At 43.3% G+C, this 139,204-nt stretch overlaps 4 protein-coding genes across 6 annotated transcripts; all 4 read left to right on the plus strand.

The window, feature by feature from the left end:
• The first annotated feature begins 1,345 nt into the window (after positions 1-1,345).
• LOC129324124 (protein lifeguard 3-like) lies at positions 1,346-42,607 on the plus strand. Of its 2 annotated transcripts, none has more exons than XM_054971134.1 (12): positions 1,346-1,659; positions 23,849-24,069; positions 27,912-28,009; positions 28,613-28,677; positions 31,808-31,861; positions 33,127-33,177; positions 33,880-33,919; positions 34,762-34,799; positions 37,102-37,189; positions 37,593-37,688; positions 39,545-39,598; positions 42,011-42,607. In XM_054971134.1, exons 2-12 carry the CDS (start codon positions 23,871-23,873, stop codon positions 42,155-42,157), a joined length of 930 nt encoding a protein of 309 aa, XP_054827109.1. In that variant the 5' UTR covers positions 1,346-1,659; positions 23,849-23,870; the 3' UTR covers positions 42,158-42,607. The 2 variants fall into 2 exon arrangements, with proteins under 2 accessions (XP_054827109.1, XP_054827111.1); XM_054971136.1 differs by having other exon boundaries at positions 27,915-28,009.
• Positions 42,608-44,826: 2,219 nt separating this feature from the next.
• Positions 44,827-91,283, plus strand: LOC129325093 (protein lifeguard 3-like). Of its 2 annotated transcripts, XM_054972620.1 has the most exons (13): positions 44,827-44,904; positions 54,672-54,753; positions 57,197-57,381; positions 64,129-64,214; positions 64,523-64,587; positions 70,551-70,604; positions 71,590-71,640; positions 73,199-73,238; positions 74,014-74,051; positions 76,243-76,330; positions 78,957-79,052; positions 79,441-79,494; positions 90,749-91,283. In XM_054972620.1, exons 3-13 carry the CDS (start codon positions 57,222-57,224, stop codon positions 90,893-90,895), a joined length of 879 nt encoding a protein of 292 aa, XP_054828595.1. In that variant the 5' UTR covers positions 44,827-44,904; positions 54,672-54,753; positions 57,197-57,221; the 3' UTR covers positions 90,896-91,283. The 2 variants fall into 2 exon arrangements, with proteins under 2 accessions (XP_054828595.1, XP_054828596.1); XM_054972621.1 differs by lacking the exon at positions 54,672-54,753 and having other exon boundaries at positions 44,837-44,904.
• Positions 91,284-95,605: 4,322 nt separating this feature from the next.
• LOC129323556 (protein lifeguard 3-like) lies at positions 95,606-114,299 on the plus strand. The gene is made up of 11 exons (XM_054970091.1): positions 95,606-95,663; positions 96,294-96,379; positions 97,261-97,325; positions 99,459-99,512; positions 99,876-99,926; positions 103,457-103,496; positions 106,496-106,533; positions 108,946-109,033; positions 109,944-110,039; positions 111,238-111,291; positions 114,156-114,299. Exons 1-11 carry the CDS (start codon positions 95,606-95,608, stop codon positions 114,297-114,299), a joined length of 774 nt encoding a protein of 257 aa, XP_054826066.1.
• Positions 114,300-122,021: 7,722 nt separating this feature from the next.
• AAMP (angio associated migratory cell protein) lies at positions 122,022-133,797 on the plus strand. Its single transcript, XM_054972914.1, has 11 exons — positions 122,022-122,188; positions 122,581-122,721; positions 123,442-123,561; positions 125,349-125,488; positions 127,132-127,276; positions 127,479-127,562; positions 128,077-128,192; positions 129,438-129,541; positions 131,389-131,479; positions 132,244-132,398; positions 133,041-133,797. The coding sequence occupies exons 1-11, from the start codon at positions 122,023-122,025 to the stop codon at positions 133,114-133,116; spliced, it is 1,338 nt and encodes a 445-aa protein (XP_054828889.1). The 5' UTR covers position 122,022; the 3' UTR covers positions 133,117-133,797.
• The last annotated feature ends 5,407 nt before the right edge of the window (positions 133,798-139,204 follow it).

A 139,204-nucleotide genomic window follows, 5' to 3' on the forward strand; every position in this document is an offset into this window, starting at 1 on the left:
AGTAAAGAGTCCAATAGCACCTTTAAGACTAACCAACTTTATTGTAGCATAAGCTTTCGAGAACCACAGCTCTCTTCGTCAGATACATCTGACGAAGAGAGCTGTGGTTCTCGAAAGCTTATGCTACAATAAAGTTAGTTAGTCTTAAGGTGCTACTGGACTCTACTATATATACCAGTAACACTTGTTATAACCGTTAATAAGGTTCATTGTGGATTCTGGTACTTTTTTATTTAATTTCATTTATACCCTACTTTTCTCCCCAGTGGGGACCCAAAGCAGTTTAGATCATTCTTTTCTCCTCCATTCCATCCTCACAACAACCCTGTAAAGTAGGTTAGGCTGAGATTTCATCACAAGGTCACCCAGCCATAGGGTTGCCAGCCTCCAGGTAGTGGCTGGAGATCTCCTGGAATTACAACTGGTCTCCAGGCCACAGAGATCAGTTCACCTGGAGAAAATGGCTATGGGGGGGGTGACTCTATAGAATTACGCCATGTCAAGGTCCTTTTCCTCCACAAACCCCACTTACTCCAGGTTTCACCCCCCAGATCTCCAGGAATTTCCCAACTTGGAGCTGACAACCCTACCCAGCCAGTTTCCATGGTCGAGCGGGGAATTGAACCACGGTCACCTAGTCCAGCACTCTAGCCACTACACCACATTGGCCCAGTGTGTTTCAAATTGATCAGTATCTTTCAAAAGAGACTCCTTTTCACATCAGCACCACAAAGCCTTTGTCGGCTAAATACCACCACTTGCCACCTACCCTATAAACAGTATGCAATAATACCGTTGCAAAACCGCTTCCGCTTTCTCTAAATTTTAGTGATATGGTAACCTGCTCTTCCTCCCTGCTCCAACCTACTTTAAAATATGCATCAATATATAAGTGGTGCCTGGCTGCAGCATGGCAAATAGCTGCTCTCACGAGCTATTTTAGGTCAGGAAAACGGCGGGGCGAGGGGAAGGACTTAAATCCCTTCTCCGAGCTAGCCGCGGTCCAGGAATTGCGGTCATGCGGACCGGGACGCCAGATGAGGTAGTTCAGTCTGCGCGACGCCGACACGTTTGGGAAGGGGAACCGGGGAGCAAACAACCTTCAAAAAATATTTTAGTGTAAGCAGTCCGAAGACTTTTGGCCTTATTGCCTCACATAGGAAGTGACATGTGCAAGACGCTACATGTTTCCATAGCCTCTCGAGTGCAACTTCAGTATCCAAACAGAGCTGCAGTTCCTGCCCGCCCCCAGCATCATAGGGTTAACTCATTTTCTGCTAGAAATACCAGGTCCTTCCTCTTGGGGGCGCTTTCTACTAACACGGCACAGGCGCTCATTACGTCGAGCCTCGCCTCGCCTCGCCTCTGTCGTCGCAGCCTTCAAGCTCCGTGTCTGAAACAACAAGTCGAACTTCTCAGGCGGAGTCGTGTGGCGTGCACCGACTCAGGCGAACATTGCGTTGCTGGGGAGGTTGCGAAAAGAGCAGCCGAGTAAGGGGCCAGCACCGAGGAAAGGACCGGGAAGAGGCTGTGGTTTGTCGCAGCCAGAAGCGGGGAAGGGAATTAGGAGACGCTGGGGGCAAGCCAAGGCTTCCCGGGCGTTCTCTGGTCAAGGTTGTCCGTGCTCCCCGGCTGGCTGTGCCTGGCAGGGGTCTCCAGGTAAGAAACCATCCACTCTTTGCGGTTCTGATCTGGGTCTTTAATCCTTCGGAGGTTCTGTGCCCCTTGGGAAAGTTTTGGTCTTGGGTGATAGTAAACCCCCATGGCAAATTTTAACAGCTTCTGCCCTTACCCCGGTTGATTGCTGTAACTTGAGTTAGCGTCTACTAGCACTTTCTAGTGCAGAGAGATTGGGGTTTCAGCCTTCCTGCAAACAATAGCCTTGGGCTCTACCCTGGAGCACAGATACATTCTGAGGCATGAGAGAAGCACTCTGCTTATGTTCAAAGGCACTCTTATTATTTCACCTAGGCCAGGTATTAAACACAAGTTCCAGGGCAGGGCCCTGGTGTGAAGGAAGCCTTGGTGGTGCCCCATTGCGAGCTCTAGCTGTCTCATGCTGTCTTTCTCCAGGTAAAACTCATGTCGATATGGGTGTGGTGCTGGTGTGGTTTGTGGGCTTGTGCCTGTCCCCAGTTTTAGACACAGGGAAATGCATCCATTTAGCCTGGGTAGCCTCACAATCTGTTTTGTTCTCCTTGGTTGTTTTTCAGATAGGTGTGGCTGAGAGTTGACTTTTAAGTGGAGCGAGGGTTACTTCAGTAGCTCTGGCAGACTGCTTCTTGAGAGTGAAGCTAAAGTTTCCTCTGGCTGTTGTGAAATACTGGCAGTGTATCTTAGGGACAAGAAATGAGAAGCTGGCGGGAAGTATAGCTCACAAGGGAGCCCGAGGAGATAGCCAGAGTTTTGTGAGTCACAGTGTTAAAAGCAGCAAATTTATTTACTTATTTTGTTTTTACCCTCTTTTTCTCTGTGACTCAAAGTAGATTTTAAAAGGTAATGTGTACAGCAAACATTGCAACAGACTACAATCGTATTCCCTTGTAAAAGCATCCTCCTGAGTTGCCCTGGTATACTGCAGTTCTAATCCCTTTATAAAAATGGTCTTTTGGACATTCCCGTTTTACACCTTCTGTGAAAGGACAAACGTGGTAGGGGCTTTTGTGTCTGCAACCCTGAAAAGCCACTGCCAGTTTGAGTAGACAATACTCACCTAGACCAGTGGGCCGCTCAGTATAGGGTGGCTTTATGTAATCAAGTAAAGCTCTTCAGTGCCTAGAGATGCATGGAGATGATAGTTACCACCTGGTTATATCAGTGTACAAAGCTGCTGTTAAAGACATGGAACAATAAAGAGCTGGCAATGCTAGCTGCGGACAAACAAAGAAGTGTGGGGTTAAGAGTTTGGGCCTGGTTTCCAGACCCTGAAGGATGCTGTTCTTTCTCCCCCATGTATCTCATTTCTTTCCAGTGATAACTCCCTTAGAATGAGAAGAATCATGCAGTATAGTGGTTAAGTGGTTGGGCTGCGAGTGAGTACTCTGCTGGTTTTACTCCTACAGGTGCCGTGAGATCAGCAGATGGCATTGGAAGAGCCACGACTCAGCCCCAGCCCTCCAGCTGCATTGTAGGGATAATAATAACAACACTGACTTTGTTCACTGCTCTGAGCGGGACATTAATCTGTCTACAAGAGCTGTATATAAGCACGTTGTTGTTGTTCAAATAGATTTAAAAGGCAAACTGGGTGCTGAGAATCGTTTTCACAATTGGGAAACCCTTCCTCAGACTTTGCTATATCCAGTCTTAACCTCATCTCTCCCAGGATCTAGAAGGTGACCAATTCTTTACAGCAGCCACACCCACAATAAGGAATCTGACAACCTGTCTCTCCCTACCAGACATATTCCCCTTAAGGACCCTGTATATTCTTGCTTTCTAATATCAATTCCTGTTGCCCCAAGGAGTTTGTTTGGGCTCATCCCAAGTAAGATGAGCAACTCTGGCTTTGAAATTTGTTGATTTAAAATTATGATTGCAAAGATTTAAGAAGTTTAACACAGGTATCCACCTGTGTAGATGCCCCCCCCCCACCTCCTGGCTCTAAAAGACTGACCAGCCAATCAATCAAGAATCAAGATGTATTTTAAAAAGTTTTTTTTTATCAAATCACGGTTTATTGTCATATCTAAAGTGCCTTAATAGAGTATTTTTATTTATTTTACTTCATTTATACCTTGCTTTTCTTTCCAGTGGGGACCCAAAGTGGCTTACATCATTTCCCTCTCCTCCTTTTTTTATCTGCACAATTCCATGAGGTAGATTAGGCTAAGAGTGTGTGACTGGCTCAAGGTAACCCAGCAAACTTCTATGGCAGAGCGGGGATTCGAACCTGGGTCTCCCAGATCCTAGTCTAATACTTTAACCACTACCCTGCACTGACTCTCTGCCGTGGTTTGTTTCTTGCTCAACAAGCTGGATTCTAACGTCATTACAGGATTCCAAGCTTGTTCACATCAAATTGGGGTTTATATGTTTGGCAGCTGAAAGCCACCAAACAATTTTTTTTAAAAAAAATTAAAATTGCCACAACAGATATGAAGTAAGATTATGGAGAGAGGGGGAGGAAAAAAATTAGGCAGACATGCGTAGCAGCCCAAACTCCCCAAGTTGATTCTAAAGACTAGGAAGACTTCTGTGGTACAAAATTAGTTGAAAGCATATGATCAGTTGCTTGTCATTCATTCCAGTTTGCAACACACAACTACTTAACTAGCTGAAGAAAAGAGGAAAGAAAGTGAGACTGAGAAAACAGGACTTGACCTTTCTGTGCTGATGTGTCCCAGCCTGGCCATGTGTGTTAAGAGGGTTTCCCCCCCCCTCCATTGACAGCTTTCAAGTTCAATGTCTAGCGGAGACACCTAAAGGTAATAACTTGGTGCTGAAGTCGCCGCTTCCCACTCTCTGAATCTTCAAAATGGAATGGTGAACAGTAGCGTCTACCCCATGGCCAGTCTAGCAATATGCTAGAATACAGCTTTTAGGAAGTCTGTTCTGAAGGACCCCGATGTAAGTCAGGCACTAATTCTTTAGAGCTAAGCCTGGCCTCCTTAGCTTTTATTTTTCTATCCTCTGGGAATCTGGTCTCCCAAATGGGAGAGATCATACTCTGAACCATTGTCTTGGGTGGGGGGGGGCGGCGGTTACAGGTTAGGCTTCTGAATTGAATTGCTGGGGAGTGGTTTATTTGAAAGAATCATTTCCTTCATTCTAGTCATGGAAGATAAATTCCTATAACTTCAAGAGTAGAAAACACTGGAAGCTATGAATAAGTTCTTGCGCATGCTTTCTCTTTTCTGCCTCCTTCCCACAGAGAGGAGATATATGATGTGTGTGTAACCTTGTTGCTAGAAATAAATACATGCTGGTTCAGAGCCTAACTACACATTACACTGTTTACATGTCCAGTTTCTTGGGTGGGGAAGGGGTCCTGTTACATGTGTGCCCGGAGATCTTTGTTGAAATTCCCAGGCATGCAGGGGCTCAGTTAGATTGGAAACATGGTATGCAGGGAGAGGGGAATTAAGCCTTCTTTCCCACACCTGTTTTCCTTACCTGAAACATCTCATGAGAACTTCTAGGTGCCTTGTTTAGGAAACATTTATATCCTAGTGGGCTATCTGTGTGCCTGGGAATTAAGATGCAACTGAGAACTCCCAGCATGCATCTGACATGACACCAAAGGGGCCATATAAGCCATGTAATGAATATTGCTAGGCCCTCAGAGTTATGGCTATTAGAACGAATCCAGTCCTGCATTCATTCCAGTGTCTGTTCGTGCAGAATCTGTATGTGTTTCTCTGTTCTAACAAGCCTAGGTGGTTGCACAGATGCATTAGAATTATGCCTACATAAGGCCTGTGCAACAGGGATATTTGAATGAGTAAGTGGTTTGTGACCCACCCCTTTTCCCCCATGTACATATTTGCTTCTGCCTAATGAATGGCTACACACGAGAAAAAAGTGCACATTCTAGCTTTGAGGAAATGAAACCTGTAATAGTACTGCATAATGTACGTGGGTTCCTAACTGGAGCCGGGATGAGAGTCAGGTGGCTGAGCTTGCACAAGGAACCCAAGGAAGGGTGCGTCAGCACAAGACTTTCCCAGAAGTCTCATAACTGAGATATACCCTGCTCCTGAATTAAAATGGGAAGCACACTTCGTTCTTGTACCTGCATATCATAAGTTCGTAGTAAGAACCCGCTCTTTTCAGAAGTCAATTTCTAGTGTTTTCATATGAGTTTCATATGGGCATGCCCCTGATTAGGAGGAGGCTAACCCTGAACCATGACTCATGGAGAGAGAGGGAGAGGGAGAGAGAGAGAGAGAGAGAGAAGGTAGCTTCATCTGAGGTTGGGCAGTTCTGTTGTGCTCCTACATTGGAAATGTTTAATGAAGTATGCCAGTAGTTCCCTATGCAGAGAGAGAGAGTCAAATTATTCTCCCTTGGCAGAGGCTGATCAGAAGGAAACAAAGCCAAATCAGTGAATCATTAGTTATGCAGAGATGCAGCTGGCAACCTCCTCAGTAGGTAGGTAACTTGGTTCTCACAGGAACCTTTAGTAATTTATTTCTTATGATACGCTGCTAGTTTTTTCACAGAACACAATATACTTTAGATGATAAGAACAGGCAGAAGCATTGATGAGGAGGAAGATGGATTATAAACATATGTTTCCTACTTGCAAACTCAGTTTTGCCAATTAACGTACAGCAGAGCACCATCTGCTTCTTTCCTGTTGAGTTCGAGTATTGGTTGCATGTCACTTGTGGGTGTACGTGCATTTTGATATCCATTTATTTATTTATGTCATTTATAGTCTGCCTTTCTCACTGAGACTCAAGACTGATTACACAGTATGAGATTAGTACAGTCAGTATCAAGAACATTTCCGTACTGTATCAAGGACATTTCCACAAACAATGCCATAGGGTGAACAGACACAAGTTTAAAAGACATAGCATTAGCAAGAATCCAATACAGAGTAGAAAAAATACTGAAACAGAACATAATCAGTTCTAGGACTGACATTAGACAACATTCTACGGGATAGGGGGTGGTACATAGGAGTACATATTTAAAGCAACAGATAATATGTAAGGCAATATAGTGATGAAGTCTATGGTCCCTAATTCATTAGCAAAGCATCTGAGACCCCATCCCTACAATACAGCTCTCCCATTTGAGTAAAAAGCCTTTTTGAATAGTTTGGTTTTGCATGGTTTGCAGAAAGCCAGGAGAGTGGGGGCTCTCCTGACCCCCTCAGGAAGATCATTCCACAGAATAGGGGCCACCAAGAGAAAGCCCATGTACGGACTGCTGTTGAAGTATAATCTTTGTTTATGTATAATCTTTGGGCAGTAGACTAGACTACATGGTCCTGTGAGCTTTAATGAGCAGCAGCAGCAACTTTGGCAGGATTGTAGTGATATGAATTGATTAATTAGAAGTTTGCATATGCAAATAATTCATTAATTCATTATGTATAATGTCCCAATTGTGGTTGGGTATCTCTGGACTAACCAAAAGTATTCCACTTCTAATAACTTTTTTGTGATAGTTATTTGCCTCCCTTTGGAGAGGGGAAGATGAAATTAACAAAACCTTTCAGGAGCCATCTCTGCAGGCTCTGTCTTTTTAAACTACCCTGGTGTAGAGAGGTGAAATTGACAGCGCCTTTCGTTCTGTCTTTTTAAACTACACTTCCCAGCTAACATTGCATCTCCCTACAGTTGAGTGTAAGATGTAGAGAGACTCTACATTGTAGGGATTATGCAAACCTTGTCTGAGTGTAGGCTTTTACCTTAAAAGTCCTGTAAACCTGGATAAAAGGTATCAGTGTCCTAATCTAGTTTCTCATTGAATTCGGTGTCTGGTGCCAGAATTCCTGGAGTGGCAAGGCAATTGATGCTTATTTCTAATAAATGAAGGCAATGTAGGACAGGGCTGGAACAGAGAGAGGTTCAGGAATCTTTTCACATCTCTATATAGTGAGGGGAGGGAGAAACTGAGTCTTCTTCCACGTAAGATTTGGGTCCAGTAGCACTTTCAAGACCAACTAGATTCCCAGGATCTTTAAGGTGCTACTGGACCCAAATCTTGCTCTTCTACCACAGACCAGCATGGCTACCCACTTGAATCCTTCTTCCAGACACAGGTAGCTCTGCATATCTTTCATTGCTGCTGCAAATGCATAGGCATTCACTGAGGCAACAGATCATCCATATGGTAGTTTCCCTCCTCCTTGTTTCATCCTTCATGGCCACCATTTCCCCTTTTTTGTCAGAGGGCTTCTTTAAAAATTTGCTAGCTCTATTATCATAATCTGCTGGTTCTGAGCTATTTTTTTAACCAAAGCTCTAGCAGAGTTCTAAAGGGAAATTTGCATCCTGCATCTCTTCTCTTAGAATGCTGCAATGAAAAGGGCAATAAAAATGAAAGCTGGAAACTAGCTATACTGTTATAACAGTATAGAGATCTAATAATTCTATATTTTTATTTTAAACACCTGAAAAAATATCTCTGTGCTGGAGGAAATGGTAGCTATGGAGGGCAGAGGTTAGGAAAATAGTACTGAACTGGGCAGGACCTGCAGAACTGTGCACCTTCCCATCTAAACGATATCACAGCAAAGCACAGAAAAACACAGAAACAGGACAAATAGAGGGCAACTTCATGTGGATGCTCCTGAAAACAATGCTGCTGTAAGGAATCCAATGTAGAGCAAAACATCTGCATGGAAGAAGCCTGAGTTTAACTACTCCATAGACTTATCCTGCCTGGTGTCAAACACCTGACAGTTTTGGATTCATCTCTGCAAGAAGCCCTGCTTTGTTTCTTAAAAACGTTGCTATTGTGGGAAGATGAACAGGGGATTTTGTCCTGGGCAGACTTGGAAAGTGCTGTGCAGCCATACTCTTTGAATAGGTGGTGATGTAGCAGAGGGTGGGAGAGTAAAGTCTGCCAGACTGAAGATAGATGGCCTTGGAGCCTGCTTGGTTAACAATCTAGACATTTGGCAAATTATCTCCTGGTGTTACCATTGTGGTGTGGAAGCTTCTGTGGTATGAAGTAATAATGTGAGAAGTCCGGAGTCATGTGGGAGGTGCCCATGATGTGGTACCTTTTCATGCCTGTCACCTGAGTTTTTGGGAGTGACCATCCCTGGGTGGACTCTCCCACACAGCCAGGGACTTCCTTGCATTGCCTGTGCACTGAAGCAAGGAGCTGTGAAACAGCTGTTGTTATTCCATGGAAAATAATCAGATGAGTGTCGGGGTGTCCTTTTTACCCTGCACAAAAGGCAGTTTCAGTCCATATTCACTCCATCATTTCAAAGAGGCGATATGAACTAGTTTTTGGAACCTGAAGTGGCTGAGATACTATTGTTTAGAGTTCTTGATTGCTTGGGCTCAATGGAATAAGATGCCCATTGTATATATTAACTTCGATATTTCTCAGATACTACAGAGTATCTATTGCTGTTGTGCTGTAATACTACACCTACTAGAGCTAAAAGCTTACTTTTTTAACATAAATTTTATTGATGATTTAAAAAACGCATACAAATTAAAAAATAGAATAAAAAAGAGAGAGAAAGAAAAAAGAAAAAGCAATATATAGGAAACACTTGATTGTCTCTGCAACAGGTATTGGCCTAATTGCAAAGTTCACACTTGTACTCTTATTCTCAGCATAAAGCTTTTCATTTTTTCTGTAGTACTTTTCCCCCTCCCCCACCCTTACACTTGAAAACCACAAGTCATCAGTTCATTTTTATCACTTTCATGCACAAAGTTAATAAGGGGTTTCTAGTTTGCTATAAATGTGGACAATGTCTTCTCTGATCAAAGCTGATCAAAGAGGTAAGTTTAGCCATCGTGGCTAAGAGCTTGCTTTTTCAAACATTCCTTCAGAATGTTTATGGAAAGCTGTTTATGTCAAGCTTTTTGATCATTATTCTAATGAATCCAGTGTATCCTGACAGGTAAGACATTGCAGGGCTCCAGCAGATTCAGCCTTTGTTTTCCTTTTCCTTGTCTTCATCTTGGATCAGATTTACCTATTAAGTCTTTGTGTAATATGAAACACAACTGGCATACATTTAATTGGCAAAATATCACTCATGTTGTAAGATTTCCTGGATGTAGGAAATTCCCCCTCATAAAAGGAAGGTGTGATTTTACTTCTGGATCAAGGCAGCACCAAAGAGTCTAGATGTGTTCTCAATGGGAGAGTTGTCAATAGGATTTCTCGGCTTCGGTTGGGTAGAGGGAGCAGAGGCCAAGCTCTACTCGCTTTGCATGGGTGGCAGCCAGGTCAAAAACAATGCATCTCCTCTGCCTGAAAGGGAAGCACCTCCTGGAGTTATTTGCACCATCAGGTAGCAAAGCAGGAATTAAGGGGGCAAAAGCTGTCCTGGTTGAGTTGTGGAGGCTGATTTGCTTATTCCTTGATTAACTTGATCTGAAGAAGTGAGCTGTGACTCACAAAAGTTCATACCCTGCCACAAATTGTGTTAGTCTTATAGGTGCTGCTGGACTCTTGCTCTTTTCTACTGTTACAGAGAGACTAACACGGCTGCCCATCTTGATCTAGCTTATCCCTGGTCTTGTGTGTGAACACCCTAAAAGCTGGAGCTGAGATGTGGATTGGGTCACCCTACCTACCAGTTGCTGGTCTTGTGACATACGGTAAAAATCCCCCAAGAGACACCCACAAATAAGTTTCATATAACATTTTTTCCAGACAAAGCTATTGTAATCCAATGTAGATTTAAAAGCACGGAAGGGCAGGAGGTGACCTAGTCCAGCCTAGACGTCGTACATTTTCTTTTTGAATCTAGCAGCCAGAGCCCTACTCGACCTCTCCTAGCTTGCCTGCCCTAGAGAGATTCTTCTTATTTATCTGTTCCGAGTCCACACATGATATACTAATTGTGCTGCAGAGTCATCTCCCTCTCCCTCCCCATCGCAGCCTAATCTTCCAAGCAACAGCTTTTGCAGGCACGCCCAGATAATCGTCAGAGAACATATAGTATTAAGGCGAAAAGGAACTCTTCAGATCTCCCACAGCTGCCCAGTAGTCTTGGCTTCTTACCATATTTTGAATTGAAATGACAGATAGGAGTATATGTGCAACAGTATAATATAATAATAGGGAAATGTTCTGTATGTGCTGCCAGGTGCATATATAAATACGCTACATATATGTGTGTGTGTGTGTGTCATTATTCTGTGACCTTTGACAGCCTTTAATTAACTGGTCCACAAGCAGCTCCTTAACCAAGACTCAAAATGATGCCCTCCGAGTAACTCTTTTTGAGTTACCTGAGGAGATTTGCATCTTGAACCCCTGTGACTTTAGAGCCAACTATGGTCCACTCCACACCCACATTTACATTGAGACCAGATGGGTGCTTTATTAGTGATGCACAGTAGTTGTTTCCCATGCCATTTAACAATTGTGTGAAACTACTGGGTGTTCAGAGACTTGGAGCTAAGTGCTGTTGTTGGGTGGTTTTATGATGCATTTTATTATGCTGTTTCCTTTTTTAGGCCTGATTGATGGCTCTGATTGGGCAGAAAGGCAGGCTATAAATGTTGGGGGGGGGGGGTGAGGCAGCAGATGCACATAGCAGGTACATGAAGTTCGTAATGGACTGGGTGAGAGCCAGCAAACTGAAACTCAGACCAGACAAGACTGCATTGCAGAATAGGGAAAAAAGTCACTGGCAGGTTTGGGTTTGGAGTATTCTGAGATTCATCCCTTCAAATGTACCCATGGATCTCATCTTTGGTAGAGATTGCATTTAATCCGCTTTGGTTGGTTTACCACTTGTGTCCTGGAAAAGTGAGATTTGCGTTCTGGTCACTTTCAGAACAGATTATAGAAATACACATTATACGGTGTTGCCTTTGGAGACTGGTGCAGTTTCTGAGTCTAACTGGTACAGATTTATGGGATAGTATCATATTGGTTATAAGAGAATTTCACTGCCAGATTCGTTTCCAAGCACAATGAGTAATGTGTGTGCATTTAAACATTAGCATTAAAGCCCTAAACAGGTAGAACTTCATGCAGACCTGTCCCAACATTACAGTCACCACCAGATCTCCTTGCTCCACATATATCCATCTTCTGGGAGATGGGTGGCTGCTAGAGACAGGGCTTTTTCTGTAGCAGTCTCTCTCTTGTGGAACTTCTCTGTACAGACATTCTGCTGCTGTCAAACTTCAGGCATTACCTGAAGACTTTTCTGCTCTTCCAGGCACTCCACAGTAGCTAGTGTATATGTTGATTTGTACTGATTGGTATTGCTTGGCCTTCACGTCTCACTTAACTGCCTTAGTCTTTTGTTTTTTACCATTACCTTTTGCTGCTTTCATATACTAGTATATTTAACGGATTTATTATGGCTTATGTTTTGCTGTTTATTGTTGAATAATTATTTTCTGTTTTTGCATTGGTTTGCTTACTTGTGAACCACTTGGAGATCCTCTGGCAGACAGGCAGTTCAGAAACATTTTTTAAAATATAGATGAGATGGAGGCTTTCGGTGTTCTGCTGATGCAATAGCTGTTTATCCTATATGAAGTATTGGCCACAGAGCATTTTCAACCCCTTCTGGTCTCAGAACGTTTTGGTTCTCATTCTCGATAGGGCCCTCTTTCATAGCTGCTGTCTCATCATGAGCTGTTCTCTTGAGCTCAGCGTGTTGGCAGGAGGAGGTCAGTGCCACTCCCTATTTTTCAAGCCATTGAATGCTTGAGGCCTGACTCAGAGGGGCGGGAAGCTGTGTAGAAGGACTAAGAATAGAACTCACTCCGAGGGAACAGACAACAGCATTGCACTCTCTCCACCATACTTGGTGGCTGTACCTGCTACCTATTTTCTATGTTCTTTCGACTAAAGGCTGGTCAGTACTGAGTTTGCACCTGATCATACAGTTTATCCTCTGAGTGCACTTGTTCAACTAACTAGAGAATATTATTTCTTGCTTTGGTTCTGCATCTGTTAACTTTGCAGTCCTATGCTAACAATCTTAATGTGGGAAACTGCCAGGCAAAAGAGGTGAGGAATATGCAGCGGTGGATCTTCCCCACCTTCTTCTTTACCTTGTGACTTGTGAACCCACCTGAATGAAATGGCACCAGGGCTGCTGTGAGGAGGGCTCGATCCCTTCTTGTGGTAGTGAATAACTGGGCTTCTTCCATTACAGCAAGAGGAAGGGAGGATTTCACTTAATTTTCCCTCTCCTTACAGCTGTCCTCCACAAGTAAGCAAAAGAGTGGACAAGTTACCCATTTATTCTTTGGCTTTCCTATTCCTGGAAGATTAGGCAACGCAAAAGGTTGAGAAATAAACAACAAAAAATAAAATATCTATATAAAACAGAGAGATGTCTTTAATAAATCAAGGGAAACCCTCATCCAAAAAAGTCTAACGTGTGCCCTATAAACACAGCATATAGGTGTCAAGTACAAAAAAATACAAAATACTGCAAAGGTCTGATTCAGTATATCACAAATAAATGCAACACCTACAAATTTGCAAAAATGTTTATCATAAAAGAGCCAAAATTGTACAATACATGGCAGTCTGCATTGAGGCTGATGACAAACGAACATTCGAGTGCTGGCCTTCAGGACCTATTGATGACAATTGTGAATTATATTATGAGGAGGTGATTAGTGACTCTTGAGATATTACTTGTACCTGATCAGAAGCATTTATACAAATGGTTTTAGCTATGTCTTGTGGTGTGGCTGAGACAATAATATTTACCTCTTTTTGGATATGTGCCTCTAAGGAAGGTTAATTGCTCAAACACATCTGGCTTTTTCGGCTTATATAATACATTGAACAATTTTGGCACCTGTATGATATGCTTGTAAGACACACATCAGACTTTTTTGGATGTTTGGATAAATACTTTGATTTATTAAAGAATCAATATTTCATATGAATATTTTGTTTTTTTCTTTTTCTCAGCCTAATCATTCTGTCTTTTCTGGTTGGATTTTTATCTCCCCTCTCTCCCAGTTGCCCTTTCTTGACTCCCTAGTTCTGGGCCAGAATGCTGGAGCAAAAGTTTAGTACGCTGCAATTGGAAGCTCTTGTGAAGGCATTACCTCAGGGACCTGTGGTTTGCAGAACAAATTACCTGGGATTTAGCATTAAAAATGGGGGATCTTATTCATCTTGCACTATCTCTATGATATTATAATGTTCCTTGTGCTTGATCATTGGAAATGGAGATGATAATTGACAGAGATTTTGCTCAGTCATTTGTAACCTAGGAACGTACCTTTGTAGGCATGTTGCCATGTTTCTAGGACTAAATGATGGCGCAAAAAGCAATTTCTCTTTCATTACATTCTCTGTACTGTTGCCTCCTTCCCTCCCATGGTTTCATAATTCTGATACCAAGTACATGGACTTTGCTCCCATTCAGTATTTCAGCAGCTGGAGAAGTTGGGGATTTTCCAGTATTTTAGTTCCTTGTTTAACAGGTCCTTTTTGCTTGCACCTTTCCTTGTGGCATTTTGGCGGTCTGCTTAGTGACCTCTGGAGAGGAACTTCATCTGGAACAAACACTTTGTGTACCGTTATTGAGAAAAGAAAGTGCAAGGATGCCCTTGATTTTGTTGAGACTTCCTTATGGCTCTAGTACTACTTTATTTAACACTGTATTTGCTTCATTGATAGTCTGCCTTTTTGCTGAGTCACAAGGCAGATTACAGGGAAAACAGTGGAATATATATGCAACAAACAACGTGATGGAAGTGGATTATAGGATTAGAAAACAATGCAATGAAAACAGTATAATACGTAAATAAACAATGCAATAAAACTGCCTAGGATTTTCCACTGCCATTAAAACTACAACCCTATTCCCTTTATAAAAAGACTCTTCTGAACAATCCTTTTTTATATATTCTGCAAAATTTAAAGCTCAAGGAGCCTTCCTTGCCTTGATAGATTTCTTGGAGTTCTGCCCTGTTTATAAAGGTTTGAAAGCACACCCTCTCTGCCCTAAACACTGGGAGATGTGTTCATTTCACAGTGTAAGCAGCTGATGAGTATGTCTTCTCTTACTTCTCATAAACAGCTTGGGCTGCACTTAAGATTGCTACATGTGCTTTATTCATAAAACATGATAATGCTTCCTCTATTTTGAAAAATCCATAATGAAGCGCACCTTGTGATGCAGACATACATGACTGGATTTCCTGTAACCTTTTCATTTTAAATCAACCTTTGAGGGCTGCTAAAGAAGAAAAAACCTTTCCTCCCTGCCCTGTTTTCCCAGTTTAAGTCTCTCTCTTCCTCACATCCCTGATCTCCTAAATCACTACTCAGGGGACGAAATATAGGCCTAGTCCAGCTATCTAGAACTGTTTTTTCTCCAGTAGGATAGTGGGAGCCACGGGTTAGTTCAGGGAGATATATGTGAGAGAAGTTCAGCCTCCCTTTCCCTTGTGCTGCTGCTCTGATCAAAATCACAACCTCTCTTAAATTCCTCATTTTTTTTTTTTAAGCCTGAAGATTGGCTAACAGACCTCCTAGATCAAGTCTGTTTTGGCCTAGAGATTCTGCAGCTGCTACTTCCTCTTAGATTTAAAATACTGGCACAACAATATTGCCGTAGCCCTGATCCTATACTTTGATCCTTCGATGAGCAATTTCATTGATTGCAGCATCAGCCAGTGCCACCAACACTTCCACTGTAGGTCTCTTTTATTTCCTTCTCACTTACAATACCCTTTTACTTGGGTAGTTTTCCTGATCCTCATTTGGTTGGATGAAATCCAATCAAATAGTTTGACTGGGTTTGACTGAGAGAACTTAGAAACACTCCTTATAGTCGTAAGATGTTTTGCTGTAGCAGAGGAGACCTCTCTGGGTTATTCTAGAATCTAGCCGGCCAACAAATGAACAAGGGATGTTTTGTGGTGTAGTGTGCTGCTCCTCCCTGCTTCCCATATTAGGAAGTGCTAGAATGCAGCGCCTTGGCCGAAGCACTTTTACTTTCCCATGCAGTCCAATTTGGATCTTGCTAGTTGCCAGTTTGACCTCAAGAATCCTTTCTATTTTCTGTCTGTAATTACAGTAAAGTTACCAGTTGGTTATATCTTTGTGTCCTTGTCTTCATGTTGCTTATTAGTTTTGTATATTTTCTACTTACATATCAAGGTATGCTGAAAAGAATTGTGCGTGTTAGCTGTGACAGTAGTAAAGCACAAAGCAATTGTACACCAGTTTCTGAGAGTGTTCCAACTTTGCTTTTTAAGTTTCTGTTTCCATAAATTCTATGAACCCTGACAGTCCCAATTCTAGGAACTATCTGTGCAGGGCAGGATAAATAATGGAGTTTAAATCACTCCTTGACAAGAGTGAAGGCACAACTTCCTCGCTCTGAAGTTACTGAATTGTAGAAAGCATCTAATGTATTTCCAGAGGGAAAATATCTTACTGATGGGTCTCGCTGTTCTCCACACTGCCATAGAAAACAAGGAAGAATATCACCACCCTTGCTCCAGGCTCATATTAATGATTAACTGTTTATGGGCACCTCCTGTTTTTTTAATCCTCATATCTAACTAGAAAAATAATGTTGACTGGCTTGCTCACTTTTTCTTAGTATCAGATTCTTTCCCCACTCCTGTGTTTGGCGTTCCCACTGATTTTTTAAAAATCCAATGCACATTGAATGCACATTTTAAAATGCACATGAGCCCAGCTTGGGTTGGAGGCATGCTACTCTTACCTGGTTTTCTCCCAGCAAGCAAATACGTCTTTTCACATACCTAATTGTGTGACATTTTATTTTCAATTTGGAATATCTATACTCAGCAGCATAGTGTGGGTTGCAGGCACCTGGGGAAAATCCTGGTAGGTAGCACCCCTGTCATTACCCTGAACCGCACAATGATGTCACTTCTGGGAAGTGACATCATCGCGCAGGGCACGCCCACCCTCCTGGGAGCGCACCCATGATTCGGGACACTCACCTCCCCACCAGTTACCTGGCAGCAAGCTCCCAGCCAGCAGCCACTGCATGAGGGCCAGCTTGGCAGCACCCAGCAAACCAGCCACCCCCCAGGGTGGCATGGGTGGCCTCCCAGCCCTCCTGTGCAGCCGCCTGCACTGCTGCCGCCAGCTCTGCATGCTCCCAGCCAGTAGCCGCTGCAGAAAGGCCAGCTCAGCACCCAGCAAGCCGGCTGCCCTGTCAGCATGGCAGGTGGCCAGGGCAGCAGGAGGGGCCTCCCAGTCCTCCCACGTGCACAGCCGCCTGTGCTGCCGCCACCTGTGCTGCCGCTGCCAGCTCTGCACGCTCCCGGTCAGCAGCCATACTTGCCACCCTCTTTTTTTGTGGCTCCTGGGGCAAGCGACCCACCTCCACCCCCAGTTCAGCCCTGTCTATACCCTTGGATGTTCCAGATTCTTTCCTTGAATCTAGCTTTAGCTTATAAGGGGCTCTAGTTGTTTTACTTCTTGGAGTTAAAACAAAAAATGTGCTACTGGGTGGGGAAGCTTAGTAAAAACTATCCTTCTTCCATACCTTTCTAGTATTTTAGCCAGTGGTTGCAAACTTCTGATACAAAGACAATTTTACATTGTAAATTTTAAAATTTGCATTCTGCCTTAAGGAAATACTCATAAAATAATCCTTTGCTCCTAAACATTTTGCACATTTAAAACGTTATTAAATTTCTTTTTTTTAAATCAGCATTTTAAGTTCAAGTGCATTAGGTTAGTTGTATTTTAAGGTCTGGCTTTTTCTACAGGTCCCCAAACATGAAATTTCAAGTTACATGTGTAAGGGGGGAAAAGTATCCCCCTGCCCTTGTGTATAACTTTGAAACTTCAAAGATTTAAAATGTTCTTTGGCACCAGTCAACAATGAAAATGGCAAGCCAAACAGGAAATATGCAGCTAGCTATACAGAATTTGCAGTTGGGCTAGCAAAATTGCTGTTCTGTTTTTTGTTCCTTTTTCTCTGATGGGGGAAGGATAGAAAGAGAAGACTAGCCCAGACAACCAGTGCATTGTGCTTTTAACAGAGCCCTCTTCAACACAGCTGGGCCCTGGAGGCAGAGTGTAGGATTCTCTCACCTCCCTGAGAACACTCTGCCTGCAGCCTTCAGAGTGACAGGCCTTGTGCATAATGGGACATGCCTTGCTCTTGCTCCCTTTCTTTTGGGGAGGGAGAGAGGAGGAGACATACCGTTCTGTGTACCATTTCCAGAGTAGAACTTCATTAGGGAGGCTGTTACCGTTTTATGCAAAGGATTCCTAGGATGCAGTTCTGGCTTCAGGGGATGAGGCAAGTGCAAACTTGCACTATATGAATGTTTGTGGAAGCTCAAACTCCACCCCGTCGGGTGCTCAAGGAGGCTTGGTGTGATGAAATTTAAGAAGTTTTTCTCTTTTCCTCTTTCAGGCACCAATGTATAAGAGAGCATGACTTCTAGATGCAGGGAATTATGCATAATGAGTAGAAATGCCCAGCCAAAAGGATTGGACAGAGAGCCAAGCTACAAGTGATGCCTTACACAGGTTGGACACTTGTCAGCTTCCCTCAAGTTTTGATGGGAAATGTAGGCATCCTGGTCTTGCAGCTGTAATGGAGAGCCAAGCTGTAAAACCAGGATGCCTACATTTCACATCAAAACTTGAGGTAAGCTGACAAGTGTCCAACCTGTGTTGGACTTGTAGCTTAGCTCAGAGTCTACAATCTTTTCCAGCTGCAGGCATCTTTGGAATTCTAACATAAGATGGTGGAGCCAATCGGAAAATGTCAGGGAGTGATGTTATGCATAATTCTAATATTCAACATTTCAAGCTGAAGTTCTATTTACCAGGATGCCTTTTAAAATGAACATACCCTTTAAGTGTCTCCTGCATACACACAGCTTAGATGTTTATTCTGTGGTGGCACCTGCTGCTGAAACAATGTTTAATAAATCTGCACGTCTGATCAGGGCTCCACCTGGCCCCACTGGGAATGTACAGCATTAAAAAAAGATCAAGATGGGTAGCCGTGTTAGACTGTCTGCAGCTGTAGAAAAGAGCAAAAGTCCAGTAGCACCTATAAGACTAACAAAATTTGTGGTAGGGTATGAGCTTTCATGAGCCACAGCTCACTTCTTCAAATACAGCTAGAATGTGAGTCCATTTGTTCTTTTATCTTGGAGACTGGAGTGATTTCAGATGCCAAATTACAATAGCCGATGAATGACAGTGGCAGCCGTGATTGGATTGGGAGTGGTATGCAGAGGGGTAATGGGTGTGGAAAAATCAGCATTGGTGATGAGACAGGAAGCCTAGGTCTCGAATCAATCCAGGTGGATGTATTGTCTTGAGCTTCATTATTAGTTGCAATTCAGCAGTCTCTCTTTCTAATCTCCCTTTGAATTTCCTCTGCAGGATAACGACTACTTTTCGGTCAGCAACTGAATGTCCTGGAAGGTTAAATGTTCCCCCGTTGGTTTTTGAATTTTGTGGTTTCTGATGTCAGATTTATATCCATTAATTCTTTGTTGAATGGACTGGCCAGTTTGTCCATTGTAGAGGATGGAAAGGCATTGCTGACAATTGATGGCATAAATCACATTAGATGATGAGCAAGAGTGTGAACCTGAGATGGTATGGCTGAAGTTGAGTCCACTGATGGTGTTGCTAGGATCTATACGGGAGCAAAGTTGGCATCTTGGTTTGTTGCAGGCCTTGGTACCAGAGACTATGTTACTGTTAGGAAATTTATCATTGCAGGTGAGTAGTTGTTTGTCTGTCTGTAGGAAAGTGCTTGTGTGAGGGAAATGTCACAATTCAGCATGGGTTATAGATCATTAATAATGCATTGAACTGGTTTGAGTTGTGAACTGTAAGTGACCACCCAGCGGCGTTCTGTTGTTTTATTCTTTGGGCTTATCTTGTAGCAAGCTGTCACTAGGTATCATTCTGGCTTTTCTAGTCATCTTTCTTTGTGTTTGATCATAAATTGTTTACAATTGACCACTGAATAAGGCCTTAGGGCCGAAACGTGTCTGGTCAGTTTTTTACTGTACCTTGGTCTATTTGTGTTGTGCACTGTACCATCATCTGTATCTTGAGATGTTTTAGCAAGTTTTAGTATATATATATGTAGCCTGCCATTCAGGCCTTATGTTTTAAACGTTTTTTAATCTACATTGGTGCACATCTATAATAAATACTCTATAGTGTGTGTGTGTGTGTGTGTGTGTGTGTGTGTGTGTGTGTGTTAACCCCTCTGTTTTGTTCCCCATCTTTCTCATTGTGTCAGGGGGATACTGTAGTGGCAAAAATGCCTGTTGCAGATCCTTCAAGTGAGTATCTCTGTTTGAGGGGATGGAGCAGATGCATAGGGATTTGCTGTACACAATGGATTGCTTAATGTGGTTGGGATGATAGCTAGAGGCACATAGATATGTTTGCCGATCTGTTGGTTTCCAGTATAATGTAGTACTTATGTCTCCCTCATTTATCTGTACTATGGTGTCTAGGAAGTTTATTTCTTGTGTGAGTCATTCATAGTTAAATTGATAGTGGGGTGGAAATTGTGGAAAGTCTGGTGAAATCTCTCAAGAGATTCTTTACCATGGGTCCAGACAATAGAAGTGTCATCAATGAATCTCAAATAAAGGAGAGATGCTAATGGGTAGAAGTTGAGAAAATGCTGTTCTAGATTCACCATGAAAATGTGGGCCTACTGTGGAGCCATGCGGGTGCCCTGTGCCACTGATTTGGATGTATGGGTTCTCACTAAACCTGAACAAACACTCTACTCTCCAAGATATGAGATGGACTCACATTCTATCTGTATCTGAAGAAGTGAGCTGTGACTAGAGATGGGCACGATCCTCATTATGATCGAAAAAAAACCACGATAATGGCGATCATGTGATCGCGATCCAGCGGATCGTGATCGGCCGCGGCCAATGATCCAGCGATCGGGAGGGACCTGGATCAGGGCATTCGGGCTCGGATTGGGGATCCAGACGCTCAGGCGCCAGCAATCTATTCCCCTGGCAACGGAGCCAGGGGAATGCCTGAGCTCTGTTTGCCCTCCTTCTGTCGCCCTGGAAACCAGAATGGAAGCCCAGCTTTCCTTGATCAGCAGGGCTTCCTTCCAACCATGGAGCAGCAAAGCAGTCACAAGTTGGGAGAAGACACCCAGGGGAGGGAGGGGGAAGGGGGTGTTCTGTAGCCATGGGCACTCCAATCTCATCCCTGCAAACCCTGATAGGCAGCTCTGATGGCCAAACACAGACCTCCTGTGTTGCTGAATGGGAACTGGGAGGTGGGGGCCCTTATTGCTTGTGGAGGGACTATTTCTTGAAGGCAGGAGCAGTTGTTTTTCAAGCAAATGACACCAAAATTGTAGGGAACCTTGTCCTGCCTGTCCACTAGACCCTCAAAGTGAACTGAATTAAGTGGTCCAATTCTGCAGCCCCCTAAACTAGCTGCCCCCAGCCCTCATACTTGTCTCTATTGTTTTTTTGGGGGGGGGGGATTCCAAGCTTCCTCCGGGACAAAGAAGCCAATAGCCAAATGCAGAAGAGCAACCAGCAGCTAAAAGCCTCCAAGTACAAACAGAAGCAGCAAGCCCACTAGAACCAACATCAAATCAGAGGAGCTCAGCAGAACCAAGGGCCAGTGTGACTATCTCAATGTCAAACCAAGCCAAACCAACCTAGTATGCCAGTACTCAGGCAACCAGCCGGACCTGGCCAGACACTGACATGCAGACATTTACTAACGTCACTTCTCCAAGAAAGGGCTCAGAAAGCGAGGGGGATTGGACACCCACTGCTGCTCAGGCTGTCCTTCCTCCAGTTGTTGTGACTCAGCAGCAGGAGGCAGAACAACCTGAGCTGGGGATGAGTTGTCCCCCAAGTTTAGCCTAAAAGATGGTTCATACTGCTCTTCCTTAAGTTGTTGAGTAACAACACATGGAGGAGGGGCAGCCTGAGCAGCAGATGCCTACCCAGTGCTAGGGCCTGCCTCAGGCGCCTCTGCAGGCAGTGCTCCAGGGCAGCCTCAATGAAAAGGGCGTTGGGAAGTCTCTGCATTGGACCTCCCAGCCTATGGATGGGGTGGCGGAAGACTGCTGTGTGGGTGACCTCTGCACAAGTGGGGGAAAGCCATAGCCTTCCCTCTCCCCTACTACTTTTCTGTGTAGCCTTTCCCCCAGGATCTATTCCCTTCTTACCACTCATTTTGTCCCCCTGGACAGCTTCACTGATGTAGGCTAGTTGGTACACTGCACTCTTGAGTTTGAACATTAATTAACCTGCTCTTGAACCTGACTCACTGCTGCTCTTGACTTTTCCTGACTATCTGTCCTCAATTTTAACCTGCAAGTGCCTATTTTTTCAAACCTACACAATCTAACTGGTGTGTGTGTGGGGGGGGGGTGGGCAAAGCTACACCTAGGCTTGCTTCAACTGAATCCATTTTTTAAAATAAACCTGCTTCTGACTTTCTAGCCCAAAAGCTGACTAATTTATTTTTTGTAACTACAACCTGTGATGGAAGTATGGAATTCTTTTTTTTAAACTTCAGTTAATTGTTTCCAAGCCTACATGCAAAGCTTATTTTTTAAAGATTTTTTTTCCAAAAATTAAGCTAATCCCTAGTCTTTCAAAAAAACCTGACTTCAATTTTTAGAAATCTAAAAGGCCAGCCTGAACCCTATTTTTTTTAAATCATCTGGCTTTGATTGTTTTGAAGCCAAGATCAGCCTAATAATTTTTTAAAAAGTAAACCCTATGCTCCTATTAACTGCTTAAAACCACATGGCTAATTTTGGAAAAGCCTGCTTATTTTTTTGAGAACACTGAACCCTAAGCTGAAATTCATTTTGTGTTCTTTAAATTACCTAAAGAATGCAATAACTAAACCTCACCTATAATTAAATTTCTTTCAGAACCTGCTGCAACAATTAAATTTTTCCAAACCAACAGGAGCACCCCAAAACTAAACAAAACCACTCCCTCAACCAACAGAACACAACACAGAAAAATCTTTAAAACAACTATTAAAGAACAATAAAACAAGAAGAATGCCAAAAAAATAAAACTTTTAAAAACCATAATCTCTTGGGAAAGTGCTCCCCTGCAGCACAAACCCTTTAAAAATTAAAATGCAGAGCAGTTCCAATTTCTAAAACAACCTAAGAGATGAGAACCCAGCAAAACAGCAGAAGCCTTTTAAAGCCTTTAAACCCTTTTTAAAAAATACACAAAACCAAAGTGTTTAAAAAAAAAAACAGAAAGACAACAAAGGCTCCCTCCCAACTACAACACTCCCCCAGCCAAAAAAAGAGAGAGAAAAACCAGAAAAACATGAAATGATGTTTCAAAACAAAGGGCAAACCAGTTCATAATCTAAGGCACAGACAGACCAGAGCAATAGTGGCACACCACTCCAAAAAATCTCACTCTGAAATGGAGTCAAGCTGTAGTCAGACTGTTTTTATTCACTTTGCCCATCCTCAGAGAGCCGTGGAGGGATATGAAAAAATCATTGTGATTGGGCGGACAGTTGTAGTGCTCCACCTAATGGCAATGGTTGGAGATTTCCTGATACAGGGCCTCAAAAATCTCTTGTCTGTCATATTCTTTACTGTATCCTCTGAAGAGGATCAAGACTTTCAGGCTAGGTGCAGGAATTGCTGTGTAATAATTTCCCCCCCCATGACATGGTTCCTAAAATCAGAATGTCAAGTGTGTAGCCACGTTGGTCTGCAGTTAAAGAGCAAGATTCGGGTCCAGTAGCACCTGGAAATCTAGTTGGTCCTTTCGGTGCTACTGGACCCGAATCTTGCTCTAAAATCAGTGTGTGTGGAGAGAGCGTTGTATGGATAGGCTTGTGTGGCTTTCTGTTCCTCTCTGACTTCTCTTGCCTGTCGCTGTGCACACAGGGGCTGTCTTTTAAAGTTGAGATGAATTGGGGGTCCTCTAACTTTGGATAGTCCCTTAATTTTAAAAGAAAGATCTTGCTGTGGCAGAACTAATAACAGAGCCCTTGTCCTCTCTCTCTGGGGCCGGCTATGCTTAAGGGGAGTAAAATCTCACAATTAAAATCGCCCCTTGTATTTTATTGTTTCTCTCTGGCTCCCCCTGCTGACCATTTGGAGAAGTTGTTTCAAGTCTGACATGGATGGATGATCTGGCTGTGTTCATATGCTAGGTATTGTTGGATAAGAAATGGACAGAGGTCATTATTGGGCTTGCCTCTTTGTTTTTTACAGGTGTTCTGAGCCTTGCTGAGACATGTCCTATCCCAGCGCTCCCCCAAGTTATGATGACAGGAACCCCCTCCATCCACCACCACCTGGGGGATATTCTGGAGGATATCCTGCCGGATTTCCTGGGGCTTACCCACAACCTCCACCATATGGTGCTGGGTATCCACAACCAGGAGGCTATCCTCAACCAGTTCCTCCTATGCCAACACATCCAATGAACTTTGGTAAGCTGATTTTTCTTCTTGGTGTGATGAGTCATGGGGAGGGTTAGAACTATCTTAATTAAAAACCAGATTAAATGCCTGGAGAAGTTGAATGCTGTAACTGCAAAGTGTTGTAGGCCTGTCTTTAAAAGATAAGTTTAAAAAAGGGATGTGTGTGTTGAAATTGTAGCCGTTTTCTAGAAGCACCCAGAACTTGTCTCTGTTCTGCAGAGCAAAAAGAATCAGTGACTGGGGTGAGAATCAGTGACTGGGGTGATTCAGTGAAGATTCAGTCAGAATCTGGAGGAGGGAGGGCCTCCTTGGTAGGTTCTTTGTGACTTGGATTCAATTCCTTATAGCCTGTAATGCTGCTCCTAGGGGTCCCAACCAGCAGCAGCATTTTAGGGGGTGTTTTGGGTTGCATCAGAAGGTGCAAAGGGTGTGTTCTGTGGGGAGATCCAAACCCTAATGTGGCTTAGATAGCTCTTAACACCCCCTAATTACCCTTGTATACTCCCTGAAAGGATGAAAAAAAGGGGTTGAGTCCATTGTTTCAGTGCATGCTTCTAGACAAAGTATATGTCCTAATCTGATTTAGTGATTATGGAGCAAGTTGTAGTAGTTAAATCCAAGCTTCGTTAATGTGATGGTTGTGTATGTGACATGGGAAGAGGTTGGGATTAAAGCCACAATGTGAAATTCCCTTTGCTGATAAAACAGTAACATTACATGCTAAAAACTATGGGAGTGGCCCTTGGAACACTCTTCTTCTGCCTCTTGAGGCCAAGCATGCTATCCTAAGCAGAGTTACAACATTCTATGTCCATTGAAATCAATGGGCTTAGAAGGCTGTAACTCTGAATAGGATAGTACTGCAAGACATACCTAGCCACATAGAGCTGTCTGAGAGCAGGTACTTTATGGAGCAAGCTTCACAGCACCAAAATTTGTGAGAAAGAAGGGACTTGGTTGCAATAGCAGGCCCTCAGGACATCTTTTATCCCCAGAGTTAACTAATCAGATTAAATATTGCAAACAGAGGTTGGCTTCAGTGGAAAGCAATAAATGAATGAATAAACTAATAAATAAATAGATTATATGTGTAGTGTGTGTGTGAGAGAATGTGTGATTATAAGTTAACCTGAAATAGCAAAAAAACTAAGTATAAAGTTGATGTGCTTAAACTTTATTAATTTAAATTGAATTTGGTATTGTGCCAGGTGCCCAGATGCCCATGTACACATTCATTTGCATCAATAATAAAGTTTTACCCAACTCCCTGGTAGATAACCAAAAGCCTCTAAGCAGATTTATTTATTTATTATATTTTAATAATCCTGCCCATCCTCCAAGAAACATAATCAAAACCATAGGCATTCAGAAGTTCTAGTCTAAATTAATCAGGGTGATGTACACTCAGAGAATCCACCCTCCGCAAGTCCAGAATCAGAAAGGACCTCCAGGTGGTCCTTGAGATGTGCACTTTGCAGAAAATGTTGAACCTTCAAATGGAACCATATACCTTTTGAAGTGCGGTGTTGGTGCAGCACGCTCTTGGCGCAGTACCGTGACAGCTCTCGTTTTTCTTCCTCCAAGGAAGTCAGGTCAGTGACCTCATTCTCCTCTCCTCTAGCTTAGATTTCAGTCTGACACTTAACCTGCTGTACCATGCTGACTTCCATTGGGGAGCCAATAATGTAGAACTGGAAATCCAACGTTCTAAAATGTCTAAACATGTTTTCAATGAAGGAAAGGGGGAAGATGGCAGAGCTAGGAATAAATGTGATACTTGAGTGTATTTTACTCAGAATATTAAATGCTATGGATTGTAACCCACCGACTGCCAGTGGGGCTCTGCTTGTGGAATGGAACTTTTCTGCCTCTCTCAACCTGCCTTTCTCAACGGTTTCCACCCCTAATACTATGTCTGCGCCTGCCAGGAACAGCTCTGAATACATTGTAGAAGTCTGCAGTTGGAGGGTGACAATCTCACCGCCACTCCCTGGCCCATAGAAGTGCTCTTCCTACTGCTGGAAAACAATTATTGGCTACAACCTTCTCAGTTTTCCTGAGGAATTTCAGCAAAGCACAGAAAAAGCAGTTTCTTTATCAAGTATTTGTATTTGTACGAGAGTTGTACACTATAATAAGACCACAAAGAGAACACTTTTAAATACTCCTAAAATGTAAAAATGTGCATTTGTGAAGCTTATGCGTCTACATATTAAGATGATATAATGTGCCTTTTGTGGATCTGAGGAGGGTAGCTGCCTTCTTTCAGCAGATATTGTCAGGCATAAGCCTGAGTTCATGTGTGGTAGCATTAAAAACTGTGTGTAGAAAGATGTGGGGTAGATAGAGGTGGTGATGGCAACTAACTACTGCTTTCATTACTAAAATGGGAATTGTCAAAGTTGCACCTTTCCCCTTACATATCTGAAAGTAAAGGGGGGTAGGTATTGACAAAAAAAATGAAAGCTGGGAATTCAGAAGAACCAGTACCTGGTGGCACTAGATTATTATGCTAATGCACTATACCGCATTATAGCAGAATAACAATTACTGCTTCTTCTTTTTTTACCGTCCATGGCAGGAGGGAATGGCATCTGACAGAGGAAAATGCACACAAAATTCTTATGTCGACACTGGTGGTGCCAATGCCTCTGTGTTTGTAGTGGTGATGACAGAGCAACAGATATCCTTGCCATATCAGTGGAGCCCTTTACAGAAGCAATTTTCAGCAAGGTTTTAATTGCAAGATGAAAAACTGATACCAGACTGAGACTTAACATATTTTTTTCCTATCTGCCCCCCTTCCCATATTCCACTTTTCTCATGGGGACAGCTTCCTCATTGTACATGAAGGCATCCCCAAAATAGAATAGCTTTCACCAAGAATTTCCACCCAGGACTCGCTTTTGTTACTGCTAATGTTAAAGGAAAAGAAACAAGTAAGAAGGAATGAAAGGGGCAAAGCTTAAAAGGTTGTGGAACAGGGCTTAAGAGGATGAGTTCAGCCAATGTAGGGTTAACTGAAAGGACAAGCATCTGTTCCAGGGACATCCTGTAGCTTCCCCTTCCTGTATCTGTTGCAAGACAATTGGGTGCGACTCACTGGTTTCTGCTGACACCTCTTCAAGGAAAGGGACTGAGATTTGAAAAAAGGACATTGTGTATTTCTAAGGGCACTGGACCCCTATGTGACCCATGTAGCTATGCTTCTGCTGATGGTGTAATGTGAAATGGAACCTCTCACCTGTCCCCAGGTTCCCCTTGGAGAAGGTAACCCTTGAAGTATCCTGGTCCAAAACTGTTCAGGATTTTAACAGATGTTAAACATGTAATGCACATTTCGAAACAACTACATTGGTTGCCCGTCTGTTTCCAAGCTCCATTCAAGGTGCTGGTTGTAACCTTTAAAGCCCTTCACTACCTGGGACCCACATATTTGAAGGGCTGTCCCCTTCCATATGCCCCTATAGCCTTCAGGCAGCCATCTGCTGGCATCCCCACCTCTCAGGGTGGCCCATCTTGCATTGATCAGAGCTTGGCACATTTTCGTTGTGGCCTCTCCTCTGGGGAATAGGCTTCCTGAAGAGGGGGAGGGGAGCCCTACCTTGAAGATGTTCAGGACGTGTTGCTAGGCTTGCCTGTTTGCCAGGGCTTTTGAGAGGGTTTGAATGACAGGCATCTTTTGGGGGGGGCGGGGTTGGAGAGTGTTACTTTATTTTGGTTTTAACTGTAAATATTTTTCTTCTACTATTGTAAGCCGCCTTAAACCATGAAGAAAGGTGGAGTAAAAGAGTTTTAATAAAAGAAATAAAAACAAAGAAAAGTCAATAGCAACGCTTGTCTTCTCTTAGCAGGTGACAACTATGGCTGCAGTGATACAGACGGGAATGGGACTTTCAGTTCAGCAGACTGGGGTGACAAGAAAGTTCGGCATAATTTTATCCGCAAGGTAACTGAGGCATCAGTGATATGTGGACTATATTGGGAGGAAAATGGGCGAAAAGAGTCTACAGGGATCAGCCCTTGATAACTGTACAGGGGAGTTCCTTCTTGTGCTGCTACAGGAGAAGCACTACACTCGTTTGGGGGACGGAATGAACTGTGATGATAGGGAGACTGCTGACATCTAAGGGTAGGAACTCCTATTATGGGGTTACTTCAGCTAGGATATCAGTATGATGAACAAATAATGCCTGCTCGTTTTGGGTAACCTTCTTCCCACAATGCTTGGATGACGGTTTCAAAGGCACAGAAAAGGGCAGTTTGCTGATCTCCAAATGCTTAGATGAGAAACGGTTGTGGGAATGCACCCTTCAGTCTCCTGAATGGCTAGCTTGGTTTGCTCATTTCAGTTTTCACCTCTGTAGGAGAAGAGCCAAGAAGGAGCTCCCACAAGGTAACAAATAAGTCTAGGCCCCAGCCATAGAGAGATACTGTTGTGGTGTAATCTAGAACATGACTTGGAGACATAGCTGTCGTGCACTGTAATCCAGCCCTCATATCCCATGTGCATCTATGCCCCCTCGTACTAACATTGTATCTCCATATCCAGGTTTACAGCATCATCTCGGTGCAGCTGCTTGTGACTGTGGGCATCATTGCAATTTTTACCTTTGTGTAAGTTCTTTCTCTGGCTGTTTCCCTATAGACAACTTGCTTGTCAAACTGGTTCTGATATCTGACCAATAAAATAAGGACATTCCAGAAAAATGATAAGTATTTCCTTTATTTGTGCAGAAATTCAGAATACCCATTTTCTATCTGTTGTATTAATTTTTCTGGAGTTAGTATGATGATTGCCACTGTCTGAATAATTATGGTAGCTCCATTAAGGGTTTACTCTTTTCTGGACTTGGTCCCACTTAGTGGAACAAAAGATGCATTTGTTTTACAACTGCTGTGAAAAAATTTTTGGTTGCCTTCCAACTGTGTTTAATCTGTTGGTGCCAGTCTTGTGAATCTATTTGTTATGATGGTATATGGTGAAGATCGGTAGTTTTGAAACTGTTACCATCAAGTGGTAAAGGAGATCAGGAGTTCAAAAAGCAAGTTTTAACATCTGTAGCAGAAGCTGGCAGGTTACAGCACATTGGCTTTCCGTGACACCACATACCCACCTCCCACTTAGTCACGGAGCAGTTTTGGGATTTAAAAATTAATTGAACAGATAAGTCTGAAACATACTGAAAGGATCCAGAGGAGTTAGCCATGTTAGTCTGTAGTAGCAAAATCAAAAAGAGTCCAGTAGCACCTTTAAGACTAACCAATTTTATTGTAGCATAAGCTTTCGAGAATCACAGTTCTCTTCATCAGATGCATGGAGGGCAGAAAGAAACTGGTCAAATATAGAGGAGGAGGGGAGGAGGGACTATGAATGGTTCTCTCATTATCACAGGTAACTGATTTCATTTACATAGGCGGGATCAGGAAGAGTCCAGTGGCACCTGACATGCGCTTTCGAGGACCACAGTTCTGTTTGTCAGATGCATCTGGCGGGGAGGGCTGTGGTTATCGAAGGCTTGTGCTGCAGTGGAATTGTATGGTCTTGGTGGTGGTGCTGGACTCTTTTTGATTTTGCTACTACAGACTAACACGGCAAACTCCTTTGAACCTTTACACAAACAAACTGATCCCCACATCAAAAGGAGCTGTTTGCATCTCCATATCAAAGGAGTTCTTTACATCCCTTCTCCCCTCCTCTATATTTGACCAGTTTCTTTCTGCCCTCCATGCATCTGATGAAGAGAACTGTGATTCTCGAAAGCTTATGCTACAATAAAATTGGTTAGTCTTAAAGGTGCTACGGGACTCTTTTTGATACTGAAAGGACAAGAGGATAATCACTATTGGACCTGTTGGTGTGTGAGTCTCTGCACAGTGAAGTCAGAAAGACTTTTCTTTCAAACATGCATGCATATAGGTGCATTTATTGTAACGTGTGAACGGGCTACTGATAGGGCTATCAAGGTCAGTTTTGCCTAGCAGCTCTACAGAGTCTCAGGAAGAGGTTTTCATGTCACCTATTATCTGCTCCTTTAAACAGGATGCCAAGGATTGAACCTGGGACTTTATCACAGTGGCACACCAGTTGTGATAAACTTTGAAAAAATACTAGGAAATAACCATATTTGTGGTTTACTTAATTCCATGATGGTCATCAGTATACAGATTTATACTGCCATCTCAGAGATGGGAATTTTCTCCTGTAAGATCACAACTTCTTTCTGCAGTCATCTGCAGATAGCAGTGAGATGGGCATCTTTCCTGCCTAAAGCCAGGGATTGTAGAAGATGGAGTGCACTGCCCTTTTCTTGCACAGGGTATCCCCTCTCCCATGCCACTGGGTTGCTTTAAAAGGGGCAAGGAATGATAATGGTGAATGGGGCACTGAAAACTTGTGCTTTGGGTCAGCGGCACAGAGAAATCGGGTTATCTGGAATCTCTGTTCTTTAGGGCACCTGATTCTATTATCCTGCACCAAAACTCCTTTATTCTAGACACATTTCAAACATGAGTTGTATATATCCTTTCAATTTTTGGACTGATTGCACAGAGCCTATAACTTTTGTTTAAAAGAAAATGTTTCTCTTTGCTGGATTTAGACTGTATTTATTTATATTTATTTATTTTATTCTACTTCTATTCCGCCCTCCCCGCATCAGCAGGCTCAGGGCGGATTACAATTTATACAATAATATAAAATACATGTACCTTTAAAAAACAATAAAACTCATTAAATATTTAAAAACACACAAACAAACAATACAGCCACAGATTTTAAAAAGACATATAGCAGCAGATTTCTCCAGCAACCACCACCTAACCACCTCCAAAAATATATGGCAACGGCTAGGTGGTAGATCCCCTTTGTACGGCCACAGCTATCTCTAGGTGGCCGGCAGGGAGGCCCAGAGCATCAACCACATGCCCGGCTGAACAGCTGTGTCTTACAGGCCTGGTGGAAGGATAGCAAATCTGGCTGGGCTCTGATCTCTTTAGACAGAACGTTCTACCAGGTTGGAGCTAGGACCGAGAAGGCCCTGGCTCTGGTCGACACTAAATGGGCCTCCCTGGAGCCAGGGGCCAGTAACAGTTGTTTATCGCTGGATTGAAACATCCTCCGGGGCTCATACGGGGAGAGGCAGTCCCATAGATACGCCGGTCCCAGAGCTTTATAGGTTAGTACCAGAACCTCGAATCTGATCTGGTACTCCACCGGTAACCAATGCAGCTGGCACAGTACCGGTGTTACGTGTGCATAGCAAGCACTCCAGTGATGACCTGTGCCACCGCATTTTGGACCAGTTGCAACCACCGGATCAGGTTCAAGGGAAGCTCTGCGTAGAGCACGTTACAGTTGTCTAGCCTAGAGGTGACCATTGCCTGGACCATTGTAGTCAAGTCGTAAGTCGAGAGATAGGGGGCGAGTTGCCTGGTCTGTCAAAGATGGAAGAATGACGTCCTGGCAACCACCATGATTTGGGCCTCCATTTTCAAGGAGGCATCCAGAATCACCCCCAGGCTCCTAACTCTCGGGGCAGGTGTAAGCACCGCCCCATCGAGTACAGGGAAATCCATGTTCCCGCAACTCAAGTACAGGATCTCCATCTTCAAAGCATTTAACTTCAGCCGACTCTGCCACAGCCATCCAGCCACGGCTTCAAAAGGTGAAGATGTGTTTTTTCCCATGATTGTGGATATGTAACACATACTGTATCTTGTTTCATATCTACTTCTTTTCCCACAGCACCCCCGTAAGCAGTTTTGTGCGAAGAAATATGGCTGTTTATTATGTGTCTTAGTAAGTATTGCCTTTTCCTTCTGTCTGTGCAGCTGACAGGATCCCATAGTTGTCTGAAGAGCCACTGTGGGGACCCCAAGCCTTATGCTTATCCCCAAACCATCCTCCTCACTGCTCTACCAGCAGTTGGAAGTCCAGCAAGGAGGGTGGGTGGAGGCTGCTGGAAGTGAGAAAAATGATCTCAAGATTTCCCCAAGGAAAAGATCTGCATAAGAGCCTCCGACACCTGTGACTCTCCTTACCAATAATGCTTTACCACACCTCTGCTGTCAGAAGTGTTGGTGTGTGAGAAAAGTCATCCTGTCGCATGGCCAAGCATTCAGGAGACCAACTTCCCACACTGTTGCACGTGCATTACGCTGTGCCTATCCATGATTGTTGAAGTGTAGATAGCCATCCATGACATGGCTGGAGTGGGGAGGAAAGGACAACATAGGATTCTTCTCCTAAAGTTAGGAGCAGTATGTTGCTTTGGCATCACCCATGTTTCTACTCTGCTGCACAATCTCTCATTCCTTTGACTACTGTTTTGGATAGTAGAAAACAGCTGCATAGAACATGGAGACAGTACTTCTGAAATACCACTGAATGTACTGGCCCTTGCTTTTTCATAGGGTTGGGTTGCAAATCATAAGATTGGGTTGCAAATCACCTCTGTTGTGCAAAAGGAGAAACAAGCACAGAGATCCACTCCAGTATTCTAATGCATACAGATCTGGTGGTAATAATAATAATATTTGATTTATATACCGCCTTTCAGGACAACTTAATGTCCATTCAGAGCGGTTCACAAAGTATGTTATCATTATCCCCACAACAAAACACCCTGTGAGGTGGGTGGGGCTGAGAGAGCTCCAGAGAGCCATGACTAGCCCAAGGACACCCAGCTGGCTTCAAGTGGAGGAGTGGGGAATCAAACCCGGCTCTCTAGAATCCTGTGCAGCAGAAGCAATGGTGGTGGGCAGCCTTAGGTGTAGTCAGATGGAATGTGTAAAGAAAAAGCAATAGAGACTAATGTTCTCCTTTAGGTATAGGGGTCAGTATACTAAGGACTAGTGTGCCAAAGCACCCTAATGTCTCTGGTAAAGAACTCTCCATGTGGAGCTCACACACACGCTGTGGACAAACTAGCTACTAGAAGGTCCAGACGTTTTCATGTGCTAGTTCTCAGGTATCTGAAATTCCATCTTTGTGTGTTTGGGAGGGTGGGAATACTTTGATAGGTGGTCCTACTCGTTTAAAAAAATCTGATTTCGTTTTTCCAGTGCTGTATTTTTCGTCACTTATCTGGTGTTGGCATGTTGTGAAGGCCCACGGTGAGTCTGTTTTCAAACTTGTGATGGTACCTGCTGAGTGAGTCCATTGGGTGTGTGTGGCAGTCAGGCAATCCTGAAAGACTGCTACACACAACCATTCCCAGAATACCCCTTTCTTTGATCTGTTGCAGGTGGTTTGCTGCCAGGATTGGCAGGTCCTTCCTGGCAACCGGCAGGGGTTTGGGGGGGATGGAGGGCACAAGTTCTCACCTTTTCCATTCATTTGCCTGGGCTGCTTGCTAATGCTGGGCAATCTCCAGCCCGTCTCCTCCAGCTGGTCACCAGTGATCAGTGGGCAGAAAGGCAAATTGCCAGGAGTTTGCCCACCACTGGGCCCCTGGCAACCCTACTTGCTGCCAGGGGCATAATGTCACAACACTGTTTTTAGAAACGTGAGGGAATTTTGGGGGGGGTGGATAGTGGGAAGTGAGAGGTATAAAGTGTCCCCTTTGGGGACAGTGGGAAAGTGCTAACGGAGTCAAGGCTGGAGTTTCCATGAAACAATAAACTGTGTGGTAGCGTTCTGCTTTTCATCTGTCATTTACAAAACAGAACGACAGCCTGGAAGGGGGATGGGGATGCCGTTTTGACCTGCTTCTTCCCGAGGCAGAAGTTTGAAGGGTAGCTAGCACTGACAGGATTTGCTGTAATACTTGTTCCAAAATGGCACCCCTCTTTGAAATGTTACTGTTTGCTCTTCAGGAGACGCTTTCCATGGAACATCATCCTTCTGTCTGTCTTTGTAAGTAAATGTTTTGTTGTTAGACTTGGTCTGAGAGTAATGCAATCATATGAATTTTTCTGTGGTGTAGTAAGATGTTTTGGATGAACTCTAAGAAGCTAGCAATTGGGCTTTGGCGGCTTAAAAAAATGCAGAAAAAAATGCAGAAAAATTGCCAAAATTAAAAAAAATGCAGAAATTAATTTTTTAAAATGCAGAAAAATTACCAAAATTCCCATATCATGTTAGACTATCTGCCATGCCTAGAACATTCCACACACCCCACAGATTATTTGTATGTCAAACCCTTTTACCTATGTCGAATCTGTCAGCAGTTTTTGATGTGTACCCAGTCTAGGTCCAGGGATTGTGTCTGTGGTTATGCAGAATTTATCCTTCCTTGATTTTTCCCGGTGGTTAAAATCTCACCTATCTCATTTTGGAAACATTTTTATTGCTATGCTACACAAACTGGAGACTGTTTAATCAATAACATTTATTGTTTGGAGATCTTGTTTTGGAAAGGTAACAGGATCACTCTCTCTGTGGTTCATGTTGCCATCAGAAAGCTGGCAACAGTATCCTGGACATGGCATTTTCTCCACTTTCTTAGTAGTTGTATTATTTCTCATGATTGAACTTACTTCATAAGGTCAGCTGCAGGAAGAAATTGTGGAAGGCAAAAATTCTCCCATGTTTGCTGGCTTGATGAGTCTTTTCCTGAAGATTGTGTAGATAGAACTAAAGGTGTTTGGCTGAATGGGCTGTGTAGGGTGTTGAAGATTGTGATGGTGATAATTGTGATGTGGTGGGAGACAGTAATCTATTGGTCATGGTTCTTGTCTGCTTATCTTTTCATCTAGACATTGGCCTTGAGCTTCATGACGGGCACCATTGCCAGGTAATGTACAAAAGTGCCCTTCTCTTAATATTCTTTTTGGCTTCCTCTCAAGTATCTAAATTTTGAACTCCCAGTTAAGAGGGGACATTCTGAATGTCTGTTCAGTGGGAGGTTGTATTAAGATCTCCATTCCTTTAAAATAGACAAGAATATCCAGCAATTAAAATGTAGCCGTGATTTGAATGAAGCAGAGTGTGTGTGTGTGTGGGGGGGGGGGAATAAGACCCAATTTTTTTGCCAGAGTTATTAATTTTCATTAAATTTCAAACAAAATCATTTTCTAAACTAATGGTACTACTGGTCATTTATATTTTCGACAACACACTGTGGAGTGAATTAATCTCTAAGGGGCTCAGGTGGCACATATTCCCATATTCAGATCCTTGTAATTTTAGTTCAGCACATTTTACTAGCAAGTTACAGATGTCCATGTGGCTAGATTCTGTTAGAGTGTTGTATTAGGACTGGGGAGTCTCAAGTTTAAATTCTTTCTTGCCATGAAACCTACTAGGTATCCTTTAGACTAATTCGTTTCTTTCAGCCTAACATACACCCACAGGATGATTTTAAGGATAAAATGGAAGTTGAGAGATGCATGTATACTGCCCTGAGCTCCTTGGCTAATGGATGAGATAAAAATACACCAATAAAATAAATAGTATTTATTTAAGTATTTGTGCTCTGCTTTCCTTCCTGAAGGGACCTAAAGCATCTTACAAGAACTAAAAAGATATATTACACATAAACCTATAAATAACAAAACAGCAGTACAATGGCACACTGCCTTTCAAGCTGGTCCTGGACTCATATATATTGGCTCTTCTGAAGACCTAGGCTGGGACAGCCAAAAGGCTGAGAACCCTTTTGCTCCTGCCCTTCTGATTGGGCCCAAGATTTTCTGCTTCTGGCCCTGCCCAAGCTTCAGAGGGACCAGAACAGGAAGAGGGGAAGAGCCCTCAGCAAGGTACTGCAGCTGCTAAAGACGTTCCTTCAGTCTGTCCATCTCTCAGCAACCAGACTGGAGAGCTATTTTTGAGTTGAAAAGTTATGGACCAAAGCCATTTTTTTAATTGAATTCATATTCCACTCTCCCCACAAGCTGGCTCAGAGAAGATCACACAAAGTAATAAAGACAGTAAAAACATGGTATCGTAAATTAAAAATCAGTCACTCAGTAAAACCTATAGAAAACAGTTGCAGCCATATTACACATCCTCCCCTCCGCCACCCACATGAGGTAATCCGCCTATATGTAGCTTGCGGCTGCTGCCTCCAGACTCCTTTCTTAACTGGAGCTGAGTTCATAACTGGAAAAGCAGATCGTATCACTGGGTCATAAGTGTTATTTAATTAGCAATTTTGATGCAGGCATTCGAGAGCACTAAATGTGGTGTACAAACCTGCAATGGTACCTGTGGATCAAAAACACTCTTGCCAAATGCAACTTTCTCCCTTGTATCATCTGCTGCTCTCTTTCTGTTTGAGAACTGGTTGGATTCTTCAATTTACAGCTAATATTCCCATTTTATCCTCACTCCAGACTAAATTGGGAAATGTGTGAATCATCTGGAAAGGAAGATCTGTCCATTCCCTGCATTGTGGGGGAAGGAGGGAGTTTCTCTAGCTATAATCCTTACCATACTTCCTTATAAGACAGTCTGGTTGAAATCAGAGAGGTTTACATAGAACACCTTTAGCTGTATTATGATGCTTTGCTTTGACTAAGATTTATTATCTGGGAAGTACTTAACTGCATTAGTATTTATATTAAGGAGACAGGCAATGACAAATGCTTCTGTTAAGTGTAGCATTAAGGCATAAAGTCGGGGTGACATAGGCTAGGATCATACATAAAATTACTTGGCATAAAATTCCTTTGAAATCAGCGTGATTTGCTTTTGTCAGAATTAGCTCAGAAATGTCACTAAGATGCATTGGAAAGTGGGTAATGTTTGAGGTGTGTTGAAATAGTAAATACCAAGACAAGGTGTGTTGAAATAGTAAATACCAAGACAATATTCAAAATTACTTTATTTTTGCAAAGTTGTATTGATGAGTTTTTTTTAAAAAAATCAGCGACACTTTCTTCCAAATAAATGAATTTGGGATGGGGGTATTAAACTAAACAGCTCTTTATAGCTACCAAAGCAGGATTCTGCCCTTTTGTAATATGCTCAAATTTTCTTTTTTGGTCTATAAAGTCTCCTGATGTCTTAAGGGATGCATTTCATATTGTCATTTAATACTGTCTGTAGTGATAAAAAAATCTCAAGGTGAAATAAATGCTTAACTCTGTTTGCAGCGCATACAGTACAAGAGCTGTTCTCCTTGCCGGGATAATCACAGCCATAGTGGCCATAATAGTCACCATCTTCTGCTTCCAGACAAAGGTGAGGCACTCTGTCCTCAAGACATCACAATATGATTTGCTTATAATACTGTGTCTCCCACCTGCTTTTTTAACTGCTGCACAGATTCCTTGGGGACTTCTTTAATAGATAAGCCTGGTGTCCTGCACATTTAGCATCCTGTACTTTCATTACATAACTTTAAAAATTGGTATTGACTTCGTATTTTGCTATTATGAAAGGGTTGTTTTTTAATTTTACATGTTCATAACCCTTGCGGCTATGACGATAAGGCTGAAAGTGTGTGGACAAATGTAACTTTGTGTTTGATGCTTAGTACTGTGGAGTTGGCAAAGCCATGAAATCTCCTGCAGGGTGGGTAACGTGCTGCTGCCTGCATCTCTTCTCCCTATCTTCTCTTAATGGACCTCTCTCTCATTGGCAGGTGGACTTCACATCCTGTACTGGCTTGTTCTGTGTGCTGGGCATTGTCGTCATGGTTACTGGCATTATCACAGCAATAGTCCTGTCCTTCAAATATGTAAGCAGCTGACAGTGATTCCTGAAGGGCTTGGACCCATTCTGGTCCTAGTGGCTTTTCTGGAAGTGACACTTCAGTCTTTCTTTACAGCTTCAATTAATGGGATGTCTTTATGTCACTAGATTGAACAGTTATGGCATCCTTCCCTAGTAATTTGTATCTAACCTAATCTAAAAATTGTATCTAACCAATTGTCTGCCTCTTACCATATATGGAACAAGAAATGTCAGATGTTCAAGCTGGATTTAGAAAAAGAGGCGGCACTAGAGATCATATTGCAAACTTACAGTGGATAATGGAGCACACCAAAGAACTTCAGAATAAAACCAGCCTGTGCTTTATAGATTATAGCAAAGCTTTTTTAACATCGTGGATCATGAAAAGCTATGGATGGTGTTAAAAGAAATGGGTATGATACAACATCTTTTTCTAAATCCAGCTTGAACCTGTCCTCTGGACAAAAGGTTACTGTTAGGGCAGAATTTAAGAATGGTTCCCAATTGGCAAAGGTGTCAGACAAAGATATTTAGTATCTCCCTATCTGTTCCACCTACATGCAGAACATATCATAAGGAAAACAGATTTAGATGAAGGTGGAGAGAAAATTGGTGAAAGGAACATTAACAATTTGAGATATGCAGACAACATCACATGATGATGATGTTGTTATAGTCTGTCTTTCTCACTGAGACTCAAGGTGGATTACACAGTGCAAGTGAAATACAATACAATATAATCAATAGCTAGGACATTCAGATGCAATAGGGTATGGTATCAGAAAATTTGAAAACAAGCATAAAACTGAGCATAGAGACGAAATCTTTTTGAAACAAAGTGTAGCTAATTAACATGACACATTTAACAAGGTAGAAACTCCCTAATAGAAGCATAGCTACATCAGCAGACAGTACCCAATAGCATAGTCTATAGTTCCTGTCCCTACCAAGGTATCACTCTGATCTATTTCTTATGAACATCGAGAAGACAAAAGTAATGACTACCATGGAATTACACAACTTTAAGGTTGACAATTTAACGAAATTGAAATTATTAAAAATTTTCTATTCCTTGGTTCAGTCACCAAGAAAATGGGACACTGCAACCCAAAAATCAGAAGATTGAGATATGGAAGGGCAGCGATGAAGGAACTAGAAAAGATCCTTAAAGATATGTCACTGGAGACCAAGATCAAGATAATTCATACTATGGTACTCTCCATTACTATGTATGGATGTAAAAACTGGGCAATGAAGAAAGCCGACAGGAAGAAAATTGATTCATTAGAAATATGATGGTGAAGGAGAGTTTTACGGATACCATGGACTGTCAAAAACAAATAAGTGGGTTCTAGACCAAATCACCCCTGAATTCTCCTTAGAAGCTAAAATGATGAAACTGAGGCTATTGTACTGAGGTCACATCATGAGAAGACTTACTGAAAACGACAATAATGCTAGGAAAGGTGGAAGGCAGTAGGAAAAGAAGATGACCCAAAATAAGATGGCTTGACTAAATAAAGGAAGCCGCGGCATCCAGTTTGTAAGATCTGTTAATTATAGGAAGTATTGGAGGTCATTAATTTGTAAGGTTGCCATTAGTTTAAAGAAACCATTGTATATAACACACAAGCACAACCTTCCTTAGTGGAAGTTCAGTTATGATTGGAGATTGTGCATAGCCAGTACCCTGCTAAATTGCCCCGGGGGGGGGGGGAGAACTATCTCTTTCCCTATCAATGCACTATGTAGTTTGCATTTAACTTCCAGCCATTGTTCCTGTTTATGACCAGTTAAGAAACTGTTAAGTCAAGCAGTCAGGGTGCCAAGGCACAACTCATGGATTCTCTTCTTTTGCAGATTTACTGGCTCCACATGCTGTATGCTGCTATTGGTGCAATTGCTTTCACCCTGGTTAGTAAAGAGTTACTTGCTTATTGGATCATTGGGTAGGATAGGTGCTCTGGCTGCTTTTTTAGAACTGCTGCCTGTCCTATCACAAGGGCTCCAGGCGCAGGCAACAGGACTGTAAAATTGGTGGAAAGCCTTGCCTGTATCTTGTTATCCTTACACTATGTTCCCCTTTGTTCACTTTCTTCTCCTGGCCTTGCTCCTCTTTTGCATCCCTTCCTGCCTTTCTGAACAGAGAGCTGTTGCTTTCCCTTAAAGTTGCATGTGCACCCCTACCCCCTCTTTCCAACCTAAGAGCTCTTGGCTTTAAGATTAGAAGGACAAGTAAATGCCCTATGCATAGCCTAGGTATAGGCTGTATGGAAGGCCCTCTTTGTCTCTAATCCACCACTTAAAGGGCCATTGGTTCTTTATGGTGTGCCATCGGGGTGTGTAAGCACAGGGCCAATGCTGTGGCAAGTGCACATGCAGCTCTATCCCTGCAATGCTGGGGCATTTGCCTTGCCACTTAAAGACAATTTTAAATCTCGCAGTTGATCAGAAAGTAGTTAAATATGAGTTTCTTGATGCAAATGAAGGTGCGCTTATTTAGTCAGGGCTAGATCTCAGAAGCTAAGCAGGTTTGCCCTTGCTTAGTAATTGGATGGGAGACCTCCAACGAAGACCAGGGTTGCAAAGGCAGGCAATGGCAAACCACCTCAGTTAGTCTCTTGCCTGAAAATCCCACCAGGGGTTGCCATAAGTCAGCTATGTCCGTTTTCACACGTTTTTAAAATAGCACGATACTCACGGCTTCCTTGCGCAATTTTTGATGCCATCAGTGATGATGGTGCTTTCGTGGCTGCCCGCCTCCAATTTGTAAACAGATGGCATGAGGAAGCCAGCAGCCTTCTGTGAGCATCGCACTATTTTAAAGACATGTGAAAACGGCCCATGACTTGAGGGCTAAGTGGATCACTGCACAAAAGCAAAAAGGTCTATATACCTAAAGTAATGCTTGGGTGTTGGAAGCCAAAAACGAAGTGATGTAACTGAATTTAGGACTGTGAGATGATGATTTAGAAAGTTTGAAGAGATGGGAAATATTGGCCCTGGATGTTCAGAGGTGCAGGTGAAACTGGAATATCTTCTTTGCTGTCCCTACCTATGCTGGCAATGCAGATGAATTGAAGTTAGTCTTGTTTTCCAAATGTTCATGAGATTTAATGCTTACTTCAACTGAGTGTCACGCCTGCAATCATTTCATTTATGTTTGTGAACATATTACCTGACAAGGTTCAGTGTTTTGAATTATTTTGCGTTACAGTGTTGATGCTTGAATTATTCTGGGTTATACATCAAGCTTGATGTATAAAGGAGGTTGTGTTTTCTCCGGTGCGCTTAGTTTCATTATTTGTTAAAATGGAACTTGGAACGTTTTGTAATTTCTTTAGTAACAAAAGGTGTTTTATGTAGGAAGAGAAACCCAGATATACTCAGGGAATTGATAAGGAAACCATTGCAGAGATGAAAAAATACAGAAGAGGGCCACCAAGCTCATTAAGAGTTTGGAGCACCTTTCCTAAGAGGAAAGGCTTAAGTGGGACTTTTGTTTCGGACAGACAACTAAGGGTGGGGGACATGATAGAAGTTTATAAAATTGTGTATGGGGTAGGGAGGGTGGACAGAGAGACCTATTTCTCCCTCCACCATTATACTAGAACTCGAGGGCATCCAATGAAGCTGATGGGCAGACAAAAGAAAATACATTCATACATTTAAAACATGGAATTCACTGCCGGAGGATGTAGTGATGGCTACAGGCATCAGCAGCTTTAAAAGGGGATTAGATTCATGGAGGATAGATCTCTCAGCAGCTAGTAGCCATGGTGACTTAGGGAGCCTCCCTATTCATAAGCATAAACCTCTGAATACCAATGCCAGGAGGCAACGTCAGGGAAAGGCCTTGGCCTCTCTGCCCTGTTATTGGTCTTCCATAGTAACTGGTTTGCCCATGTGAGACAGGATGCTGGACTAGATGGACCACTGGGCTGATCCAGCAGGGCTGATGTTCTTATGCCTAAAACCTATTGAATAGACATAAATGTAATAGGAGACAAAGTGGAATGTTTGAATCCCCAGGAGCAAAAATCCTGGTTGGACTTTGGGGGCGGGGGGGTGTCATTCTATGTATTACAAAAATACTCGGTATACCTATGACTGCCATTGTACATGTTGGAGGGAACCGGTATGGGTTCCCGGTATGGGATTTCTCCAGCTTGCACATACAATGAATAATGGGTATTGATACAAAAAGGTGTGTTGTAACACATGAACTAACCCTTCAAGCCTAGATCTTGTTTGTAAACCCAAGAAGAAAAGGAAAACTGCTTTATTATTGGATAATGTCTTCTCATGTTTTTTTTTTTTTTACAGTTCCTTGCATATGACACCCAGTTGGTGTTAGGCAACAGAAAACACTCAATGAGCCCTGAGGAATATGTCTACGGAGCCCTCACGATATACACGGACATAGTCTACATCTTTACCTTCCTCTTGCAAATTGTAGGCAGCAGAGATTAGGAGGCTGAGGCCCTGCTCTTTTGCGCTGTTTGGCAACTTCTCCAGAAGTTCAGAGGAACACATTTCTTTCTGGACTTAATGTTCTGCTACTCTGATCTTACCTCCAGCACATGTGTAGTAGCTACTAGTGGATTTATATAGCAGACAGAGATACAGATGTAAGTGGGAGGCCACAGATTTTTTTTCAATGTGGACATTGACTGTAATCCATGAATTTGTCTGTATTTTCCCATTTTGCATATGTCAGACCTTTGCTGTATCTAGTGCCCTGTATACATGAATGCAGTGTATATATGTTGCCACCTTGGTGTGATGTACCATAGTCCTTTCAAGTAATCTTCTATTTTGTCAGCATACTTAACCAATATGTAAACAGTTATTCCAAATAGTCAGTGCCAAACTCCAAGGCTCCAATTTATGTGTGCAAATAAAATTTATATTTTTGAATAAGGGGATCTTGCAAGTTTGTGTAATGGATTAACCAGAGATTTTATTAGTTTTTTTTTTAAAGTATGACACTAATGGTATGATCCTAAGAACACTTGCTTGGGAGTAAGCTCCGTTGAATGGATTTGAGTAGGATTCTGAGTAGACCTGCTTAGGGCTGTAGCCTTTGAGAGCAATCCTATGCATACTTTAGCAATAAATCCAACTGAAATCATTGACTTCTGTGCAACACAGCTTGGATCCAGCTATATGGAGAGGTAATTATTTATTTACATTAGTTATAGTTTGCCATTCTTACTGAGACTCAAGGCAGATTACACAGTGTAGATCAAATACAATCAACAAGACATCCAATAAAAACAGTAAGGCTTGTATCGCAGAATTATTAAAACAAGCAGAACTCTAAAAACAGAGATGAAACAAAGCATAAGCATTGACATGACATGTTAAATGATGCAAAAATTGTATAGTAGGCTCATGCTTGCATCAACATACTATACACAGTAGTGGAGTCTACAGGCCCTATCCCTTTACTATGGCAGAGCATAGGGAGAGAGGTATCCCCATAGATATGAGGGGCTAAGGCCATGAAAGGCTTTGTAAGAGATAGCCAAGACCTTGAACTGAGCTCTGTAACTGATGGGTAGGCAGCCAATGGAGTGACTCCAGAATGGGAGTAATATGCATGCGCCGCCTAGGTTCTGATAATCAAGTTGTAGTATTCTGCACCAGCTGCTGTCTCCAAGTTGACTTTGTTGGGAGACCTATGGATACTGCATTACAGTACTCTAGTCTCAATGTTACCATGGCATGGATCCAGGTGGCCAGATGGGCCATGTTAAGGTAGGGAGCCATCTTTCAGGCTAGGCTAATTTGGAAGGAAGGGTTTTGTAGCTGCATTAACTTTTTCCTACAACAGCAATGCTGGATCCAGTATAATCTGCTCTTAACCTAGTCAACAATGGTCAGCTGAACCCTATCAAAAGAGGGAAGCCCTATGACATTCAAGATCTATGCCTTTCCAACCAGCATCACTTCTATCTTATCTGGGTTCAGTTTCAGTTTGTTCACTTTCAGCCATTTAACCACAGCAGTCAAGCCAAGTCCTCTACTGCAAAACCAGGGAGTATTCGGCATAGAAAAAAATCAGGGTAAGAAATGCCTAAATAAATAAACAGTGCTGGCGGTGCTGCTTGAACCCAACTTACTGCCTTCATGGAATGGAACAGGGTCAAGCTAGTAGTGCTTGAAGCCAGCCCTTAAAGATGGGGGCAAACACTTGGGATCTTTTATTATTTGCAACAAACCCAGAATGTAGACTTTGAAGGATTCATGACTCAGTGAAAAAGGTGAATTTGCTTAGTTTGGATGGGCATTCTAAACTTTCCCCCAAAACATTTAGTGTCCGGTTTGGGGGAATGGGGGAAGTTTCATGGTTCTCTGAACGAGTCCCAGGTGAATCTGGTTGGCAGACCAAGGAGTTTAAGTATGTTCTGATTTAATGCGATGTATTAAGCAACATTTACTCTCCCCTCCCCCGACACACATGTATTTTATAAACGTCGAATCTACATGCCTCGGGGTTTTTTTTTTACATAGAGCCCCCCTCCCCATTAAATAGTCCCTTAAAAATATTATTCTGGAATGCTTGCAAAACATCTGCAGGAGGGAGAGGGGAGGGGCGTGCATTCAAGTTTTGTGGTTGGAAGGGGATACTGTATATATTGTATTACGAACTTTCATTTCTATCAAGTATCTGCAAGCAACTCCACTGCTGCTTTTTGGCAATCCTTGCAATTATTATAAACTAGCCATGCTGCTCCTTCCGACTATTAAACCGTCCCGCAGAGATTGTGTTGCTTACAGCTCCGACTTTCTGGGGATCCTGGTCTTTCGGTCACTCTGGCTTCGATGGCCTCGATCACGTCGCAGGCAGCGCTCGAGCCCCCCGCCGCCCCCGGTGCGCTTTCCTTTGAGAACAAATCTCGCGAGCGAGAAGGCGCGCGCGCTTTTGGAGGGAGGCCGCCAAGCTTGGAGCGCTTCGCCACCTTTGCGCTGCTCTCCCGGGGAGAGTGCCGTAGCAGCTTCTCGCCTTTGGGGGGCGCTCCCGTTTAATCGCTGGCTCCGCTCGGACTACGGGATGGAAACTGAAAGGACCGGGACCGCTTCTGATTCGCCTCTCCCTCGTGGCTTCTCGGAATGTTCCGCCCGCTTTCCGGAGAGTTTGCTAGTTTTTGTTCTCGGAAGATCTGCGGAAATTGACCACGGAGGAAAAGCGGATCGGAGCAGGAGACTGGCAGGTAAGAGTTCGGGAGTATGTACGCTCGCGGGCGAGAGCAAGGAGTTGCGCAATTAGCCATAGGGACAAATGTGCGTAGGAGGGAAGGGTCACCCCATAAGGTCGGGGCAAGGCAGTCATGCCCACTTCCAAAATGTAGAGTCAGGTCTTTGTGGTGGTGGAAAGTGCCGACTTTAATTCAGATTTAACCCTCGTGCTAGAGTGGATAATGGGGATGGCGGAGAAAGAGCTCCGGCTCATATCGGGAATGTGTGTGAGGTGGTCTGTTTTTAAAACTCGTGTGTCCCCGTAGGAACTAGGAGCTAAACTCTTCCCCCTATCAACATCTGCTTTTCCGCACGGGTTTTTTTTCGTTGGTTCCCATACAGCTTGGTTTACCTCCCAAAGTTCCACAGAGAAATCTTAAGCAGAGTTACTCCAGTCTAAACCCATTGATTTCAGTGGGCTTAAACTGGAGTAACTCTCCTTAGGATCAAAAAGAGTCCAGTAGCACCTTTAAGACTAACCAACTTTATTGTAGCATAAGCTTTCGAGAATCACAGTTCTCTTCGTAAGATGCATGGAGGGCAAGAAGAAACTGGTCAGATATATAGGTAGAGAGGGGAGGGCGGAGTAGATGCAAACAGTAGCTTCTGATATGGAGATCAGTTTGCGTCTGTTAAGGAAGTCAGTTACTTCTGATAATGAGAGAACCATTCATAGTCTCTATTCAATCCCAGCTTGACTGAGTCAAATTTACATATGAATTCCAATTCAGCAGCTTCCCCCTGGATTTTGTTTTTGAAAGGTTTTTGTTGAACCTTTAAGATGGTTTTTTGTTTAACCTTTAAGACCTTTAAGATGCTGAATTGGAATTCATGTGTAAAGACTAACAATTGACTAACACATGACTAAAGACTAACACGGCTAACTCCTCTGCATCTATCTCCTTAGGATTTCACTGTTATTTGCCTTTAGTTTTCACTTTGGTTCCCCCTCCCTCACCCGTTTTTTCCTTGTTCTCTTGAGACCACTTTTACCCAGATCTTTGCCGGGGGGGGGGGCAATTCTGAGTTGGCCCTTACATAGATTGTTTCTCTGTTTTGTTTGTTTTGCTTACTCCCACCCATACTTCCAATGCACTTTCTGATGACTGGTTGTTTATAGTCAAATCACTCCTCCTTCCCTCTTAACGTCCTTCCCCCTCCTGGTTTTGCTTTCAATCCTTTTTTTAAAGTCGTCAGTTTCACAACATTATAATGACCTAACTTTGTAATAATAAATGCAGCAGGTTCTCTGAATTCCTAGCTTTCATTTTTTTAAAAGTAAGTTTCTAGTTCCTTCAGTTATGGAGGTATGCCTTTTTCCTTTTACACGAATCCTTCCCTTTTTACTTACTATTTGCATACTACCTACTTTCTTGAGCTGGCAGACTTCTGCCTTTACTTTTTACCCACGTGAGATTGTTTTATTGCCAATAAATAGGAAACACTTTCTCCACTCTGCTTGAAATTTGTCAGGAAGGATCCCTTAAATGAAGGGTGCAATCCCTGAGAATTTCATACTAATTGGGTGTGTGGGAGAATTAACTGAAAATGTGTTTCCTGTCAAAACCAATGGAAACAAAGAACACGACAAAGTGAATAATAACTATAATCAAGGAAAATAATACACATTGCAAAAATAACAAAAATTGTTTTTAACAATCAGTTTTGGTGTACAACAGGCCTAGTTTTAACAGAACTGGGAATGAATGGCACTAGAAAAGGTACAAGATTCGGATATGTAGAAGATGATTAAAAGTGGCGTTCTTCAGCGCAGAAAGGAGAGTAGAGTGAGTTGGGTGAGCATGATAAACACAAAATTAATGGTGGCATAAAAATAGGAGGCTTTCTTGTGGCATAGTATGAGTCACACTCTAAAGTGGATTCAGGGACGGCGCAAGGGTTTACCATGCTCGCGGCCGGCCGGCTGGCCGGGCGCCCCTGCTTGCGTGCGCACACGCGCGCAACAGCCTGCGTGATGACATCACGCGCCGCCGCCGGCCCGATTGCTGCGGCAGGCGGCCTCTGAGCTCTCCCGCTCGGTTGCCTGCACCGCCGCAGATGCCTGCCCGCGGTGGCTGCGCCTGGCCGGGGGCCTGTGCTGGCGGCGGCAGCGGCACGGGGTGGGAGGGATAGGAGGCTGGTGCTTTGTGGCGCCTCCTCCGGCGCTCCCTCCGGCACCCCGCGCCTGCGGCCACTGCCTACCTGGCCTCAATAGGCCCGCCGCCCCTGAGTGGATTACAGAGAATAGAAAGAGTGGTGGAGAAAAATTAGGACATCCACTGAATAATGCTACAATCATGTTTGTTTGTTTGCTTGTTTAAGCATTTATACTCCATCTTTCCACAAGTTCAAGGCGGTTTATAAAATAAAATCTCCCTCCTCCCTTTAAAAGATGCCTGCCTTTCACACCCTCTCAAAAGTCCTGGTAAATAAGCAAACCTCACAGCACCTCCTGAATATCTCCAAGGAGGGGACTCCTCTTACCTTCTCAGGGAGCCCATTCCACAGAGCAGGGGCCATGATAGAAAAGGGCCAGACTCTGGTTGATGCCAGATGGGCCTCTAATTGGTGGGACAGCCAACAAATGGCTGCCAGAGGATTGTGTCTGGCACACCAGGACATGCCAAAGGAGACAGTCCTTCAGATATGTGGGTTCCAGGTCATGAAGGGCTTTAAAGATCATGCCTACAAATGTTATGTAAAGATGAAATTAGAAGCCAATTAACAAGTTTTGAAAAATTAGCTATAAAAGATGAAAGGAATACTTTCTCTAAGATATGTAATATTCTATTAAATTCTGATAGTAAATGACAGAAAACATTTGTTAAACTCTGGACGAAAGATCTGAAAGCCTCAATAAGCTCAGAGGTTTGGACATTAGTGTTAAGAAGTGGCTTAAACTTTTCAGTAAATCTTTCTGTGTATCAGTGGCTGCTATTTCCCCACAAATTAGCAAAAATATATCAAGGGGCTAATGGGAATTGTTGGGTATGTGGGGCTACCAATGCCACATTTAAACACATCTGGTGGGAGTGAAGGAGAGCAGTAGAGTTCTGGAATATAATCGCTACAGTTATCTCTAAAGGTATAAGGAAAGAGCTCCTGTTATCCCCTAATTTTTTTTTGTTAAATCATGTAGAACTCCCTTCTAAAGATGTTTGTGAGTATGTTCTTAATGCTAGAACATCTGTGAGATTAATTTTTGCTCAGAACTGGAAGAACATAATCCTGAAGAAAGAGGATTGGTTAGAGAAATTAACAGAGAATGTATTTGTCTATGTAAATTAACTTGCTTACTACATGGCAAAACATCTGATAAATTTGGAAAATGGAATGCTTTTCTGTCTAGAATGAGTAATTTCAAGTTTGTATAATTGATGTTGTATTCTAGCTTTGTATTTTAGAATTTTGTTTGTATTAGTTTAATTTTTATAATTTTTTATCAGAATATATATATATAATTGGCCACTGGCCACCTCATCACTAGCCATGACCATTTGGATGCTCTCCTTTAAAATGTACATCATTATACATGGAGCCTACACAATGGCAAATAGCAGCCCCCCATGACTATTTTAGGTTAATAAAACAGTGGGTGGGGGATATGAATGTGTTATGTGCCATCAAGTTGCTTCCAATTTATGGCAACCCTACAGATTACTGACCTCTAAAACATCCTGTCATTGACAGCCTTGCTCAGGTCTTGCGAACTGAAGGCAGTGGCTTCCTAGAGTCAACTCATCTCATTTTGGGTCTTCCTCTTTTCCTACCGCATTCAGCTTATCCTAGCACTATTGTCTTTTCCAGGATAGTCTGTCCCATACTTCAATGAGCATGATAGCCTCAGTTTCATCACTTTAGCTTCTAGGGAGAATTCAGGCTTGGTTTGATCTAGAACACACTTATTTGCCTTTTGGTGGTTCACGGAATCTGTGAAACTCTCTTTCAACAGCACATTTCAAATGAATCAGTTCTCTTCCAATCAGCTTTCTTCATTGCCCTGCTTTCACATCCATACATAATAATGGAGAATACCATGGTATGATCTTGGGCCCCAGTAACACTTCCTCACCATTCCTCAAATCAGTTCAATACATCATTAATGACCTGCAACTTGTGCTGGACAATGATACTGCTCTCTTACAGGCATTGGGAGGTAAATCTTTTCTGGCTCATATACAGCCCCCCCACAACCTTAAACAACTCCTCACTCATAACTAACTCTCAATGCATTTCCCAACATGGACATGAATTCTGGGACCAGGTCCTGCAATAAACCAAGATGCCAACTCTGCCCCCAAAATTCACTCCAACAACGCAGTCACTGGACCTAACAACACCAGCTATACCATCTCAGGCTCATTCACTTGTTCATCTTCCAATGTTATGTATGACATGAATTGTCAGCAATGCCCCACAGTTCTCTATATTGGACAAACAGGTCAGTTCTTTTGCAAAAATGGGCCTAAATCAGATATAAAAAATCACAACATTCAAAAACCAGCGGGAGAACATTTTATTCTTCCAGGACATTCCAATGCTGACTTAAGACTAGTGGTTCACAGAAACTTCAAAGGAAAATTACAATGCGAGATTGCTGAAACTGAGTTAATTTGCAACTTTGAAACAATGTGTCTTCCAGGGTTGAATCAGGACATCGAATTTTTCTTGCATTACAGATGCCAATTTTGTGTACTTCGCACCCCTGCTCTGTCAAGCGAATTACAGCATGTGTTATAGCTAGCTTCTTTACCCTCTAGTTTACAATACCCCCCTCCCCTCTGCCTGGATTATAAAGGACTCCTTCCTTTTTCCACAGCATTGACACTTGAAAGCTTGTATCTTGGAAATCTAGTTGGTCTTTAAGGTGCTATTGGACCTAGATCTATTGGACCTCTTTAACTATAGACCAATATAACTACCCACCTGAAACTTCCTTACACCAGAGGATCTTTTCTAGTTCCTTCGTTGCTGCCCTTCTATGAGTGACATATACCAGATCTAAATTTGGCCCATGCATGTCTGGTAATTGAGTTCTGATAGAAAGGCCAGGACATAAGGTGAGGACTGTGCAATGCAAAGTTGAGGATGCCTAAATCCTTGGGAAGTAGAAATAGAATCAAACAGCCTTTTAAAAAATATTGACTGGGTAAAAGGTCTCAAAAGACTTCTGGCCCTTTGTGTTTATTAATGCCTCCACTTATGACCTCATACTGGAAGTGACACATGTAAGATGCTACTTGTTTCCATATCCTCTGAGGTTCATCTTTACTGTTCAAAGAATGTTGGATGTACATTTTCCATCCCAGCATCAGTTTAGGGCTAACACACTTCTGATGGAAATACTGGATCCCACCTTTTGGGGTCAGTTGCAGCTCATCAGACACAAACATATTTTTACATAGGGTCCAGCTGCCTCCTTTTTATTGCCTCATCCCTTGGGGTCCCAAGGGATGGGAGTTCAACACTTGGGTTCAAGTGTTGTTAATTTCTGAGGCAGAGTTGTGGCTTGCACCAGATAGGAAAACATTGCTTACCAAGATAGGAGCAGAGCCAACACCAAGGTAAGGCTTGGGAAAAGGTTACTATTGTCGCAACTAGAAGCAGGAGAGATATTAGGGGATGGTGGGGGAACCCCCAGATCCTATGCAATATAGTTCAGTGAAGGTTATCAGTGCTCCCTGCTTGGTTCTGCCAAGCAGAGGTAGAAATCATCCACTGTCTGGAGTTCTGATCTAGATCTTTAACCCTTCTGGGGCGCTGTGCTTCTAGCGGAAAGTTTTGTCTTCGTTTTAGTCTTGATGACAGTAAACTCCAATGAAAAATTTGACAGCTGCTGGTCCTACCCCAGCTGCTTGCTGTAACCAAGTTGGTGCCCGCTGATGTTCAGGTTCTAGTACAGACATCTTGGGGTTTTGGTCTTCCTGCAGATCCTAGCATTGGGTGTATCCTGAAGCACAGATACACTTTAAGGTAAGAGATGAATACTCTACTTATGTTCAAAGGCTCTCTTATTTCACCTAAGCCAGGCATTAAGCACAAGTTCCAGGACCGAGCTCTGGTGTAAACAAAGCCGCATTGTGAGTTGTAGCTGACTTCTCACATTGTCTGTCTTTCTCTAGGAAATATTCGTTTGGGGTAAAAGACCAATAGATGTTGTTAGGGGTTGAGATTACTGGTGTAGTTTGTCTGCTTCTGGCTGGACACCCTGTCCCTCATCTGAGTCATGGTGAAATGCATGCCAACAGGTAACCTGGATAGTGTCATCATCTGTTTTGTTCCACTTGGTTGTGTTTCAGACAGGTGTGTCTAGGAGTTAACTTCTAAGTGAATAGGGGATTACTTGAGTAATGTACATTAGCAGGGAGAGTCAGGCAGTCTGCTTCTTGGGAGTGAGGCTAAAGTTTCCTTTGGTGCATGTGAAAATTTTCTGTGTACCTTGGGGGCAAGAAATGAAAAGTTGGCAGAAAGTGTAGTTTACAAGGGAATCTGAGGCGACAACCAGTTTTGTGAGTCATGCTGGTAAAAAGCACAGCTGGAAGCTTAAGGGCCGGGTAGAATTTTCTAATATAGTTCTGCTGAACCTCAGTCATCCATCATTTTTCTTCAAATCTGCCTTTCCCATCCAGACAGTGATTCCTGTCCATCCCAAACTCCTCATGCGATTCCCACCTTCTGCTTACCCTAATCAGCCTCTGTCATGCTCTGGCAAAAGCCCCTTCTGCTCTTCTATACAGATATTGCATTTGAGCAGCTAGCTTCTGACATTGCTTTTTGCTGGAATTTAGTATAAGCAATTTATTCATTTTTATTTAAAACAATTTTGTCACATTTCCACCCAACTTAGGGACCCCAAGAAAGTAAACAATAAAAACATTAGAACAATTTTTTTAAAAAACAGAACACATAAACAAACACATGCATGGGAGGGTCTATGGGAATGAATGAGGGGACACCAGATGAAACCGGCTGGTGGAAGACAGTCATATGAGGTGGCAGATGAATCTCCCTGAGGATGGAATGCCATATTTTGGTGCCATGATCAAAAAGTCCCTTTCCTGGATTGCCACCAATCCTCAGATGGTAGAGGCACCCAAAGCAGATCCTTCAAAGATGATCATAGTGACTGGGTAGTTTCATGTGGAAGTAGGTGGTCCTTAAGCTATGCAGGCCCCAAGCTGTTCAATACTGACACTTTGAATTAGGCCTGGAACCAAATTGGGAGTCAGTGTATATGGAACAAGACTGGAGTGATACAGACCTTACAGTGCACTCCAGCAGGATTCTAGTGGCAGCATTTTGCACAACTGTAGCTTCTGGACACCCTGCAGTGGTAGCCCTGTGTATAGCACATTGCAGTAGTCTAATCTAGATGTTACCAGGGCATGTATCACTGTGGTAGGATCAGGTTTTTTTCATGAAATGTCACAGCTGGCTCTGGCTGAAGCTGGTGAAAGGCACTACTGGCCACTGCTGCCACCTGCTTTTCCAGCAGGAGGCTCGGATCCAGCAACACCACCTGGCTACACACCTGCTCTTTTACAACCCCATGCAGAACAGCGGACACGTAAATTCCTCAATCAGTCCTTTCCCGCACCAGAAGCACTTCTTTTTTTATGGATTGTTTCAGCTTATTAGCCCTCATCTATCCCAAAACTGCCTCCAAGAATTAGTTCATAGTTTCCACAGCTTCCCTGGGATCTGTTGGAAGCATGAGATAGAGCTGAGTATCATCCTCATATTGGTGACAACCCAACCCATATCTCCAGATGACCTCTCCTAGTGGCTTCATATTCATGCTGAAAAGCATGTTGGAAAGACAGACCCTTACCAGAGGCCAAGCAACCAAGCAGCATTCCCACAGCACCATTCTCTGAAACATACTTTTAAGGTAGGACTTAAGGCATTGCAGAACAGTGCTTCCCTGTCATAATCCCAAAAAGAGATCTATGATTAATGGTATCTAAAGGTCCAGGAGAACCAACAGGGTCACACTCCCTCCTGGGTGCAGTATATCCATCAGGGCAGCCTATGCTGTTTCAGTTCCAGAGCCAGACTGGAGCTGATCCAAATAATCCATTTCATCTGAGAATTCTTGGAGTTGACTAGGTTCCACTTGTTCGAACACATTATTCAAGAAAGGTACATTTGAGACTGGATGATAGTTATTCAAGTATCCTGGGTCCAGAGTAGATTTCTTTAGGAGTGGGCACACCATTCATTGCCTGTTTCAAGGCAATGATGACCACCGCTCTCTCAAGGAGGCATTTACCCAGACCTAGTCTGCCAGCCCCCCTCCCAACAGATTTAAGCAACTGGGAGGGACAAGGGTAATTCAAACAGGAAGTAGGTTGTAGATTTCCAAGAATCCTTTCCACATTACTCTATTGAATAAGCTGTAAGGTATCCCATACAACTGGACAAGCCAGCATCCCAGAACTATCTGATCCTATCACTACTAATGTAGCATCCCAAATTAGAATAGATGCAAGATAGGTTATCTCCAAAGTGTTGAGCAAACTGATTATGGCAGGCTGCTGAGCAGTCTATAATCATCCCGTACATAAGATCCCAGAAAGCTCCTGACCACCTGGAAGAGTTCCTCAAGCCTATGAGGATGCAATGGTGGCAGAGGATGGAATAGTGGCAGAGGAGTATTGTTTCTTCATTGTCATGACTGCCGTGGAGGAGGCTTTGAAATGAACTCTAGTTCATGTCTTGTTGGATTCATCACGAATATTTCTCTACCGTCGCTTTAGCCATTAGATGTGCATACTGAAAAAATTTCCATTTCAGTTTTGGATCTGGGGATTCCAAGCCAACAGTGTGCCATTACTAGTTTTTTCTGGGTGGGGTGTAGCTGGCTTGGATCTAATCTTTGGATTTTTTTGTTATCCTGGTTTCAGCTCTGCTGTTTGCAATGAGGGCTTCTGAGCTCTTTGGGACAGCTGTTTTTGCACCAAAATCCCACAGAACATAGTCCTCCCTTTAAATGATCGACCCACCCAGTTTTCCTCAGTTACACTACACATAAACACACCAGCAGCAGACACTGAAGAAAGCAAGTGTTGGTAACCGAGCATGCACTATGATTAGTAACTGGATGGCAAAGGGATAGCTGCTGCAGGGTGGCAGCAGCATAAAAAACAATCCTGTTTTCTGTTCACTTTTTTATTTTCCTGTGGTACCAATAAATTACCTTTTACCTTTCCTTGTGTTTCCTTGTGCTTACTCCCAGGAAAGTGTCTTTTGAATTGCAGCTTATGATTGAAGTCTTCCAGGGCTTTTATCAAGTTTGATTGAACAGACCACTTGTGCATGCACGCGCACACACACACACACACACAGAGGCTGCAGCAGTTTTCTCCACAGCAACTGTCCAAGTACATTGAAAAGGGTGGGGGAGACAGATCAGTGCCTGGGTACCTCTGCAAAACAAACCAAGATGCACTCCTCAAACAGATGCACTCATATGTAAGTCCCATGTTATTCAATAGTGAGTACTCCCACTCCCAAGTGTCTTGAGAACTGCAGCCTATGATTGAAGTCTGCACATTCCCCCTTCCAAATGTTTCCAAAGCTGATAGGAGGAGAGGGGTCTCCCCTTGCAATGACCAAATTGGCAGGGAGACAATGCCATTTCCTGGGTAGCGAAGGCAAAAAAGAGATACACTCATGCGAATTGCACACATTTCACCTTCATGCCAACAGAGTTAATAACTTAAGGGCTTTCTTCCCTTAGGATTTGATTGGTGAATGCCAGTAAGGAAAACGAGGTGCTGCCCTCTGAGACAAGCCCAGTGCCTGCCTGCTGCTGCTGTAAGGTACAAACTGAAATGAAACACACACAAAAATTTTGCTGAGAGGGACTGGTAGTTTCGCGGATCTGGATCTGCATTCTGGAAGCTACTTTTAAAAACAAACAGCAATTTCTGAGTGTATCTCCAGCTTGTTTTTTTATTTTGCACACTCCTATTAGATATCTCTCGTTCCTTTTCATAGTCCTAAGCCCCTCACTAGAGAGGGGGCTGCATAATCTCTAAGAACTGAGAAAGGAGCCCTAGGAGCAATCGGGTCCACCACTAAGTCTCCTCCTTATTCCAGAGGTCAGCCAGGGCATTGAGAGGTGCCCCAACTCTTCCATAAATTATGAGCCCTTACTATGGGCCACAATAATTGGTATATAAAACTCGAAGTGCTTGATTTTTAAATTGAGGCCGAAACGGCCGGGACCACGTCGGTGCCAGGCAGGGGAGGGTTCCCCAGATCCTGGTGGAAATGGGCCCAAAATGGCCAAAAATGTCCATTTGGGGGCCCATTTGGGCCCGGATTGGGGCTGAAACGGCTGGGATTGGAGCGGTAATGGGCCCAGATCGGGGCCAAAATGGCCCGGATCAGGTCAGTGCCGGGCAGGGGAGGATTCCTCCACCTGGCACTGACCTGATCCAGGCAGTTTCAGCCCCAACCTGGGCAGTTTTGGCCCTAATCCAGGCCAAAATGGGCCCAAAATGACCAAAAATGGCCATTTTGGGCCTGGATTGGGGCCAAAATGGCCAGGACCGGGTCAGTGCCAGGCGGGGGAGGTTTTCCCCACCTGGCACCAACCCAGTGTCAGCTATTTTGGCCCTGATCGGGGCCTTTTTGGCCCCAATCTGGGCCCAAACGAGCCAAAAATGCCCATTTTCTGCCATTTTGGGTCCGTTTCGGCTTGAATTGGGGCTGAAACATCTGGGACCAGGTCGGTGTTGGGCGGGGGAGGCTTCCCTGCCCTGGATCGGGGCCAAAACAGCCATGATCCAAAAGTCAAGTGGGTGGGGCCACCTGACACGTGACCTGTTGGGGGAACTGCTGGAATGGTGTTTCGGTGCGTTCCCCCTCAAAATGAGCCCCGGTCCATGTTTACCAGGAGGGCAGGATCTGTACACAGATCCTTCCCGTACATGTGGTTGCCATGTTGTTCAAACCAGGCAAAACACAGATTTTCAGCTGGGTACACACAATCCAGAACCCTGAAAAATCCTGGTTTCATGTCACTTTTACAGAGGATATTCATCCTTCTTTCAGAAAACAAGGCAACTGCCTGTATCGGGAGGATCATGAGTAGTGGACGCTCCTGATATGTGCAGTTGGCAGGCTCCATATACATGTGAATGTAATGTCTGAAAAAGGCTAAATGGGATAAAGTGTCTGTAAATCAAAGAGTAATTAGCCTATACTAGCAGCAACTATACAGATCCTGTAAATGGCAACACAGATTCAGAGTTCTAGATGTGTAATCATAATAACAGCAACAACATTCAATTTATATACTGCTCTTCAAGACAACTTACCCACTCAGAGCAGTTTATAAAGTAGGGTAGGTAAAGGTAGTCCCCTGTGCAAGCACTGAGTTATTACTGACCCGTGGGAGGACGTTGCATCACGACGTTTTCTTGGCAGACTTTTTTTAACGGGGTGGTTTGCCATTGCCTTCCCCAGTCATCTACACTTTACCCCCAGGAAACTGGGTACTTGTTTTACCGACCTCGGAAGGATGGAAGGCTGAGTCAACCATGAGCCGGCTCCCTGAACCCAGCTTCCACCAGGATCAAACTCAGGTCATGAGCAGAGCTTGGGCTGCAGTACTGCAGCTTACCACTCTGCGCCACAGGACTCCTAGTTTACAAAGTATGTTATTATCCTCATGACAATCACCCTGTGAGGTGGGTGGGGCTGGAAGAGCTCCTAGAAGCTGTGACTGACCCAAGGTCACCCAGCTGGTTTCAAGCAGAAGAGTGGGGAATCAAACCTGGTTCTCCAGATTAGAGTCCTGCCGCTCTTAACCACTACACCAAACTGATGTCACTCTGGGAGGAGATACTCTCAGATTTGCTGTGGCAACGGTTACTACCCAGTGAGAAGTTTGGTATCTCCCGCCAGCTGAAAGGGAAAGGGGTGGTGTCACCAGGTGGAAATGTGGGACAGCTGTGGGGTTTTTCAATCTCCGGAGATTGGAGGGAACAGGGCTTGCAAGTTCATTCCTTGAGAGGCAACACTAAGAATAGAATCCTTGTCTTCTCTCTGGGACCAGCTGTGCTTGAAGGGAGCAAAACCACACAATTAAAATCCCTCCCTTGTCCTTTATGGTTTCCCTCTGGTTCCCCTGCTAGCCATTTTTTGAAAAGTTACTTCAAGCCTGATGCCCATGGAATGATCTGATTGTACTCCATGTGTTAGATATTTTCGGATAGTGGGTCATAATTGGGTTTGCCTCTTTCTTTTTTCTAGGTGCTGTGAGTCTTGCTGAGACATCATGTCCAATCCTAGTGCTCACCCAACTTATGATAATAAGGAACCCCTCCAGCCACCACCATATTCTTACCGAGAACATCCACCAAATAGTGGTTACTATCCACACCTTGGAGGCTATCCCGAGCCAGTTCCTCCTTTGGAAACAATACCAATTAACTTTAGTAAGTTTATTTTTCTTCTTGGGATGATATGTTTTGTTTTAATTGAAAACCAGATTAAAGAAACAGAAAAGCCAAGTGCCATAGCTGAACAGTTTTTTTTAGACCTATACTGTTTTCTAAAAGTGTCCAGAGTTTTTCTGTGTTCTGCAGAGCTGGAAAAAGAATGCCTGAACTAGATGGTGATTGGCTGAAAATTAAACACTGTGGTGGATTCAAGCTCAAATGTGGATTAGGGTCATTCCACACGGGTTATTTTGCCCCAGGTTCAGTGCCTTTGGGAAACAGGCTAGAGACTTACCTTTTTAAAAAATGAAAGCTGGGAATTCAGAGAACCTGCTACACATATTGTAAGAATGTTCTGTCTATACAATAATCTTATATTGCTGATTTAAAATACTGAAAGAAATCCTAGTGGTACTGAAGTGAAAATGGCCACTGCCGGGAGACTGGGGCAGAGAAACGGTAGGGGGGAAATGCTATATGGGAGCCTTGTTGCCATTGTGCTGTATTGGCAGCAATGAGGAAACTACACATGCCTGCCCTTTGTGTGGGAAACATCTAGGTAACTATTGACTCTGTCTAATTACTCTGGAATATACTCCCAGTCAGAGTAATAAAAGACAAAAGTATATGTCCAAATTTGAATTTGTGATTATGGAACTTGACTGTAGAAGTGAATTCTAGCTTTGGTTAATGTAGTCTTGTGTATGTGACACAGGGGAGAAGTTGAGATACAAGCCAAAATCTGAAATTCCCTTAGCTGATAAAACAGGACTGTTACACTCAAAGAACTATAGGAATGACTCCAGAACACACTTCCCCTGCCTTTTTGGACCAAGATGTACCTGGAAATGCAAAAAGACATACTTACAGAAGTAGGAATTGAACAAAGCAAGTTGCACAACATCAGGAGAATCCCCTCAGGAGCTCAGAACAGCATACATCATTCCCCCTCCTCAGTTATATCCTCACAACAACACTGTGAGAGGGTGACTGGGCCTCATGGCAGAGTGGAAGTTTGAACCTGGGTCTCCCAGAGCCTAATCCAACACTGCAATCATTATACTGTGCTAGCTCAGTTGTTGACACAGTAATGTAAAATTGGAAATCCATCATTCTATAATCTCTGAACTCACATTCACAACTGAGAAGAAAGGGGGAGGATGTCATAGCCAGGGATACATGTGATACTTGAGTGTATTTTACTCAGAATACTAAATGCTATGGATTGTATCTAACTGACTGCCAGTGGGGCTCTGCTTGTGGAATGGAACTTCTCCCTCTGAGGTGGAGGACATCTTGGGTGATTCCCACCATCCAATCAGGGAGGCAGGAACTAACTTTCTTCCTCTTCCTGTCTAGCCTGTGGGACCACCCTCTCTCCAGTTCTGTTCCTGCCTCCAGGGAGAGCAGTTCTGCAGCAGACTAGCTCTGCTGCCTTTTTTCTCTCTATCTCTTGTTTATCTTTCTTCTTCCTCAAATCATTCTTTACCTTACTCCTTACTTACTTCATTATCTTACTCTACTCCCATTTCCTCTTCTTTTGCTCCTCTTGCCAAAGAAAGAAAAGAAGAGGAAGAGATGGTCTCTAGAGAGTCATCGGACTCTGAGGAAAGCTTCATGGAGAAGAATTTGGGCTGTTCCCACGGAGAGCCATCCTTCCGGTGGCGGGAACAGGCCCAGCCAGCACCAGCATGCCTCTGAGGCTGTATGGGTTCCCTGGCAAGGAGAATATGGGCTGTTCCCATGGAGTGCCGTCCTACCGATGGCGGGAACAGGCCCAGCTGGCACCAACATGCCTCTGAGGCTGTATGTGTTCCCCGGCAAGGAAATGGCCTTGGAAGAGACGCAGGCCTCTCAACAGCTCCATCTTCCACAGAGGGAGCTTGTTAAAACAGCGTGCCTCAGCCAGCCAGCTGAGAACAGCGCCACCTGGTGGAGCTCAATTTTGGCGGGAAACAACGCAATGCACTTGCCAATCTCCTGGCAGGAGAAACACGGCTGAAACATAATCCAGACACCCAGAGCTCCAGCCGACAAGCCCAGGAGGGCCACGTAAGTGTTCCCCCGAGCGTGTTATACCTCCAGATTTCCTGTCAGCAATTAGACTGGCTGTGAGGGAGAAAATCCTGTTACTTTACCAGTCAGAAGCACCTTGGCCCTATAAAGATTCCAGGAATCTCCTCAGCCCTGGCTCCATGTGAATGTGCCCATGCCAATCTCCTGCCTGGAGATTTTACAGCAGGCCTTTCCCCTTTGGATTTAGCCCTGCCTTTCCCTGTCAGATGGGTAATGTATAAAGGGCGCAATTTTGCCGGTGTCTTTGAACCTTTTAACTCTTAAGACTAACCAGGAGAGAGGAAATAGTGGTGTGGTGTCTACCTCCTCCTCCCTCCATGAGTAAGGCTGTAGCTCTGTGGAAGAGCTTCTGCTTTGTATGCAAAAGATCCAGGTTTGTTCCCCTTAACTCCAGTTTAAAAGATTAGGTAGATGAGGAGGGGGGAAAAAAAAAGAAAAGAAAAACCTCTTTCTGAGACCCTGGTGACCTGCTGCCAGTCTGAGGAGAGAACACTGACTGATGGTCTGAGTCAGAATAAGGCAGTTTGTAACGTTTATAATTCAGGGATCCCCACGGAAATGACGTAGAAAGGGGAGCAATTTGTCTGGCCCTTTTCCAGTTCAGAGCTCTGTATGGACAAGGTTGCAGACAAAACATATATAAACAAGCAGGGGGGATTCAAGACCTTGAAGTGACACAGGTGGCAGCAAGGATACTTACCTGGGAGGATGGTCACCTAGCTTCAATCAGAACTGTACACATCAAAGGCATATCCAATGCCCAGGCAGACTGGCTGAGGGGACAACGGGTATAGTCCCTTAAGAAACATCTCATAACATTGCACTTCACAACACCTAATGAACCTGTGTGCGCCCCAACACAGCCATCAACTACTGGGGTACATGACAAGATTTGTTCTACTCACAAGCAGATGCCCTGACATTGCAGTGGCCATTAGGCCTCCTCTATGTATTACTACCCTTACCAGTAACAGACCATGCCTTTCCACCCTCCAACAGATGGTGATATTTCCACCTCTCATCCTACTGACCTATCCGGTCAAGTTACAGCAGGGGCCGATTTGGCTCTCTCATTTAGACTTATTCTGCTTAACCGTGTGGAAATAGAAAGGAACACCTTTCTAAGATGGGAATATTTCTGAGAGGTGGCCGACATTCTCCTAGCATTCAGAAAACAGTTTATGCTCAGAATTTACAACTCTTATTGGGAAGCCCTCACTCAGTAGACATTTTACACAGCCCTGACCAAGCATCCATTTGAACCAGTCAAGGATGTTCCCCTAAGAAGGCTGAGAATGAAGACTATCTTCCTTATTATGTTCGCGTCTGCCAGAAGATTTAGTCAGACCTGAACTCTGTATCTTTCCCAATAGTAAGGTGATGCCTCGTACTGTCTTCCAAAACCGTATTCCAAACTGCATAGTTTGCAAGAGATAAGGCTACCATATTTATACCTGTACCCTAAATAGACTAGGGAGGGGCTCTGACACAACCTAGATGTCAGAAGGAGGATTAAGGCCTCTGCTCCGAATATTGCAATTTAGAAAGTCAGTCTTACTGTTCTTAAATATATCTCATCTCAGTTTAGGGAAGAAAATGTCTTCAGCAGCAGCAGGTGCCAATAGCAAAACATACACTATCAAAACTCCTAAAAACTCTTTTTGCAGAGGTTCCTTGTGGGATACCAGCTCACTCTTTGAGGGATGCTACTACCAGTGCAGCGTTACACGGGAACACTTTTGTAGAAGGCTGCAAGTTTGTCAGTCTTGACCTTATTAAGATGCTACAAATCGAATCTATATGATTCAGCGGACAGCGACTGTAGTGGAAAAGTACTGCAGTGCGTGATCATGGACGAAGACCACATCCCACCCAGAAACTGGAAACTGCTTTGGGAGCACCCAAGATGTCCTCCGCCTCAGAGGGAGAACGGACCTTTGGACACTTACCGTGAAGGGTCCTTCTCCTCTGAGGAAAGGAGGACATCTTGCCCTCCCCGGGTCTCCGTCCTTCTCTACCCTGCTGCCTCATTCTTATACCTCCTCCGGGTTATGCTTTATTTACAGTACATGTTAATGCAACAGGTGTTTTTTCTCTCAGTATTAACAGTTGCTGAATGATAAATTCAATGTTACTGCTTTGTGGAGTCACCTGAACTGAAGAGAGGGTGATCCCACAGGCTAGACAGGAAGAGGAAGAAAGTTAGTTCCTGCCTCCCTGATTGGATGGTGGGAATCACCCAAGATGTCCTCCTTTCCTCAGAGGAGAAGGACCCTTCACGGTAAGTGTCCAAAGGTCCGTTTTCTGCCTCCCTCAACCTGCTACAGCCTAATAGTATATCTGGGGCCTGCCAGAAACAGCACTGAGTACATTGTAGAAGTCTGCAGTTGGAGGGGGAAATTGGTGACAATCTCACCACAACTCTGTGGCCCATAGAAGTGCTGTTCTATTGGTGGAAAACAATAATTGGTTACACCAACCCCTTTAGTTTTCCTGAGGAACTTCAGCAAAGCACAGAAAAAGCATTTTCTTTCTCAAATGTTTGTATTTGTACTGGAGTTGTATATTATGAGACCACAAACAGGACACTTTTAAAGATTTCACCTTGCATTTCTGCTAGAGTCTGTCATTTTAAAACAATGGAAGGCAGGAACTAGTGTAACAGATAACTATAGGGTTACTCCACTATGGCACAATGGCGATTACAGGTGATTTGTAAAGCCTTCAAAAGCCCACTGGTATAGGTAGGAGAAATGGCAGTTGGCAGAGGGAAATGCACACAAAAATTTGTGGACACTTGGAGGACTGTGCAAATGCTGTTTGCAGTAGCAGTAACAGTACAACAGAGCATCTTTGCCATGCGAATGCAGCCCTTCACAGAGGCAAGGTGTAGCAAGGTTTTAACTGCAAGGCTGATTTCAGTTAATGATTGAAAGTGGACATTGATTCATTCAGCTAATTGAAGGAGGACACTAATTCACTCTACTGATACCAGGCTGAATGAGACTGGGCATGTTATTTTTTTCGACTTGTCTTCTCATAGCCCAGTTTACTCACAGAGGCAGTTTCCCCACTATACACGGAGAAGGTATCCTCCAAATAATATAGCTCTCTCTCAGATTTTCTGCCCAGTGCTCTTATTTGTCACTGCTGAATTTAAAGGGGAGAAACCAAGAAAAATGGGGCAAAGAGCAGGGGGAAATGCAGCAGGGGAAAATAAAGTCATCCATTGTCTGTCCTGAAGAGAAGGATCTGGTGCTGTCAAGTCCATAGCACTGAAGGCTGGTCTGGGAGCAGAATCAACAATTGGGATGAGTTTCTGCTATTGCAGGAATGGCAGAGGTTATGAAAATGGAGGGGTTGAGGTGCTATCTTTGTGCGCCATGGTTTTACCTGGGCATAAGTAGAGGAAGCACCTGGACTGGCCAAATTTGGTACAAAGCTAGGATCAGGGTTTTGGAAACCGCCGTGCCATCATTGAATTTTGAGTTATATTCTGATTGGTGTACAAATTTGCAAAATTAGGATGTGGACCTCCCTTTGGCTTGAGGGTCTGACCTTGAGCTGGCGTAGGACTGTTAAACCTATTGTAAAGAGTACCAGAAGGTGCATCAAGAAGATGCTGAATGTAATTGAATTAGCAGGGCAGGCAGGAATGACTCACTCCTGCCAGTGCCAACAATGACCAGCGATGGCTGCTAGCCCTGCCTTGCTGCATGATTGAGTTATGCAGAAGATTCAGGTTGTGGAGATGAAATTAAGTTAAATATTCTGCAGACTGATGTCATTGGTTGTGGCCATTCGAGTGGGGAGCTCTGGAGACTTAAACAGGCCTTTGATATACTCCTGGGAACATTCAGGAAGTTGCACCTGAGAGCATCTTGGAGAAATTCCTGTCTGTTTCAGAGACCCAATTTTAATATCAAACTGCATATGTGGTCCATGTTTCTGGTGTCTGGAATTCAGAGGGTTGTGGGGAGCTCACACACATTTAAGGGGTCCCTGTAGATAATAATAATAACAGTCGATTTATATACCACCCTTCAGGATGACTTAGCATCCACTCAGAGTGGTTTACAAAGTATGTCATTATTATCCCCACAACAAAACACTCTGTGAGGTGGTTGTGGCTGAGAGAGCTAGAAGCTGTGACTGACCCAAGGTCACCGAGCTGGCTTCAAGTGGAAGAGTGAGGAATCAAACCTGGTTCTCCAGATTAGAGTCCCGTGCTCTTAACCACTACACCAAACTGGATGGATAGCCTTGTATGCAACAGCACAAGAGCCTGCGTGCAGCTAATGAGGGGTCAGCTGACAAAATGAGAACCAGCTTCAGATCCGTATTGCACTTTCCTCTCCCAAATCCTTTGCAAGGTGATTGGATAAAAAATTACTTAAAGTTTTCCCTGACATCTCTGTAAGGAAAGAGACTGCATTTGCTTTTTTAAAAAAATGAACACTGACATTCAGAAAGGGGCATAGTGTATTTCTGAGGTCACTGCCTCTAGCTAGCTACTGGACTGCTTCTGCTGGTGGTAGAATGTGAAATGGAAGCCCTCTGGCTGTCGCCACGTACCCATTAGAAAAGGTAACCTTTGAATTACCCTGGTCTGAAATTGTTTGGGGCTTTTTAAAGGTCAATACCAACATTCTCTCTATGTCTCGATAGGTGGCATCAATGGTACAGAAGGGAATGGGGCTTTCAGTTCAGCAGACTGGGATGTCAAGAAAGTTCGACATAATTTCATCCGCAAGGTAACTTTGAGGCATCAGTGCTGTGCAGGCTGGGATACATGAACAGTTTTCTGCCATTCAGAACACAGTGGCTGTTCTTGCTCTGAAGGATGGATGAAGAGTTGTCCGGCTGTCTAGCTGCTAAAATTGCATGTGTGTGAGAAGCAGCATTCCTATATAAATGTTGGTGGAAGAGCACTCTGTTTTATGGGCCCAAGTGCATGATTTAAGACATGGCTGCTATGCACTTTGATCCAGCCATAATGTATGTGATAGTTTCCTGTGTACGTTTATGAATCCTCATGCTAATGTTGTGTCTTCATATCTAGGTTTACAGCATCCTCTCAGTGCAACTGCTTGTGACTGTGGGCATCGTTGCAGTTTTCACTTTTGTGTAAGTTTTTCCCTTGTTTTCCAGTTCTGATAAAAAGAAAGAAAAGCATTCCAACAAAATGATATACATTTCCTTGTGCAGAAACTCAAAATACCCATTTTTTTCTGGCATTAGCTTAGTAATTACGCTGACTGCTGGCGGTAGCTTCATTAAGGGTTTACTCTTAACAGGAATTAGTACCACCTAGTGAGTGTGACAGTGAAGCTAAGAGCATCAGGAGTTTAGATTCATTCAAGAGCCTAACACAAAGGAGAGTCACTCAAGGCAGAATGGTTAAAGGTGAAACACCAGACTAAGATTGATTCACCCTTTTCAGAAATAAATGGTCATATCAGCAGAAGAGATACGGTGATGAGGTGGAAGGATTCTTGAAGGATAGCTAAGGGGGCAGCAGCAGTAGTGGAAAGTGACACTGGCAGAGGATCTTTCACAGATAACAACAGTGACATTTCGGCTAACCTTGGTACTGCGCAGAAGAAGGCAATGATAAACCACTTCTGATCATCTCTGGCCTTGAACTATATGAGACAACCCCAAACAAAAGATATAGTGCTGAAAGACAAGACCCCCAGGTTAGAAGGCACTCGGCTACTGAGGAAGAACAGGGAACAAGTATGAATAGCACTCTTCTGAATGGTGGGATTGGATTGAAGCCAAAAGGATGTCCAGTTGCTGATGCGAATAGATGCAAATGGAAATTCCAAAGCTGTGCTACACACATAATAGGAATGTGGAATGTGAGACGTATGAATCAAGGTAAGCTTAACATTGTAAAATGAGAAATGGAACATTTAAACATTGTAATCCTGTGTGTGAGTGAACTAAAGTGTACTAGAATAGAACATTTTCAGTCAAAACTTACGAAGTGTTTTAGTCTGGAAATGACAGACTTGGAAGAAATACCCTAATAGTGAGGCAACATGTAGCACAAGCAATCAGGAGCTGTTATGCAAAGTCTGACCAAATAATATCAACTAGTCTTCATGGAAGGCCTATCAACATAACCATCATTCAGGTTTATGCCCCCCAACTACAGACGCTGAAGAGGAAAAAATTGAAAGCTTTTATGCAGGTGTCCAAGAAGACATAGAGTATATACCTACACAATAGGTACTGATAATCATAGATGGCTGGAATGCAAAAATAAGAGACAAAGCAGAATCAAATGTTGTTAGAAAAGTTGGACTAGGATTATGAAATGAAGCAGGAGAGTGACTCATAGAATTTTGTGAAGCCTGCGATTTGTCATTGCAAACATATTTCAGGAAACCAAACGTGGAAATCACCCAATGGCCAATAAAGGAATCAAATAGATTAGATAGTCAGAAGCAGAATATGGAGAAGCTCTATTCTGTCTTCTAAAACAGCACTAGGAGCTGATTGTAGTACAGACTATGAATTGTTAATATCAAAAATTGGAATAAAGTACTAAAAGAATCATAGTGCCAAAATATTATCTAAAATATGCTAAATAATTCAAAGAACATGTAAAGAACAGATTTGCATTACTACATTTAATTGATTGTTTTTGGGGTTTTTTATAAATTTTTATTTTAATTACTAACATCAAAACTACAAACAGAAAAAGGAAAAAGGAAACAAGGGGAAAGGGAAAAAACAACATAAGAACACAGACTATAACTACAAGTATTGAATTCCCTTCATAATACAATTATTTAAAGTTAAACTTTCTAATATGCTATTAGATTGGTAGATCAGGATCAGGTCTTCTTCCCCCTCCCCTGCGTCTTGGTCTCAGTTCTCTTTGAACAGCTACAATAGCTGCACTCCCTCCCTCCTCCCCACTCCCCCCTTCAAATTCTGGATCTTCTTCTTGCTCGAACTCTTGATGATTAAGCACAAAATCCCTCAGCTGTACTTCCGATATTATCTTGTAGGCTTGGTGTTTATATCTAAACCAGATGCCTTCCGGAAATAACCATTTGTATTTTATATCACGCTTTCTCAGAAGAGCTGCAAACTTTTTGTATTTGAATCTTCTTTTCCGAGCTAAAAATGGAATGTCCTTCAATATCTTAACCTTGTTGCCAAGAAAGTCCAAGTCCACGTTAGTCGAATTGTATAAAATGGTGTCCCGAGTCTTCTTAGATGAAAAATCAATAATAATCTCGCGAGGCAGCTGACGCTTCATTGCATATTTTGAAGATGTCTGACGGACTTCCAGAATATCGCTTTTTAACTCTTCTTTAGTTGCCTTTGCGAATGACGCCAAAAGTTCCGACACCAAATCCTTTAAATTTTCACTTTCCTCCTCCTTCACATTCTGTAAACGCAATACCGTCTGAGCACGATCCACTTGTAGTCCTATCAATTGATTCTCCAAAAGCTTTACTTCTTTGTTTGTAGCTCTCATGAGTGTTGCATTTTCTCGAGCAGATTTCTCTGCCTCGAGCGCTACATCTTTAATGATTTTCACTTCATTTTCAACTGAGCCAACCCTTTGTCCGATTTCATTTAGCTTATCAACAAAGGGTTTCATAGCTTCAACGACCAACCGTTTAACCACCTCTTCAAGAGTCTCTCCCTTCCCCTGCAACGCATCCGAAACCGATTTGCCCATAGCAGGGCTCTGCTTTTTCGTCGCCATCTTAGGGGGGGGGGGGGAGTCCGCCAACTAAGTTCCAAAACTCAATGAAGGGGAAGATATCCGAACCTTCTTAAGCTTCAACTCCCACCAATCCTTCGCATACGCTTAGAGTAACAGAAGGGATCCGCTTACTTACAGGCTTTTCACCTTAAATCTGCTTGTTGCCGTTCTCCATGGCCTGGTAGCACACGATGTGCTGCGCAAGTCTGCCGGCCTCCATAGGAGCAGACGGGCTATTTACGCCCTGGATCGACTTCAGGGGGCTCTTCCCGCAGCGCTCCGGACCCTGACCCCCTACCTGGGAGTCCTGGGGTTTAACCCTCGCAGGTCAACCACCCGGTCAGGCTGCTCGGCCGCTTCCTCCCGGACCTGCGGAGAGGAGCGTCCGACATGGCTGGGAAACCGAAACCGAATTCCTACATTTAATTGATTGTGAATTGAAAGCACTGTGGGCTGAAAGCAGAGATAGAAGAGTGGTATATAGGCACAGCTGTTGTTGATGTTATTGTTATAGTATCAAGGAAGAATGGCAAAGATTATTCCTGTAGCCAAAAGAAAGGGGAAGCCTAGATGGATGATTGCAGGAACTCTTAAAATTGCTAAACACTGAGGAGAAAAGGTGACAGAAATAGGGTTAGAATTCTAAATACACCTTTTAAGTGACTTGCACAATAATAAACAGTGCAAAGAAGTAGATGAGAACAACAAAAAAGGAAGAACAAGAGATCTATTCCTCAAAATCCAGGAAATAAAAGGGAAATTCACACCATGGTTAGAGATGCTGAAAGATCAACATGGAAATACAGTATCCTATCAGGACAAAATAAGGGAAAGATGGAAACAATACTACTGAAGAACTATACAGAAGAGATGAAAGGATGAAAGATTCCTTCAAAGAAGAATCTTTTGATGATGAACCTGAAATCTTAGAAAGTGAAGTGAAAGCTGTACTAAAAGCAATTGGGAGAAACAAATCACCTGGAATATATATCAACAAATACGGAAAATGAAACAATAGACCACAGACTGGAAATGCTAAATCTACATTCCAATTCTGAAAAAAAGGAAATATCGAAGATTGTAGCAACTATTGGACCATTGCATTAATTTCCCATGCAAGCAGAGTGATGCTCAATATTCTACACCATATATGGACTCTTACCATATATGGAATGAGAAATACCAGATGCTCAAGTGGGATTCTGGAAAGGAAGAGGCTCTAGAGATCATAGTCCAAATTTACGATGGCTAAAAGAGCATACCAGGAATTTCAGAAGAAAATCAGCCTGTTTTATAAATTACAGCAAAACTTTTAATTGTGTAGATTTTGAAAAGCTATAGTTAAAGAAATGAGGGTGCCACAGCATCTGATTGTTTTGATGCACAACCTGTACTCTGGACAAGAGGCTACCGTTAGGACAGAAAATTGGGGAAACAGAATGATTTCCAGTTGACAAGATATCAGACAAGGATGTATGTTATTACCTTATCTGTTCAACCTGTATGCAGAACATAACATAAGGAAAACTGGATTTTATTTAGATGAAGGTGGAGCGAAAATTAGTGGAACAATAACAGTTTGAGATGTGCAGATGACACCACATTACCGGAGAAAATAGTGAAGACTTGAAACGACTACTGATGATGGTTAAAGGATAAAGTGCCAACTCAGGATTACAGCTGAACATCAAGAAGACAAAAGGAATGGCTACTGAGGAATTACACAATGTTATGCTTGACACTGAAGAAATAGAAATTGATAGATTTTCTATTCCTTGGCTTAAACATGAACCCAAAGGGAGACTGCAACCAAGAAACCAGAAAGAGATTGAGACTTCAAAGGACAGCCATGGAGGAACTAGAAAAGAAAAGACCCTTAAGTAAAAGGATGCTTTGCTAAGGACCAAGATCAAGATAATCTATTCTATGTTATTCCCCATTACTATGTACAGGTGTGAAAGTTGGACAATAAAGAAAGTTGAGAGGAAGAAAATGGATTCATTTGAAATGTGGTGCTGGGAGAGAGTTTTACATATGCAAATATGCATATATTTTCATATATATACAACAGTAGTTCTGAAAGGAAAAAAGTATGTTTTCTTTTGATGATACATGCATGCGTGCTGTCTAAGAAGCACTTCCCCCTTTCTTTGTCACATAGCAGAGAATGCCTCTTCTAAGATGGCACTCAAATTCTCTAAGAACTTGGTGCTAACAAAATTTATCATTTCTGCTGCTTGGTTAATGCTGAAGCACTTTTTAAATTGAACAGCAGTATTTGAATTATTCTACCAGAACCCACACAAGTACACATGAAGCTGCCTTATACATAGCCCTGTTCACAAGATAAATGGAATGCACATACAATTCATGTGCAGTGAACAGTTGATTTTTTCTTTAAATGCGTTAAGTAATTCTCATGTAAAATTCAATGCATTTTCAGCTGAATGAGTGATTTAAACCCCATATTTATCCAGGTACTGGTCCTCAACTTTATTTGTAAAGTGAATACACTTTGGCTGTTCTTACCAACATTTATGCACGTACATGCAGGTTGTGTGTGTGTTCACTGTAACATGGGAACAAGGCTACTGCTAGCACTGTCATGGTCAGTATTGTCTGTTCTTCTGACCACTCTCCAGGGTCTCAGGCAGAGATCTTGCACATCTTTCACATCCCTATTACCTGATCCTTTAAACCTGGATGTCAGGGATTGAACCTGGGACCTTATCACAGTGGCATACTGGTTGCAATGAACTTTTAAAAATACCAGGAAATAACTGTATTTCTGATTTACTTAAAGCCATAATGGTAACCCACCTGTGCTGACAACTCAGAGACTGGATTTTTAATTGAATCATCCTAACTCCTTCGGCAGTCCTCTGCCGACAGAAATATGGTGGGCATTCTTCCAGTCTTTCCTGTCCCAAAGACTAAAGAAGACGGAGTCCACTGCCTTTTGCTGGCACAGGGCATCTCTTCTCCCATGCCACTGGGTTGCTTTGAACGGGACAGGGTGTGATAATGGTGAATAGGGCACTGAAAACATCTACTTTGGGGCACTGGGCGACAAAAATCAGTTTAACTGAAGGTCCTCTGGAATCTCTGTTCTCTAGGACACCTGATACCATTATCAAACAGTAAATCTATGTTCTTATATACATATTTTTAAAAGGAGTTGGATATATCCTTTCAGTTTTTGAACTGATTGCACAGAGCCAATAGCTTTTGTAAAAAGAAAGTTGTGGTTTCTCTTTGCTGGATTTAGACTGTAATGTGGAGATGTGTTCTTTCCACAATTGTGGATGTACAGTAAAAACTATAACCCATTTCATACTAACTTCTCTCTCCACAGCACCCCTGTAAGCAGTTTTGTGCGAAGAAATGTGGCTGTTTATTATGTGTCTTAGTAAGTATTGCCTTTTCCTTCTGTCTGTAAAGCTGCCGGGTGCTCATGGTTGTGTGCAGGGCCACTGAGATGACCCCCAAGCAGGGCCGGTGCCACCATTGAGGCGGTGAGGCGGGGGCTGCGGGCACCAAGGGCCGGAGGGGGTGCCGGTGGCGGAGGCGCACTCCACGGATCTGGCGTGCCTGCCTCCTGCTGCTGCTGCCACCAGCCAGCGCCGCTGCCGCCACATGCCCCCGGGTGGGCGCAGCAGCCACGGGCCATGGACGGCATGCGGCCGGGGTGGCATGTGGAGTGCGGGCAGCCTCCTCACGCCGCCTCAGCCACCCACCGGCCAATGGCGCCGGCGGTGACCCCAAGCCTTATGCTTCTCACCAAACCATCCTCATCACTGCTCTACCAGCAGTTGGAAGTACAACAAGGAGGGTGGGTGGAGGCTGCTGGAAGTGAGAAAAATGATCTCAAGATTTCTTGGGGAGGGGAAGATCTTCTGCCTAACAGCTGTGGACATCTGTGACTCTGCCTACCAATAATGCTGTATTGCCCCTCTGCTGTCAGGTGTGTGATAAAAGTCACCCTGTTGCAGGGCCACACAGGATTCTTCCCCTAAACTCAGGAGCAGTACCTTGCCTTGGCATCGGCCATACTTCTACTCCTCTGCGGAGTCTCCCATTCCCTTGGAACACTATTTTGGTTAGCAGTGAACTTCTGCATAGAGCACAGGGACAGTCCTGTGCATAAATACCTGGGCAAAAGTACCACTGAATTCACTGGGTCTTACTTTAACACAGCACTGGGTTGCATATCACTTCTGTTGTAAAAAAGGGCAAATAAACTTAAGAGAGATCCACTCCAGTAATAGTCATGCATACAGATCTGGTGGCACAAAAATTACAGCAGAAGTAGTGGTGGTGTGCTAGGGAGGGTGGAAGTACTTTGATATGAGATCCTACTACAGTTCAACAATTACTTCATTTCCTTCCCCCAGTGGTGTATTCCTGGTCACTTATCTTGTGCTGGCGTGCTGTGAAGGCCCGCGGTAAGTATGTTTGCGAACTTGCCATATAAGAAGGAAGGATCACAATCTTCTTTCCTTACCAAAATTAAGGCCAGAAGGTCATCCATAGAGAAATTACGACCCCTAAAACTTGGTCTTCAGATAACCATTTTGATATGTTCAATAAGGGGTTTTATTTAAATGTTTTCTGTCCTGCTCAGTTAGCCCAACAGCCTCTTGAAGCTGTTCACAGTGTAGCAACAGATAACAAAATACTGTAATAAAAACCAACTGCTATGGTCTACCGTCTTACAAGGTGAGGCGGGCAGCTAACTGTTGCCAATCAGAATAACAAAAAACAGCTGCACGCACACTCTGAGTGCAGCAACAGAGACCTTTTACAAATTTTATAAAAGCTCGGAAGGAAATCAACCAGACAAAATTCCTGGAGAAGTTATAAAGATTTGGGGTGGAGGGTGGGGTAGGGTGCAACAGTTAGCAAGAACCCAGAGGCTTTTCCTCCGAGATCTGGACATACTGAGCCAAGGAAATGCAAGAGCATCTTCCCAACAGATGTTTGCAGGGGGCCGTATGGAAAATAGCCTTTAAGAAACCCTGGTCAAGAGTCAAATTACTGTATACCTGAAACTGCAGAGAGCAGGGTACAAACATTAAGAAAAGTGTATATGCAAAATGGCTTTCTCTGTGGTGGCCCCTACCCTATGTAACCTTATGTAACAGCCTGCCTGAGGAGGCCAGGGGAGCCTCCACGCTCCTGGCTTTCTATAAACTGCAAAACTGAATTATTCAAAAAGGCTTTTTTCTCAGCTGGGAGGGTGGTATTGTAGGAAAGGGGTCCCAGATGTTTTGCTAATGAGTTAGGGACCATAGATTTCAACACTATGTTGCCTTGCATATTATGTTGCTTTAAATAAGTATTCATATATACTACCTGTGCTTCATGTTGTTTAATGTAAGTCCTAGAATTTATTATGTTCTGTTTCAGCAGTTCTTCAACTCCATATTGGATCCTTGCTAATACTATGTCTTTGTAAACTTATATTCATTTACCCTATGACATTGTTTATGGAAATGTTCTTGACACTGTATGGAAATGCCTGCCCTTGTCCTTGCTACTGATTGTACTAATCTCACACTATATAATCCGGGTGTGGCAGTCAGATAATCCCAAAAGACTGCTACACACAACCATTCCCAGAATACCTGTTTCTTTGATCTCTTGCAGGTGACATTGCCAGGGACATAATGTCACAACACTGTTTTTAGAAACGTGAGGGAATTATTGGGGGGTGGATAGTGGGAAGTGAGAGGTATAAAGTGTCCCCTTTGGGGGCAGTGGGAAAGTGCTAACGGAGTCAAGGCTGGAGTTTCCATGAAACAATAGACTGTGTGGTAGCGTTCTGCTTTTCATCTGTCATTTACAAAACAGAACGACAGCCTGGAAGGGGGATGGGGATGTCATTTTGACCTGCTTCTTCCAGAGGCAGAAGTTTGAAGGGTAGCAAGCACTGACAGGATTTGCTGTAATACTTGTTCCAAAATGGCACCCCTCTTTGAAATGTTACTGTTTGCTCTTCAGGAGACGCTTTCCATGGAACATCATCCTTCTGTCTATCTTTGTAAGTAAATGAGTTGTTGTAGAGTAATGCAATCATAGAAATTTTTCTGTGGTGTGATAAGATGATTTGGGTGAACACTAAGGAGCTAGCAATTGGGCTTTGGCTGCTTGTAGTTCTTTTTAAAAATGCAGAAAAATTGCCAGAATTCCCAGACTATCTGCTATGCCTAGAAACTTAAGTTCCACATACCCCGCAAGCTATTTGCATGTCAAACCCTTTTACCTATGTCGAATCTGTCAGCAATTTTTGATGTGTACCCAGTCTAGGTCCAGGGATTGTGTCTGTGGTTATGCAGAACTTATCCTTCCTTACTAGATTTTTCCCAGTGGTTAATATCTCACCTATCTCATTTTGGAAACATTTTTATTGCTATGCTACACAAACTGGGGACTGTTTAATCAATAACATTTATTGTTTGGAGATCTTGTTTTGGAAAGGTAACAGGATCACTCTCTCTGTGGTTCATGTTGCCATCAGAAAGCTGGCAACAGTATCCTGGACATGGCATTTTCTCCACTTTCTTAGTAGTTGTATTATTTCTCACGATTGAACTTACTTCGTAAGGTCAGCTGCAGGAAGAAATTGTGGAAGGCAAAAATTCTCCCATGTTTGCTGGCTTGATGAGTCTTTTCCTGAAGATTGTGTAGATAGAACTAAAGGTGTTTGGCTGAATGGGCTGTGTAGGGTGTTGAAGATTGTGATGGTGATAATTGTGATGTGGTGGGAGACAGTAATCTATTGGTCATGGTTCTTGTCTGCTTATCTTTTCATCTAGACATTGGCCTTGAGCTTCATGACGGGCACCATTGCCAGGTAATGTACAAAAGGGATATTCTGAGTGTTCAGTGGGAGGCTTCATTGGGGTTTTATTAAGTAAGAGTCTCCATCCCATAAAATAGGCAAGAATGTCTCGCAATTTGCCGAAGAAATCAATTTTCATTAAACTTCTAAGAGAATAACTTTTTTTAAACAAATGCTACTACTAGTCATTTGTGTTTTGGACACAGACCTGCTCAGCTAACTGTGGTGTAGTATTCTACAGCATATTATACAGTAAACGAATCCCTAAGGGCTAGTGTATTCTTACACTCAAATACATGTAATTTTAGTTTGGCACATATTTCTAGCAAGTTATAAAAGTCAGTGTGGTGTAGTGGTTAGAGTGTTGTCCTAGGTTTGTGGAGACCCAGGATTGAATTCCTCCGTGCCATGACGCTTATTGAGTGACCCTGAGCTAGTTATTTTTCATCAACCTAACATATCTCACTGAGTGGTTGTGTGGATAAAATGGAAGCCAAGAAATGCTTGTATGCTGCCCTGAAAAAAAGGTGGGATAATAATAATAATAACAACATTCAATTTATATACCGCCATTCAGGACAATTTAACACACACTCAGAGTGGTTTACAAAGTATGTTATTACTATCCCCACAACAATCACCCTGTGAGGTGGGTGGGGCTGAGAGCTCTGGAAGAGCTGTGACTGACCCAAGGTCACCCAGCTGGCTTCAAGTGGAGGAGTGGGGAATCAAACCCAGCTCTCCAGATTAGAGTCCCTCTCTCTTAACCACTACACCAAACTGGCTCTGACAAACTGATAAAATGAAACCGAAAATTAGACACCGTACATGTAAACGAATAATCCACAAAACAGCAGCAAAAAAGCAAACCACATCTTGGGCAGGTCCTGATCTCATATATTGGCTCTTCCAAAGGCAATGGGGCTGATATCAAGAGAAAGACCAGTTCGGACTTTTCAGCTCACGCCTCTTGTTACTCCCGAGCTTTATAGGTTCCAGAATGGGAAGAAGGGGGGAAATCCTCAGCAAGATGGCTCAGCTGTTAAAGATGTTCCTTCACTCTGTCCCTCCATAAGGAACCAGCTTGGCTTGAGGAGCTGTTTCGAGTTGAAGGGCTGTGGCCTGAGTCTTGCCTCCCCCTCCCCCACATGATGGAATCCCCCTCTCTGTAACTGGCAGCTGCTGCCTCTAGACTCCTGTCTTGCCTTTGGGTTCATAACTGGAAAAGCAGGTAGTATCACAGGGCTATGACTGTTATTTAATCAGCAGTTTTGATACAGGTATTTGAGAGCACTGCATGTGTACCATGGTACCTGTGGATCAAAAACACTCTTGCAAAATGCAGCTTTTCCCCTTGTATCATCTGCTACTCTCTTTCTGTTTGAGAACTGCCTGGATTCTTCGATTTACAGCTAATATTCCCATTTTAGTCCCACTTCAGACTAAATTGGGAAATGAGTGAATCAACCGGAAAGGAAGATCTGTCCATTCCTTGCTTTGTGGGCAAGGGAAGAAGGGAGAGTTTCTCTAGCTGCAATCCTTACTGTACTTTCTTGTAAGAAAGTCTGGTTGAAATCAGAGGAATTTACATACAATGCTTTTAACTGTATTATGACACTTTGCATTGACTAATATTTATCTTCAGGAAAGTACTTAACTGTGTTAGTACTTGTATTAAGGAGACATGCAATGACAAATGCTCCTGTTAAGTATAGTGTTAAGGCATAAAGTCAGGATGACATAGGCTAGGATCATAACTAAAATTATTTGGCAGAAAATTCATTTGAAGTAAGGATGATTTGCATGTCAAAATTAACTCATAGAAATGACACTCACTCACGGGCAAATAGATGAATTGAAAAGTGGGCAATGTTTCTGGTGTTTTGAAATAGTAAATACTATGAATATTCAGAATTACTCAATTTTTGCAATGTTGTAGTTGTAGAAACTATTGACGAGCTTTTAAAAAATCAGTGTCACTTTCTTCTAAATAAATGCTTTTGGAGTATTAAATTGAACAGTTCGCTATAGCTACCAAAACTGGAATACTTTTGTTCTTTTTTGATATACTCAATTTTTCTTTTTCAGTGTATAAATGTTCCTGATGGTATACCTTAAATATGCAGTTCACATAGTCACTTGACACTGCCTCTGTTATGCTAAAAGTCTCAGGTGAAATAAATGTTTAACTCTTTGTTTGCAGCATGTATGATACAAAAGCTGTTATCCTTGCCATGATAATCACAGCCATAGTGGCTATAATAGTCACCATCTTCTGCTTCCAGACGAAGGTGAGGTACTCTGTCCTTGAGGCAATGTCACAGTATAATTTGTATATAATACTCTCCCACCTACCTTTTAAAGTGTGTCATAGATTCCTTGGGAAATTCCTTAATAAATGAGATTTGAGAAAGCCAGGCTTCCTGCATATTCAGTGCTGCCCGTACTCTCATCATATAACTTTAGAAATCGGTATTGACCTTGTAGCATGCTATTCTGAAAGGCTTGGTTTTTGACTTTACATGTTCATTGCCCTTGTAGCTATGAAGATAAGCCTGAAAGTGTGTGGGCAAATGTAACTTTGTGTGTGATACTCAATACTGTGGAGTTGGCAAGACCGTGAAGTATTCTGCAGGGCAGGTTGAGGTGTACTACAGAGCAAGTCTGCATCCACATGAGATTTTTTCATGGTGGCCATGTTGCCAGATCAAGATCAACACAAAAATACAGTATCTGATCATGGCAAAATAAGGGAAAGATTGCTATAGTACACCGAAGAACTATATAGAAGAGATGGCAGGATGATAGATACCTTCAACAAAGAATGTTTTGATGAAGAACCAGAAATCTTAGAAGGTGAAGTAAAAGCTGCCCTCAAAGCAATTGGGAGAAACAAAGCACCTGGAGTAGATGGAATACCAATAGAGCTATTTCAAGCTACAGAAATGGAGTCCATCGGAATCTTAACAAGAATCTGTCAACAAATATGGAAAACAATGGTTCACAGACTGTAAATACTCAGTCTACATTCCAATTCCAAAAAAGGGGGATACCAAAGAGTGCAGCAACTATTGTCCCATGCAAACAATGTGATGTTCAAAGTTCTACACCAAAGACTCATACGATATATGGAATGAGAAATGCCAGATGTTCAAGCTGGATTCAGAAAAGAAGAGGCTCTAGAGATCACATTGCAGATTTACAATGGCTAATGGAACATATCATTGGAAAAGACAATAATGCTAGGAAAGGTAGAAGGCAGTAGGAAAAGAGGAAGATTTAAAAAGAGATGGCTTGACTCAATAAAAGAAGCCACATCCTCCAGTTTGCAAGATCTGAGCAAGTCTGTTAACGATAGGATGTTTCAGAAGTCATTAATTTATATGGTCACTATAAGTTATAAGCAACTTGATGTCACATAATACACACACAGTGGAACAGAAATTAGTTGATTAATCATTTTAGTTTTGATCAATTATTCAAATATTCATATATATATATATATATGGAACAGTAGTTCTGAAAGGGAAAAAGTATGCTATCCTTGTTTTGATCTGAGCAAGGCTGTTAATGATAGGACGTTTTTGGAGGTCTTTCATTCATATGGTTGCCATAGGTCGGAGGCAACTTGACGGCACGTAACACACACACATGTTGCCAGTGTGATTGTTGATCAATACAGACATGCAAGGGAAATTCCAGACAGCACAGAGGAATCCATTTTCCACCACTGTCAGCCATGGTTTCTCTTTCACATCAGATACCCATTGCATTAGCCCCTTCACTACTGTGCTGTCATTCCACCATCATGAATCTCTGTCCTTTTCTTGTGGAGCGCATTTGTAGTGCTGCCTAGGAATAAACCAGGATTCCTCTCCAAACTCCCCAGCGAATGAATTAGTTCCTATTTGGGCAATATTTTTGGTCTGAGAGAGATCCCCTCCCAGTCCCAGAGATGCAGCACCCCTACAAGGACTGCTTTTAATCTTCTGCCCACTGGAATGTCTATGCTCCCAACCAGACTACTTTCTTACTATTTTGGTTGCTGGACTACTGTTCCTCTCTGTTCCTTTCATGTACTATTGCATGGGTGGGGAGAAGATCCCCATATTTTGTTGAAATATGTTTGTCTCTCATCCACCACTTAAAGGCCTGCACACACACACATATTAATTTCTTGCTTTTCTGGCAGCTTCTTCATCTGATAGAGATACAGATTGCCAATGTGTCAAAAGTAATACTTTTTCCTTACAAAAAAACCCCTGGAAGGTTATGGCAATAACAAAAGATAGCTGCCCCCTTTGCCAGCATTTCAGAGTGGAATAACATCGGTCCATGAAGGAATACATTCACAACATGTTGTGCTGTTGTGTAATTGCACTGTTCTGTAGTATTCCCCCACCCTGAAAAGTAACAACTCAGGAAGGATTGGGGGATAACATACCCTCAGATTTCACAGATATTTATGGGGTTCTGTAGAGGTCAAAACAATGGCATTGTAAGGACATAATGCTGAAACAGGGCTATGAGATTGTTCTGACACCCTTCCCCCTACCGCCCCCCCCCCCGGACAAAAAAAAATCAGCTTTAAAAGCATCAACACAACACTTCACTGAGAAAATGCAGAGGAAAATAGTAAAGGGGCCTTTGCTTTCATTCATATGCAAGAAAAAGGTAGTCCTGATGGTCATGCCTGACGGTCATGCCAGGAACTTTTAAAAATCAAGTGAAGTTGTTTGCAGAAAGAATGGGCTATTCATGATTTTAATGGGAATGGGAATCTTGTGGAAAGAGGAAAAATGCACGGAGTCAGGTGAGTGAAGCAAACCAATTCTTCAATGGGGAACCAGCCTAGGTAACGTGCTGCCTGCATCTCCTCCCCCCTCCCCACCCTTAACATATTTCTCTTATTGGCAGGTGGACTTCACATCATGCACTGGCTTGTTCTGTGTGCTGACCATTGTCTTCATAGTAACTGCAATTATCACAGCGATCGTCCTGTCCTTCAAATATGTAAGCAGCTAATAGTGAATCTTGAAGGGTCTAGAATTCATTCCTCCTCAGTCTTAATTTATGGCTCCAACCAATGGGGCATGTGCATGCGTACATGTAAATGTCTGTGTGTCACTGAATGTGATGGTTACAGCATAGTGTGGATCCTTCTCCAGTATTATTTTTTTTAATTGTCTCTAAGCCAATATCTCCCTCTCTGGAACCTCAGTTATGGCCAATAGCCTGCTAACGTTCCCTTTTTGAAACATATACTCTCTCCTTCCCTCTGAATATGTTGTTGTTTACATTCAGTTTCCAGCCATTGTTCCTATTTATGACCAGGTAAGAAAAAATGTTAAGTCAAGCAGGGTACCAAGGCACAACTCATGGATTCTCTTCTCTTTTGCAGGTTTACTGGCTCCACATGCTGTATGCAGCTATTGGTGCAATTGTTTTCACCCTGGTTAGTAAAGGGTTACTTGCTTATTGGATCATTGAGTGGAAGGATAGGTGCTTTGGCTGCTCTTTTAGATCTGTTGTCTGCCCTATCACAAAAGCTCCAGGCAGGCAATAGGACTGTAAAATAGGTGGAAATCCTTTCCCCATATCTTGTTATCCTTGGGCTGTGTTCCCCTGTGTTCATTTTCTTCTCCTGCCTTTGCTCTCCTTTTGCATCCCTCCTTGCCTTTCTTAAAGCTGTAGTGCACCCCTACCCCCTCCTTTCCATCCTAAGAGCTCTTGACTTTAAGATTAGAAGAGCAAGTAAATGCCCTATGCATAGCCTAGGTATAGGCTGAATGGAAGGCACTCTTTGTCTCTCATCCACCACTTAAAGGCCATTGGTTCTTTATGGTGTGCCATCGGTGTGTGTAAGGCCAGGGCTGGGACATTTGCCTTGCCACTTAAGGCATCACAGTTGTACCCCACGTTTCTGCCCAATTAAGGCTTTCAAAGTGGTGAACAGTTAAAAACACAATACAAATCAACTTTAAAAAGAATACATATGTGTGAAAATTAGCTATTAAAAACAAACAAAAACGAGAGTCAACAAGGGAACAGCAGATGAAACAGAAAAATCTTCACGTGTTGGTAGCAGACAATTTTAGAAGGCCACAGATGACTCTTCCTAGGGAAGGAATTCCATGATTTTGGTGTCATAATTGAGAAGGTCCTTTCTCAAGTTTCCATCCATCTATCCTAGGATGGCAGAGGCACTGGAAACAAGGACCCTGAAGATGATTGTATTGGTTGTTTAGGTTTGAATGAGAGTAGGCAGTCCTTAAGGTGTGCAGGATCCAAGCATATAGAGCTTTGAGGGTCAATACCAGCACCTTGAATTGGGCCCAGAAGCAAATGAAGCCGGTGCAAGACTGGAGTGATATGGTCCATGCTCTCCACTCCAGCCAGCATTCCCACTGCAGAATTCTGTACCAATTGTAGTTTCCAGACACACTCCAAGGGCAGCCCCACATAGAGTGCATTGCATTAATCTAATCTAGATATCACTGGGGTATATACCACAATGGCATTTTTTTTAACTCAGGAAAGGCTACAGCTGGCTCACCATGCAAACTTGATGGAAGGCACACCTGGCTACCATTGTCACTTGTTTATCTAACATGAGACCTGGGTTTAGCACCTTCCCTAAGCTATAAACCTGTTCCTTTATGAGGAGTGCAATCCCATCAAGAACAGGAGATACTTTAGTTCCTGGGTTGATCCTTATGCTTACCAGTAGCACCTCTATCCTGTCAGGATTAAACTTCAGTTTATTGGTTCTCATCCATTCCAAAACTATTTGCAATTACCAGTTTGTGGTTTCCACAGTCTCCCTGGGATCTGCTGGAAGTCTGAGACAGAGCTGAGTGTCATTCACATATTGGTGACAATGCAGCCCAAGTCTCTATATGACTTCACCCATGTAGATGTTAAAAAGCATGGGGACAAGATGGAATCACCTTCTCTTATCTATCCAGTGACATCCCGTCCATCTGGGTGTCTCCCTCTTTGTATTTGAGGGCAGGAATGTGCAATAGGCCATCTGAGTTATGATTTTAATTGTATTTATATAATTATGTATTTTATGAATGTTGTACCCCGTCCTGAGACCGCTTGCAGGGAGGGAGGGCTAAATACCAAATAAAGTAAAGTAAGTAAAGTGGGGCCCCAGAGGCTCAGCCGCCTCTGCCCTCTCCCACCCCAGCATCACCTTCTGAGATCTACCTCTCAAGTAGGACTAAAACCACTTCAAAACCTCCAAAGGTGGTCCAGAAGGATAATCAGTGGTATCGGAAGCCAATGAGAGGTCCAGGAGAATCGACTTCCGGTTTGGGATTCATGGAGGTCTAACGCAGCTCCATTTGCGGAGCTGACCGGACTGCCGTTTTAACCGGCCGGAGGGGTGAAAATAACCCGCGGCCGACTGCTCTCAGGCGGGGAGCAGGCAAAGAACGCTCAAGACCCTAGGGTGAGCTAGATCTCGGACGAGGGGGGGCTCTACTCAAAGAGTCTCCCCCCCGATCCTTGAGGTCCCACCTTGCGACGGGTCGGCTATAATCTCTGCGGCAGTTTCGGGGCCAATTCGGCTGGCATAAGACCTACATACCCAAGCTTCGATCGGGGAGGGAAGTTGAGAGGAGAATTTAAGATCGAAACAGCGATTACAACCCGAGAAAGTTGAAGAGAAGGTAAAGATCGCTATCTCTTGAAACGGGACAGATTGACAAAAACAGAGAGGAAAGAAAGTAGATTTTTAAACTGCAACAGACTAGTGAGAAGGAGGTGAAGACTCGGCAGGAGTTGTATTTTAAAAGAGACTAAGTTTAAAGAAGTTATTACAAAAATCGGACTATTGTTTTGAATACCTGTGGTTTTGGAGCTGTGGGAAAAAGACACCATCGCGAGACCTGCTGTGGGAAGACGGGAGACAGGAAGTGCGTAACAACAATAGAGTGGCTGGAGAGAAGCGGCCCTTGCCGAAGGACAGGAAGTAGGGAATCGCCATTTTTGAAAGGGGAAGGGTCGCGGCTTCAGCGGAAGAGGAAGTAGGCCATTTTGGATTACAACAACATAGAGAAATCATAGAGAAAAGACGCCCGACATTTTGGATACTTAAAAATTTAATTTTGGCAAAGATTGGGACATTTGAAAAAAAGGAAAACGTTTAATTATACGCCACGGAGTTAAGGAAGAGAGCAGATTCGTGGGAGCGAGCTAAAGCAAGCCCCACGATGTCGAAAAAAGAGTGGCAATCGGCAATAGAAAATCTGGACAAAAAACTTGTAGACATGATGAAAGAACTTAAGGACACGAAATTGGAGCTTATTAAGGAGGTTAAAGAAGTTACACAGACAGTAAAGTCGGAGCTGTCAGAAGTGAAAAAAGGCGTGGAAACGATTAGTAGTGAATTACAAGGAACGCAGCAGAGAGTTAAAACAGTAGAAGACGCGATGGAGAATTTAATAGACACGCAACAAACAGAGATGAGACTGGTGAAGGGGAGGATGTCAGTTGCAGAAACTAAACACATGGAGAAGCAGCTTCGTTTTCGTGGTCTGCCAGAAGTGGAAGGGAAGTCAGCGCAAGAACAGATGACTGAGGTGTTGGCTGAATACCTGGGGAAGGAGGAGGAGGAAATTGTGGCTATCCTAGATGTGGCGTACCGTGTGAACTCGAGAATTGCAACCCAGAGGAAATTACCAAGGGATGTGATTGTGCAGTTCACAACTAGAAACATGAAAGAGAGGATTGTGACAAAACAATTTCAAGATCCATTGGAGATTGATGGCAAGACGATTATCATAATGAAGGAACTGCCCAGATCAGTGTTATTGGACCGGAAAAAATATAAAGTGCTAATTCAGACTTTGAAGGACATGAATATCAGGTACAGATGGGAGTTACCGGAAGGAGTGTCCTTTGAGTTTGGAGGGGCAAAAAAACGCATCAGATCTGAGCGGGAGATGGAGAGATTTATTAAGGACAATGAAAAAGACTTACCAACAAAACCATGAATATGGAGTGTAAAGTATTATCTTGGAATGTAAATGGACTAAACTCACCGAATAAGAGGAAAAATATTTTTCATTGGCTACTAAAACAAAAATGTGATATTGTTTGTTTGCAGGAGACCCATATCAGAAAACAGGATGTAAAATACTTAAAATCTGGAAAATTGGGCAAAGAATTTGTAGCGGCCTCCAACAAGAAAAAAAGAGGAGTGGTGTTGTACATAAAAGAGGAGCTGCAGCCAAAATTTGTTATGAGAGATGTGGAAGCTAGATTTGTAGCAGTGGAATGCAATTGGAATTTAAAGAGAGTGTTGGTAGTCGGACTTTATGCACCTAACGGTGCAAAGGAAAGCTTCTTTGAGGATTTAAGGAAGCATTTAGATGATCTTGCATATGACCAGATAATTCTTGCTGGAGACTTCAATGGAGTGACAGATTTGGAACTAGACAAAAAGACTACAACAGCACAAAAGAAAAGAGGACTATTGCCAAAGCTTTTTTTTGAGTTGATTCAACAAGAGACTCTCGAAGATGTATGGAGGAGAGAATATCCTAAAACCAGACAGTTTACTTTTTATTCTGCAAGGCATCTTACATTATCAAGAATTGATATGATCTGGGCCTCAAAAGACTTAGCGTTATGGACTAAGGAGGTAGAAATAATGCCGATGGTAGGCTCAGATCACAACCCAATTATGTGGAAATTTGGAAAAAGGAGAAAAAGGAAAGCCTGGAGAATAAATGAGGACTTGTTACAGGAAAGAGAGAATATGGAAATATTGAGAAGAGAGACAAAGTTTTTCATACAATACAACGCGAATAAAGAAGTACCAACCAGCAAAGTTTGGGACGCGTACAAGGCGGTTGTAAGGGGCATACTAATGGACTTAAATGGCAGAGCAAGGAAAAAGAAAGAGGAGAAAAGACAAGAGATTGAGGAGAAAATAAAAGCCAAAGAAGCACAGTTAAAAAAGAGACCAGGAAAAAAGAAAATATACCAGGAAATCAAAATACTTCAAGAACAGCTAACAGCAATGAGTAATAAAGAATTGGAGTGGAACCTTAAAAGACTGAATCAAAAAGCGTTTGAGGGCGCTAATAAACCTGGGAAATATTTGGCATGGCAATTGAAGAAGAAAAGGGAAAAGAAAATAATAAATAAAATCTGTGAAGAAAATAAAACGTACCTGGAGCAGACTACCATTAGTAGAGCCTTTTATAAATTCTATGCTAAGCTGTATAATAAAAAAGAAGTAAACAAAGAATCAATAGCATCATATCTGGAGAAAACCAAACTTCCAGAAATCTCGGAAGCTTGGAGAAATAAGTTGAACAGTGAAGTAACTGATGAGGAAATAAGTAAGGCAATACAATCCGCAAATCTAGGAAAGGCGCCAGGGCCAGATGGACTTACGGCTAAATTTTATAAGACAATGGCCAATGAACTGGCACCATTCCTAAAAGAGGTGATGAATGGAGTTTTTAGGGATCAAAGGATTCCAGACACTTGGAGTGAAGCGAATATATCATTGATCCCAAAAGAGGGCCAAGACCTGACTAACGTGAAAAATTACAGACCTATATCATTACTTAACAACGATTATAAAATTTTTGCGAAGATATTGGCGGAGAGACTGAAGGGGTGGCTCTCGGAAGTTATAGAGGAGGAACAAGCAGGCTTTTTGCCAGACAGACAAATAAGAGACAATTTAAGGACAGTGATCAATGCTATTGAATACTATGACAAGCGTTGTGACAAAGAGGTTGGTTTCTTCTTTGTAGACGCTGAAAAAGCGTTTGACAATTTAAACTGGGACTTTATGTTTGCCACTATGGAAAAGCTACAACTGGGAGAAAGATTCATCAGAGCAATTAAGGAAATTTATAGAGACCAGACTGCAGCAATTGTAGTGAATGATGAACTGACCAAGAAATTGACGATTAGTAAAGGAACAAGACAAGGTTGCCCGTTATCTCCATTGTTGTTCATTTTAGTATTGGAGATTCTGATGATACAAATACGACAAGATGAGGAAATACGAGGAATAAAAATAAAGGACTATTCATATAAGGTCAGAGCATTTGCAGATGACATAATGTTAATTGTAGAAGACCCACTGGAGAACATGCCAAAAGTGATAGACAAGATCAAGGAGTTTGGAGACTTGGCAGGTTTTTTCATTAACAAAAAGAAGTCAAAGATATTATGCAAAAACATGACTAAGCAGAAACAACAATTGCTAATGGAAACAACGGATTGTGAAGTAACTAGTAAGGTGAAATACTTGGGAGTTGAGCTGACTGCAAAAAATATAGATTTGTTCAAGAATAATTATGAAAAATTATGGACTCAGATAGAGAGAGACTTGATCAAATGGAATAGATTGAACTTGTCATGGTTGGGCAGGATTGCAGCAGTTAAGATGAATGTGCTACCAAGAGTAATGTTTTTGCTACAGACAATACCAATCATCAGAGACTCTAAACAATTTGAAAAATGGCAGAGGAAAATATCAGATTTTGTTTGGGCAGGCAAGAAGCCTCGAGTGAAAGTAAAAGTTTTACAAGATGCAAAGGAAAGAGGCGGAATGCAACTGCCCAACCTGAGACTTTATCATGATGCAATCTGCCTAGTTTGGTTAAAAGAGTGGATGACACTAAAGAATAAGAAACTATTAGCCCTAGAGGGATATAAAAAAATTTTTGGATGGCACGCATACCTATGGCATGACAAAGTAAAGGTCAACTCGATGTTCCTGCATCATTTTGTAAGGAGAAGTTTATATACAATCTGGAAGAAGTATAGAATTTACCTACAAGAAGGAACCCCCTTGTGGGTGGTTCCATATGAGGTGATAGACCCGAGAGCTGTTGACAATAAACAACAATGTTTAACGTACAAAGAAATAACTAAAATTGAAGTATCTAAACTTAGAATAAAGACGCAAGAGGAACTATCACCTAACTATGATTGGTTCCAGTATAGACAGATTAGAGACTTATACAACTCGGACTCTGCAAAAGGGGGCATACGAACAGAGAATTCGGAACTAGAGCAGACCCTTTTTAAAGAAGACAAGAAAAGAATATCCAAGGTATACCAAGTACTGTTGAAATGGTATACTGAGGATGAGATAGTTAAAACACAGATGGTGAAATGGGCTATAAATTTCAATAAAGAAATAACAATGGAGGCATGGGAATACTTGTGGAAAACTACAATGAAGATAACGACATGTACTAATATTAAAGAGAACATTTACAAAATGATTTATCGTTGGTACATGACACCAAAGAAGATTGCGCTAGGGAACTTGAATACTTCTAATAAATGCTGGAAATGTAAGAAACATGAGGGCTCCCTCTATCATATGTGGTGGTCGTGTGAGGTAGCTAGGCAGTTCTGGGGGGAAATAATAAGAGAAATGAGTGAAATTTTACAGTTTCAAATAAATAAGAACCCAGAACTCCTGCTGCTAAACTTGGGAATGGAGGGAATTCCAGCCCATCATAGGACGTTGATATTTTATATGACTGCAGCAGCTAGACTTTTGTATGCGCAGAAATGGAAAGTACAAGAAGTGCCAACTATTGAAGATTGGATCTACAAATTGCTGTATATGGCTGAAATGGACAAGATGACAAGAAAACTGAGAGATCTGGACTCAGGGCAGTTTAACACAGACTGGGAGAAGCTGAAACAATATCTGGAGAAGAAATGGGAGGTGGGAGGAAAACTGTGGCAGTTTGAGAACTACTGAAGTATAATAAAAGTATAAAAGAGAGGGGTGACTTTACCGGGGGAGGAAGAGAAATGTGAATTTATAAGCAGTTAGATTAATTGATTGAGATATATATAGATATGTATAGGTTAACCGATAGAATATTGATAGAGAATAATTAATGATAAGGTTTAAACATGAGGATTGAGTAATTAACAATATTTTCTTTCTTTGATAAGATTTATATGCACCAAACTGAATGCATAGAAGAGTTAAATTGATTGATTATGTGATGAGTTATATAGAATTACCATAAAAAGATGAAATGAGTAATATATAGAGAACAAATCAAATTGTTTGATTTAAATGTGGGAAATTTTTATGGTTTATGATATATAGGTTTATGATATACAGAAATATTCAAAACTGGAAAATGGGATAAATTGTTTATCTAAAGACGTACAGTTTGGGTGTATAATAAGTAAAGGAGTTAAAGATGTACTGCTTAATATAATGGAGAATGTATATTTGTTTTAGACAGAGGAATTTAATAGAAGTAAGGGAAAAGGGACAGAGGGTGGGAAAGCTGTTGGAAGTCAACAAAAGGGGGGGAAAGGGAGGGGGTTAGAAACGAAAAATTAGGGGAAAATTGATTGTAATGTAAAAACAATAATGTTCTAACCCAATAAAAAACTTTTCTAAAAAAAAAAAAGAGAGGTCCAGGAGAATCAACAGGATTGCACTCCCTCTGTCCATCTTCCAGCGTAGGTCATCTACCTGGGCAACCAGAGCCATTTTAATACCATAACCAGGCCTGAAACCAGATTGGAAAGGATCCAGACAATCTTCTTTATCCAGAAATCCTTGAAATTGTCTGGCCACCACTCATTCAGTCACCTTGCTCAGAAATGGTATGTTTGAGACTGAATAATAGTTATTCAGATTTCCTGGTTCCAGAGCAGATTTCTTTAGAAGTTGACACCGCCACCTCTTTCAAGGCTGAGCCTACCGTCCCCTCTCTCAAGGAGTCAGCCAGTCCCCCAGACAGAATTAAGCAACCAGGAGGGTTCAAGAATCATATGAACAGGTGGTAGGCTTTAGACTTCCAAGAATCTGTCCACATCCTCAGACTGAATAATTTGAAAAGTATCTCACACAACTGGAAGAGCCAGCACCCAGGCACATTCTGGCCCTGTCACTACCAATATAGGCTCCCATTCAGGATGGATGCAAGAGATTTTATTGGCAGAGTTGTGCAAAGTGGTCACAGAGCACCATTGAGTAATGCACCCCCTCTTGTACTGTGCAGACACAATGGTGGGGTGAAGTGTTGTTTCTTTGCCGTAATCACCACTGCAGAATATAATTTAAAATGAGCTCTTGCCCATGTTTCAGATTCACCCTGAGTCTTCCTCCATGAGTGGCCTCATGTCTTTTCATAGCCCACAGTCCCTCAGTAAACCAAGGGGCTGGCTGGGCTTAAGAGAGGGTACCTAGGAGTGATTGTGTCAACTGCCTGGGTCATTTCCCCATTCCAGAGGTTGACAGGAACACTGACCATATCAACAGGAAAATCTCCTAAAGGCATCAGAAAACCATTTAGATCCATCTGGCTCTAGGGGCATATCATCTTTATCAACCCATCCTCCACCCTGAAGAGTCTTGGTATTGCTGTGAGTCTAGAAGTGATTTGTCTGTGGCAGGGGGATTGTCTTCAGTTCCTCTGCTTTCAGATCACCCTCTTCTTGCTCCAAACACAATGCTAGATCAAGCATGTCACCCACACCATATGTGGGGCCAGTTATTACTTGAGACAGATCCATGATTGTCATGCAGTCTATAAAATCCTGAGCTGCTCCTGACAGTGTAGCTTGAGCATGAATGTTGATGTCTCCCAGGACAATCAGCCTAGAAACCCTCAGCACCTCCCCACAGCACCTTAGCCAGCTCAGATAGGGAGACAATTAAGCAACAGGCTGGGTGGTACACCAACACAATCCCAGTCCTGTCATGCAGTCCCAGTACTAGCTATACACATTCAAAACCGGAAAAGTCCTAGAGGGCATTCCCCTAGAGGAACAGTCCCAAGAGACTACTGTGACACTCCTTCATCTGCCAAGCCTAAGTATTGCCACCTACCTCAGGGGGAAAATTGGGCAAGATTAGCCCAACCCCTCTTCCCCAACCAGGTCTCAGTGATACATACCAGGTTGGCTTTTTTATCCAGGATTAAATCCTGGATGGCTGCTATTTTACCTGTGATCTACCTACCATTTAGCAGCAAGATTTTATAGCCCAGTGGATTGTTAATATCCCCCTGGCTGAAAAAAAACCCCAGATGGAGCAACAGCCCACAAATGTCTGATGAACCTTCCTGTCACTCTGCCTGTTTTTCTCCTACCATTGAATCTCTTCCTACCACACACCCTGTTGATCATTGCACCATCCCTAACCCCATTCTGTTCTCTCAAACATATCACCATACCAGCAGGTAAGACACAAACATAGAACCACAATAAATATGAGTTCAGACACCAGCACTCATCTGGATCAGCACAAGAAACAAGCAAGACCAGAAATTAGCTCTGTTGATATATGACAAACAAAACTCTTTCACCCTCCTCCTTCCACAAAAATAGCTCAGGCTGTTTCTTCTGCCAGAGAGTCGCTCTCTTTGATTTGAGTACACCAAATATCATGCATCTGACGAAGAGAACTTGATTCTCGAAAGCTTATGCTACAATAAAATTGGTTAGTCTTAAAGGTGCTACTGGACTCTTTTTGATTTTGCTACCACAGACTAACACGGCTAACTCCTCTCCAAATATTACCGCAGGCCACATCCAGGGCTCCACATGCCCACAGGCTAGGAGCCAAGGGGTCATGGCTCTGCATGAGCAGAAGTTGAAACAGCAAGGGGCAGAGATACCTATAGGCAGAGTCTAGGCTGTGTCTGACACAGCAGGCTTTCTTGGAAGAAACAGGAGCTACAGGTTTTTGACTTGTTCACAGTTTGCAGTTTTCCTTCTACCTCTCTTTTCCCCCTCCCCCAATCCTACAATTAATTAGGCAGAATATAATTGAAATTAATGCAACCTGAGATGTGAAATTTGAAAATTGATGCAAATTTTGTTAGGGTAGTTGTTAATTAGCAGATCACTCAATGAAAGCAAGGTTTATTTGCCTAAGGTAATGATGGTGGAAGCCAAGAATGAAGTGACATAACAGTAGTTAGGGGTGTGAAACAGTTACTTAGAAAGGCTGAAGAGATGGGGCCACAAATGTTCAGGTGTGCAGGTGAAACTGGAATACTTTACCTAACTGCACTTGCAACGTAGATTAGTTCAAGTCAGCCTTGTTTTCCAAATGTCCATGAGTTTTGTGTCCCTGGCCTCATTTCAGTAACATTCATAAACATGTTGTTGTACAGTGTTTGGTGTCCTGAATTATTCTGAGTTATAATTTTCAAGGTTGATACCTAAAGAAATTCATGTTTTTTCTAGTTCACTTACTTTCATTATTTGTTAAATGGGAGCTTGCAACTTGAAACATTTTGTAATTTCCTTAGTAACAAAGAAAAGGTGCTTGTGTAGGAAGAGAAGACCTAGGAAATACATGGGTGACTGGAAATTGTCATGTAGAGCCTACTGAATAGAAGTAGATGTAGTGGGGAATGAAATTGAACATTTGCAGCCACGAGGAAGAAGATCTGGGTTGGATGAGTTGTCACTTTATATATTACAGTGTTAGTTGGTACAACCATGAATGCCATTGTACATGCTGCAGGAAGCAGAGACTGACCCTGGATTCTTACATCATGTACATATAAGTTGGTAGATAATGGGTGTGATTTCAAAAAAGGTGTTTTCTTCTCACATGTTGAAATAGCCCTCAAGCCTAGTTCTTTGTATACCCAAGAAAAATAGGAAAATGTTTTATTATTGGATAATCTCTTCAAGCATGTGACTGACTTTTTTCTCCCCAGTTTCTTGCGTATGATACCCAGTTGGTGTTGGGCAACAAAAAGTTTGCACTCAGCGCTGAGGACTATATCAGTGGAGCCCTCGAAATCTACATAGACGTAGTCCGCCTCTTCACCTTCCTCTTGCAGATTGTAGGAGGTAGAAAGTAGAAGCCCTCCTCTTGTTTCAGGATTTCTGGCAACTTTCCCCAGAGGACCACATTTCTTTCTGGGCTTAATGTTCTGCTGCTTGACTCTTAATCTACAGCACGTGTGTAGAAGCTACTAAGAGATTCACATAGAAGACAGAGATGCAGCTATAAATGAGATACCATAGATAATGTACAGAATGTGAATATTGACCATAATACATAAAAACCCTGTGTTTCTCTGTTCCTATATGTCAAATCTATGCTGTATACATAAATGCAGTGTGTATATGTTACTGCCTTGGTATGATGTATCATATTCAGTTTATCTTGTATTTTCATTGCCATACATGACCAATATGTAGACACTTTTCCGAAAAGAAAATCCAAAACTACTGGGCTTCAATTCATGTACATAAATAAAACTTAAAATTTTTAATAAGACATTTGTGTGATGACTATGGATTACATTCACTTGCTTTATAACAGTCCTATGAACACTTACTTTTGAGTAAATCACACCAAAATCCCTGTTGAATTCTGAATAGCATGGATGCTGAAATTTGGAATGAGTTTTAGTTTAGTGGTAGAGCACATGCTTTGCATGCAGAAGGATCCAAATTTAATCCTTGGCACCCCCAGCTAAAGGATTTAAAGTAGCTGTGTTGTGAAAGGCTTCTGTCTGAACCACTGGGGAGCTGCCTGCAGTCAGATTATTATTTATTTATAGTCCATCTTTTTCACTGAGATCCAAGGCAGATTACACAGTGTGAGTGAAAATACAATATAATAAACAGGTAGGACATTCACTGAGTAAAGTATAATAATGAACAATAGATAGGACATTGAAAAAGGTACAATAGGGTATGATAGAAAATTTGAAAAAACAAGCATAAAGCCGAGCTCAGAGATGAAATCTGTTTGAAACAAAATATAACTAATTTACATGGCATGTTTAGCAATGTAGAAACTCCCTAGTAGGCACATGTCTACGACAGCAGACAGCACCCAACAGAGCAGTATATATTTCCTGTCTCTACCAATGCATCTCTCTGAGCTACTTCTTACACCACAGCCCTATAATCTGGGTAGAAAGCCCTCCTGAATAATTCAATTTTGCATAGTTTGCGGAAAGCCAGGAGAGAGGGAGCTTTCCTGATCACCTCAGGCAGGCCATTCCATAAGGAGGGGTGGGATTACTATAGAGAAAGCACGTGTGTGGGCCGCTTTTTTATCCAACTGTCGATTTTACCCAACTGTAGGGCGGTATCTGTAGAAGACTCTGTCCAGATGAGTGATGCTGCCATGATGCAACAGAGAGAGAGAGGTGGTCACACAGATGTGAGGGGCCAAAACCATAAAGGACTTTGAACGTGATAGTAAATACTTTGAACTGGGCCCAGTAACTGATGGGAAGCCAATGGAGTGACTGCAGAATGGGACTGATATGCATGCTCTGTCTATCTCCTGAGAGTAAATGAGCTGCAGCATTCTGCACCAGCTGAAATCTCTGAATTGACTTTGAGGTGAGACCTATGTAGAGTGCATTACAGTAGTCTAGTCTCAAGGTTACTGTGGCGTGGATACAGCTGGCCAGATCAGCAATGTCAGGGTAGAAGGCCATCTTCCAGGCTAGTCTGAGTTGTGAGGAGGTCTGGGTCTGGTATAACCCCTTGGTTCTTAACAGAGTCAGCCAGGATCAACTGAACAGTATCAGAGGTCAGAAGCACAATGTCCTTCAAGATCTCAGCAGGATGGCGTGGTCTAGTGTGTCGAAGGGTGTAGATAGATCCAGGAGGAGCAACAATGAATACTGGATTAGAATGATTAATGGCCTGACTCTGTATAATGCAGCCAGATAGGTTCATGTGTTTATTTTTTCTTTATCAGGTTTTATTTTTATCAGCATATGAGCTAGATTCTCTTTCACAGTGCAGCTTCAATGACAAATGCATCATATGCACACATGCCTACACCCAAACGAAAACGGATCACATACGTCAAGGATAAACATCATAGGAGGCACTAGATGCAGAGGAGTTAGCCGTGTTAGTCTGTAGTAGCAAAATCAAAAAGAGTCCAGTAGCACCTTTAAGACTAACCAACTTTATTGTAGCATAAGCTTTTGAGAATCACAGTTCTCTTCATCAGATGCATGGAGGGCAAGAAGAAACTGGTCAGATATATAGGTGGAGAGGGGAGGGCATCTACCAGGACATTCCATCAAGGACTTAAAGGTCACTGTAGTTCAACAGAAACCTTTCAAAAACAAAATCCAGTGGGAAGCTGCTGAATTGGAATTCATATGTAAATTTGACTCAGCTACTGTTTTTGATAGGAGGCACTGTTTTCAAAATCCCTCTCAAGCAGTCTTTGCTAGGGATGTATGCTCAATCCGAAAATACACCTGAAAAATCCTTATCAGTAGTTTTGGGCATTTTCAGGATCCAAATATTATATTTCAGAATCACTGCAATACTGGTATCTTATCTGAAGCTGGCGGTTTAAAGCTCCAACCCCCCCCCCCCACACACACACACCAATATGTTCCCTGGGCAACAGGCAGGAGCGGAAGGGAGGCAGCTCTCACAGGCAAATGTGGGATTGCATATTAGGGGGAACTCTTAACTGTCTGACCAACCACAGTGATTCTGTCATAAAATAGTTTTGTTTCAAATTCTTTCCAACCATGAGCAAAGCAGGCCCGGGCTGCAGCTTGACTCCATTACAATGCGAGTTCTTGGATTCATGAGCCTCTGGCTGTTCTGGTATGCTTTGGAGGATTCTTGAATTGGATTACTGTTGTCTGCCTGCCTGCCTGCCTACCTAGAAGTGGTTTGATCATTTTAAAATATTTTAAAATTATTAAGTTTTCTTGGGCTTGGGGGATGGGATAGCCTGATGCATTGGTGGGAGGGAAAGGAAGAGACTCTAGTCTATTTTTTCCTGATTCCGGATATGACATCAGCACCTGGAGCACACAAGCACGTGAAGAGAAACCTCCCAGCAAGTACTGGGTTCCCCATCGCCACCAGGAAAGTATAGGGGCCTGGTAACCCTACCTTGTAGAGAGTGCCCATGTTAAGGTTGCCTACATCCAGGTGGAGCCTGGAGATCTCCTGGAACTGCAGCCAGTCTCCAGCCTACAAAGATAAGTTGTCCTGGAGAAAATGGCTGCTTTAGAAGGTAGATTCTATGGCATTATACCCTGTTGAGTTCCCTCGCCACCCCAAACTCCACCATCCCTATGCTCTGCCCCCAGAGTTCACAACTTAGCCAGCACAATTGGGATATCTACATAGGGCAGGTCTTGTGCAAACTTGGTGGCTATTGTGGGGGTTGCTGGGCAACCCACATAACGTTGCTGGGGATTCCAAGGCTCCGCTAGCATCAGTGAAGAGGACAGGCAGGAGAAAGTCAGACGAAAAAGTAAAAGATAGGTGGAAAGGTAAAGTTGGTGGGGGTAGCAAAAAAGGTTAAAAAGGAAAGCTGGAGATGGTCTCCTACTTAATTTTTTCTAATACCAAAGGCAAGCATGTGCGCTGCCAATTAACTCTCAGTTTATTTGGTTTTGTGGTGCAGTTGATAAAAGTCATTGAGCTTGGATGGGATAGGAGTAAGTTTGCCAACTCTGGGTTTGGAAATTCCTGGAGATTTTGGGGGTGGAGCCTGGGGAGGGCGGGGTTTAGGGAGGGAGGGAGATCAGTAGACTTACCATTTGCCCAGTTCTGATGGGCAAACACCTGGGGATTTGATCCATTGCCCACCACTGCTTGGAGGGTAGAAGAAGGGGAAAGCCTCCGGTTGGACTTGGAAGTGACAATGGTAGCTCTGCGAATCACCATAGGGTTTTACCATGGAGTTGTGGTGATGATTTCTAGAGCTATAGCATACCAACATAATATCGCCAATGTTGCTGATGTATAGGGTTGCCAGGTCCCCTCACCGTTTGGGCATGAGGCAGGAGAACTGGCAATCCTATTGTTGTGTCCCTGGGCTACATGATAATGTCACTTCCAGGAAATGATGTCGCGTGGTACTTCATACTGCCCCTGGGAGCACACCTGTGCTCTGCAGAGTGCCAATTTTAGCTTGTTTGGAGCTAAATTGGACCCATTTGGGGCCTAAATTAGCCTGCTGTGAAACTCAGGGCCCTCCTGGCAGCATTCCCATACTCTGCAGCAGGCTGAATCAGGCCCGTTTGGGGCTGAAATTGGCTCGCTGCAGAGCATGGGAGCACTGCCGGGCAGCACACCGGGCCCTGGAGTGCTCCTGCACTTTGCAGCAGGCCAATTTATGCCCCAAATGGGCCCAATTTGGAGATAAGCAAACACTCCAGATTCAGTTCTTTTTGCACTCTGTTCTATGTCTGGAACATTCTGCTGGACTTTTTTGGAGCAGCAATTTTGGCCTGTTATGTTCAGAATGAATGGGACATTTTATGTGGGTTGAACCAACCAATTTCTCTGCTGCTGAAAAAGGGAGGAGGAAATCCCCTTTTACCATCAAAAAGTGTACGCTAGAGGTCATGGGACCTACATGGACAAAGTCATGAAGGATGAAGTCTGTAATCAGGAAGGAACTGGGCAAGACTGAGCAAAAAAGCTGGCAGGATCCAACCATATAAGCTGTCTAAGGGATGAAAATACTGTGTTCTTTAATACAAGGCAGGTGCTATTAACAACTTTCACCTCTATATTTTTCCAGGTGCTATAAGGCTCCCTGAGGCATTATGTCACGCAGCCCTTCTCCCCCCTATGAGGATGAGAACAAGAAATCTGGAACTGAAGGTGAGAGAGTATTTTCAAGCACATGCTGATTCTGCAATGGATAGAAAATCTCATTTTGGCTGTGAAAAACCCAGCACAGGGTTGACGGACAGGAGAAACTATTGGCTGTCTGGGAGGCTTGGAGCGGGGGGTACACTAGAGCAAAGTGAGTTGACAGTCCAGAGCAGGGCATTTGAAGGAAGGATGGTTGAAAATGCCTTGAGAAAAGAAGAAGAGCACTTATAGGAAGCTGAGGAACACAGACTGGGGGAAATCTCTCAAATGGAGCCTAGGGATGTCTTTATGGTAGGTTAGATAGGAGGGAAACATGAGAGTGCTGGTAAAGATGGGAAGCTGAGAGGGAAAGTCAGGAGTGCAAAAGAAGCATGGATAGAGGGAGATCCCAAGTAGAAAATGCTGCTAAGAGAAAATTTACACAGGAAGACCCTATAGATGAAAGGGGATGTGTGCTGCTGGCACACAAAGGTGTATAGGAAGCTGGTGATAATGGACAGGGAGACCACACAGATGAATGGGGGTGCTCTTGAATTTCATATAAATATTTTAATGACCATCCAGTTCTTTTGGCTGCAGTTTATATTAGTGTATGAATATAAATGCATATTGTTCTTTCTCATCTTCTCTTAATAGGCAACATCAATGGTGTAGAGAAAGAAGAGGGTATTCACATTGTTCTTTGGGGTGACAAGAATGTCCGGCACAGTTTCATTCGTAAGGTAATGCTGAGGAGAAACTGCAAGATCCCATCTGAATAGAAATGCTGAGGCAGCGTAATTATCTCTGTGTTTAATGATATGAAGTGTATATTCTCCTTTAAGATTCCCTTCATATGGTGGCAGTTCTTCTGTTACAAAGCCATGAACAAAGTAAAACAGTGACAAAAGAAATGGAAAACATATGCATATTATAAAACTGTATGTATTCACATACAGGGACTACACATATTTTATAACAGTTTCTTGATCATTTGGGGGACGTCTCCATTCCCCCCTTTCCTGGTGTTCAGAAAAGCCACACCCAGGAGACTAAAAAAGTGTCCACGCTTCTAGCCTTATAGAGAGCTGGAAAGAGCCATTGTGGTGTAGTGGCTAGAGTAATGGACTAGGATCTGCGCGACCCAGGTTCAGTTCCACACTCTGCCTTGGAAGCTCACTGGGTGACTTTGATCCAGTCACACATTCTCAGCCTAACCTACTTTAAGGGGCCTTGTGAGGGAAAAATTTGAGGAGAGAAGCATGAGGTGAGCTGCTTTAAGTCCTCACTGGGTAGAAAGGTGAGGTATAAGTGAAGTTAAATAAATAAAAAATTGGTAGTCTGTCAGAATGAGGCTACATAGTTACATGCCAAAGGTTACATAGATAAGGCAGGCTATGGTGGGTGGGAAGGAGAGAGTATGTTCTTTGTATGCAAATACCCTTTGTATGTGAATACCAGCAAACGAAAGCACATAACAGGTGGAGGGGGGCTCTAGTGTATGATTCAGCAAAGAGATCCCATCTTTTTATCTGACTTCATTGCCTGGGCATCTATAAGTGTCAAGAAGTTATTGTGTATTTATGCATCTAAATTCCCTGATCTCTTTTGTTTACTTGTCGAGGTCTACAGCATCATCTCTCTCCAACTTCTGGTGACTGTGGGCATCATTGCAATCTTTACTTTTGTGTAAGTCTTCCTGCACAGCTATTTTTAGAGCTTTAAAGGGATCCCACAGAAATCTGGGAATGTGCTGCACTGTCAGCAGGAGAATGGGGAAAGCAATTTAGGAGGACAGCAGGATAAAGAAAGGGGAAGAAGAGTACAAGCAGAAGTGACTGGGTTAAGTGGATGAACAACTGCCCATGGTTAATCATTGGCAAGACGGGATTGTCAAGCAGCACTTGTGAGTCGGGTGAATTTCACAATTGTTGTAATTACTTTAGTTATCTGGTGGAGCAATAGCATTTAACCATATCACTGGTATACTTGCCTCTGTTAATCACAGATTTCCACTGAGATAAAGGTAAAGGTAGTCCCCTGTGCAAGCACCGAGTCATTACTGACCCATGCGGGGACATTGCATCACAATGTTTTCTTGGCAGACTTTTGTTACGAGGTGGTTTACCATTGCCTTCCCCAGTCATCTACACTTTACCCCCAGGAAACTGGGTACTCATTTTACCGACCTCGGAAGGATGGAAGGCTGAGTCAACCTTGAGCCGAACCCGGCTTCCTTCAGGATCGAACCCAGGTCGTGAGCAGAGCTTGGGCTGCAGTACTGCAGCTTTCCACTCTGCACCACAGGGCTCTTTTTTCCACTGAGATAGAGCAGAAGCAGGATAAGAACAGAGTGTCTCATTGTGACAAACAGGAATAGTTCCAGCTCTACCTCCGCTGGGGAACAGCCTGTGAGAGGTGGTGGAATGCTGGGGATAGTGACAGTTGGAATCCATTAGGGCAGTTAGAGAGGGGAGAAGGATTTGAAACTGCTGAGGAGTAGCAGCAGAGGTAAAAGCTGGCTGTTGACACTTGGTAATTTATATTGAAACCATCCACTATTATAAGACTGTGGGGTTTTATGTGTGCCTCTTAACAGCAATGTATATATATGTGATTGAATAATTCACTCCAGTGTTAAACATCTTGTAAATAAAATTTTAGGTGGGTACCCATGTTCATCTGTAGTAGAAGAGCAAGGTTCAGGTCCAGTAGCATCTTAAAGACCAAATAGATTTCCAGCATATGAGCTTTTGTGAGTCAAAACTCTTTTCATCAGATACCCTAGAAACCTAGCTGGTCTTTAATGTGCTACAGGATCCAAATCTTGCTCTCTTGTTTCTATTTAACCCTGTCTGGCTTGAAGTTGTTGGCTGGGGGGAAACAAGACACACATCAACCTTTCTGGTCACAACTAATGGGCCTAATCAGTAATTAGGAACTTATAAAGTTCCTAATTACAAAGTGGGAACTTATAAAGTGGGAACTTATAAAGAGAAAACATTGAACACTCTTTCTTCAATATCCCTGGGCAGTAGCTGGGTGAGAGTTATTGAATATAGGTGGAGCCAGACAGACAGGAGAGAGAGGACCTAGTGTAGATTTATGTCAGGACACACTGTCTGATTAATAATTAGACAAGTAGTGTATTGTGACTGTCCTTTACTGCCTATGGAGTCCCAAACCTATATGGGGAGGTTTATGGTGGGTGGCAGTGTGTGAGGGGCTCACAGTGGTATAGTGGTTGAAGTATCAGACTAGGACTTGGGAAGTGTGTGTTCAAGTTCCTACTCAACTATGAAATTCCCTGAGTGGTCTCGGTCTCTCTCTCTTTCAGCCTAACCTACCCCCCAGGGTTGTAGTGAAGATAATTTGCAAAGGGGAGGATTGCAACATATATATTATCCTCTCTCCTGGATAGTTGTTCTGATGTGCATGATGCCATAATTCACAGTGGTGCAACAGAAGTGCAGAGTTGCAGCTTCTCTCTTTTTCCTTCTTGCTTGATGTGTTGAGGAAGCTGGTGAATTCAGCATAGCTAGAAAACAGGAAAACTCATTATAGATCATAGAAACAGGAACTCTGTTGATCATTTCACATCTGCACTGTGCACAAGTGTTTTGATAACAGTGTTCCAAAAATGTGTGGTTGTAGGCACTGATGAGACAGGAGCTGGACCCTCAGTGGTTTAGGACAAAGCCCAAAATTGTAAATAAGATGTTAAATCTTGTCAGTTCACTGAATTCCTGTGGGAAAGTGGAGCTTTGTCTTATCTTTCCATGATGAAAAGTATCATGTTTCGTGTGACTTCTTTCTTAACAGACAACCTGTTAGTGATTTTGTTCAAAAGAATTATGAAATCTACTATGCATCTTGGTAAGTAGTACTGTCAATACAAACATGGGGCTAGAAATTGCTCTTTATGCCAAGACAGATTGGCCTACTAGCATGCTAGCTTTTCTGTTTGATCTCTGTTGCACCATCCATCAACATTCTATCATGGTGGAGGGCCTCTTTGGACTCTAGCCTGAAACTCCAAAGGAAGTATCTTCCACCTTCCATATTCAGTGTTTGATATCATAATGGCATCTGCCTACCTTATGCAAAATAATATCTGTCTTCTTTCATGGGAGGGTACATCTTTCAATGAGGATACAAAGAATTTCCTAAATGTACAAAGCTCTTTTGTCCTTTAAAGTTGTCAGCTTAATGCAATGCCTGTCTTGTGTGCCTCCCCAGGTTTGTATTCCTGTTCTCTTATCTTGTGCTGGCCTGTTGGAAGAGCATCCAGTGAGTATCTATTGCCTGTGTTGGTGTTTTCACAAAATATAGGGTACAGCATTGTGTCAGGTCTGTTGCCCACAGTCCCTCCATCTTCGTTTGTTTTACCATCATCTTCTGTGTGTGTGTGTAGTTCTTCACATAAGCTGGCCAGCTCCTGGGAAGACAGCACTCTTATCTAAGATGGCTCACCACAGCGTCCTTGGGACAGTTCCTTCCTACTCTCCCACTGACTGCCCAGCTGGTAGGGCACCGAGGGTGGGGGGCTTGCAGAGAGGGACTGAAACTTTGTAGCAAACATTTCATACGTCATCATCAACAAGAGCCCTGTGTACAGCCAGACGCTTTTAATTGCTTCTGTATACCTATGGACATATATGCGCTGTAGTTTTGATTTTTCATTAAAAAACCTTGACTCAAGAGAGCTTGGATTTCTTGCTGCAAGGGGGGAGTCGGCTTCAACGTATCCTGTTTTCCATAGACTGACACATTGTCTGAGAGTGGAGATGGAAGGTAGGTTGGCAAAGAGAAAGAAACTCTTGCAATAAGGCCTGGCAAAACTACTTTCCTGTTTTTCTCTCTTCTGCAGGCAGCTTGGATTTAGGGGCATATTGACAAAACAGAGAGAGGTGCTCACGCCTCTAGCACCTATCTCAAGTCTAAATGGTAACTGGAGAAATGGACAGGAGGAAGTTTTAAAAAATGGGTGTTCTCATAGGTTGAAGCAGAAGACTAGATTTGGCTCAATGATGGGACTTGGTGGAGAAGTGTCATGGAGGCTAGAGTGTGTGAGCCATGGTAAGGAATTGGATTATGATGTTATGACAGACACACACACCCTTCACTTCACACCGTGCATCAGATTTTCCTGCCAAAATTCAGTTTCTCTGATTTGACTGAGCAGCCCCAAGTAGCGTGTTAATATTTGTGGTTTTGAAAGTCTGTTTGTCCCACCCTGGCACACAGATATAATTCTGGCTTTTTAGCCCAGCTCAGGAACTTGATGGGGAAAAGTTTCTAGTGCCATTTTCTTTTTGTTGGAAATGGCACTAGAGACTCTATAATATTAAAAAAGAAATAACAGCTTTATTTAACAGGCAGAGATTGAGTAAGTGTAGTCAGGGCATGGCAATGAAGAAGTAAAATGTTGTTGGTATTACAGAATACACTTCTTGTAACAGGCAAAATAGCATCCTTGAAGCTTATCTTACTATATAATTGAGTAAGCGTATTTCAGACAACTCACTTTATACCCTGGTGCAACACCAGAGGGCACTGCCATGGAGGGAAGCCTAGGCAAGGCAACATGTCCCTCCAGAAAACGTGCCATGGTGGGAAGCCCAGGCCAGGAGCAGGATGGGAGCAGGTGGCAATGCCCACCTCCCTCCCTCCCTCAGCTGGTATTAGGAGTGAGGCAGGTGGCAATGCCTATCATCCAACTCAACCCAGCTGTTATTAGGAGTGGAGCAGGTGGCAATGCCCACCCCCACCTTAACACAGCTGGTATTAGGAGCAGAGCAGGTGTCAATGCCCACCCCTATGCCTTAACCTAGTTGGTATTACGAGTGAAGCAGGTGGCAATGCCCGCCCCCCACCTTAACCCAGCTGGTATTAGTAGCGGAGCAGGTGGCAATGCCCACCCCCCACCTTAACCCAGCTGGTAATAGGAGCAGAGCAGATGGCAATCCCCACCCCCCGGCTTAACCCAGCTGGTATTAGGAGCAGAACAGGTGGCAATGCCCACCCATCCCCAACACAGCTGGTATTACGAGCAGAGCAGTTGGCAATGCCCATCCTCCACCTTAACACAGCTGGTATTAGGAGCGGAGCAGGTGGCAATGCCCATCCACCTTAACTCAGCTGGGATCAGGAGCAGAGCAAGTAGCAATGCCTGCCCCCTGTCTTAACACAGCTGGTATTAGGAGCAGAGCACTTGGCAATGCCCACCCCCCTTCACCCGACTGGGATCAGGAATGGAGCAGGAGATAATGCCCCCCTGCCTTAACCCAGCTGGTATTAGGAGTGGAGCAGGTGGCAATGCCCACCCCTCGCTATCACCCATTTGGGATCAGGAGTGGAACAGGTGGCAATGCCCACCTCATGCCTTCATTTGGCTGGGCTCAGGCGCAAAGCAAGAGGCAATGCCCTTCCTTCATCCTAGGATATAGAGCAGAGGAAGTGGCAATGCCTGCCCTCTTCAACCTACCAGAATAAGCCACTGAGCAGGTGGCAATGCCCACCCTGTCTTCATCCTGCTGGAGTCAGAAGCCTGCCCCCCCTTCAACCTGCTGGAATCAGGAGCAGAGCAGGTGGCAATGCCTGCACCCCCTTCACCCAGCTGGGATCAGGAGAAGTGCAGGTAGTAAAGCCTGCCGCCCACCTTCACCTTTCAAGATCAGGCGTGGAGCAGGAGGCAATGCCTGTTCCTCCCTTCACCCAGCAGGGAGCAGGTGACAATGCCCAAACTGCTTTTACCCTGCTGGGATCAGGCTCGGAGCAGGCAGCAATGCCTGCCCCCCTTCACCCAGCTGTAGTCAGATGCAGGAGGCAATGCCCCTCCTTTACCTGGCATGTATCAGGCATGGAACAAGTAGGAAAGCCCACCACCCCTTCACATGGCTGAGATCAGGCAGATCAGGCATGGAGCAGATGACAATACCCACCCCCCTCCTTCACCAGCTGAAATCAGTGGTAGTGGAGGAGTGAATGCCTGCCTGCTCACCCTCCCCTTTCTAGAGCCTGTTGTATTTTTCCCCACAACGGGCTTTGTTGCTAGTTTTCATATATTCTTGGTTCTTAACAGTGAGAGGTGTTCCACTTAGTAATTTAGTCATAGCAACAATGTTTCTTCAGAAAGTTTCCTATGACAGTTCAGGCTTCCTGGAGTTAGTCTAAAATAGTTTCCCCTTCAAAACAGACTCTGAGTCCTCCTCAAAGCCAAACCTCCCTTAGAAACTGGGCAGGAATTAATCTTCTCCTCAGAAGATATAACCCTTCTTCTTTTGGCTTGAGAGGGAGACTCAACCACTACCAATTACTCTCGTCAAAATACACTCCCAGTTCTCTGGTGCCTGTGTAAAGAGTACATCAGCTTATGCTGACACTTAGACTTTAAATTCTTAGATAGAATTCTTCCTCAGGACAGTAATACTACAGTTAAGGCAAAGGCATCTTCTCTTCACTCTAAAAGTGAACCTGTCTGACTTTTCGTGTCAGACTCACTGACTCCAATATCCTGTCAGAAACTGACTGCCGTCAGACTGGTTCTAACTGATCAATCAGCCTGTCACTCAAGCTGTCCATTCTAGGGAATAGTTAACCCATCCCCTCCCAACTCTCTGATTTTGCTGCACTTTGGAAACCTGCTGTTAAGTGAAGTCCATCACAGTTGTATAGAGTGGATAAGTGTGTGTGTGTGTGTGTGTGTGTTTGTTATTGAGAGGGACACTGAAGTGCTAACTCTTGTACCGAAACAACTGTTTATTTGAAAGACATCACTTGCATATATTTTGAATCCATGTCTCCTTGGTCTCTTACAGGAGATGGTTTCCATGGAACATAATCCTTATGACGATCTTTGTAAGTTGAGTCTTTGGGGGATGAATACCTGGCAATCACATAAAGTGTCTAGTATTGGGGGAAGAGTGGAAGTGTCTGGGATAGGCATTAAGTATAGGGACTGTCCATAAGTATTTGTTTGTCCACAATTCTTCAAACAAAAGAGTTTGTCCAAATTAGCTCACTGTATAAAGAAAACATTGGCAATCACTTTAAGGCATCTATTGATGAATGGAGTTCACCCAAGCCAGCCAGCCATTTATCAGCTGTGAGGCCAGGGGGGCATGTGATTAATTCCTTGGCACTGGGCTGCCCAAGCTGCAATAGGGCACAAAGCGGATGTTAGTGGTATTCAGCATTGGCACAATTCTGTGCAGCAAACAAACACTCTGGCCACTCTCATTTACTAAATAAAAAACAACATGAAAACAACCCTGTGAGGTAGGCTAGGCTGTGAGAGAGTGACAGCGCAAGAAAAAAAATTGCCTGAATTGTAAAGGACACTTCTCATTAGCTTATTTCTTCCTAGTCTCAAATGAAGTAATCCTTCTTCAATTAAAGAATTGAGGGAGTCCAAGTCTTTGTATAGTGTGACACTACTTTGTGATGCCTGTATTAATGAAAAATATCAATAAGCAAATTTCAAACCTTTTCTTCTTTCATATATAAGTCATGGTATGTAGAACAGTAATTAACATGGAACTGTTCAGTCCTGTTGTGCTCAAGCAGACTCTCAGGCCCGTTTTTGCACGTCCTTAGAGGTGTGGTTCACCCTCGGAACTGTGGCGGCTTTCCCCCAAGTATGTACATGTTATCTGCGCAATCATGTCACTCACATAAGTGAAATCATCACACTGCATTGGGAGCACATATGCAAATTGGGCACATGCAAGGAGAAAAAAAAAGGTGAGTGCTGCTCCATTCCTCCCACTGGGAGGGTAACAGAACCTGGCAACCCTAAAAGGGGAGAGACCTCACTGGGATATAGTGCCATAGATTCCACCCTCCAAAGCACCATTTCCTGCAAGGAAACTGATCTCTGTTGTCCAGAGATGAAGTGTAGTTCCAGGATAACTCCAGCCCCCACCTGGAAGTTGGTAACCCTGTCAGGGCCTCAGCATCGCTAAACCACCTCTGTATGGCAGGAGATGTACCTGCCAGCATTGGTGCAGCATGAAGCACAGACAACAGTGGTGACAGTTTGTGGCCTGCTTCTATCTCTGCCTTCTGCTCAGTAGACCACTTTATTAAGTGTTTCCAGAAATTTTGTTGAACCCATTGGCAACCCTGTATAGTCACAGAAACACAGAACTAGATGGTACCTCAAGGGCCATCTAGTTCAGTCCCCTGCACAGTTCAGGGGGTCATCATCATCAATCTTTATTGTGTTAACAAAAAGCAACAATACAAGAGAAAATTAAATGTCTGTCAAGATAAAATTTAAAAAATAAAATGAAATTTCTGGACATTTATACAGAAAAAAATTAAAATACAAAATCATCATTTAAATATATAATAATAAAACTCTAATATCTAATAATAAAAACACCATACAATCCAAAGGCCAATGACCCAGAGTAGAGTGATTACAGGTCAACCATGCTTGGATCAACATACCTCATTATCTTATTTACCTTTATGATACTGGTGGCAAGCCATTTGGAGAGTTATGGATTTGTTCCTACCTGCCAATAATAAAACTAATTTCTCCTGGTCCGGCCTTCCTCGGAACGAGATATAATGCTCCTCAGATACCTGCTGCACTGGACACTGGAATGTGGTATGAGACAAATCTACAACGGATCTATAATCACAAGAGCATCCTCTTTCACTATATGGAATCCCATTTAAGTGGCCTTTTAAGACTGCAAGTGGTAGAGTATCCCAGCATCATTTACTAAAGGCCTTTCTGTTCTTGCAGTGTGTTATACTGGTAAAGTATGCTGGAAGAGTCAGGGGAGAAAGAAGTAACTGCCTATAAAGTAGAGTTGTTCTCAAGGTGCCGACTAGTCTGGCATGAGTTTGAGAGGTCTCGTCTAACATGCTTTGCTTTACTAAGAGTTTGGCTGCATGAAATTCAAGAGTCCTCAAATATTCTTCCAAGAACTCAAAGCTAGTCACTAATCTCAATTCAAAGCTGCTCCATGGCTTGTCCATCTCTCCATATGTCAAAGTCAAAAGGCCTGGAGATGTGCAAAAGATTATTTTCAACCAATAGTTAATGGCTGCTTTTGGACTAAGGTTATTATTGAGGGTAGAGATAATTGTACTCTAACCATAGCTGAAGATGTTGAAGAAGGATCAGCTAACAGCAGGTGGGCAAATTTGTTCTGGACAGCTTCTAAAGACTCAAATTGGTCCTCTGTATAGAAGCTGGGACAGTAACTTCATTTTATAAATGTCCAAGGTTGGAGAAATCAGGCAACCTCCTCTCTTCCCATAAAATCTAAAAATACCAAGTGACAGCTTTTTCAAGGTTATGCTTAGCACAGTCAATATGGGCTGTCCAAGAGCCTGACTGACGGAACATCACCCCTAAATATTTAAAGCTAGACTTCTGTTCTAGAGGTATATACAGGGCTTTTTTCTGGGAAAAGAGGAGGTAGAACTCAGTGGGTTGCCCTTGGAGAAAATGGCCACATGGCCGGTGGCCCCGCCCCCTGATCTCCAGACAGAGTGGAGTTTAGATTGCCGTCCACACCAGCCATGTGACCATTTTCAAGAGGTTCCAGAACTCTGTTCTGCCGCGTTCCAGCTGAAAAAAAGCCCTGGCTATATATAGGATGAGTTCCTATAGACATGTTAATTGTTTGATGACTGCAACACTGGGTTATGATTTGCATGTGTGAAACAAGACAGAAAAGGACTTGAGTGGTAAATAACCTCCCTGTACTAGTTTCCAGGCTTGATGTGCCACCTTGTGAAAATGCTGTTTGGCTGCATGCAGGATGAAGGAGTCTAAAGAAAAATGTGTAAGAGATGCAATGCTAATTGTTTCATATTCTTTTTTTCTCCTCTAGACTTTGGCCATGGGATTCATGACAGGCAGCATTGCTAGGTACTATACAAAAGTAATAAATGCTGATATTTGGGACATTTGAGAGCTGCTGAAGCACAGTGGTTAAGTGATTTGGCTATGAATTGGCACTCTGTTGGCTCAAATCCCACTACTGCCATGAGCTCAGTAGATGGCCTTGAGTAAGCTACTCCTCTAGGCCCCAGCTCCCTAGCTGTATTGTGGGGATAATAATAACACTAACTTCTTCACTGCTTTGTGTGAGGCACTAATCTGTCTAGAAGAGCAGTATATAAGTGCAGTTATTGTTGTTGTTGTTTTGTTGTTGTATCTATACAATGTTGTCCGGCAACATCGGCCTTTTGTCCCCACCCCAGCCCTGCAGCAGCAGACGACACCCTCTTCAGGCCCTGCAGCACAGCCTCTGGCAGTACCTCAGTTGCGGGAGCCCCTACAGGCCTCCAAGCCTCTCTCACCCTTAGGCAGCCGACGCCCAGGCACAACTCTGGGGAACAGCCTGCAGCCACTCAGCAGACTCACCTGTCTCCTGCAGTTGCCCAGATGGCTCCACTTCATCCAGGCTCACAGAGGTTGCCATCAGCACAAGCCAGGCAGGCACAGGCCCCAAGATGCCAAGGGAGCCACTGAGGAGGGTTCAGAAGCAGCAGGGGCGAGCCAGGCAGAGAGCAGACCAAATGCCCCACCCTAGGTGGGGATGGAGTGGGTGGGGCCAGGAGACTGCAGAGTCTGCCCAGCTCTCCTATCAGATAGGCTGGGAGCAGGGCCAGTCAGGGAGATGGGGTGACGATTGGGGCCAGAGACAGGGAGGTGGGGCCAGGGGAGGCCTTTAAATTCAGGTTCCTGTGAAGGCTGAGGAGGATTTTGGAAAGAGAGACAGCTACAGCGTGCTGCTACTCCCAGGGCAGGAGAAGGAACAAGGTGGTGCAACCCCCCTTCCCTGCCCATCTGAGGCCGGAGGACACCTGCCTGGTGTCCTGGAGAGCTGGTAGGATGACAGGTCATCAGGCGAGGGTGCCAGTGAGGGAGGAGCCTCACAAACGTGAAGGATTCTTTTTCCCTTTCTATAACTGGATTTGGAAAAAGTTTTTGAACTGGAAAAAAAATACTGTGCTGTTGCCAGTCTCTTGAATGTAAATTATTCATTGGCAAAGACTGGGGAAATCTACTACCAGTTTTTTGTTTGGCAAACAAAGCTATTGATGTTTATGAAGCTTCCAATAAGCATCCTTTAACTTTTATCCCTAAAGACTCTCTGATAGTTACTGAGAATTTTCTAAGCAACAATTTTGTAATAAGCCTGTTTTCCTTCTTGGATGCCTATGGGTTGTTTTATTCCATATCATTTTATAGTGTGGAATAATGGTGTCACTGTGAAACTTTCATTTGGCTACCCTCCTTAGATTATTGTAGCTTCTTGGCCATTGGGCTATGATGAAGTGTAGTTAAGCTTCATGTATTCAAATCTGGACAATCTGGCCTGTCCTCTAAAGCACCAGGAAGACGCGCTCTCGTGCAAAAATCCCGGATGACAGCATCTTCCTGGCGCGATTTCGCGCGCGAAGACGCTGTCTTCCGTGATGTTACAGCAGAAGGTAAGATGTGTGGAAACGGCCTTTCGGGCAGATTCTGTCCCTGGTTTAAACTGCTTAAAAAGAACCATGGCAGAGCTTCTTATCTGTCCAGCATTACTTTTTCCAGCCTCAGAATGGCCCTAACATTGGTGGCAATTTCAAACTATACACTCTGCTATTCCAGATGGTCATTGCTCTCATACACCAATTACTGCACAGCTGTGCATCTGTGGAGGTTGGTTCTGGAAGATCTTACACATTATATTCTGTTTTGCCCTCCATATTTACAGCCCGGAAATAAATTCCTTGGAGACATTCTAAAAAGTATAAATTCTTTTTCTGTGGAGGGAAAACTAACTTTCCTCCTTTCTGATACAGATCAGTATGTCTCTTATAGGGTGGAGCAGTTTGCCTTGACAGCCAAGAAAATAGAGGCTAGTGCTGTGTCTAAAGGCTGAAATACCCCTTCTGTACTTAGAAAAGGTGCTTTTTTGTTTTTAATGTGTTTTATGTGCTTTTAGTAGTTCAATGTTATTTTGTTGTAATTTGCTTACATTCCTTTTATGTACTAATTGTAATGTTCTTTGGTCCTATACAATAAATACTACTATGACATATCTTATTTGGTATCTTTGATTAACTCTTTGAATGACGAACACTATTGTTGGAGAATGCTAGAGTATTATTTTTCTCTGTTTTCCAGTTTATCCTGTCTCCTGTTGGTTGTGTTACTCAAGTGATGCTTAGCATTTCTCAGTCGCCTTCCAGCATGTGGACACAGAAACTGGTTTACAAGCAATATACTCTTAGCTTGGATAAGTTGAATTCTCCTACCACATTTTTAACCCCCCTTTTTTTGCAGTGTATATAATACCAAGGCTGTAATAGTTGCCATGATTCTCTCAGCTCTTGCAACCATAACCATCACTATCTTCTCCTTCCAGACAAAGGTGAGAAGACTGATAAAATTACTGGGCAACTCTTTGATGGACTTACAGTCTTGTATTTACCACATTTTTAGAGGTTACAATCAACACTCCTGTTCTGTTTTTTGTAAGGGAAGTGCACTTAATAGGAAACATAAAGAAAAATGTTTTAAAATATTATAGTTTTGAAAAAGGGAGGCATTATGCCCCATTTACCAATGATGAGATAGGCACCAACCTGTAGACACCAGTGATGCTCCTGCAATTCCATTCTACACTGCCTCCAGTACTGCAATTGATGTTCTGTTTTCCCAGCCATCATTAATAGTGTTTTGGGAAGAGAAAATCCTAGCTTAGCTTCAGATGTTTGGCTCTTATCTACTCAGTACAAGCACTGCTTTTGAGAATACTGTATTTCTGTAATGCAAAGAGATGGCTGTATAGAACAGCATTGTGCAGTCCCCCATATTGTGAATTTGGCTGGAAAACAGCTGTTTTAGTTCATATCAGCTGAAGTGCTCATTCAGAGGGAAAAAGTATAGCATATGCCCTCTAGGATTGTACCACTTCAGTAATGTAGGCTGGAGAGTTTAGATTCCTTCACAGAGAATACCGGCATATACGAAGAAGGCTAAAGTACAAATCTGCATGGTAACAGCTCATTTTATACATTGTCAGAGTGCTTAAGATATGTGATCCCTCCTTGCATGTTAAAACCCCACAATGATTTTACTATATTTTGATGTCTGTGGGGGTGGGGGGGTGGACTTTCAGAACACTTCCATATTGGTTTGGCATTTCTTATGGGGGAAAGGACAAGAGAACTCATATTTCTTCCACAAATGTCTGAGTGGACAGTAGAGAATTATAACTATGATGAAACTGAATAGGCAATATGTATACCTTCCACATAGTCTATTATTCTAATTGGCAGGTGGATTTAACATCCTGTAATGGCTTTTCCTGTATTGTAGCCATTGTCATCATGCTGACTGGTTTAGCCACAGCCATTGTCCTGTTCTGCACATATGTAAGTGGTTTGAGGAGACTGACTGACATTGGACAAGCACTGATCACAAAATTTCCTTTGGCATGGAAACAGAGGCGTGCAGACTTACCTGTGCACCTGGTTGCCGCCGGGGGAAGGAGGGAGCGTGGCGCAGCTGTGCCGGGTCGGAGACTCGGTCTGGAACTCCCAGGCGAGTCACCAACCAATCAGTTCAAACTGGGGCTGGCCAATCACGGCGGCCCTGGCCAGCTTGGAGGGGGGCGGGGCTTGGCTGCAGACCTCAGGCCGGCAGTTCTCTCTTTGGTCAGGCTGCTGGGCATAAAAGCAGCAGCCGTCCCCGCCTCCTCTCATTCGGCACTGTCTCCCGGTCTCCCACCAACCTCTCCCTTTTCCGTTCGGTTTGCTATGTTCTCATTTTGTCACAGCTTTGTAGGCGGTTGTCATTGGATCAGATCCCTTTGGGGGGAGTTGGGCTGCCGTGCCCCAGACTCCCCGTTCAGGGGATTCCCATAAGGAATCTTGGGAGTGAGTCATGGGGGTGCACCGTGCACGCCCAGCTCGGGGGCTGCCACGGCATACTCCCAGGTGGCAGGGGAATCACCCAGGGGTGTACACCCAGGTGATCCCCCCCTTTAATGTCACTCCTTGGGTCCCCCCCCAGCCAGCGCCTGGGGGGGAGGTGGTCCATCAGCTGGCAGGTGGGCCAGCTGATGCTTTCTGGGATCTGATCCGCATGTGGCGCCAATACTCCTTCTTTGCTGTTGTTAATAAAGCTGTGGCCATGTTTCACCCAGCCCAGGTGTGGTGTGTATCTCTTGCGGTGCCTCCTCCCTCCGCCCATCACCGCTAGGTGGCAAACTAAGGCTTCCTGAGACAGAGAGATTGAATGTGACCTCCTTGTGTGGATTCCTTTCCAACACCATTCAATCAAACACTGCATTTGAACAAATATTTCTTTCAGTGAGAGCTCAGTTTTTATAGGGATGCTGCGAGGGAATGCTCCTTTCCCCCCAGAACTTAATTTCCCTTCTCTTTCACTTATGTCTGAAAGATGTTCTACTTGATGCCCTCTTCCTGCTGCCCTAAAGAGCCCTTTAGGTCACAGGGCATTCTCTGCTCTCCTTACAAAGGTAACAAGAGGCTCTTGCTAGGCATCTTCTTACCTTTCCTCTTGCAGAGACATAACTCATTAATTCCTACTTTTCTTCTCTTCTTGCAGATATACTGGCTTTATGTACTTTTTGCAGACCTCATTGTAATTGCCTTCACCCTGGTTAGTACTTCCTGTCAGGTTCATTCAGATGTCACATATTATCTCAGCCAGGATGACGGTCAGCCTGCCCGGAAGTGGGTCAGCTGTCAGGGTCCAGGGCTTCTGGCAGGGACCACTGTCGCTGACCCACTGACTCCTCCCCATTGTGCACCTCCCCTGCCACCTGTGTGCTCTTTCCTACCCATTCACTTGCAAGCACTTTACAACCTATACTCATAGCTTCCCAGCACTATTGCAGGTGGTGCATAGCAGCTATAGTTCTGGCAACCACAGCAGCAGCACTATTAGCCGCATGTACCAGCCAGTGCTGTTGGCAAAAGGTCATGAATATGGTGCAGGAGTGGGAAGGCTTGTGAGCAGGATAACAATGTAGTCAGGTGAAGGATACACAGGTGAGTGGGTACAGTGGGAGGCATGAGGGGATCCTGTTGGTAGAAAGAAGGGGATCTTCAGTACTGTCTGCCCAGGGCCCCCAAAACATGGAACTGATCTGATCCTGATCTCAGAAATAATCAGTGTGGCATAGTGGTCAGAATGTCAGAGTAGGATCTGGGAGGACCAGGTTTGAATCCCCACTCTTGCTGGGTGACCTTGGGCCAGTCACCTGCTCTCAACCTAATCACAAGGGTGTTTTGAGGATAAAATGAGGGAGAGGAGAATGATGTGAGCCGTTTTGGGGTCTGCGCTGGAGAGAAAGGTGGGGTATAAAAAAAGTAAATAAATAAATAGATCATAGACGAAGTATTATGAACATTTGTTATCATGTAAAACAATAATTTATCAGTTCATCAGCCGATTTCTACCTGCTTGTAGAAAGTATCCTACAGTTACTTGTATGGACTATCTAGGATACAGATGAAGGTAAAGAAGCACAAAAAAGAAAGCTGGTGTGTGGGTTAATCCCTCCTCTCACACACCAATGTTTACCAACATATCAACAGCTTCCCAGGTGGACATCTAATTTGTTTGGCACTTGGGCCAAAAAGGCTGCCTGCTCCTATTCTGTGGAGTAGTAGTATTAATTGGTTACAGCAAAACAGAAAATTGTAGGTAGGTAGTTCATTCATACATGGTCTTTTAACTAAAAGTCCCCGTGCTTATTTTTACAACACAGTAAAATTAATAAAAGGCCAGTAAGATACAATACAAATTCAGTTTTAAGAGTAAAAAGCAATAAAATACAATGGAAAGCAATGTGCTATCATCAGAATCAATAAAACAGTGTTCTAATAGTGCCACTTCCTTGGCCATACTATTTCTTACTAATTGTAAACTCCCCAGGCTCCACCCCTAAATCTCCAGGAATTTCTCAATCCATAGTGGGCAGCCTTAGATTACACTGTTCCCAAGCTTGTTAAATCAATTTAGTACATATTGTGAGAGATGAATCCATTCTCCTGAGGTTTAGCAAGATAATGTCAAGGTTCCAGATCAATTTTAATTCAGTAGTTTCATGCCAGAGTCTCCCAGTAAAGCTCTTTTGTTGAGGAATGGTGAATGTCAAGTGTTAGAACTAAAGGATTTTTATGCTGTCCCCTAGTCTTAAATTACAAAGGGTGACTATATAGTCAGAGAGAGAGAAGGATCAGGGCCTGTGCATCTCTCCTTTCTGATACGATCCCTTTGAAATGCAGGTTGGTACTCTTATAGTGTCATTCTAAATAGAGTTACACCATTCTAAATTCATTGAAGTTAATGCGATTAGAAGGGTATAACTTTGCTTAGGATGGCACTGCTAGGGACTGACTTCTTTCTTCACCTTCTCACTCTCTTCTACAACTTGCAGCCACGAATGCAGGGCATGCTTCTTGCATCTCTCAGCATCCTAGGCCGATTCCAGATGACTAACCTTAAGGCGTTTCATGCCGCCCTCTTCCGGATCGCGACGGGGAAAATGCGAAATATCGCGTTTTCTCGCGCGAGTTTTGCGCGACGGCACGCAAAACTCGCGCGAGGAGACGCGATATTTCGCATTTTCCCCGTCGCGATCCGGAAGAGGGCGGCATGAAACGCCTTAAGGTTAGTCATCTGGAATCGGCCCTAGTCTAGAAAGTTAGAAATGTTCTTCAACATACACACACACACACATGTACAAGCATGCTTCTGCTGTACCCATTAGGCAACTGTGTTATTATTAGGAAGTAGAAGCTCCTGTCCTGGTAAGTACAAATGTTATCCTGCTCGTTTATGAATACTGCCACTTTTGTCTTTAACAACAAAACTGACTTGTTTTGTTCAGAAGGGTAGAGGACCAGTAAGTCAAATATGTCTATAGGCAAATCTGAATTTTTTCTTAAAAAAAGAAACTATTCAGAAAAGGGTGAGAGAACATTACAAATGAAAGTCAAAATATTCCTGAATCCTAGTAAGTGAAGATAATGAGTTTGTAACAACAACAACATTTGATTTATATACTGTCCTTCAGGACAACTTAATTTCCACTCAGAGTGGTTTACAAAGTATGTCATTATTATCCCCACAACAAAACACCCTGTGAGGTGGGTGGGGCTGAGAGAGCTCCTAGAAGTTGAGACTGACCCAAGGTCACCCAGCTGGCTTCAAGTGGAGGAGTGGGGAAATCAAACTTGGTTCTCCAGATTAGAGTCCCACGCTCTTAACCACTACACACTTTCTAAAGACCAGGAAGCCACCAGAATGCAGTGACAGCCATAGACAAGCTGTTTTACGAGCCATTTTTAACTTGATAGAAAGCAATTGGAGATTAGATGGGACTTTTCAAACTCACTAGAGAAGTGGCTTGGTTGAGTCCAGAACCCCAGGGCTAATATTTGTACATCCAAGGAGAAAATTGTAATTGATCTCTTTCGCCGTGTGACTAATTGTTTCTTTGCTGTTTCCTGCAGTTGCTAGCTTATGATACTCAAGTGCTGCTGGAACACAAGAGCTTTGCCATCAGCCCTGAGGATTATGTGTATGGAGCCATCCATGTCTACATCAATATAATCTACATCTTTGGCGGCACCCTACAGCTTACAGGAAGGGCTTAGGGAATGGGACCTTGTAGACTGTCTTGTTCATTAGGACCAGCATGTGTTATTGACTTGGGAAATGTAGTTCTGCTTCTTCCCTGCCTCAACACAGGACTCTGTTCTTTACAGGCATCTTATCATGTTTATGGTAAACGAAGTTTCATGCCACCATTAAAGTTCTATAAGTACAAATGTATAATATATTGCTTAGGAATCCCTTCACCTACCCCCCCCCCGCCCTCTAATAAATACGTGGATCCTTCTACTAGCAAAAGCCTAACTCTCTTGCTTGTATCTGCAAATATATAGTGTTTGATAGGTGACCATTGGTTCTTATGGACTGACACTAGAGAGATAACACTGACACATTAAGAAGGCACTAAGCAAAGGGTTGCTATAGCTTCAGATCTATCTCAGAAAACCTCTGAGGCAATCTCGGGTCTCCATTAGATAAAAGTCAATGGAACCCCCTTTCCTCAGGAATGAGGATAACGCTCATCTTAATGCGCAGAATGCAATACTGGTTTATTTTCCATGCATGCAAGTCAAAACGAGCTCAATAAAGGAAGCAGATAGATTCAATAGAGACAATTTTGTTACCCTTGCTCCTGTCCTCGAAGGAAAGTATCCCAACTGCCCTTTCCTTTTGCTATATTCTTGGAAGAATATACCAATGCCTACATGTGGAAATAACTGAAATTAAATAGCTCTTACCTTAAGGTCATATGATATGGCCATTGTTGTTACTATTTCTGCAGGTCCTAAAGGGTGTATCTGAAGATAGGATGGAGAACACCCAAAATTCCCCATGACCTCCTGAACTTCCTTGGCTGGGAGGGAGCAGCTGGGTGTATTAATATATGCTCTCTGCCCCAATACAGCTATCTCAGGACCCAATTGCCTATGTGTGTGGTCTGGCTAGCTCCTAGTTTCCTCCTTTCCACACAAGAAATGGAGATAAAGTTAGATGGCACACAAAATTTTGTCTAAAAACAAGCCAAACATCCTTCCCTTTAGAATTAATATCCCTTCTGGTGAGAGCAGAAAAAAAGTAAAGATAGCCTCCACATTTTTTAAAACCTCAGATTTTCTTATTCCCATCTCATGTGTATTTAAGTAGTAATTTTAATAAAAGACAATGTTAATAATGATGAGAAACACAAGAGGCTGCCATACTAGCTGAGACTGAGATTGAAAATGATCTTGTGGTTGTGGTAGATTACTCAGTGATAATGCCAACTCAGTGTGGTGCAACAGTGAAATACGTAAATTCCATGCTGGGGATTATTAGGAAGGGAATTCAAAATAAAACAGCCAATATTGTAAGGCCCTTGTATATGGTGAGGCCTCATTTGGAATACCATGTACAGTTCTGGGCACTAGTTCTCAAAAAGTATATTGCAGAGCTTGTAAAATACAGAAGGTAACCAGAATGATTAAAGGATTGGAGCACCTATCCTATGAGGACTTTTCACTCTAGAAAAAAAGCAATTAAAAGGCACAAAAAGTGGATAGACAGAACTTTTTCTTCCTCTCTCATAATACTGGAACTTGGGGACACCCAATGAAGTTGATGGGCAATTGGTTTGGGACAGACAAAAATATTCTTTACTCAACTAGGAATTAAAACTGTGGAATTCACTGCCACTGATGTAAAGATGGCCACAAGTCATCTTTTAAAAGGGATGAGATAGATTCATGAAGGCGAGGTCCATCACTGGCTATTAGTCATAGGGAGTAAAGGAAACCTCCATATCCAGAGGCACTAAATGTCTGAAACCCAGTGGTAGGACACAGCATCAGGGGAAGGCCTCTATGTCCTGTCTGATGGCCCTCCAGGTTGGTTACTGTATGAAACAGGATGCTAGATGAAATGGACCACTAGCTCTATCTAGCACTCAGCTTTTTATGTTCTTATACCGGGCATCCACTTACCCATCTCCCACTGGTTAGTATTGTCTACTGGCAGTGGCTCTCTGGGGCCCCAGATGAAGGTTGTTCTCATCACCAGTTACTTGATCCTTTCAATGAAGATGCCAGGGGCTGAACTTTGAACCTTATGCATGCAAAGCAGTTGCTTCATCACTGAGCCATGGCTCCACCACAAACACAAACATCAAGATGTTCAGATACAATCTATTGTTAGAAGAAGAACTGAAGTTTCATTCTTTAAATCAATGTTTACTGAATAATTTGTGAGTTCTATAACTTGCTATGGAAACCACTGGGAGCTGTGTGCAGTGGTTGTGGCAAACATTACAGTATAGTCAAATTAGTGTCAATCTTCCACTGGTGTGTAGGAGAGAAATCACTTCATGCAGAAGGTACATGGAAGAGCAGTTCTAACAAATGATCTGTCAGCAGCCTTCCTCCAAACAGCTTTTTTGTGCACCACAGCCATCCATTTTGAAATAGATGTTTTGTGTTACATATGACTTGATATTTCAAAAGGATTGCATAACAACTTTATTACCAGTTTTAGGGAACTGAATATTGTTGGTGATTTACTTAGTGGTCAATAAAATGGACTGTGTAGCTGTATTAGATTGTACCTAATTAGTTCACCACATGCTTCACTGAATCTGTGCAGGAATATAAGGCTGTATGGATTTTTCCCACTCACTCAGAGAAAGAGGGGAGGAGGTAGGTGGCAGCAGGCATGTGTGCAGGGACCTGAGCAACCAGGGTTGGGGCAGAAGCACAGACTCTGGTGTACCATGAGCTGAGCTACTGTGGGTGGCAGACATGGACCTGAGTATGCAGGAACCGAGGTGCACCTCAAGCTGCCGTGCCTGAGCTGGGTAGGAAGAAGGAGATTAGCCACTGCCAACCGGTGAACTGGAGGTAGAGGAAGCCATCTGCTCTCTTTATCTTTTATGGAGTATAGGTAGGTTGGGCGATGGCAGGCCAGGTGATGGGGTGAATCATGGTGGGCCCCAGGCAGGCAAGAAACTGCAACTGCCCCATGAGCCAGATGGGTGCAGAGCCCACCAGCAGTAGAAAAGCCCAGATGGGGGAGGGGGTAGTCAGCAATAGAGAATGGTGGTCGCCTGTTCTTCCTCCCTCCCTGGTGGGGACATAGAAGGAATAGGCCAGGTGTGGAGAGGCAGACTGGGCAATGGGGCAAGATATCATAGCCCTGGGCAGGAAAGGAGCTTCTGCTGCTCTGCAAATTGGGGGGTGCAGAGCCCAGTGGAGGAATAAGTGGTGGTTGGTTGCCTGCTCTCCTGCGGTCCCTCCCTCCCTTGTAGGGTAGGAGAAGTGAGTTTTCTTCCTCCTAAAGCAAAAAATGTTTGAGTTAAATTTTTAAGTCTCTTCTCCATAAATAGGGTTACTAACTTTTCAACCAGGCCCTGCTCCTATGTCTTTAAGTGCAGTTTGCTCTGCCATCATTAATGCTGATTTCCATATTATAAGAAGGCTTTGGCTCCTTTATACAGAATCAATTGTCAGGTCAGATTTTTTTCTGCTTAAACTGGCAATTCTGCCAGCAAATCAACAAAAGAATAGAAATAAAATCAGTATGTCCCCAGATCTACTCTTATCACTGCTTTGAACACAGGTAGCCTTATGGTTGGCAAGCCACAGCTTCTCAGTCTTTCAATGCTGTCTACATCCTGGAGATAATAATACAGATCTACTTTACAGGATTGTTATGATTACCAGATAATGGCCTGTATCCAACCATACTATTCAGAAAAATTAAGTACCCTTTTCTTAAAAGGGGGCAACAATGATTTCTCTCTACTGGTGCAGCCTACTGAGCCCTCTGAAATGTTGTTCCCGTGGGTTAGTGAACCCTCAGTAAACAGCCTAGTGAGGGCCTGCAGAGGAAGGGGTGGATTGGTAGAAATCAACACAACTTTATATATGAGTACTGACACCTTAAAAAAAAAAAGCATTGATAACTACTTAGCAAAGAATCACTTTTTGTTGCTGGCCAGACTGCTGTATTTCTTTTCTCGGATCCATCTGATGCCAAGGTCTAAAGCTTTAGAGGAATTTATTGATCACAGCTGCTCAGCTTCATACAAGCCAACATGAGAAACTGGTTCAGTACTGTGTTGGGCCCCAAGTAGGCCTAGAGAGTTTATCAGAGCATCTCCTAATTCCAGTAACTACGCAGTAGGAATATACAGAGATCCATCAGTTCCTTCATCATAAATACTGGGAGTTTTGGCCACTGCAACCAGAACCAAAGACTAGGTTTTTGTTTCAGTCAGTTCCTCTGTTCCCAGTGTGGCTAACTTGTACCGTTCTCTCTCATATTCTCCTTCATTGGATGCCTTAATTTTCTGGCGGATTTTCAACTGTTTCAACCGGTTCTTGTCCACTTCTCGCTTAGTGAGGAGGAAAAGGATGATGCCAGAAGGGAAGCCAATGGCCCTAGAGAAGACAAAATTAATATTTAAGCAAAAAGCTATGGAATCCAGACTATAAAAGGAGTAAAAAGCTAGCAACTCCATATCCAGCTTTTGTTGAGACTACTTTATGCAAGGGCCCTAGTGTTTCAAACCATAGCCTCCTGCAGCTACTCCTGCTTAGTATCCTACTGTCTTTCTGCCACTTTCTAGCATTGCACGTATACCCAAGAATTAAACCAGTCTTTTCTCACACTGTATTACTCAGTACTGTAGATTGCAAAAAAGACAGAAAACTGAGATACTGGAGCAGAAACTGGCATTTGGATACTCACCAAGCAATGCCAACTGCCTTCATGGGGTTCTTGGCTTTCTTCTGGGGAATATATTCCACTCCCTCATAGACTTGTTCACCAGGCTGTGTTTTTCTCTGTACTTCTCTCCAAGCCCAGCGACTGTTATAGAAGGATCTGGTGGTAGTCTTGAAGGGCACAATTAAGCCTGCAGTCTGGCTCCTAATGGCAGAAAGGAAACCTGCAAAAAAGTCATACTGTGTACATGAAGTTGCTGTTTTATAACAACTGAAACTGATATATCTGATTCTCAATGTGGCCCCATCTGGCAATACTTAAATCTGAAAAATGAGGCCATGCACAGAAGACAGACCTTTCTATAAATTTGAGGAGAATCTCAGGTATGCAGATAAATCTGAAGTCTTAAAAAAAAGTGTGTATGTGAAAATTCTCCAAAATGATAAAAGGAGTGCTTCTAGGATTAAGAAATGGATGTCCTTTTCAGTGGCCATTGTTAGGCAAACACAAAGTATTGTTGGCCTTCAAAGGCTTGGTTTCTGTTATTTAAAAAGTGTGTGTGTGGGGGGGGGGGTTACAGGGCTGTTTTGGAGAGGACTCATCAGAACCAGGCCTGGCAGCAACCAGTGGGTGACTTGTACGACTCACCCAGGCAAGGTTGCTGGCAACTGTTCAACAGCAACCATCCCACAAAAGGTAGGTTGGGAGGTAGGTGAGAAGGAACAAGGAAAAAGGGAGATGCTGGGGGGGTGGGCTTTCAGGGAAGGGAAGGATGAAATAGCAGGAGAGGGGGAAATGAGCCCACCCCATTCCTTGTGGGTCACCTGCTTGTGATCTACTAATTCCTGGCCCCAAATGTAAACTGCTATTGTAAATTAAAATGCATATGCCAATGATAAATGGGCACACAGAAGAAGGAATCTACATCCTTAGGTCATCTATACTAAAAGGTGACTAACAATCAAATCCAAAGTATATGTTCTCAGTTAGGCCTTAAAGACTTCAATGGGGTTTATTCTCAAGTGTGTCTAGAATTATACCATATTAATGGGAACTAATCCACGTTGTGATTGTGATCATATTGGAAAAAAATGTCTTCTAACGTGCCTGGAAACTAGGGTTGTCAACCCACAGCTGGGGCCTGAGGATGTCCCAGAATTAAAACTGATCTCCAGAAAACTCAGATCAGTTCTAGATAAAATGGCTGCTTTGGAGGGTGGTCTCTTGCTGGGGTCTCTTCTCTCCCCAAACCCCACTTTCCCTCAAATGTTCAGGAATTTCCAAACCCAGAGATGAAACTCTACTGGAAACTGCAGCTGCCTGTATTATGACCAATCCCAACTGAAAGGTGAAGGTACTGGGACACTGAGTAGAACAATGGTCCCCCCAAGCTTTTTGAGCCTGTAGTCACATTCGGAATTCTGATAGAGTGGTGGGCACAACCACAAAATGGCTGCCATGGGAGGCAGATTGAATCACAAAATGCCAGAGAATGACATTATGCAGTAGTTCTGTTCAACTGGATGCCTTTAACTTATTGTTTAAAAATATTTTCATGCATATGGAAAGTTTTTCCCATTAGGGAAACAATAGTTTGTTGTTAGGTAGACTAGGCCCTCTAGACCTGAGAAGATAGAGGAGAAAGTAAAGCAGGGCCTGTAACAAACGAATAAAACCTCTTGTTAAGTATCCTGCCTGATGTTGCCTCCTGGCCTGCATTAATCCACAAAACATACCTCACCAGGTTATTTTGAGGATAAAATGCAGGAGAGGAGAGTGATGTAAGCTTCTTTGGGTCCCCAGTGGGGAGAAAGGTGGAGTATAAATTTCAATTTTAAAAGGCCGTGAAAGCCTTCGACAATATATTAAATAAATAAACTCAGTAAGACCCACATGTCCCTGACCACTTTCTAAAAACATTTGAGGACTGCCAAGAAAGGTGTCAATAGGTGTCATGGCACCTAAGGGCACCATGTTGGGGACCCCTGGTGTAGAGTTTTCAGATGTGAATGAAACCAGTACCTACTGAATCATTTCTCCAGATACAACTTTTCCCTAAATCACTGACAAACCAAGCTACCACCCCTCTTCTGTACAACTCTTAAAGGCATAGGAGCCTCTTGAGCAGCTTTGTCACCTTGGCTAGTGGGGAGAAGCAACCGACAAATTAGCATATATTCAGCTTTTAGAGATTAGAGCAACAGGTGTGGTGGCTAGAATGTCACCTGAATATCTTGATATAGAACTTCCTGGGGAACCCTGGACTAGTCAGTCACTCTCAGAGTCTCAGGGCCAAGCTACAAGTGACACACTTGAATGGCAAGTGGATCGAGTGGAGAGCAACTGGAAGGCAAGTGAACAGGGAGGAATACACTTGCCGTTCAAGTGTCGTTCGTCACTTGTAGTTTGGCCCTCAGTCTAACCCACCTCACAAGGTTGTGGTGAAAATAAATAAAATGGGGAAGGGATAAAGCCCCCCAAACGTGATAGGCAGATGACTCTCCTGCTGTCTTGGCTTCCAGTACCAATAACATTCCACCTCGCTTCGACCATGCCTACTACCCACCGTCCTCTCTTACGTAAAGGCGTTGTCACCCTATAGGCAGCCTCTTTTAGCTCGCTTCTAAATGCATTTACTCGCAAGTAAATCTAGTTGCGTGCAATGGGGTTTACCCCTAAGTAACTGTTCAGAGGATTACAACCTGCAGCTCACCAGCCACCATCACCCCCAACAAAAATTTTATCTTAAACTCCCCAGCCTACCCGGAACTCGAAGCCATACAGCCGCCATCTTGGGCAAAATTATTGGCTCACTACGGGATAGCTGGGAGAATGACAAAAACTGGACTGCATCTCCCATGATTCCCTTTTGCGGCCTTTAACTGGCAATAGTAAGCAGCTGTGTCATAAAAAGAGATTACTACAACTCCCTGCATGCATAGCGCTTAGAATGCTAGAATGAGGAAGGCTGTTTTGACGGTCCCGGTTGGTTAATCTTGTGTAAAACCCTCCGGTGATTGGTAGTAGAGCTTGGGGCTCCTCCTATCACCGCAGGATCCATGCAGGTGCATGTGGTACTGGCGAGTAGAAGCTGCCATGGCGGAGTCTGGAGAGGGAGTAGAGTCCGAGTCCACCGCGGAGGGGACGCCTGCTCTGTTGCTCCTGGAAGGTGGAGATGGGGACGGAGACACTGAAGAGCTCGTGGAGGTGGTGGACCTGGAGTCACCTGGACCTGGTGAGAGCAGGGGAGACACTGGATATCTGGGGGTCCGAGATCCATGCGACCAAGTGGCCTTTCATAGGGGATGTGGTGGACGAGGAAGAACAACGAGGAATTAGTGCATTTGGAGAGGAAACAATGGGCTGGATTGTCGTGTAAGGGAAGAGGGGACAATTCCCGGGGGAGGCAATTTTGGAGATCTCTTGAGGGGCCCGCTGGAAACTAGAAGTCTTGTCTGAATAGTTTGCAAGTGTGATTTCTTGATCTCTGGGCTTGGGTTCAGTGGGAGTGGGAACCTTGGCAATCCTGTAAAAGCCGCTCTGCCGCCCCGCCTCCCGACCTAACCGTGCTGATTCTAAGATCATGTTCCTGAACGATTTTGAATCCTGCTTGGTTTCTTGTTACAGATGATCTCGCCAATGAGATGGAAGATGTAGATTTGGAAGAAGAGGAGGAGGTTGTTTGGGAGACTGAGGAGGAAGATGAGGGAGTGGAGGAAGGCATGGAGGCTCAAGATGATAGTGAAGTCACATTTTCAAAGCACACAGGTGAGCTAGCACAGGTATGGAAGTTGCCCTCTTCTATCTTGTTTCCCTAGAAAATGTGATCTTGCTTTCCTATATAGCAACTAGGGAGGAATTCCATCCTTTTTATGGGGGATGTGGCAAAAAACCCCTTATGTTTGACTGGGGGAGGGATCTTAGTGTTGCGCTTGATGCGCTGGGATTCTGTTCCCTTAGAGTAGTTCTTATGTTGCTTAAGGTTTACTGCTGCCTGGCAAGACTAACTCTAGGTTGGCAAAATACATCCAGTTGTCCAAGGGTCAGTCCTGCCATGGAATTTGCCACTTACATTAATTATATAGTTGTCCCCTGGTGTGTAGGTGAGAGGCAAATCACAAGTTAATCCTGCCTGGCCTCCCCATTGGTAATTTCAAGTCAGGATTGCCAACTTGAATTGCAATTGCTGAATTGCCTGAGTTAGGACTGCTGCCCTTTGCAGTGGATTTCTAAAGCCAGTTGCCTTCTGAAGTCAAAAGAGAGCAAGCTCCTACATTGCTATACCATTATAGGTCTCTTTTCTTAAAAACATACTGGCTTTTCGAGGCAAAGAGGAGACGGCCACACAGAGGGTGCAGGCAAACTCCCATTGGCAGCCTTAGTCTTGCGATAGCACCCGGTGGAGGAGGAGGAAGGCAGGAGATTGCTGGCTCTCTGGACAAGGCGTCAGTGGTCCATTTTTAATGTTGTTCTGTCTGTCCTCCAAAGCTTCTGTTTTCTGTGTCAGCATCGATCCTAAGACTAACATGTTGGCAGTGACAGGTGGAGAAGATGACAAGGCCTATGTGTGGCTCCTCAGTGATGGCGAACTCCTCTTTGAATGCTCAGGTGAGCAATCCTGCTTACTGCTGGGAGGGGGTTTATAACACAGATTGCCATAATCTGAGTTGTATCAGTAACAAAAAGTAGTTTTAAACTGAGGTGCATTTCTCTGTCTCAAGAATGTAGTGATTTATCTTTATTTACTTACTCCATTTACACCCTACCTTTCTTCCCAGTGGAGACCCAAACCGCTTTTATTGTGGTGATCAGGAGCGCTTTCTATCAGTTGTCTAAGTAACAACTCTCTTGTTACCTAGACTTGGCTGATCTGGCCACGCTGGTCCATGCTCTGTAACCTCTTGGTTGGATAACTTCAGCATGGGGCTTCCCTTGAAAATAACCTGGAAACTGCAACTGGTCCAGAATGTGGCAGCCCAACAATTTTCAGGGGCTAGGCTCTGGGATTATATGTTGCCTGTTTTTAAAAAGCTCCATAGGTTACCAGTTTGTTTCTGAGCTCAGTTCAAGGTGCTGGTTATGATATTTAAAGCCCTTCATGACCTGGCACCCACATATTTGAAGGACCGTCTCTTTCCATGTGTTCCTGTGTGCCAGCTGCATTCCCCAGGCAGCCACCTGCTGGCACTCCCAGCTCTCAGGGTGGCCTGCCTGGCATCCACCAGAGCTCAGGAGGACTTTTCTGTTGTGGCCCCTGCTCTGTGTAATGGATTCCCTGAATAGGTAAGGGGAACTCCCACCTTGGAGCTCTTTAGGAGGTGCCGCAAGGCCTGTCAGTTTGCCAGGGCTTTTGAGGGGGTTTGAATGAAAAGCATCTTTTAAGGGGGATGGGAGGGAGGGATTTGGGGATTGTTGTTTTATTTTGATTTTAACTCTAAATGTTTTAAATCTGTTATTGTAAGCTGCTGTGCACCACATGAAAGGTGGGGTAAAATGTTTATATACATACATACATACAAATAGATTGTTCTCCTCTTTTCCATTTATCCTCTCAACAACCCTATGAGGCAGGTTATGCTGAGTATGTGCGACTGGCCCAAGGCCATCTAGCAATCTTCCATGCCAGAATGGGGATTTGAACTTGGGTCTCCCAGATCCTAGTGCAATACTCTGACCACTACTGTTTGCTGTTGTAATGATATATGTCTGAAATTTGAATGGGTAGAAATAACAATGGATACTGTTCTCGATATGAGATGTCACTTTTATTTTGGCACTCAAAGACTGTCATGTGTCAATTATTCCACTCGTCCAAGAATGTAAGCCAGAGTGACTCTTTGTATCAGGGAAAAGAACGACATTGACATGGCTGGTGTTTGATGATAGCATTATTAGCATTTAATGATGATAGCATTGTTACCATTTACATTAGCATTCTTAGCATTTATGTAGTGTTTTAGAGGGTTCCAAATATTTTACATACATTCTCAATAATCTTTATGGCAATCCTATTTAATAGCAGTCCTGGCAAATTTGGGTGAGAAAAGGAGTGGAGAAGGGAGAGTAAGGTTATGAGAATGTGGCCTAAGGCCATCTTTAAGTGCATGGCAGGGGGAAGATTTGAAACGGTATTTCCTGGTAAACTGTACAGCTCAAGTCTCTTAGCCACTATTCTGTATTGTATGAAAAATGTAGGAGAGGCTGTTGACATACAGTTTGGCTGGGATGAGAAAGGATTAGCCAGGCGTAGCTGGACCGGGAGGCAATACAATAGTCTTGAGTTATTGCCCTGATTGGCTGTACCTTGTGAATCTCTGTTGCATCATGGCTACACTTAATTATGTAAAATAGCCCAAGCACACAAAGCTTGATCTCTTTTTCTTCATTACTTCTAGGTCACAAAGACTCTGTCACTTGTGCTGGTTTCAGCCATGACTCCATGTTGGTGGCCACAGGTGACATGAGTGGACTGATTAAAGTATGGCAAGTGGACACCAAAGAGGAGATCTGGTCTTTCGAAGTGGGTGACTTGGAGGTGAGAAATGAGGCCTGCAAATTGCAGAGCGAGAGTTTCAGCATGAGAAGAAAATGCTGGTGCCCCAGCGAGCAACAACAACAGCCTTGATCAGCTTCACTGTGAACCAGCCAGAAGACCAGAACTGAGCAAAAATTGGGGAAATGCCTACTGAATCTGACTAGCTCTCCCTTAACCAAGGCAAAGGTCAATTAACAGAACAGAATTAGTAACAGGAATGGGAAAGAAATGTAAAAGCAAACTGAAATTGATAATGCAGGTTTAAATGGCTGGTTACTGATCGGATGTTGGAAGAGAGCTCTCCTTTTGCTGATTTCTTAAGCTTATCATAGATGGAACGTCATCCATGTGTTAAGGACATGTAACAATTTAATACTTGAGAACTGACCCATTCCGCTAGCCAGTTGTGATGATGTCAGACTCACTGTTGCTGTCTGCAGGTGTTCCAAGTTATGAAGTGGCCTTAATGAGTTTTTGTTCACCTTGTTGCTTTGAAGCACTGCCAATGCATTCCAAAGACTTCCTTTGCTTTCACAAGGGGGCAGGGGGAGGTAGTCCAAGAGGCAGACAAATCCATGGATTTGTATTTCAGGGCCAGTTTACCTCTACTTAAAAGATTCTGAGATACTTGCCTCTAACATACCTTGCTTATGAACTAGGGTTGCCTGGCCAGCCACTGTGTGGTAAAATGCTGGACTAAATGGACCTCTTTGTCTAACCAAGCCAGGCAAGCCTTATATTCTAGAAACATAATTTGAAAAAGTTCAAACTCTAGACTCCAAAGCAGGTCAAAGGGAAATAGGTTCCCGCCTGAGCCATCTCTGGCAGAGCTGCTTCAGTTGGTTTTGAGGGGCTGTGGCTCACATTGCTGTATTCTGTGGTACATGTGTGAGTTTGTCCACTTTTATTTTGTAGTTGGATGCCTTTTGGATTAATAGCATTAATATCAATTACTGTATCAATCCTGAAGAAGCTATTTGCTTTGAAGTTAACTGCACTGCATGGTGGGCTTAACAGAGTTTGTGGCCCACCATTTGTGACTATTTCATCGTCAGCAGTAGCAACATTAGACATTAGGAAATAAACTAGTAGATTATTTTATACTCACAGCATAAAATATAGCTGTATAAGAAGGGTTCCTTGCAGTGACAAACACTGTTTACTTAGCAGTTCTTGTAGAATGGCTTCAGATATTCACAAAATCACACAGATATGATGTGGTATCGGAACTCATATCCCAGGCTGCAGTTCAATGTAAAGTGCTAGTAGAGAGGGGGAGCTATGAAGATCCCGGGTGAAATCTTGCCTTGGTCATCAGTTCACTTGGTAATTTTAAACAAGTCCCTATTTCTCATGCCTATTTATAAAGCAAGAAAGACACTAACCTTCCTCACCGAGTTGCTGTAAGGATTATTGAGAAACTGGATGTTAAACTTTCTTAACATTCTAAAGTGCTGTGTATATGTTGAGTATCTATTCTTAGTAAATGTGTTGAGATCTAAGCTATTGGGGAGGTTTCAGACAGTTTATATGGTTATATGGTTTGGAAGGAATTTGTTCATTACTTATTTATCACCTCCTAGTCCTACTTATTTGTCACCTCCTAGTCTGACTTTTCTCTCTTCTTACCACTTTAACCTCAGTGGATGGAGTGGCATCCTCAGGCCCATGTCCTCCTAGCTGGCACAGCTGATGGCAACTCTTGGATGTGGAAGATCCCTAGTGGCGAGTGCAAGACCTTTCAAGGGCCAAACTGTCCAGCCACTTGTGGACATGTCCTTCCTGATGGTGAGGAATGGGGCCTGGGTTGCACAATTGGTAAAGGGGTGGAAATGCTTAGTGGGAGGAGATGCTGTGGAACTTTGTCCTTAGTTTTTCTGTGCTGTGAGGGATGGCAAGGGATTGTTTTAGGAGAAGTACACTCGGACTTCTTTGGGAAAGAAGGCTAGAAGTTGTCATAGAGTGATTAAAACCAAGATGTTCATTGCAGGGAAGAGAGCTGTGGTTGGTTATGAAGATGGGACTGTGCGCTTCTGGGATCTGAAGCAAGGCAACTCACTGCATGTCTTAAAAGGTACCAAAGGTTTAATTCTTATCCTTGTCTATTCCCATGTACTGTCAAAAATTAGGAGTGATACCTCATTGCAGAATAGGGTGGCTTTCATCCAATTGTCATAGCTCCTGCATCAGAAGAAAATATGAAGGCAGGAAGCAGCCTCTCTGGGAATATGGATGGGTTCCAGGAATGTAAGAAATCCTGAGGCATTTATCAGGCCAGCTCAGCTAAAAATACATGTTTATGCAGGAATTCTCCTTTTCGATGCATGGTATGTGGGCATCCTCTCTTTGTGGCTGAAGAGCCTGAGCTGGACTGCAACTAAATGAGGGTGGGTTGGTTTGGTCTTTATCTGGGCAGGCAGAAAGGTAAAGGTGTGAGGTCTTATGGGCGTTGAGGGTAATTTTACCTAAGGATAAAATGGGTCAAGCATTGTTGGAACTAGAGAGTGAAGGAAGAAGTTGCTGAACTCTGCACTTACTTGGGTGCTCTCCATCGCTGTGTGACATCTGCTTTTTACAACTTCTGCTAGGTCAAGATGGGCACCAGGGCCCTTTGACTTGTGTGGCCAGCAATAAGGATGGCAGCCTAGTCCTGACAGGCTCTGTTGACTGCCACTCCAAGTTGGTGAACTCTGCAACTGGCAAGGTGGGTGCCTTTTTCTTCTCCTTGCTGGGATGAATAAACCAGGGGATTTTTTTTTCAAGTGGAAGGGAGTTTGAAGAAAGGAAAAAAAACCTCCTTACTCTTTCCAGTGAGTCATCTGCATTCCTTGTCCAGCTAACAAACTCATAGTTTTATTGGCGGATGGCTCTTCTGGTATTGTGGCCCGTTGTTTTTCAGAAAATATCATTGATTTGGCAGCAGAAAACTTCAGAAGTCAAACCTCTGTGTACTGTAGCTTCTAGAAAATGATTTTTTTTCCTACCCATATTTTGTCCAGCTGATTTTCTTTTATGGCTTTGATTTGCACATAATTCTTTGGGGCCATGTTAAATATAGTAGTTGTGTTATTCCTCCAGTATCTGCTGTGTACACAACATTCTTTGTAGATCTCTTTTTTTAAAAAAAAAACACACCTTTTTCTTTAAAACCTCTTGTAAGAATAGATTTCATTCCAGGGAGATACCAGTATATTTAGAATTTAAATAAAGAGTTGATCTAAGCTCCTGACCTGTTGCATGAAGTGCTTCCACTCTCATAAGGAATTTATGTAATTTCTGTGGATTTCTCCTTCCAGCTGTAGTCCCCCCTGTTCCTCATCTTGCTATATTCCCAAGAATCCTCTAACCTTTCATGGCACTGGAGGAAGGGAAGGGGTATGTGGCTGCAGCAGGAAGAGCTTTGCTCATAGTTCTTAGAATCCAGCTCAGTGAATGGATCCCATTTTCCTATTAAGCTTACAAAGCTGGGGGGAAAACCCAGTTCCTACTCCACACTTAATCTGTTGAGAAAGTTCATCTCTACAAAACTGGGATACTGAGCAGTCATTTTGTTATCTATCTGATACATTTTTATTCTGACCTTCTTACAAGGTGCCCATGGTAGCATATATGGTTCTCCCTTCCCTGTTTTATCCTCAAAACAAACCTGTGAGGTGAGACTGAGAGTGGGTGGCTAGTTCCAGGTCACACATGGTAAAATGGGAATTTGAACCTAGATCTTCCAGGTCCTCATCTACCAGAATAGCTCTTCATTCATAGTTACAGACGATATTGCAGTAAGTTAACATAAGCCGATTCCCTGTTATTTGAAAAGTAACACCACCTACATGGGACCAATATACTTCTTTGCCTTTAACCAGTATGCTCTCCATAGTACCTCTGACAGTGGGGTGATGCTCTTGATGCTGACATTGGGTAGTATCTTTCTTTGGCTTTTTCTCTACTACAGGTTGTGTTTGTGTTCGGGGCAGAGAACATTGTCCCCAAGCCTTCAACAGGAGAAGCTGAGGAAGCTGAATCCAACTCCGTTGAGTCCCTGGGCTTCTGCAGTGTGTGAGTATAGGGGGTGGAGGGGAGTTGTCTTTGTGAGCTAATGGCCAGTTTGGGACTTGGACTTGGTGAGGGGTAGCTTAGTGCAGCATTAGTCAACTCCTTTGGCAGAAGGCCACACTTTTACTCTGACCTAAAAGCTTGATGTGGTTGGAGTACTGGCTTAGGGCTCTTTTTGCATTTCTGCAGATGCTGCTTTGAAAATAACCCAGAGTTGCTAAAAAAAAGCCATCCCCTATCCAGGTTATGTCCGCTATGGTATGGAAAGAACCTTTTCTTGTGGCCATTGTCACTTCTTTTCTGATTGAATGGTTTCCTGGTGCACTCCCAAAATCTGCCCTTATGTGAGTCAGGGAGCCCCTAACTCCATTGAGAAGGTGTGACAGATAGTAAACTGTTCTGCCTTCCTTTGAGATATTAACCAACCCCCTGCAAAGAGATTATAATGTTCAGAGCAATCATTTCATTCAATCCATAGGGAGTAAAGGCCAAAATACATGTTATATCTGGCTCAAGTCAGGTAACAGGTGCACAACCCAACCCTCAGCCTCATGTTCACATGTGGACTAACCTTTAAAATCCATTGTGATGCTCTGCGCAGTTCTATACACGGAGAGGTTAAGGAGGGGCTTCCTGTTCTCTTCCTGTGCATTTCCCACAGGCCCCTCCTTCCCCTTCGCAGTGTTTGGAGCCATGCAGAACAACTCAGAGGTTGTTTAAAGGTTAGTCCCTGTGTGACCATGTGGCTGAGAGTCAGTTCAAGCACCTGTGACCTCAGCTGTGTCACATGTAATGTATTTTGCCCCTAAGAGGGGAAATGTGAAGGGAACAGTCAAGTGCTTATTCCAAGGGTGGTTTTTCTCCATATAGGGTCTGGCCACTTAATTATATACAGGGTATGGCTCATGCACTGTTAGGGCTACTGAAAATAAGGGGCTGTAATCAGTAGAGAGTTGTTATATGAGAGAAACAGACACAGTATAGCTAGACTGCTGAGGATTTGGGTCTAATCGTTTTAAAGGTCTCTTAAAGATAGAGCAAGAAAAATAATGGTTGACAGAAAAGTTAAGATTAAAGAAAGAGTGTTTATGTTCTCTGGAGTGTTTTAGGCTACCTTGTATTCAAGTCATCCTGATTTAATAGCTACTCTTTGTAATGAATTATTCAGTTATGTTGTTTCTTTACCATTTAGGCTGCTTTCTGACAAATTAGCATGTTAACCCTTTTATAAGAATAAAGAAACCCATATGTTTTGTTTCCTATAATCATATCTATCAGTAATATAACATGCATGTAACCAGAATACCTAACTGAGGGGAAACCAGGTAAAAAAGAATTTGAAATAGAGTTAAGAATTTGAAATAGAGTTAAGAGATGGAGTAAACCAGAGCAACCTGGTGCACATAAAGTCCTCATTAAGGGTTAAAACCAACTACATCAGTCACTTGTGAGATTTATTAATTCCCTTTGCATGTTTGTCACGTAATAAATTAAGTAATCAAAATAAAGCTGTGGTCATGACAGAGGGGGTGAAACATACTTATTTTTAACTTTATCAGCTGCTTCTCCATTAGTCAGCTATTGTGGTATACTGACTTAGGATGTCAGACTAGGACCAGGGAGACCAAAGTTCAAATTCTGATGCAACCGTGCAGCTCACTTTGTAAACTTGGGCCAGTCACCCCTCTCAGCCAAATCCACTTCACAGGGAGGAGAAGGTAAAATGGAGGAGAAGAGAGCTGTGTATCCCACCCTGACCTTGGCAGAAGGGAAGGATTAAAATGTTTTAGATAAGACACACATCATGGCATGTAATAAAATTACCCCCCTACCCACCTTTGTTGTTACAGAATGCCATTGGCAGCTGTTGGCTACTTGGATGGGACCTTGGCTATTTATGACCTCGCCACTCAGACCCTGAGGCACAAGTGTCAACATGAGGTAATGGAGAAGATCCTTAGAGCGACCCACTAGGGGGCACTGCGAAGAACTGTTTTGGTCTTCTGAAATGCTAGGACACCAGAGGATGCACTGGTGTTATCTGAGAGAAGTCTGGCAGTTAGAGAATGGAGCTGTTCTCAATAGCTGTCATTCCACACCTTTGTTGTATAGCTCTGCTGTTTACCCTGAGCCCGAAATGGGTACCCAGCTGGGGCTGAAAAGGCTGCCAGGCAGTTCAGAAGCCTATTCCAGGGTACTGATATCAAGAAAGGAACTAGTAGATATGTGGGCATGTGTGGGTGTATTTCTGCTACTTCTTAATTGCATGGTAGAAACTGTAACTCTGGTTCTGATTTCTGCTGCACTAGGGTTTAGGATGGGAAAGACAAAGATGTTTTGGCTGTAGCAACTGCCCTTACTTATTTGCAGGTGTGTCTCTGTGGGTTCCATGCGGTCTTCCCCATAGAACCATGTCTGTTTGCCTAGTCAGAGAGCGGTGGTGGGTGGGTGTGGGTGGGGAGAACGGGCATCATTTTGTGCAGCTCTATAGTCCTTTCTAGCCTTTCATCTGTAAGAGCTGCCTTCTCATTTTAGAGGCATCAGTGATAGTGAATGCCACAGAATGTATATATCAAGCTTACAACAGACTTAGACTCAAAGAAGCTCTCTCGTAATCTTCATATTTTAAGGAACCATGTGAAAGGACCTGGCTCCAACCTGAGTACTGATGTCCCCAATGTTACCCTTTCCCTTTGTATCCACAGTCGGGGATTGTGCAACTCCTGTGGGAAGAGAACTCACCTGTGGTCTACACCTGCAGCCTGGATGGTGCTGTGTTCCTCTGGGATGCACGTTCAGGCAAGCTGATCAGCGAGTACCGGGGCCACTCAGCTGAAATCCTGGACTTTGCTTTGAACAAGTGAGTGCTTGGAACAAGAAATATGTTGGGTGGGAAGATTTTGTGTGGTCAGAGACATTGCAGGGGCTGCTGATAGGAAGGAGAAGAACACACAGTGTTGGGTAGGCCAGCTGCAGGCAGGATCAATGTGGTATGGAGCATGTACACTGAGATGACTGGGTCAGGAGGGGAATGTTGCCCCCCTTCCTTCTCTCCAAGCAGACACAACCCAGTGGCTAATACTCCTTATGAGTCCCTCAAGGGTTAAAAAGGAATGATTGGGAGCATGAGAAGGAGCTACAATTGCTACCACTTTATACTGACAGATGGTGGGGTCCCACTTATTGTCTATAAAATGTGGAAGTTTACAGCGCAATTCTAGGCATTAACTCCTATATGAGTCCACTTAAATCAGTGTATTTCCTCTGCAGAGGATTGCATTATTAATACCTTCTCCATCCCATCCCCAGGAGATGTGAAAGATAACATCATGCTTTGTACTCTTGCTTAGGAGTAAGTCCCTTGAAATCAGATGGGGGCTTGCTTCTGAAAAAACATGGGTAGGGCAAGATTGAGCTGCAAAAGGGCTTTGGCCATGATTAATTACCATTCTAACTCTCTCCCCCGCCCCCCACCCGCCTTTTCTTTTTCCTATCTTTGCAGAGATGCTTCCATTGTGGTCACTACTTCTGGCGATCATCAGGCCAAAGTCTTCTGTGTGCAGCGTCCTGATCGCTAACAGTGCTTCAGTTGGGCATTGGTTGGCACTGTAAAGAGACAAGCCCATGTGGATACAAGCAGCCACACCCCTGGGACTGTGGTGGGTTGGGCGGGGTTAGTGTAACTGCGTCGAAGGGGACATCTAACCTTTTGAAAAGAAAGCTTTGCCACCCTATCCCCTGATGGTTCTGGGTCTGCCTTCTGGAGTTTTGTATTTTTAAATATATAAATTATTCCAGAGGCCTGGAGCTTTGTAGAGCCACAAAGCAAATAATGTCTGATATTGGGCTGGGTTATCCGCTGTATTCATTGTGACAGTGGTGTGGAAGGTGTGGCCATGCCTGACAGACAGACACACAAATCTTTTCCAGGTCTGGCCAGGGCTTTCCCTATGCTTAATAGGGGTGTGAAATCCTGGCAATCAGAGGAATTGCCTTCCCTGATTCTGTGTCTGGTGGATTGCATTGCAGCCACTGAAATGACAAGAATGTCTGCTGTTTGTTTGCCCAGAGCATTTGTTCAAGCAAATTGTGTGATTGGGGAAAAGTGATCCATTTGGGGCCTGAGTTCTGATGGGTTGCTGAATAGGTCAGGCTTGGGCATGAGATCAGTGCCCTCCTCCCCATACTTGGTCAAATAATCGCTATTGCCTGAGCTGTCGGATGACACCATAATGCAATAAAAAGGCTAGCAACTTTTACATTAGAGTTTTGGAGTCGTTTGATTGGTGTCTCAGCTTTGGCCAGCCTTTCTCTGAGTCCTGCTTCTGCATGTTGGTAAGCTTGCTAAGAGAAAACGAATGCAGGCGAAGCTCAAAGGAAGTAAGCCATCTCCCTCTGTCAGCTAGTTTTTTCATCTCTCTGGAGGTTCTGCTATGTAGTACTTAATGTTAGTGGTTTTACTGTGTAGGAAGCCTACCCTGTGGGCAGCCAGAAACATGAATAGAGGGGTAGCTGTTGTATGCAGCCTGTTCTGGGTAGTAATTTATACTATGCTGGGCATTTGTGGTTATGAAGTGGCTCCCTTCTTGGCTTTATCTTCTTCCTTCTACCCCCATCCTCTTCACTGCTGACTGGAAAAATCGCAAGCATCATCTCAGAGGTCAAGAGTACTGCAGGCATTTAACAGAAGGGAATAAGGTGCTGTGCCAAGTTGCTTTCGCAGTACAGTTTATTCTGGGGTCAAAGCATAGAATCATTTCCTCTTGTGTTGCACTGACTGCCTGTCACCCGATGACAAATGCATGTGTTGACGCAGACTGAACTGTCAAAGCCTAGCGAATGCAATGCTGTCAAGTTCATTTATATACCATTTTGTTTTAAAAAACACACACACAAGGCAGCTGCCAGCAAGTGAAAATACAGAGAATGGTAAAGATATCCATGTCTAAAAACCTGTGTGAAATGGAGATGGAGGACTGGGTAGAGTTAACTTTGAGTGGCCTTCTGTAATTAAAAAAAGTATTTGACTGTTGCCAAAAGGCATGGAGCCAGCAGATTGCCAGGAGATCACATGCAGGGGAGGGGGAAGTTCTGTAGTGCTTGGGCAGCTGTTGAGAAAGCCTTTGCATCCTTGCTTACTAAATGAACTTCAGCTCTCAAGTTCATGCAAGAAAACCAGCCTCAGAGTACAGGCAGGTGTTCTCGCTGCTATAAATGCAGACATGTTCATAGTGACAATGGAGTATCTACACATTAATTTCCCTTAAGCTTCCCTTGCCTCAGTGGCCTGTAGCCACCCACGTCCCCATATGTTAGGCCTATCAAGTGGCTGGTCCAAGGCCATCCCCATGCATGCTTAATGGCTGAATGTCTGAAAAGGGCTTATTTTAGCTTTTCACCCATAACTATGCTGCTTGCTGAGCAGTTTTAAACATGTAGGAGGTGAAAGATGGTGTAAAGTATCCTAAGTTTGCCCCCCTTGTGCATGTCCTGTGTTTCACAGAACTATGCTGATTATGTGCTTCAAATCCATGGGGAATTCTGGCTTTATTTTTGCCTTTCTGCTGACTCTTCCCTTGGAGAATAGGGGTACATGAGCTGTTGGCACCTTTTATTTTTGAGCAATCAGGTAGCTGAAAGCTTTTTGCTAAGCAGCTATTTCCTGAGAAGCACTGGACAGCAGCCACAGACTGAGAACTTCCTTGTATCTTCTCACAGGCGTCAGGTTTAATGAACAATTATATAAGAGATGCCTGCGAGGTCAGCCTTCCTGTGGCTGTTCAAATTAGCATTTTAATGTTCAGAGTTGATAAGCACCATCTTTATCTAACCAGAAGAGCTAAAAATGCTGTGTAGGTGGGTGGTTGAAAATGCTATCAGTTTGTTTCAGAAACAGGAAAGAATTGGGATAGTGTGAGTGCTTTTTAATATTTTTCTTCTTCACTCATTTGATGCTGCTGCCTTATCACAGAAAACTGCCTATGTAATATTCCTTTAAGAAGAAGTCAATGGGTATGCAAATATATTAATAGAGGAGCTGGTTTCCTTCCCATGAAAACTCATTTCCTTTGCATTGTATTTTTTACTTTTGGTGGTTTAGTGAATTGCCCACACCTAAAGGGCCAAAATGGAGACTCTGGTATGGAGTGTTTTTACTTCACTGCAGCAAACATACAGGATGAACTTTTAAACCTGGCTTCACCTGGCTCGTGGGGACTTCCCCACAGGCCAGGTGAAGCTGGGTTGCAGTGGGCCCCTTTCTCCGCAGCATGCCAGCTGTGGAGAAAGGGGCTCTTTAAATTTTTAAATCCCCCCCAGCTTCACCTGGCCTGCAGGGACTTTCCTGTGGACCAGCTGAAGCCAGATTGCAAAGCGCCCCTTTCTCTGCGGCGTGCAAGCTCCTTATATTTTAACTCTGTGGCTTCAGTTAGCCACCAGGTGGGACATGCGAGAGGTGCCATAACACAGTTCCACTGTGTTCTGGTTGAAAAAAAGCCCTGGATAATATATATGCTCTCAAGTAAAATAAAAAAGCACCCTTAATTCAATAATACATTCTGCATACATGTTTGTAATTTTTTTTATTTGCTCAGTAGCCTGTGGTTTGGCTAATGCATGACTTTGCTAATATGTTATTTCTAAATTGGGCGTCCATGGGGAGTTGTAGTGGGAGCAAACTATTCAAAAATTTCTCCTTGACCCAAATCTCTCCTCCCAGATGCTATAAGCTGGAGCAGGCCAATTTTCCCATTTCCGTCTGGTCCCTCTCCCCACCCCCCATTTTTCCTGCATACAATGCTCACTTGACCTTGTTGCCATGTACTTTTACCCTCCATTTTGTTGGCATTTGTCTTATTGGCCTTTGGTCTATGAGCATTTATCTCATTAGTCTACCCATTGGCCTATGATCGACCTACCTGTTCCGGCATATTCAGAACATGCTGATTGCCTTTATCTAGGAGTTTTCCTGAGGGTATATGCAGAACAGGGGGGGCAGGTCACAGCCACCTGCCTGCTTTTTCCTCAGTGGAGCTGGGTGGTGTGAGTGGTTGGGTGTGCCGCTGCTGTGGCTATCCGTACCACCACTTGCACCACCTTCACACTTTTGGGAGCCCAAGTAGTCAGGAGTGCAGAAGGTGGAGCATTTGCACGTAAGTTGGTGGCAGAAGGACAGGCAGGCAGGTGGCAGAGGAGTGCATGCTCCTACCAGAAGCCCTTTCAGATGCCCCACTTCAGGGTATGCTGATGCTGGGGCACCAATGGGAAAGGGAATCCTTGAATGCCCAGCATCCTTTTTGCCTTCCTTCAGCTTAATTTAACAGAACTTTACACTGGCTGAACAACAAAAAGCAGAGGGGAGCTATGGAGGGAAACTTGGAGCAATTATTGGATGAGTGGGTTGTCTGTGGATGAAAGACCTTCCATGAAAGTACTGTGGCAGCCCCTGAAGATGCAAATGTAGTTGCAAGGGCCAAATTCTATAATGACTGAACCTTATACAATTTTACTTGGTTAATTTATAAATAAATGTGGTTGTTGTGGATTTTTGGGGCTGTATAGCCGTGGTCTTGGCATTGTAGTTCCTGACGTTTCGCCAGCAGCTGTGACTGGCATCTTCAGAGGTGTAGCATCAAAAGACAGAGATCTCTCAGTGTCACAGTGTGGAAAAGACCCACAAACCTACAGTCTGGTTCCAGTTCGTAAATGATACCTTTATCATTTAGAGCCACGGTGAGGAAGAATTGATGGAATTTTTAAACCACCTCAACAATATCCACCTGAACATATAATTCACCATGGAGAAAGAAATCCGGGGAAACTCCCATTCCTGGATACCTTGGTCATCCACAAAGCAAACTTTCAGTTAGGTCACAAGGTCTACAGGAAACCAACTCACACGGATCGGTACTTACACAAAAACTCCAATCACCACCCTCGACAGAAAAGAGGCATAATAAAAACATTAGTAGACTGTGCAAGACGGATATGTGAACCGCACTTTCTCAACGAGGAAACTAATCATCTAAACCACGCACTTCAACAGGAAATTTGAACAGGAAAGAAGAGACTTTAAGAATGAATAGAGCATGGTTTCCAGTCCTGAAAAACACCAGGCTAACAAAATACTCTATACCCTACAATAGCCCTGCAGAGAAGATTAGCATACCAAACACCAATCCATATGCAAAAGAACCTTCTCAGGATACAGTGAAGCCTCCCTCCATTAGCATTCCACACCCTGGGAAACTCTTACAGGATGACTCAGCCTAACCCCACCGTCCTGAGTAGATATAAATTACCTGCCAACATCTTTTCCACACTGTGACACACAGAGATCTCTGTCTTTTGGTGCTACACCTCTGAAGATGCCAGTCACAGCTGCTGGCGAAACGTCAGGAACTACAATGCCAAGACCACAGCAATACAGCCTGGAAAATCCACAACAACCATCGTTCTCCGGCCGTGAAAGCCTTCGACAATATAAATAAATGTGTTTTCTGTGTTGTCTTCACATCTTTTGTCAATACCAAGGAAGAGAATTGGTAGAACAACAAATTCATTGGTAGTATGCATTTCAGAAGGAACCCTAAAATGTTTGGGATCTTCATGGAGAAACTGAAGGACAGAGCTTAGATGTGCTTTGTGCTGCAAAACTGGAATCTGACCTCTTTGCCATGCTAAAGTAGACATATAAGTAAAACAGCCTATATGTGACAAGGGATTGTACAGTTTTCCAAGAAAGCAGGTGGGAAGCCATTTAATGTACCACATAGGAAGGTGGAAGGAGAAATACTGAACCAATGCTTTCTCTTCACATTTGTCCCCAGCTGGTGGTGATTTTTTCTTGTCTACTTTGGGTTGAAACAGTCAGAGAGAAGCAGTAGTGGAAGGAAAGTATGAGTGGGGGGAAGTTTCACTTTACCCCTTGCCAGACCTTTAATACCTTCTCTCCACTTCATAGGAAATGGCACAACTTGTGCTGTAACACACAGGTTATACCACTGTGCCATCTAATTTGGCCCTATATTCTTTTTCTTGACCCGGTGCCAACAGTCAAGTAGAGAGTTTGCCCTGTGACCAGAGGTTTGCTTTAGGGACACAAAGTGTGAGGTTTTGTGCAATAAAGGGTCATGTCATTTAGTAGCACAGTGGATTTAACCTCCACTAATTTGTCCAAAGTTTTCAGATTGCTGGGCTTTGCCAGGATCTTGCAGTAATGAGTTTTAAATGTTTGGAACTTGTTGTCTAAAAAGGGGTGCCGTCTTTGTGTGTACTTGGTCTGCTGCATCCTACCATGCAAATCCTCTTTTCAGTGTTTTTTGCATACAACCATGCTTCTATTCATTTTCTTTGCCCTGTGTACCATCTCTTAGACTTCTGTTAAATCCCCAAGCACTTCCCCCAGCCGATTATTTATTTTCTGAACAATTTTCTTAGCCTCAATTCATATAGAAGTTATTCTGTACCCACTATTGTGTTTTGCTCTTCTCTAGACTATTCTCAGTTCTGTAAACTGTAATAGGAGGACCAAAACTTTAGCAATGCCGAAATCTGTTCCTAATACTTCCTAATGTTCAAAACTAAGGTTACGGGCTCGGTTGAGCATTGACCTTGAAGCCATTTGGGCTGCTATCCTGCCTTAATTTGTTTTTTCTCTACATGCGT

Source organism: Eublepharis macularius, chromosome 2 (genome assembly GCF_028583425.1).
Source record: "Eublepharis macularius isolate TG4126 chromosome 2, MPM_Emac_v1.0, whole genome shotgun sequence".
Lineage (NCBI taxonomy): Eukaryota > Metazoa > Chordata > Lepidosauria > Squamata > Eublepharidae > Eublepharis > Eublepharis macularius.

What these genes read in the sequence shown, in the direction of transcription:
- LOC129324124 (XM_054971134.1), top strand. Translation starts at nt 23,871, where the DNA reads ATGTCCTATCCCAGCGCTCCCCCAAGTTATGATGACAGGAACCCCCTC. An exon ending in GGCATAATTTTATCCGCAAG is followed by an intron (nt 28,010 to 28,612) that starts GTAACTGAGGCA and finishes CTCCATATCCAG; the next exon opens with GTTTACAGCATCATCTCGGT. An exon ending in TCTTCTGCTTCCAGACAAAG is followed by an intron (nt 37,190 to 37,592) that starts GTGAGGCACTCT and finishes TCTCATTGGCAG; the next exon opens with GTGGACTTCACATCCTGTAC.
- AAMP (XM_054972914.1), top strand. Translation starts at nt 122,023, where the DNA reads ATGTGGTACTGGCGAGTAGAAGCTGCCATGGCGGAGTCTGGAGAGGGA. An exon ending in CACATTTTCAAAGCACACAG is followed by an intron (nt 122,722 to 123,441) that starts GTGAGCTAGCAC and finishes TGTCCTCCAAAG; the next exon opens with CTTCTGTTTTCTGTGTCAGC. An exon ending in TGGACATGTCCTTCCTGATG is followed by an intron (nt 127,277 to 127,478) that starts GTGAGGAATGGG and finishes TGTTCATTGCAG; the next exon opens with GGAAGAGAGCTGTGGTTGGT.
- LOC129325093 (XM_054972620.1), top strand. Translation starts at nt 57,222, where the DNA reads ATGTCCAATCCTAGTGCTCACCCAACTTATGATAATAAGGAACCCCTC. An exon ending in AACAATACCAATTAACTTTA is followed by an intron (nt 57,382 to 64,128) that starts GTAAGTTTATTT and finishes ATGTCTCGATAG; the next exon opens with GTGGCATCAATGGTACAGAA. An exon ending in TCTTCTGCTTCCAGACGAAG is followed by an intron (nt 76,331 to 78,956) that starts GTGAGGTACTCT and finishes TCTTATTGGCAG; the next exon opens with GTGGACTTCACATCATGCAC.
- LOC129323556 (XM_054970091.1), top strand. Translation starts at nt 95,606, where the DNA reads ATGTCACGCAGCCCTTCTCCCCCCTATGAGGATGAGAACAAGAAATCT. An exon ending in GGCACAGTTTCATTCGTAAG is followed by an intron (nt 96,380 to 97,260) that starts GTAATGCTGAGG and finishes TTACTTGTCGAG; the next exon opens with GTCTACAGCATCATCTCTCT. An exon ending in ATTGCAATCTTTACTTTTGT is followed by an intron (nt 97,326 to 99,458) that starts GTAAGTCTTCCT and finishes CTTTCTTAACAG; the next exon opens with ACAACCTGTTAGTGATTTTG.